General features: G+C 35.1%; 5 protein-coding genes and 1 pseudogene across 14 annotated transcripts in view; 2 read left to right on the top strand and 4 right to left on the bottom strand.

Annotated features, from left to right (window-relative positions):
• LOC18443884 (protein TOPLESS-RELATED PROTEIN 2) overlaps positions 1 to 6911 on the top strand; it is an 18562-nt gene extending 11651 nt beyond the window's left edge. For 2 of the 3 annotated variants that reach the window (XM_011628644.3, XM_020673284.2), the window contains 11 exons: positions 1336 to 1570; positions 1652 to 1819; positions 2467 to 2577; positions 2673 to 2822; positions 2989 to 3099; positions 3184 to 3363; positions 3846 to 3974; positions 4340 to 4435; positions 4645 to 4836; positions 4975 to 5147; positions 6340 to 6911. In XM_011628644.3, coding sequence (XP_011626946.1) covers positions 1336 to 1570; positions 1652 to 1819; positions 2467 to 2577; positions 2673 to 2822; positions 2989 to 3099; positions 3184 to 3363; positions 3846 to 3974; positions 4340 to 4435; positions 4645 to 4836; positions 4975 to 5147; positions 6340 to 6553 — 1759 coding nt within the window. In that variant the 3' untranslated portion in view covers positions 6554 to 6911. The remainder of the gene's footprint in view (positions 1 to 1335; positions 1571 to 1651; positions 1820 to 2466; positions 2578 to 2672; positions 2823 to 2988; positions 3100 to 3183; positions 3364 to 3845; positions 3975 to 4339; positions 4436 to 4644; positions 4837 to 4974; positions 5148 to 6339) is intronic. The other variant, XM_020673285.2, reaches the window with a different exon arrangement.
• A 37521-nt stretch (positions 6912 to 44432) lies between these two features.
• On the top strand, positions 44433 to 50538 carry DRT101 (phosphoglucosamine mutase-like protein). Of its 2 annotated transcripts, none has more exons than XR_016051348.1 (9): positions 44433 to 44769; positions 44926 to 45188; positions 46923 to 47042; positions 47360 to 47502; positions 47742 to 47993; positions 48217 to 48637; positions 48718 to 48893; positions 49876 to 49972; positions 50211 to 50538. XR_016051348.1 is itself a non-coding variant. In XM_006854066.4 (9 exons), the coding sequence occupies exons 1-9, from the start codon at positions 44709 to 44711 to the stop codon at positions 50351 to 50353; spliced, it is 1668 nt and encodes a 555-aa protein (XP_006854128.1). In that variant the 5' UTR covers positions 44433 to 44708; the 3' UTR covers positions 50354 to 50538. The 2 variants fall into 2 exon arrangements, 1 of the variants encoding a protein (XP_006854128.1); XM_006854066.4 differs by having other exon boundaries at positions 48225 to 48637.
• A 273-nt stretch (positions 50539 to 50811) lies between these two features.
• Positions 50812 to 56084, bottom strand: LOC18443886 (protein trichome birefringence-like 4). Its single transcript, XM_006854067.3, has 5 exons — positions 54870 to 56084; positions 53526 to 53718; positions 53001 to 53197; positions 52262 to 52420; positions 50812 to 51467 (listed from the first exon to the last, which is right to left on the bottom strand). The coding sequence occupies exons 1-5, from the start codon at positions 55610 to 55612 to the stop codon at positions 51116 to 51118; spliced, it is 1644 nt and encodes a 547-aa protein (XP_006854129.3). The 5' UTR covers positions 55613 to 56084; the 3' UTR covers positions 50812 to 51115.
• A 9333-nt stretch (positions 56085 to 65417) lies between these two features.
• LOC18443887 (homeobox-leucine zipper protein HOX19) lies at positions 65418 to 71421 on the bottom strand. 2 transcript variants are annotated; one of them, XM_006854068.4, is made up of 4 exons: positions 71069 to 71421; positions 69690 to 69898; positions 65978 to 66057; positions 65418 to 65884 (listed from the first exon to the last, which is right to left on the bottom strand). In XM_006854068.4, the coding sequence occupies exons 1-4, from the start codon at positions 71271 to 71273 to the stop codon at positions 65614 to 65616; spliced, it is 765 nt and encodes a 254-aa protein (XP_006854130.1). In that variant the 5' UTR covers positions 71274 to 71421; the 3' UTR covers positions 65418 to 65613. The 2 variants fall into 2 exon arrangements, with proteins under 2 accessions (XP_006854130.1, XP_088717073.1); XM_088860947.1 differs by lacking the exon at positions 71069 to 71421 and adding an exon at positions 70021 to 70965.
• Positions 71422 to 86836: 15415 nt separating this feature from the next.
• LOC18443888 (uncharacterized) lies at positions 86837 to 103345 on the bottom strand. Of its 6 annotated transcripts, none has more exons than XM_088860944.1 (5): positions 103278 to 103345; positions 102745 to 102821; positions 102275 to 102353; positions 100658 to 102112; positions 86837 to 87386 (listed from the first exon to the last, which is right to left on the bottom strand). In XM_088860944.1, exon 4 carries the CDS (start codon positions 102093 to 102095, stop codon positions 100665 to 100667), a length of 1431 nt encoding a protein of 476 aa, XP_088717070.1. In that variant the 5' UTR covers positions 102096 to 102112; positions 102275 to 102353; positions 102745 to 102821; positions 103278 to 103345; the 3' UTR covers positions 86837 to 87386; positions 100658 to 100664. The 6 variants fall into 6 exon arrangements, with proteins under 6 accessions (XP_088717070.1, XP_011626950.1, XP_088717069.1 ...); XM_011628648.3 differs by having other exon boundaries at positions 86837 to 87380; XM_088860946.1 differs by lacking the exon at positions 86837 to 87386 and adding an exon at positions 89168 to 89457.
• An 18494-nt stretch (positions 103346 to 121839) lies between these two features.
• On the bottom strand, positions 121840 to 122479 carry LOC148782909 (secreted RxLR effector protein 161 pseudogene; annotated as a pseudogene).
• Positions 122480 to 127840: the final 5361 nt, after the last annotated feature.

The following is a 127840-nucleotide window of genomic DNA, read 5'->3' as shown; positions in this document are numbered from 1 at the left end:
AGACATATTGAAAGATCTCAGATACAAAGAAATTTAACTAAGATGGCTAATCTTTGTTGCCTGACCTCTGACCCTCAATATTTTGGATGAATATCGAGGTTTAAGTCACCCAAAATCTCCTATTATAGCTTCTCTTGTATTTCACAGAAAAAAGAAAATCCTAAACATATGTATTCCATATGATTTCTCAAAATTTTTAGATCTTTCAATTTTCAAAATTTCAAAAACTTACCAATATCTTCCTCCCTAACCGATATTACCAAAATGGCTAGGACGTGAGGGCATCTTTTGCTCTCAATCCGGTGGCTTGCCTACCCTAGGAGAGGTGCCCAGGCACCCAAGGCTGTCTTTTTTGTAACATTGATTATTCCTAATCTTATAGTTTGTCCTGGAGTGTGCTATCCTTGAAGAATAGATGAGCAGTTAGAGAGATATGAGTATCAACTAAGTTATGGTGGAGAAGTGGATATCAAATTATTAGAAAGAGAATTTCATGTCTCCTGAACATTAGAGTTATAGATTTGCATGATTTTTCAAAAAAAAAAGTTATCAATTTTTTTGATTGCATGCAATGATATTTGTTAAAATAAGGTATTTCAAATGTTGGTTGTATGCCTGGTGTTCACTAGAAAACACTGGACTCTTTGGAATGAACATTGAAACTTCGGATTTGTAGTAGTCTACTTAACTCAGCGTGTCAATCTGGCCGGGTTTAACATTCTCGCTTAAAATTTATTAAAATATTATTTCGGTATATACTAGTCATTGCAAATCAGAATTCAGGAAAGTCCTATGAAGCCAAAGGAGAATTGGAGCCACCCTTAGCATGTGTGCTTAATTCCATTGAGAAATGATTTAGTACCAAACTACTTCTGTCCAATTTAATTTTGTTTGAACGCCAAATGGCACTTGTTAGTTGCGCAAGTGGCGGTGTTTCTTGAGTCACAGTATCTCCAGCTGTCACAGTAGTTATCCAGAGTCACTGAATTGGCGCAAGTTTGGCCAAGTTCATGCAAGATCTCCTTTAGCGGCAAGGATCTTGCTAATTCTTAGGAAGAGGTAAGGATCGCCTGTAATACATCCGTTAATGGCTGGCTGAAATTTCTATCTATTAGTGGCTGAAATCTCTAGAAATTTAGTTGTCAATGAAGTAGTTACTTTGGGAATTTCCTCTCTTGACAGGGCCAGAGCATTTGGAAAAAATCACAATAAAAGCAATGTTATTAATGGCTTTTTTTCCTTTATTTCTACTATTTTGGATCTTTCTGTGCTGTTAGTAATATGTTCTTTCACCTGCGTCCTTGTCTCACATTCATTTCCTCTCATTCTGCACAGGCTTTTCTCTTGTGGGACAAGCAAAGAAGGTGAATCTCACTTAGTTGAGTGGAATGAAAGTGAAGGAGCTATAAAGAGGACATACCTGGGGTTCAGAAAGCGTTCTTTAGGTGTTGTCCAATTTGATACTACAAAGAATAGGTTCTTAGCTGCTGGAGATGAATTCCAGATCAAGTTCTGGGATATGGATAATATCAACATATTGACTACTATAGAAGCTGATGGTGGATTGCCGGTAACATAAAGTCATCAAAATTTGACTCTCCAATTATTGTTTTCATGGTATACTTAACTCTTGATTTTAATCCCTTTTCAGGCTAGTCCTCGGCTAAGATTTAACAAAGAAGGGTCCTTGTTGGCTGTTACAACAAATGATAGTGGCATCAAGATCTTGGCAAACCCTGATGGGCAGAGACTGATCCGGATGCTGGAAAATAGAGCCTTTGAGGGATCCAGAGGTCCCTCTGATTCCATGAACGCAAAGGTTTTCGCCCTTTATTTATGCAAAACCTATGATTTTATTCTTTTTGTTATGATGTTTCCCTTTTATTTGTGGAAAAGCTGTGGCTCATTTTCTTTTGTACAGTTATAACTTTTAGTTGGACCTTTAAACAACTGAAAGATACCTTTTTTTTTTCTTTCGGTTGACTGAAAAGAGAAACTGACAATAAAGTCCCTTCCATTGTCCGTAATAGCGCAAAAAAGTGGTTGATTTCTGTTCTTTCTTAATGAAAATCAGTATATAAGATAGGTCTTTTCAGTAGTTTGCTACTTTACTTTTTGGGAAGGTGTTGATGCCTTTTGAATATTCACCGCGTGAAAATTCCCTTTCTTTGTGAAATTGGTTACAACCATGGAACTTTTAGGGGTGCCGTATTCTGAATAATGTCATTACATTTAAGATGCTTTGTTTGCAAACTTGCATCTAAGACACCCAATTTACAGCTTCTCTGTTTATAGGTGTCTCTCTCTTTCAATTTTTAAATTGATGGAGCTCTCTGATATATTTTCTCACAATATGTGGGTATCTGTCGTAACTTCTTTTCCAATTAAGTTTTGATTGGTTAAACACTTCTTTCTTTTGAATTTTTTCTGCAAAATTGTTGACTTCATGCCGGCTTCATTGTGCAGCCTCCTGTTGTTAATCCACTGGCTTCTGTTGGAAATGTAACTGCTCCCCTTGCTGCTGTTCTTGAGCGCCCAGAGAGTAGGATTCCACCTGCAGTATCTATGAATGCCTTGGTAACATTTTTAGGCTTCAGATATAAACCTCATGAGAAGTTTGTTGTGAACTTTTTCTATTTTTAAATAATATTCTCAATTTCAATGGAATGCAGAATAATTTGGACAGCAATAGGACATCTGAGGTTAAACCGAGAATTTCAGAGGATGTTGTGGATAAGATTAAAGGCTGGAAACTGTCTGATATTGCAGATTCATCACTGCTTAAGGTTCTTAGGTTACCTGATCCTTTTTCAACGGGAAAGGTAATCTTCATAACCTTTCTAAGTTGTATTTGTGTCTTTACAATAACTACAAACAAAGAATGGAAATATAAATGCTTTAGTGTTGTCTACTTTTATTTTTATTTCTGGGGTCTGGTGTATATCTTATCATATTGTGCTTAATTTCTTATCATCATGTTATACATAGGTTGTTAGGCTCTTATATACAAACTCAGGATTTGCTGTATTGGCCCTTGCTTCTAATGCCATACACAAGTTATGGAAATGGCAGCGTAGTGACCGCAACCCATCTGGAAAGGTTAGTTTTAACTATGTATGCGCATGCATGTCCTCATTGGTGTACTTTCAAATCATAACACTGTTTTCTTTTGTGGATGTTAAGTCTTCGGCATCAGTAACTCCTCAGTTGTGGCAACCAGCAAATGGGCTTCCCATGACAAATGACATAGGGGACATGAATCCGGAAGAATCGGCTGCATGTATAGCTTTGTCGAAGAATGATTCGTACGTTATGTCTGCATCGGGTGGGAAGGTTTCCTTGTTCAACATGGTGGCTTTTAAGGTCAGTACTCCAGTTGCTTCAATCTTTACCACATATATGTTTGTTTTATTCATATATTAGAGATTCATAGTGTGCACTTGAGATTTTTTGGAACTCGAATAACTACATGCGAGTTGCATGAGCACTTAATGCATCTGGATGCTTGCCATCTCGTGTAACTCACAAACTGCTCATTGTGGAAGAGTGATCTTTTTGTTGAAGGGAAGATTTTTAACATGTAGAGAGCAATTGGGAAGAGGGGGAAGGGGCTAAATGGGTTAAAGAAGTGGTTTTCATTTGAATTCCTAATGTCATTTTGTCAGTTTGATGATTGAGATGCAGATACATACCCTCTCTCTCTCTCTCTCTCTCTCTCTCTCTCTCTCTCTGAGTTGCACATGCACACGCAAGTTAAAATACACAGGGAGAGTCGATTTATTTAGTGCTGGAAAATTGAATTTATATCATATTGTTTATCACGGTTGTTTTCGCTTGCATTATAGGTCATGACGACATTTATGCCGCCACCTCCTGCAGCTACCTTTTTGGCGTTTCACCCTCAGGATAATAACATCATCGCCATAGGGATGGAGGACTCCACAATTCAGATATATAATGTTCGAGTCGATGAGGTGAAAATTCTTTAATTTCTGTTCTTTTATTTCTCTTATTATGACCTCAGGATTAAATGCTTATGCCTTGAATTTCTCAAAAACAAAAAGAAAATGCTTGTCTTGTAAGTTCACAATTATCTTATTTGAACATATTGTGGGATTATGGATATGTACGTAGATGTTTGACTGGAGCCTAGAATGGCATTAATTTACTCTAATATGGACCTTGAATTCAAAATTGTCTACTAATATATAGGGAGGATTTTGTTTGAAGTGCAAGAAGGAATAAGAATTGGGTTATTCTGTGATTTGTTTACCTTTTACCCTCTTCAAGATTATAGTAACTGTTTATCCTGCTCTCTATTATACTGGTCTGCTATCAGGTGAAAGTTAAGCTCAAGGGTCACCAAAAGAGGATCACAGGCCTTGCATTTTCACAAACGCTGGGTATCTTGGTCTCCTCTGGTGCGGATTCTCAGGTAAAGAACTCTGCTCAGATCAATCTTGAATAACTTGAATTCTGGAGGATTGTGAACAAAAGATGGTCACTCGGAATTTGGGCCTTTTAGTGCAAAACATGATTTAAATGTATTGAGTCCAGAAATGTGCATCTTTTTCATTTATTCTTCATGACCTTCATGGATGATGTAATCATCCCTTGAACAATTGGCATTTGCTATAATTTCAGCTTTGTGTGTGGACCATGGATGGATGGGAGAAGAGGAAGTCAAGATTCATACAGTCCCCTGGAAATCGGCCCTCTCCTTCTCCTTCGAGTGGGGAGACTAGAGTTCAGTTCCACAATGATCAGACCCATCTACTAGTTGTCCATGAGAGTGTCATTTCAGTTTATGATTCAAAGCTCGATTGCTTGCGCTCTGTAAGTTACACTGCCCTTTTCCTCCACCTTCTCCGTCTCACTCATGTGTGTGCACACAAGGGGGAGAGAGAGAGAGAGAGAGAGAGAGAGAGAGAGAGAGAACTTGTTACAACAAATTTGACTGGGTGCATTGAACAGTGGGCCCCACGAGACTCATTACCGGCCCCCATATCTTGCGCTGTCTACTCTGGCGATGGTGCAATGGTGTTTGCTGGATTCTGTGATGGTGCGGTTGCTGTCTTTGATGCAGAAGCATTGAGGCTTCGATGTCGTATTGCCCCCTCTGCTTATCTTCCTTCTTCTATATCCAGGTATGTTTTCAGTTTATATTGAATCTCTATTGGACTGATATCAAGTACCTTAGGAATCTGTGGTTTATAAACTTGTGAAGAATTTCTATTTCCAAATGAGTATTATTTTATACGTTAGGCAAAGATAAATATAATGGTTTCCCACAAATTCAGTACAGTTGCCTCAAATAAATCAATTAGCAGGGATGATAAACCTAATCAATTTCAAATTCTACTAGTAGTACAAGGTTCTGTATCTTTAGCAAATACAATGCAAATACCTTGGACACAAACCAGTAGAATCCCCATTAATACAGTGTTCACATCTGATTTCCCACTTTGTACAGAGATGGGCGATTCACTGTCTCACTTTTCTGGTGTATTAAGTAGTCATCCACTAGTTATTTCCAATTGACCAATACTTCAGCTGTTTCATGCGTCTGTCTGGGGATCATTTTCATCGATCCCTCAGTATGCATCCAAAACCCAAAACCTACATTTTATTCTGTGCCGGTGATACCCCTATGGGACTTAAGTGTACACCACACCAAGGTACAAATACTATTTCAAAACCAAGACATTCTATGTGACTAGTCTACTTGGTACACCCGAACCATCCTCATTGCAATCACAATTTTTGTGCAATAAGCTCTCTCTCTAATATGTGCATCTCAGAGAACACATTCCAATGCACTTTGCCTAGCAAGACTATTGGCCCTTTTAAGTTATTAACCCTAGGCCATCATTCTTCCTTTTTTCCTTGCTCAAATCATCCAACAACATAGTACTAAACTGGCGCCCATCCAGTGCATATGCTCATACTTTTAGACCCACCTCTGCAGGAATATGATATGGCAGGAGATTAGATAAGTTTAGCCGCAATTGGACTGATCCTCGCACCAATGGACATTAACAATTTGATACTTTTCACAAGGTTTAAGTATTAAAAGATTATTAATTCTTGAATGGGTAATACTATACTGCTATCAAAATTTAAAAATCAATCTGAAGTTTAATTAATTAATTGTAGAGATGCTTCAATTGAATTTTGGTCAACGTTTTTGGGAAGTGATTGTTTGTGTTGTGAGAGAGAGAGAGAGAGAGATTTTTACTGTCTTTGACTCCCTTTATTGTTGAGAGGAAGATTGTGAGGTGTCGATATGCAATTTTTTCCCTCTATTGACATTTCCCCAATTGCTGGTTTTTATTGCAGTGGCAGTGGCATATACCCATCAGTAATCGCTGCTCACCCAACTGAAGCTCACCAGATTGCCCTTGGCATGAGCGACGGCTCTGTATATGTGGCTGAGCCCCCAGAGTCTGAGCCCAAGTGGGGTGGTGGAGTCCCTTCCCCTCAAGAAAATGGACCTCTTCCCTCTAATTCCTCCCTTACTAATCAGCAACCCTCTGAACCCTCTCAGAGGTGACCATTCCCCTAAGAACAATATTAAAAGCAAGAAATAGATAGACAAAAATACCCCTCTTTTTTGGAAGCCTGCTATTTACAAGCTGGTGAACATCTTTTCCAGCTCCCTGCTGAGATGCAGGGTTTTCTCATTTTTTTCATTGTCGCTGGAAAAGTGTAAAAATGGTCGCGGTCTCTGTTGAGAGAGAGAGAGAGAGAGTGTACATGAATATGTTTTAGGAAGCTGCCTACCTTCGGTTATTTTTTTTTAGTTTACATTGTATGGTGGTCACTCGTGTATTGGAGGTGTGGCCGCGTATATTTTCTTAAGCGATGTTCGTGACTGAAGGTTCTTAGAATCTTTTCAGATGTTTTGGTTATTAGCCCTCTCAGTTTTATTTTTTTGGTTGATCTGTTTTTTTTGGGAAATGATTATGTAAAACCTCTCTCAGGATTTACAATTTTTTTTTTTAAAAAAATCGTATTCCTTCGTTGAAGGTGAGCTTTTAAATAAGCCTTAAGACGCCCCTTTCTGCATGGGTTCCCTTCTTAACTATCTTCCCCGTTGTGTGTTTGCTCAGAGCTATTTTTCCCGTACCTCTTCCTTCTGTCTTTCGCCTCTGCTCTCCTCTCTCCTCACTTCTAGAGTTTATACATTTAACTGATTAATGTAATCTCGTGGCATAGGGATTGAGCATATGTTATCCCTATTGAGCAGATTTCCAGCTTTAGAGAATCAGGCTGAATTCTCCTAAGTCGTTCTTTTTTTTGAGAGAACAAATATCACTATGGCAGCAATGCAAATCAGAGTTTGGTGAAGTTGGGTATTTGCAAAGATGCAAGCTTGAGAAGCCGGGAGTTTGTCAAAAAATTTGGGGCATTAGTGTGGAACACCACTGAAAATGCTCGTCATTGGGAGGTTCAAAAAGATGTGGCATGGGTAGAGAGAATGGACAAAAGAGAGAAGCGCCAAATCCAGCAAGATTAGAGGTGCACTTTACTTCTAGGGGAAGTTTATATAAACCTCGCCCTTTAAAATATCCTGCTCCCAAACCAGAAAATAATAATAAAAGTAAATAGACCATACCACTAATGTTAATGTTATTTATTTTTGCACCATTCCCAAGTAAAAATGTAGTTTCTTTTAGGATAAAAATATCCCCTATAAACCACATTTGTCTCACTTTCCCTTTTCTTTATTTTTTTCCAATGAAGCCGATCGGACGCATAATGTATAAGACCGGCTTTTAAACTCTATTGACACCAGTTTGTCACATAATTTGCTAGATCAACTTCATTTAAAACAATGAAGCCGGTCTAGCATACAGTGTGTCAGACCAGATTAAAGCCAATTTGGCATAAAGAACCATGTATAAGACCGGCTTTTAAACTCTATTGACACTAGTTTGTCACATAATTTGTTAGATCAACTTCATTTAAAACAATGAAGCCGGTCTAGCATACAGTGTGTCAGACCAGATTAAAGCCAATTTGGCATAAAGAACCAAAATCAGGTCTAGCACATATTATGCCAGATCGGCTTGTTTTTAAAGATGTGCATGTCCTAAAAAAACTACCTTTTACTTGGGCATGAATGTATAAATAAATATTATTGAGATTAGTAGTGTAGTTTTTAAAATATTAGGGCATATGCCTAGAAAGTAGGGTCTAGGGGACCCAAAATTTTCTCTTCAAAGGAGGTTTAGGTTGGGTCAGCACTCATTGTGGTAAAAGAAAAGCAAGGAAAAAGAGATGGGTGTAAAATGTAAAAAGTAAATAACATGTTTTAAATACCAAAAAAAAAGGATATTTACTGAATTTCCCATAAAACTAAAGCATTTCTAATAGCGTCGAAATAATAAGGAGATTGGGTCTGAATGCTTTCTTTTTTATTTATTTATTTAGGGATAGATCATGTTTACACTTTAACTTTAGGGAAATCCAAAACGTGAAATTACCCAAAAAAAAAAACATCAAGATGAGAAATAAAAAAAGTATTGAAGGAAAAGTATTTGGAATGTTACCCTTGATGTGAGAAGGTCAACTTTGAAGTTGAGCAAGATTTTTCAGTTTTTTTGGCTCTTCTTTATGATGTCTACTACTGTTTTAGGAGAGAAGATAGACTTGTTTGGACGTTAGAACCAAAAAGGATATTTTCAGTGGCCTCTCTTTACGACATCTTATGCCATGACAGGGTTATTGAAGAGAGCCTTGCTGTCAATAGGTACTGGTTTTGTAGGGCCCCCCTCAGAGTTCGAGCTTTTATCTGGTTAGTGGGTCATCGTCGACTACAGATTATCGATCAACTTCAAAAGAGGGGTATGGTGCTTATTTCGATTTGCCTTTTTTGTAAAAATGACGAGGAATCTCTGGACCATATTCTTCTACACTGTCCCTTTGCATGAGAGTTTTGGACGTGGGTTACACTGTCCCTTTGCATGAGAGTTTTGGACGTGGGTTTGACTTCTCTCTTGTTGATTTGGGTGCCTACCAAAGTATTAACATTACTTTGATGTAAATTTGGTCCCCCAAGTTCTCAGCCTTGGTCTGATCTTATGGAAGATCCTTCTTGCCGTGGTGATTTGGAATCTTTGGAAAGAGCGTAACCTGAGGACCTTCGAAGTCAAATCTAGAACTCACGACATTTTGATCTCTGTAATCAAATCTTCGGTCATCTTGTGGGCTCGTGCTTCCCAACCTTTCAAATCCTTGCCGGAAGAGCTTTTCTTGTCACACTTCTTGGACCTGCATTTCTTTAGGAAGAAAAGCTGGCCTCGCTCGATGCTTTGGGCGAATCCACCCTTTGGGTAGTTCATGCTGAACTTTGATGGTAGTGTCCTTTTGGTGGGTTCCTGAGAGCTCACAGGGGGGGATGTTCTCTGGAATTTTAGTGGGTCAATGCCTTTATGTGATATCAATGACGCAGAGATGTGGCACTAAAAGAAAGCGGTTATGAAGTGATGTCGATCAAAACGCAGATCAAGATTTGGTGTGCAAAATTTTAATTTTATTTTTAGAGATTGGGTAGGCTTCTTATTTTTATTTGTTAGGGTTAATTATTAAAAATAAGATTTTGTGGGTTAGTCGATAAACTCCATATTTTTTAAGAAATTAAGTCTTTTTTTCAAAAGTATGAATAAATTGTTACCTTTTTGTTATATGTGATGTCCGTTCCTCCTTTTGGATAAGGACAATAGGAAGTTACTGATATTAGCTTTAAAGATGCATATCTCTTTATTAGTTGAGGGATACAAGGTTTTTTATCTACCATTTTTATTTTTACGTGAAGAGATAGAAAGACAGTATCGTCTTAGAAAGTTTTGGAAAAGAATCCTTATAAAAGGGTTGCACGTACAATGTAATGGGGGATGGGAATTTTATGAAATAAAGAAAGTTTTCTTTGGAGAAAGATGGGCCTTTTGTGGGTTTTGTTTTTTCTCTTGAGTTTGGTTTGTGTTGGAATACTCGTATCCACACGTTTTATTCTTTTTTCTTGTGATTTCCTTCATGATTTTTATTTTTCTCTCTTAAGCACGGTTATTTTTGTTGGTGGTATTCATCGGTAAATTTTATACTGTGTCAGGTGGTATCAGAGCTTAGATTCTTGTACGATCGCGTGCTCTTGAAAAGGCATCATGGTTCGTGGATGTCCTTGACAACAAGGTATCCGGAATGAGCTGATCTAGCGAGAGCAGGACCTCAGTGAGATAGACTTCGAAATTTTGAGAAGGCAAGTAGAAGAATTGACCCAACGCTTAATGCAAAATCCAGCCTCGACACACTTTGATGATGGTAGTGAGTTGGAAGCTGCTTTCGAGAACCCATTTCATGCGCTCGCTTTGCGTCGGGAGCACCATGTTCGAGATAACAAATCTTGGGATCTGGGTATTAAAGTTGATCTACTGGAGTTTGCAGGAGGATTGCAAGTGGAAGAATTTAGTGATAGGATTGATTCTATCGAGGGCATCTTTGAATACAAAGAGGTGCCCAATGATCGGAAGGTGAAGCTTGTTGCCATTAAGTTTAAAGGTCATGCATCAGCATGGTGGGAGCAATTGAAAAAGACTCAGGAAAAACAAAAAAAATTAAAAATCTCTAATTGAGAAAAGATGAAGAATAAGTTAAAGGAACAGTTCTTGCACTTTAACTATACCTAGACAATGTTTTGACCTATGCCCTTCGTCAAGGAGGGAGTCCGTTGATGATTATGCTGAAGAGTTCTATCAATTACTTGCACGAAACAACTTGTTTGAGATGTAAGAGCAATAGGTTGCTCGATATATTACGGGACTGCACCAATCAATTCAGGATGTCCTATGTTTATACTCTCTATGGACTGTATCGGAAGCCTTTCAACGAGCTTTAATTGTAGAGAAGCAACGATCCTGGAGCAGGGCTAATGCAGCCACGAGAGGAGATTCGGGTCTCCGAACATGCTAGTTTCAAGATCATGGTTCTAGGCCTGAAGTTGCACCATCATGGGGCTGTAGATATGTCGTTGCAACACCTATTAATCACCCAAATATTGTTGGTCAAAGTGCTAAAGTTCAGGGCAGCAGCTCAACTCTCCGTTGTTTCAAGTGCGAGGAGGTGGGTCACAAGGCTGAAGACTGTAGGAAACAGGTGTCTTGATAAAAGCAAGCAACTTATGATTGTGGATGAGAACCTCGATGATGCTGATGAGTATGACAGTGATCCAGTTTATGATGATGAGCCAGATGATGATGATCTTGTCTATGGAGATGTTAGAGAGTTTTTAGTTATTCAAAAGAGCCTTCTAACGCCTAAACAAAAAACTCAGGAGGATTGGTTGAAGACCCATATTTTTCATACCACCTGTACCATCGGAGAAAAGGTGTGTGAGCTTATTATTGATAATGGGAGTTGTGAGAATGCTCACAAGGTGTGGTTAAAAAGCTCAAGCTTGACACAGAGAAGCGTCTCCAACCATACAAGCTTACTTGGTTCAAAAAGGGCAATGAGGTATGAGTAGAAAGTAGATGCCACGTTTCTTTTTCTATTGGAAAGAAACATTGTGATGATGTATGGTGTGATGTGGTTGTAATTGATGCTTGTCATCTATTATTGGGTAGACCATGGCAATATACCTATAGAGCTATACATGATGGGAGGAGGAACACATATACTATTTGTAAATATAATAATACAACTGTGTTAGCTCCCATAAAAAATGAAATTACGCCTAAGCCTAAACCAGGGGAGGGTGCAAATTTACTCTCATTGGTTAATTTTATGGAGGAGGTTCAGGAGACTAAATTAATTTTTGCTTTAGTAGCTCATGAGGAGGATTTAGATTCTGTTATTCCAACAGAAGTCAAGCCTATCGAATTATTTGATGAAGAAAAAAAGGAAGCACATAAAAGAGAATCCATAAGTGATGTTAAATCAGTCATCGAACATTCTCAGCTCGAAGATGTTAGAGTTGAGCATATACAATTATTATGGCTATACGATGACCAATTCCTTGAGGGCTTATCAATTTCGGTGCACGATCATTGTCTTTTGAATATTGTAACTCACAGGTTCCAAAATTGTGTTTACAACATACGGATCGAAGAAGATGACGGGAATAATACAACTTTCATCTAAGCGCAATTCAAAACTCGATGACAAGTTTTTCTAATCAGGAGAGAATGATGTAGATCAAGATTTGGTTGTTCAAATTTTTAATTTTAATTTTATTAATTTTATTTTTAGATATTGAGTAGGCTTCTTATTTTTATTTGGGTTAATTATTAAAAATATGATTTTGTAGGTTAGTTGATAAGGTCTATAATTTTTAGGAAATTAAGTCCTTTTTTTAAAGGTATGAATAAGTTATTATCTTTTGTGGGTGAGATCCCGTCCTCCTTTTGGATAAGAAAAATAGGAGGTTACCGATTTTAGCTTTAAAGATATATGTCCAGGGATACGAGGTTTTTTATCTCTTTTTTATCTTACGTGAAGAGGTAGTAGTTAGCTTTTTTAAGGGATAAAGTTTATTTGATTATAGTATTAGCTTATTAGATAAGCAAGACAATATCCTTTTAGAAAGGAGCCCTTATAAAAGGGTTATGGGGGATGGGAGTTTTATGAAATAAAGGAAGTTTTTTTTGGAGAGAGATATGCCATTTGTGGGCGTTATTTTTTCTTGAGTTTGGTCCATGCCGAAATACTCATCCGCAAGTTTTGTTATTTCTTCTTGTGATTTCCTTCACGATTTTTATTTCTCTCTTTTAAACGTTGTTATTTTTGTTGGATGATAATCGCCGGTAAATTTTATACTATGTCATGAAGCTTCAGGCTAATATTTCTAGACTCACCATTGAAAGCGACTCAGCTAATGTTATAGCTTGATGCTGAGATCCTATGCTTGTGCTTTAGGTCTTGACCTCATCTATAGATATTATTGTCTCTACACTATCTGGTTGAGAGGTCATCTTTTGGCACATCTTTAGGGAGAGGAATTTTGACCATTTTCACCGACTAAGTTACTTTTCATTAGCTTAATAAAATTTTAAAGTTTCAAACAAAAAAAAAAAAGAAAAAAAAGGAAGGGAAAGTATATTTTTCTATATTATTTATATAGTTCAATATCATTATTATCATCCGAGCATTATCCTAACTATTTGGCGTTTGCTATACAAATCATTCTATTCTATCAAGAGTCATACCTTCAGTCTAACCATAAATCACCATATCTCTTCTTACTACTTCCATCCGTATCTTTTGGGCATTTTTCTTATCCTTTTAGAGCCTTCCACTTAACTAATTTGCTCCTTAATCGGTATTAGATTAGGTTTATGATGTACATGACCAACTCACTTAATTCTACTTTCGTCTATTAGAGCCAAATCTAAGTTCCTTTTGTATGTATTCATTCAGAATTCTATTCTTTTTAGTATTACCACTCATCTATCTCAGCATTCTCATCTCAGTTACACTCATCTTATGGATATGTTGTTTCTATGGTTCCGTATCTACGTCAAAATTTCAAATCTCTCGCACTCAAAAGATCAATAATGATTATTCCTTTATCAAGAAATTACAGTAGGTGAAGATCCTAGAATTTATTCTCACTCGAAAATCGTCTAGCACTAATGTATTTTACCAATGTAGACATTATTGCAAAAAGAGAGTTCTAAAAACTAGTCCGTCATAAAATCTTAAATCCCATCATACTTTCTTTCAATTTTCTGGAGATTTTTACAAAGGTAGAGATATACTAAAAACTTGTCCATAAAAAAATTCTGGGTCTCCTACATTGTGCTAGCAACTTTTTGTAGGAGCCTGCCCAACCAATGTCGCTGAGTTGGCATGGGCTGCACAGGAATGATCATTCTACTTCATGACAACAATCTCTCTCTATTTACACTAATATTCTCTATAATTATTATTATTATTTAATTCTTTTTTAAAAAAAATTAGTTTATGCATGTACCCCTTAGATTTTTTTTTTTTGTCCTAAATTCTCATCACCGCAGATATTTAGTCATGACTTTGGACCTAGAAGATATGAAATTAAGGTTCCCATATACCTTTTCCTCTTTGATTGTTTTTATTCTCAAAATTTCCACCACTTCGGATATTCGGATTCGAAACCACATTCAAGTTCAGATTTTGAATATTTGAAGTCCGCTCTCCACATATAGTAAAATCACATTTGACTTCAGATCTTGACCTATATACAAACTCAAATGTTAGATCTAAAGTCAAATATGACTTTGACTATTGAAGACCTGAAGTGGTAGCCATTTTGAAAAAAAAAAAAAAAAAAACAGAAAAAAGGGTGGGTATGCAAGGGCTTTTTCAGTTTGAATCTCAAAGATGTGAAGGGTTAGCAATTTAAGAAATAAAAAAAAAAAGGCCAAAAAAGGGTACATGCATAAAATAGAAAAATTTGGAGGCGATTTCTTAATAGCAATAACATAAATTTCTCCAGAACTTATCTACATAGGCGAAACAATAAAATTAAAGTATAAATGCCTTTCTTTTTTTTAGAAATAAAAGTAATCTCCATTTTTCATATTTTACACAAAGGTCCTTTTAGGGTATGTGTGACAACCCTATCTTGATATTTCATGATATTGTAGAATCCATAATAATGTTGATCTTAAAAGACAAAACAATACCTCTTAAAACCTTAATAACCGCTAATTTTGAATTTGGAGGGATTCAATTCTTGTGTATTTTTTTGCACCATCGTTTTATAGTATTCAAGAAGACATGATAGCGAGACCCGACCCACAGTGGCTTCGCCATTGACGCTCTTTTCAAGCTCTGAAATTAGATAGAGAAAGAGAACCCTTGAAGCCCCTTGGAAAGAACAAAGACATTGGACTTTTTAGTGACTGAAATCAGAGATGGGTTCGAAGACTAATTCATGGATCAAGAGTCCTCTGGTTCATTCCGATGGATTTGGGATTAAACCTAGAAACGTTTGCTTCAACTGTTTTGAGAGATGTCACTGGGCTCAAAACTGCCCTGAGAAATTGAAGAGAGAGAAAGTTTGCAAGGAAGGTTTTAGGAGGGAGGATTCTCTTGTGTACTGGAAGAGAGAGAATGGAGAAATGGTGACGAATCTTTTTTAGAGAAGAATTCCCCTGTGGTGGGGGGCCTTGTCCTGTTAAAATCTCCTAGACTGTAAAAAATCCAGGAATATAATTTTATATATATGCCTCTGGGTAAAAGTTTCAAGGTTTTGGTTCACTCATTGTGGTTTACTTTTATTTTTATTTATTTTAAATTTTAAATATAGCCATGGATTCTGTAACTCTCTCTCTCTCGAACCCTACTTCTCTCCAGGCCCTTGTCCCTCTCACAAGCCCTTACCCCTTTTCTCTCTGTAAACCCTCTTTGTTCTTATTTTTGGTAAACCAGCCCCTCTCTTTCTTCTTGTTGTTGCTCTCTTTCTTCAAGCCCTAGCCCTAGCCCCAGCCCCCATTTCTCTTCAAACCTTTGTACAAATTTCAATCTACAGAAAATCTAGAGAGTTATTCAACATTTTGGTGACAATGGCATAGGGGAGAGAAAACCCACAAATAGTAGAAAACCTCACTCTTTTCAAACTTTTAGAGAGAAAGAGGTAGAGGTGGAAATGGAGAAAAAAAAGGGAATTTTTTTAATCTCGGAAAATTATAGCCAAACATGTAAAAAATAATATACATTAGAATAATAACTATGCAAAATAGACAATGCCTTAATTCATATTTAACTCAAAAAGAGTAATGACACTATGAGACCTTCCCACACTCATGTGAGTAGGACTCCAAATGATCACCATTAAATTTTGATATAGATCTCTAGAAAAGTTATCACATGGGTGTGGGACTTGGGTGAATGGGTTTACTGATAACTTTTTTAGAGATGTGTGTCAAAATTTAATAGTGATCATTTGGGGTCCTACTCACATGAGTGTGGGAGAGTCTCATAGTATCAGTACTCTTAAAAAAGATTGAATATTTATATCTGATTTTGTTTAACAGAGCCTTAGGTTTTTATGTTTTTCTAAATAATCATGGTTTGACACTAGATTGCATGTTCTTTTTTTTTCAACTCTGTCTGGCATTTGAAGTACCAACCACCGACTATCGGGCCAACACTTCTCATAGTAGATAGATCTTTATCAACCATTTTGCCCCAAACTATTTCGGTAAGAAACACATTTTTTCATCATTTGAGCTAGTCCAATACTGGCTTGGGATATTTCAGGCAAAAACAAAATACCAATGAAAAAAAGAGACTTTGATGTAAAATTAAGGGACTTATGCGTTAATTTCCCAATAATATACACCAAAGAAAGAAAACATGTGAGCCAAATGGTTGAAAAAATGAGAATAAAAACTAAATAAAAAATCTTATATATATATTGACTATTGAGTGACTTTGGTGTTCCAATCATGAGCCATTGCAGTGGATTGTGGGTCATGAAAACTGTTGGGTCAGTTTGAGAAAGCTAAGCGGATCGTGATTCGCAGTTGCTGGTAGAGTACTCCCATGTATTGATAATTCCTTGATCTAACGGATCTGATTCCCATCAAAATTAATTATTTTTAATTAATTTTATGATATATGATTTTTAAAATGTTTATTTGAATTTTTGTGAATATTATGATATTTTAATTTAGTCATTTGGATTTATAAATTATGATAAATTAATTTTTCAATGTTTTTAATAAAATACAAGATTTAAAATTCTAAATATGAAATAAAATATTTTCTAAAAATATATGGGACCTCCATAATGATGGGGCCTAAAATTTAAAAATATGTGAATTAGGTGGGCCCACACGTGGCCACCAAAAGGGTCGTGCCCCCCACCCATTCACGTATTCTTCTTGGGAATAATATTTATAGCTTGGCTAATCTTTTGGGGATAACCAACTTACATGAAAAGGTTGAATATTCGAAATTTTTAACAAATCTTTGAATCAAGATCGATTGATCCAATAAATAAAGATCGGATATACTAAAATAGAAAATAAAATATATACTTGTTTTATTTAAATATTTGATAGGAATAGATCTAGGAAAGGGAGGTCTCCCCTTTATAAAATTACGTATGTATTATCTCCTCTTTCTTTAAGAATTTTCTCTCTCCCTACCTAAATTTAGTTTTCTCTCTGGATTCCCAAAGGGGAGGCACGCCCCAATTTTGAGGTACACCCCAAGTTTTATCATCCATCTCTCCTAAGTTTTTCTAAGGGGCACACCCAAATCATCTCTCATGCTCAAATTAAGATTAGCTTGCGGTGATTTGATTTTTGAGTAGCAAAGAGGAGGATCCCCTTGCTAGTAGACCTCTCCCTCTCTCTTTGATCAATCTCTCATCTCTCATCTCTCAAAAGATCAAGCTAAATGGGCTTGAGCAAAACTAAGGCATTGAAGCCTGTTGGTTTTAAATCAAGATCCATATGTCATTGAGAGGGTTTTGTTATATGTAAGAGAATCAATAGATCAATCATAGATCCTGAGCACTAGCTAAAGGATGATACTCAGTGTGAGGTGTACTAAGTCCGGTTGAGGTAATCTCTGACACTCTCTTTTGTTTCTCACCATATTTCATTATATTATCTTTATATTTCCAAGCAAAAGAATTGTGGATATTTTCTTGTTTTAAAGAAAATTGGTTTAATGGCATCAAGGTTTTTAATGATATTGGATTTGTTACTATTATTTTATTTGAAGTAAGAGTTATTGTAATAAGACTACTTATAAGTGATATTTGCCACAAAAAAAAAGAAAAAAAAAAAACATGGGGTGAAAAGAAAAAAAAAATATTCCCCAGCAAGATCAAGTTAGCCTTTCTTTTATTAGTATAAGAGTTATTGATACTTGATGTCATTAATTATTTTTCTCTTTATTGAGTTTAGATCAAGCATGATAATGAGATATAAGAAAGCTAATGACCTTTGTGGTCATGTAATACGTTAACGGTTAGGAATTATCGGAACATTCAAACACCATAAAAGATACTCTACAGAATGAGCATTCTGGGTGATTTTGGAGCAGTGGTATGAAGAAGATAATGATGTATTTTTCCATTGCATACTTCAGTGATATTGTGTATTTTTTAGAGTAAAATCTACCTGCAAAATTTTAGTAGGAGATCTTAAAACAATTGAGAATTATGGATTAATTAATAAAGCGTGTCAATTCTTACCCACAAAATCCAAGAACTGTCGATTGAGTTCCATAATTGTTTCCACCAATCATTTTATTTTATTTCTAGCTGAAGTTTGACTGTATATAAAATTGAGTCTATTTTCAAACAAAAATAGTCTCATCGAGAAATTCCCTGTGGTTTGAAAGATATGGTCTATTTATTAAAGGGTGTGCAAGTGTTGTTTTCTGCAACAAAAACTATTTTAATAACTTGGAAGTCATGATTTTATTCTCATTATTAACATAATGTTTTATAACCCACACCTAGTTTGTAGACTTCCATTTTGAGTCTAGTTTCTAATAAAATTTATTTGAGAGAGAAATATTTATGGAAAAAGAGAAATAAAAAATTTGGATTAAAGAGTGGTCATATTGAATTTTCTACAATTTGGTATGTTCTTCATTGAGATATGAATATCTATATTTATCAAGCCTACTTAACATAATAAGATGATGGTTGTGGAAATATATGTTTTACCATTATGTATCTACTTTCAAACAAAATTAGTTTGAAAGGGAAACTGTATGAGGGTAGAGAGAAAAAACAATTTTACTAGATAGTATTCATTTTAGAATTCTGCAGTATCATTTATTTTGTGACGTGAATGTCACTTATTTATTTCTATGAAGAACATTGTTATTTGGGATTTACACTGTGATGTTATGATTTGGTTTTGAGTATAGTTTTCAACACAAAATATTTCAAGAAGAAATTCTTTGAGGATTGAGAGAAAACAAATTTTTTTATTGAGAGGAATACAACTTGATTTTCTGTTGAGAAAATTGTATTATGACGTAAACGTCACTAAAATGAAGACTCACTAAATGGTATGATTTATAGATGGAACTGAGCACTATTTTATATATTTTTAGTCTATTTCAATTCCCAAAAGGATTCAGAGATAAACTCTTTAAGTTGAGAGGTAACATATTTTTATCATGGGATACTCATGTTCGATTCTGTAGTAAATTAAAAGATATGGTATGTTAAGACACATCTTTGGATTCCACATAATGTAGACCTTATTAAGGCTCGTTTAAAAGTTTTATAGTGTGTTATAAGTTTTTTTTATTATAATAAAACTTAAGAGAGAGGTAATGCAAAGTTAGCAAGATATGACATTCTACGTGAAGAGTATTCGATCTGGGAATAACAGAAGGAAGAAGAAATACAAAACCTATAAAATCATATTGGTTTTTTCAAAATGAATGGATATATAGAGAGACTTGGTCGTAGCACAGAAACGCTAAAGATGAGTGAGAGAATCAAAATTGTGATATTTGAAATAATGTGATGAAGAATATTATTTCTTCAGGGTGTAAGATAGAGAGAATTCAAGTACCAAAAGGATGGATACTTCATGACATGTGAAACCGATGACCAAATATATTTTCCATCAGTTGAGTGCTCTTCCAATATCACAAAAGTTTGTCAAACAAGTAAAGCAATGAATCAAGAAAGCCTATGTACCACACACTATATGGTTTTGATATTCGAAATCTATCCCACATTACATGGTAAGGTCTATAGGGAAAGATGATTCAATAACTTTTTCTTTTATATTTAATATGCTTTGGTTATATTTTTTCTAATTGTTTTATGAATATGTATGGAGTGTATGGACATTAAGTGATGGGTGCTAACAAATTTGAAAAAACCGATTTATGAATACTTTGTGTTTTAGTGCCTCATTGTGCTTAAGTATGAACTACTTAAGGTAATAATATACATGGAGATGTGATTTGATTAGGGGCTTTGAGCCCTATGTTTGAAACATGAGAGATGAGTGTGACTCATTCAAATATGTAAGTACGAAAGGAGTGTTATGATGGAACTCGGTTTTAGTGATTATCTTCCCAATAATGTCTATAATATGATGTGTTGCATGTGATGATGATATCTTGATAAAGTCTCCATATTTGCCAAAATGAAGTCTTTTGTCAAGGTTTTAATAATCATTCTTTAGTTATGCTTTATTTTAGATAAAATTATAAGATGGTATTAATGATTTGTTTTTATGGCCATGAACTTGACCTGGTAGGAAATTAAACGTGAATACCGTAAATGATTTATGAAGGCTAAGCATGTATTTTAAAATTAAATTGGATGATTTGAGAAAACCCTAAGTTTAAGAATATGATTTTGAGAAAATCACATTGTCTTGTAAGGTCCACTAAGTCTTTATGAAAAATCATTTAAACCATTATGCTATTATATAACTATTGCTTGTGAATGTATATATATATATATATATATATATATATATATATATATATATATATATATATATATATATATATATATATATATATATATATATATATATATATATATGTATATATATATATATGTATATATATATCCACTTTGCGCCAGGATCTACAGCACTGTCATTGATTTGGTTTGACGAAGTTTTATTTATTGGTTTTTATGTTGCAGGTTTTCAAGTTTATTTGGAAGCGGTTTTCAAGAAATTATAACAGGTATGTGAACAGCATCACTTTCTGTATAGATAACTTCTTGATTTTGTTCATTCCGTCCTGTCCATTGTCTGGTATTATTCAAAATTCTTTGTTTGGTATCATCGTCCACATAAAAATCCCACCATCCCCTTAACCATCCTGTGAATCCATTTACTATTGCTTTGGCAACTTCTTGATCATGGTTGCCTGCCATTTTATTTGCAGAGGCATACATAGTCATATGTCTCATGACATCTAATATTTTTAATTCGGATAGTCCATCAATTTGCCAGTTGACTATTGACCTTCCTGAATAGGATACAGCCTGTTGTATTGAATCTTCTTCCATTTGAATGTCAACAGGAGTAGGTCTCTTATGATAGGGTAAGGCTGTTATGGGTTTCCAATATTTTCCATAAGCTATTTTGTTGATGGTGTCCATTAGAGGTGTAGTATCCATAAATGCTTTTTCCTGATTTTGGATTGTATCCTCTATTATGGGTTCTTCCTCTGTGAGCATCATTGTTTCATGCTCAGGTATGACAGCTTTTCCTTTGTCAGACGACTCAGGTATTTGAGAAGTAATGGTTGGTGGAGGAATATTGATTTGAGATGAAGGTACTCCTTTCAGATCTAGTTGGGATAGTTTGGAAATTAATTGATTCATAAGGGATTTATTATTTTCTCCAATGTGGAATTTATTCTTATTTAACTCAGGAGGTGGTTTAAATAATACTGATTTAGGAATGGGAGATATAGTAGGTGTTTCTTTGGATACTATTCTCTCTATCCTCTCAGTTTGCTTTCCAAGAGATTGTAAATATAGGTTTGTATAATTATTCTGCTCTACAATATGAGGTATGTATTCCTGTTTTTTATTGATTTCTTTAGGTATGGCTTTGTATGGTGTAGCCACTATATCATAGAAGGATGAGGAATGTACATGCTCATTCTTTTTTGGAATGCCTGCTTTAAGTATAATACTTTTCTCAGGTGGATGTGTACTAGCTGTTGTAGTACCATCAGTACTTATATATGTTTTTTCTTCTATTGTTTGAATTTTATTAAATGAGGGAATAGTAATATTTTTCTCTAAACATAGATCTCTTAGCCAATGAAAAAATCCTATATTTAATCTTTCTTTGTGTAAAAACTTATTATATTTTTTATGTAGTAATTCCAGTAGTCTAGGTGGCTGAAACCTTTTTAAATACCATTCTCGGATATTTTTATTTTCTTCTGATAAATAATCTTTTTTAATAAAAGCTTTATTTATTTTTCTTTGTTTCCGTTCTAGCTTGGCTGCTAGATAAGCTGCAATATATTCTTCCGAATATTGAGTATTATCATTATCCTCTTCAAGTTGTAATGTACAAACTTGGAAGTCCTGTAATTCTTCTATACTGGGTTCAGTATTAGAAGTTGTAGGATGAGATGTTGATGTATATGTTGGAATTACAATATTATCTCTGGTCCTATGTGTTCCTTGAAATTGTATGTTTGAATTGGATGAAGACATTTGATTAGGAGGAGGTAGTATAATTACATTTGGGTTGTGAGAAATAGATTTTCTACTTGGTATTTTATTTTTACTATTTCTCTTTCTATTGATGTCAATATCATCTTGGACTTGTAAATTTGTAGTTTGGAATTGTATTTCTACATTTCCATCTGTATGTTCGATGATATGGTTGGGAATATGATGTTGAGGAATTTCTTGTGGTTGATTGGCATTTTGTAATGCCCATGATTGAGGTAGAATTATATCTGACCATTTTATGGTTTTTGGAACTATCATATTAGATTTTTCTATATTTGTTTGGAACAAAATTGTTTGATCTTTTTGATCAAGTTTTAAGGTATTGGGACTTAGTGTATTCATGACCTTATAATATATTCTATAGATTATAGCTAGATTTTGTGAACCATGGACCATATTGAATCCATGTGTTTTGAGATTTATTGTCAGTATATCTAGGATATTTGGATCAGTTAAAAAAACAGAAAAATTAGGAAAACAGTTAAAATAAATTGGACCACTACAAAGGCTGGATTCAACCATGCCTAGTAGAGAGTCTGTGAATATATTGTGTCTTGTATCTCTTAGGCATACAAGCACAGAAGTGTTCAACCCTGGTCGGGTCAAAGGTTTTACGGCTATTTGAATGAGGCCAATGTGTAAATATTTGTAATTATTTTCTTTATGTTTTTCGATTACTTTTTTCGAGAGTAGGTGAAAGTCTTCTTGATGTTGTGTTACTGATAGACTTTCTTCTACCGTCTTGATGGCGTAACCCATCTTGAGTTTAAAAGATCCTTTATTATAAACATCATGTATTGGTACCTTAGGGATATTCCAATTTTGAATATTTTCCTCAATATCATTTATAATAATTTGTTCTTTATTCTTAACTCTAAGTTTTGAAGATGAAGGTACAGTTTTACCAGTAAGATTCTTTATGAGATTTGTCATCCGTAGGTTGCGGATAATGACAATCTGGACATTCAGTGGCCTTAGCTTTTTTCCCTAAGCGGCTCTCCTGGCCTTGACGGTACTTTTCGCATCGGCTTTCACTTGTCTCTTGTCTTAACTCTCGGACCAACTTTCTTGGTGGTCAATCTCACTTGGTTTCTTATAGTAAAATGTATCTTTATCTTAACCTATGGAGTGAAAAGAACAGTTTTACAAATTCTTCAGTTGTAACTGTTTGCACAGTTCCACTGTGGAATAGTTCGACTGTTGTAATTTGTTTGACAGTGTATCACTGTATGGCTCTGATACCACTTTGCGCCAGGATCTACAGCACTGTCATTGATTTGGTTTGACGAAGTTTTATTTATTGGTTTTTATGTTTCAGGTTTTCAAGTTTATTTGGAAGCGGTTTTCAAGAAATTATAACAGGTATGTGAACAGCAAGCTGTTGTAAGTTATTAAGGATTGTAAAATTCTATAATAATTTAAACAGAATAATATGATTCCTATGAATGGAATTATTGAGATATCAAGCACTATCCACTGAGCGTAACTAGTGTTACCTATTTTAATATTGAATAAAATTTTAAACTGCATAACATGCAGACATAGATTTACAGAAAATCACACTAGCATCTTATTAATATTCACATCTGCTTACAAGATGAAAACAGGGAAATAAGAAAGAGGGATATTACATGGAGATAGGTAATAAAAGAGAAATAAAACAGAGAGGGATAAAATAGAGCGGAGTTTAACTAGAAAGGAAGTAACTTACTGAGCACACAAACAGTAACTGGAAAACAATTTCCAGTAATGAGGGCAATACGAAGGTAGATCTGTGATATTACAATCACACATAAGTATAGAGTGAGGTAAGAGAGAACCTGGTAGAGCTATGAGGGCAATGATAGCTGGACTGGTCTGTTGCAGAGGTTCGCACAGGTGTATGAAGATTTCAAAGGTGGACTGTGAGGTTTAAGGTTCAGAGGTGATCGAGGTAACAGGGTTATAGAGGTCTAAGGTAAAGTTGCAGAGGTAGGAGGTCTGAGGTATGAGGTCTGAAGTATGAGGTCTGAGGTATGAGGTCTGAGGTATGAGATGCTCAGGGGTTTCAGAGGTCGAAGAGGCTCAGAGGTTATTGAAGGCTTCAGAGGTTATCGCAGGCTTAGAGGAGGCTTAGAAGAGGCTTAGGCTCCGAGGATAGGAGAGGAGGTGAGAGGTTAGGCCCTGCCTGTTTGAGAAGGAGGGGCTTCCTTCTTATAGAGCTCGAGGGGAATCTCTTTACAGCTGGCAACACCTAGTGGACGAGAGAAGACAAAAGAGAGAGAGGGGTGGAACAGCTGGCAACACTTAGTGGCCGAGAGAGGACAAGAGAGAGAGAGAGAGAGGATGTCGGCATAAAACGACAAAGAAGAGAGAAAAGAGTGTCGGCAGGATGCGACAGAAGAGGGAGAGAGGTGCTAGTGGACAAAACTACGAGCATAGGGGGATGCTCTTTGCACAAAAAGATAAAAAAGCAAAAAGTAAAGCATCTATGCACAGTGGCTCTTTTGGCCTTATTACAATTTGAGTACAGTGTTTGCTGTCGGTGGTGGGACCCTTGTTTATCCCATATGATGATTGTCGTTTATTGTTTCTGGATGGTGATGTCATGGATGATCAATTCATGGTTTCTGGCTGAATTCGTCTGGATCATCCTCTTCCGGATCCGTTTCGTCTGGATCTGTTTCTTCTGGATCCTTCTGACTAAGTTGGAGGTACCTATTGGTGTGTAGTGGAGAAGACTGAACTGTTTCTTCGGAAGATGTGGGTTTTCTTCCTGCTTCAGCAAAGATTTCTTTCATTTGTTTCTCCAGTTCTTCCTTAGAGGCATGTGGGTTGGTTTGAAGCATATTTCGAAGGTAAGTTGGAAAATCGAAAGAAGTGTTTGGAGTATTTGGGTTTTTCTGGTATATAGGTGCTTTAAGTGGTATTCTTTTTGGAGTGGCTTTGGTGAGATCCATTTGAAAGATATCCCACCATTTTACAGAGATAGTCTTTCCCAAACGTGGGATGTATGTATAATCATTGAAAGTATTGGGTGAGATGGTATAATCCCATTTCATAATCCAAGGGATTTGGTATAAGGCCATAAAGTAGAGGTGAGTATCAACTGAATTATTGATATTATTGTATTGTATAAATTGCTCCTGCAACTCCTTAAAAGCAGGAGGTAAAATCATAGCAGTTGATCCCCACACGAAATACCAGTTTTGAAACCAAGTGGGGAACCTTTCAAAAAATGGTAGCCGGAACTGTAAATACCAGCTATGAGTATTGTTAGGGTTTTGATAATAGAAAAATTTGTGCCAAGCTTCGATATACTCAGCATATTTGAAATACTTATAAGAAAATTCAGGATTTTGTAATTTTTTTCCTTGTGCGGGATTAGAACCCCACTCAGTATAAGAAAGAAGTTTTTTGATCTGTACTTTTGAATAGGCTATGATTCGGGTATTCTGTTGAAAGTAGTGGACAACAGAGATGGACCATGTTTCTATTAGAATAGCCTCGTAATACTCTCGGGTCTTAAGCCCATTGATAGGATTAAGATGATTTAGAAGGTATAGTGGTGCAAGCTTGCTTGGATCCATGTGAACCTGATGTTCATCAATGGTTATATCCATTAGGAAGGCTCTTTCAATGTATTCTGATCTTGGAGTGTTGGTAGGAAGAGTGGATTTTGACTGGGCTGGTGAAAATGTAGGACTTGAAGTTCGTGCTTCTGGGTATGTAATTTGATGAACTGGGGATAGAGATGGTGAGCGAATATTCAGGGGTGAAGGTTCCCCTTCATATGGAACTAAAGAGTGCATGTGTTGTTTTCCCCGGCGAGTATTGCCTCGGGAGCCCATATTTAAGGATGAAAGATCCTTATCAGATAGGTTATCTTGGAATAATTGAAGTGCAAGTGAAAGTGGTGATTCGTCGTTGGCGTCAGTGTTGCCCCCTTTGCAAAAATTCACGGGTCAGAAAATCGGGTAAAGAATTGGAAGACCCGGGGAGATGTTCAATAGAAAAGTCGAAGGCAGAGAGAATAGCCTGCCAGCCAGCAAATATTTGTTTAGAAATCAAATTTTTAACATCTTTTTGCAAGATATCTTTGGCAGCTTTGCAATCGGTGCGTATAAGAAAATGTTGGTTTAAAACATCACTTTGAAACTTTGTGACACAATGAACAATGGCTAATAATTCTTTTTTGACCATTGAGTAATTCAATTGGGTTGAATTCCAAGCCTTTGATGTATAAAATTCAATTGGGTTGATTATTCTTCCGAATATTGAGTACGGCAATATTGAGTACCCTGTTTCTTATTTCCCTGTTTTCATCTTGTAAGCAGATGTGAATATTAATAAGATGCTAGTGTGATTTTCTGTAAATCTATGTCTGCCTGTTATGCAGTTTAAAATTTTATTCAATATTAAAATAGGTAACACTAGTTACGCTCAGTGGATAGTGCTTGATATCTCAATAATTCCATTCATAGGAATCATATTATTCTGTTTAAATTATTATAGAATTTTACAATCCTTAATAACTTACAACAGCTTGCTGTTCACATACCTGTTATAATTTCTTGAAAACCGCTTCCAAATAAACTTGAAAACCTGAAACATAAAAACCAATAAATAAAACTTCGTCAAACCAAATCAATGACAGTGCTGTAGATCCTGGTGCAAAGTGGTATATATATATATATATATATACCAAGACAAAAGCTTTTATTTATTAAAGAGAAAAAAAGAAAAAAACATTGTGCCTTGAAGGTATTTATAAAACTGGGAGAAAAACTGTCATGCACTAATTTTTGAATACCTATATATCTTGATCCATATTTCTAGTTATTTCAAATTATCTATTACCGAAAACCTTGAACCATAGGAAATATTGTAGGAAGATCATCTTGCTAGGTCTCCTTGACACGTGCGGTGTGGATTAGACAACTTGGTTTGTATGGGTTTATAACCAAGATACTAGTGTGGTTAAACCTTAGTGGTTCGAAAAATGGTTTTACGAAACTAAACGGGCATTGAGTTATTGCGTAGTATGAGACTTGTTATACTATCTCATGACACAAGCATGAGAATGCTGAGATAATATTTCTTATATGTTGTGTTTGAGAGGGAGCTATTAACAATCCCATGATTATTTTTAGCTGCTTGGATATTCAGTTATACAGGTATCATGTTATGAAAAGATCTAGATAAACTCAATATTCTAGTGGGAGCACCAGCTTGTGTTTGATAGGCCAGCTGGAACGACATACTGTAGTTCACCCATGAAACCCGGATGCGTGGCGATAATTGTATGGCTACAGAAGGGAGTAGCTTAATTGAAAAACTGCTTTAAGTCAATGAAGATACGACCCCATGCGATGAGGGTAAGTGATGATCTTCTGTGATAACAGATCCATGATTCACGATCCGACATAAAAGATGGACAACAACCACGTTCGGAATGAGATCTAAGCATCAAAGAGAAAGAGGCGCTGCCTCCATAAATCCTTTGTAAAATGATTGATAGCAAAAGCTATGATTACTGCAATAAGAGAGAATAAGTGAAAAATGCTTGAGGGAGAGATTGTAATTGGGGGGATGAGAATGTGAGAAAAATATATTTTAAGGCCTCCAAAGGCCAAGTGAGATGTTGGGTTTATGCGGCCTTTAAAGCCTTATTAGAGCTTGTATGAGAATTTTATATAGTGAAACATAAACTCAATGAGAGTGTGCTCATCTTGTAGATCATACTAGGCAAATGTGATTTGCCGATACTCGGATTAGGCTTAATGTGCTAGGCCAGTCGAGTTTGGAAAAAACCAAGGTACCTGAGCATAAGGATCTATCGAGAAGGGTTTAATGGGTTAGCACTTGATGATGTTAGAGTATGCCCAGATGAGAGCCAAGGGACATGTGGCCCTTGCGTGTGATGAATAGCCTTTAGAGACATGGCTAAAACCTCATCGTTATATCATCACATGTCATATACATAGATAGCCGTTTTAAGATTCGTCAATGAGGGTGAGCGTGTACATGTACAAGATATTACCCATATGCACCATAGAGTCATGATTGTGTCATGGTCTGGAGGAAACCATGAGTTTTTATCTCTAGGGGAGAACCTGAAATCCATAAACTGGGATTGCGTCCTCTAGTCTATTGGCTGACTTTGGTGGTCCAATCATGAGCCACTGCAATGGACTGTTGGTTATGGGAACTGTTGTGTCAAATTAAGAAAGCTAGGCGGATCGTGATTTACAGTTGAAGGTGGAATTGATAATTCTTAGATCTAACGAATCTGATTCCCATTAAAATTAATTAGTTTTAATTAATTTTATGAAATATGATTTTAGAATGTTTGTTTGATTTTTTGTGAATCCTATGATACTTTAATTTCGTCATTTGGATTTATAAATTAAGAAAAATTAATTTTTCAATGTTTTAAATAAAATATAAGATTTAAAATTCTAAAAATATTTTCTAAAAATATATGGGACCTCCATAAAATATGGGACCCAAAATTTAAAAACGTGTGGTGAGGCTTTTTCCATGACTTGGGTTACTTTTCCAACTGTGATTCCTTGGATTTACTTTGCCTTGCCTACTCATAGTGTTTTGGAGAAATACTCAACAACGTGCTAGGGAACAAACTATACATTAACTCTCAAGCAAAGAGACATTTTGGAGGATATTTTATTTACTTTGAGTTTTAGGGATCCAACTAAGAATAACTAGATGATTAGTTTGAAACAAAAAAAAAAAAAAAAATTGGGGTTATTCAACACCTAGATCTTGCCTTTTCAAAACTGGATATCCCTTATTCAATCATGGGATGCTATTTGTTTGAAGCACATAAAACATACGATTCTCTTTAATGTTGATGACTATTACATCCCAAAAATTGGAGTCCTAAATACTATTCCTAGCTTGAGATTCACCCAAGGGAGCAAATGGATAGTATTCTCCTATGGTAGCAACATTCGTTTGACAAAATACGAAATGCTACGCTTCGTACTCAATTTCGTTTCGCCTCAAAATCGCAATGAGCACATACAGTGGAAATATTTAGATTAATTTGGAGACTTGAAGCTATATTTTCTCATGGCCTATGGCTTTAGGATCTGTTAGGATATGAATATCTTGGGTTCATATTGATATACATCATTATGGATGTATGGATATATATCTCTTGATAAAGTTAGGTATCTAGAAGATAGAGACTAGGTTACTTGGTTATCAAGTTATCATACCATATTTATCTCCTGTAATTTTGTGATTGTCGTCTATATATAGAGGTACTCTTTGATATAAAGATTCATCAAAATAATAAAGATGTAGCTAGTTGGGCTTTGGATCCATGAACTCGTCCTGAACCAAATGTTATGTTCTCTCTTCTTCTCTCTCAATTGTTTGTGCATGTATGCTCCTACAAATTCTAACATGGTATTTAGGCATCCGAACAAAATCAAGTGGAGCATAAATAAATAAATAAATAAATAAACGCAAATATCATATTCTCTCTCATTCTTTATGTCATGACTCATGAGCTTATCCGTTTCCGTTTGTGGTGAAGATTGATTTGGGATTTTATGGTAAAACAAAAAAAACAAAAAAAAATTAAAGAAGTAGAGAAGAAGGGAAAAAAAAAAAAGGTGGTATTTGTTTTAAGATGTGGCGGGCTCTTTGCTTCGGGTGCTCCTTACACATATTTAGGTTGTGTTTGATAACCGTGAAAATTGGAGAAAGTACCCAACTTTCCCTCTTACAGTAATTTCTCGAGTTTGACTCGAGTCTATGGTGGGAAAGCCGGAACCCATTAATTTATGTCGTTATTGTTCCCGTGAGGAAAGTTGCAGCGCCAGAAAACTATGTGACCCTCTTCCAACCATAGTTAGCAAGTCTTCGTATAAAAGACGAATTTTTGAAAAAATCTCCGATTTTAAAATCTGTTTAGAACTCCGATTTTTTTCAAAAGATGTTAAACAAATTGTGGTTTTTTTCATGAAACCGATGTAAACCCGTATTTTATTTTTTTCAATTTTTTTTTTCAAAAATCTTCTTCCCTATAACTTTATTTCTTCATTAGTTTAATATTATTGAATTTTTATTTAAAGATAAGCAAATTAATAGTATGAGTAAATTAAGAATCTTGATTTAAATTAAAATTCTATAAAACGTTTCACCAATAATTTTCGTTAAAATTTTTATAAAAAATTACAAATATATTCCATAAAAAACAAGATATCAGAATAATTGTATATCTCAAAATAATAGGCAAAGTCCGAAGACTAACCTAATGAAAAATGTTTTTTTTTCTTTAAACCCAGTGTATCTTTATAAAGGGAATTTTGCGTGAGATTAGAATTTGCTTGAAGATTTTGTATAGTAAATATTTAAGCAGCTGGGAATTCAGCATGAGATTCTAATTTGCTTAAACATTTTGTTGCTTTCTTTATGTATAGAGAAGTTTGATTAATTGTATTTTTTTATTTTTTATTTCATTGGTATATATAACATAGCATTTTGGATGGACTACTATTTTATGTATTTGGGTATGTATTTTGTTTAAGTTAATTGAAATCCTATGCTGAGGGTCCTTTTTGTGTTTTTTTTCTTATTCAAACAACAATCCTATAATTTAGTTTACAGTTCTTGTTATCTACTAATACAGTTATTGTGTTAAGTATTATTTATATTTCATTTTATGCTCTAAATAAATTAGGTGATATTTTTCGGGTTGTGACAACATAGGAAGTACTATTGTTGGACTTATTGAAAGTTTAGACAATAAACTGTTGAGTATCACTCTAACAACACCATGAAATGTCATAAAATTATTGTTCAATAGTTTTATGTATCTATATAATAACTGCAAATTATAATCCTATATTATGTCATTTTTACATATCCGATGTTTTCCCTCCGTTTTTTTTATAAAGCCGAATTATTTACGACTTTATAAATTACCCTTTTTTTTATTATTTTGGTAATCTGTATTTTTGACCCGATTTTTTCCACCGACTTTTATAAACAAAATCGATTCATTACCGAGGTTTTGGCTTGCTCGAACTTCTTAACTATGCTTCCAACCCATTTCTCTCATGGAACCATTCCTACTCGCTCTACGAACTAAGCCAATACGTTTGCTTAATCTTTCTCATCCTCTCTTACATAATTCTTAGTGCTTGTATGCTCCGATATGCTACTAGATTTTTGGGCATTTCAGGGTCATAAATTTTAAAAGGGTTTGTTTTGTGGATTACAGTTTAATGTTTTGATAGCTTTATGATTTCAGTGATTTCATTGTGGTGCTTTTTGCATAAACCTTTTGGTGATTTCAGAGCCAATTTTTTTGGGGATTGCGTGGTGTTGTGTTATCTACATTATCATCGGATAAATCTATTTGAAATGTATTGCATTTCATGATGAACTAGGATTCAGTGGTTGTAAAGAATTTTTTTTTTTTTTATTGCATTTTTCAGGAAATAAGTTGATATTGTTGCAAAAAGATATAAGAAAATGATACAGTTTAAATTCCTTGCTCCAATTTATATTTTTGAATCTTTTGATATTATGAGTTTTCATTTTCATTGCTCTATTTTGGATGTAAATTTTATCACCCATGTTTTTATTTATGCCACTTAATTGATGAGTGCAGATACAACCCCTGAGCCATTTGATTTATGCCACCACAGTTCTGGGCAGTTGATTAGGATCCAAATAATGGTTCTCATACCTTTTCTTCTTTAGTTTGTTGTTTATGAGATGTTTTATTTATATTTTTTCTTTGTTGTGCCCAATATGAAACTTCATTGACAGGCGTAGATTGGATGAACGAAATTCTTTTATTTAGTGTGATTGCCTAGTCTTCAATCCATGTTATATATGCTATTCCGCATGAGCTTAATAATTTGAGGCCAGAATTGTATTCAGGTGATTGGAAATGCCGTATTCAATTTTTGATGTTCAATTTCCTAGCCTCACTGTTATTAGTATGTATAATATTGATATCTTGTATACAAATTTTGATTCCTTCTTACTACCATATGCAGTATTTAGTAGGTCAGTAGTATTTAGAAGAAGTATAAATTTCTTTTGTGAGTTGAATTTACTCGTCGGCCCTAGCTTTATTTCTATATTGCTCTTAGTTGTATATATTGAATGTGTAATATCTCCTCACTTGAGATCCAGCCAATCAAAAAATAAATCTAAAATACCTGATTAGATATCCTAATTGTGATTGATATGTTGGTTCAGAGATTGTCGAAGTGTAAATTTTTAAAACCTTAATTGTGCTTATGATATCAGGAATTAAACATTTGATAGCTTCATACTACTTAGTTGTTGGTGTGACTGTGACAAGTTCATCGACTGGCAGTACTGTAACTTATTCAATGAAGTTATGTTGCACCTGACCATGCTCGACATTTACATCTAGATTTGTAAAAATCAATATAGGAAGTATTATTTGGGTATGTATTTTGTTTTAGTTAATTGAAAACCTATGCTGAGGGTCTTTTTTGTGTTTTTTCTCTTATTCAAACAATAATCCTATAATTTAGTTTACAGTTCTTGTTATCTACTAATATAGTTATTGTGTTAAGTATTATTTATATTTCATTGTATGCTATAAATAAATATGTGATATTTTTCGCGTTGTGACAACATAGTATGTACTATTGTTGGGCTTATTGAAAGTTTAGACAATAAATTGTTAAGTGTCACTCTAACAACACTATGAAAGGCCATAAATTATTGTTCAATAGTTTTATGTATTTATATAATAACTGCAAATTATAATCCTATATTATGTCATTTTTACAACCCATTCCTCTCCTGGAACCATTCGTACGCGATCTACGAACTAAGCCAATAGGTTTGCTTAATATTTCTCATCCTTGCTTACATAATTCTCAGTGCTTGTATACTCTGATATGCTACTGGATTTTTGGGCATTTCAGGGTCATAAATTTTAAGAAGGGTTTGTTTTATGAATTACAGTTTAATGTTTTGAGCGCTTTATGTTTTCCGTGATTTCATTGTGGTGTTTTTTGCATAAACTTGTTGGTGATTTCAGAGCGGATTTTTTTGGGGATTGCGTGGTGTTGTGTTATCTGCATTATCACCGGATAAATCTATTTGAAATGTATTGCATTTCATGATGAACTAGGATTCAGTGGCTGTAAAGATTTTTTTTTTTTTTTCTTGCATTTTTTCAGGAAATAAGTTAATATTGCTGCAAAAAGATATAAGCAATTTATACAGTTTAAATTCCTTGCTCCAATTTATATTTTTGGATCTTTTGATGTTATGAATTTTCATTTTCATTGCTCTATTTTGGATGTAAATTTTATCACCCATGTTTTTATTTATGTCACTTAATTGATGGGTGGAGAAACAAGCCCCGAGCCATTTGATTTATGTCACCACAGTTTTGGACAGTTGATTAGGATCCAAATAATGGTTTTCATACATTTTCTTCTTTAGTTTGTTGTTTATGAGATGTTTTATTTAAATTTTTTCTTTGTTTTGCCCTATATGAAACTTCCTTGACAGGCATAGATTGGATGAATGAAATTCTTTTATTTAATGTGATTGCCTAGTCTTCAATCAATGTTATATATTCTATTCTGCATGAGCTCTAAAATTTGAGGCCAGAATTGTATTTAGGTGATTGGAAATACCGTATTCAATTTTTGATGTTTAATTTCCTAGCCTCACTGCAACTAGTTTGTATAATATTAATATCATGTATACACATTTTAGATTCCTTCTTAGAACCATATGCAGTATTTAGTAGGTCAGTAGTATTTAGCAGAAGTATAAATTTCTTTTGTGAGTTGAATTTACTCGTCGGCCCTAGCTTTATTTCTATATTGCTCTAAGTTGCATATATTGAATGTGTACATCTGAGATCCAGCCAATTAAAAAATAAATGTGAAATACCTGATTAGATCTCTTAATTATGATTGATATGTCGGTTGAGGGATTATCGAAGTGTAAATTTTTAAAACCTTAATTGTGCTTATGATATCAAGAATTAAACATTTGATAGCTTAATATTACTTAGTTGTTGGCATGACTGTGACAAGTTCATCAACTGGCGGTACTGTAACTTATACAATGAAGCTATGTTGCACTTGACCATGCTCGACATTTACATCTAGATTTGTAAAAATCAATATAGGAAGTATTATTTGGGTATATATTTGGTTTTAGTTAATTGAAATCCTATGCTGAGGGTCTTTTTTGTGTTTTTTTTCTTATTCAAACAATAATCCTATAATTTAGTATACAGTTCTTATTATCTACTAATATAATTATTGTGTTAAGTATTATTTATATTTCATTTTATGCTCTAAATAAATATGTGATATTTTTCGTGTTGTGAGAACATAGTAAGTACTATTGTTGGACTTATTGAAAGTTTAGACAATAAATTGTTAAGTATCAGTCTAACAATACAAGGAAAGGTCATAAAATTATTGTTCAATAGTTTTATGTATCTATATAATAACTGCAAATTATAATCCTATATTATGTTATTTTTACATATCCGATTTTGTTCGCTCCGTTTTTTTTATAAAGCTGAATTATTTACGACTTTATAAATTACCTCATAGTTTTTTTTTTTTGGCAATCCGTATTTTTGACCCGTTTTTTTCTACCAACTTTTTTAAGCAAAATCGATTCATTACCAATGTTTTGGCTTGCCCGAACATGTTAACTATGCTCCCAACCCATTCCTCTCCTGGAACCATTCCTACCCGCTCTACTAACTAAGCCAATAGGTTTGCTTAATATTTCTCATCCTTGCTTACATAATTCTCAGTGCTTTTATGCTCTGATATGCTACTGGATTTTTGGGCATTTCAGGGTCATAAATTTTAAGAAGAGTTTGTTTTGTGGATTTCAGTTTAATGTTTTGAGAGCTTTATGTTTTCAGTGATTTCATTGTGGTGTTTTTTGCATAAACTTGTTGGTGATTTCAGAGCGGATTTTTTTGGGGATTGCGTGGTGTTGTGTTATCTACATTATCACCGGATAAATCTATTTGAAATGTATTGCATTTCATGATGAACTAGGATTCAGTGATTGTAAAGTTTTTTTTTTTTTTCTTTCTTGCATTTCTCAGGAAATAAGTTGATATTACTGCAAAAAGATATAAGAAAATGATACAGCTTAAATTCCTTGCTCCAATTTATATTTTTGGATCTTTTGATGTTATGAATTTTCATTTTCATTGCTCTATTTTGGATGTAAATTTTATCACCCATGTTTTTATTTATGCCACTTAATTGATGGGTGGAGATACAACCCCCGAGCCATTTGATTTATACCACCACAGTTTTGGGCAGTTGATTAGGATCCAAATAATGGTTCTCATACCTTTTCTTCTTTAGTTTGTTGTTTATGAGATGTTTTATTTATATTTTTTCTTTGTTGTGCCCAATATGAAACTTCATTAGCAAGCATAGATTGGATGAATGAAATTCTTTTATTTAATGTGATTGCCTAGTCTTCAATCAATGTTATAAATGCTATTCTGCATGAGCTTAAGAATTTGAGGCCAGAATTGTATTCAGGTGATTGGAAATGCCATATTCAATTTTTGATGTTCAAGTTCCTAGCGTCACTGCAATTAGTTTGTATAATATTGATATTATGTATACACCTTTTAGATTCTTTCTTACTACCATATGCAATATTTAGTACGTTAGTAGTATTTAGCAGAAGTATAAATTTCTTTTGTGAGTTGAATTTACTCGTCAGCCCTAGCTTTATTTATATATTGCTCTTAGTTGTATATATTGAATGTGTAATATCTTCTCACTTGAGATCCAGCCAATCAAACAATAAATGTGAAATACCTGATTAGATCTCTTAATTATGATTGATATGTTGGTTGAGGGATTGTCGAAGTGTAAATTTTTAAAACCTTAATTGTGCTTATGATATCAAGAATTAAACATTTGATATCTTCATACTACTTAGTTGTTGATGTGACTGTGACAAGTTCATCGACTGGCACTACTGTAACTTTTACAATGAAGCTATGTTGCACCTGACCATGTTCGACATTTACATCTACATTTGTAAAAATCAATATAGGAAGTTTTATAAATGCCAATCATGTGGTGAATAGGTGGAATATGTCATGAAAGGTTAAGACAGGCAGCTTCCACCGTTCCCACTCCCAAACAGGTGAAAATACCAGTATGACAGTTTATCAAAATGGATTCCTCCTTTCAGGCTACCAATTTTCACTTTCCTCCTAGTTTCCAAGAAATTCAACAACTGGGATTTTCCTGGGAAAATGCAGAGAACGTTATCAAACACCTCCTTAGGAACGTTCCCTTCCTCACGCGCTTTGATAACTCTCTCATTTCGTTCCTCTTATCTCTTTTTATGAGTTCCACCTTCTCATTCTATACTTTTTCTTCTTCAACTTCTTCATATATTGGAATCTCACTTTGCTTGTGCATGGTGTTTGCTCCACAAAATTAACGGTGATCATGGTCATCTCAGTTTAATGTAGAAATTATTGCTTCATTACTGCATTTAATGCATGAGTTATTGCTTCATTACTTCATTACTGCATTTAATTATTGGTTCCTTACTGCATATATATATATATATATATATATATATATATATATATATATATATATATATATATATATATATATATATATATATATATATATATTGTTTGTTTATTTTGGGTAGATTAGTGGGCATTATAGGCCCCTACCCATAATTTTTACTAATATTATCCAAATATATATTTCATGTATTTTTTGTTGGAAGCTCATAATCTGAACTCTAGCATGCTTTGCAAGATTGGTGTTCCCTTTGTGTATTTTTCGGAGGGTCATGTGCTTTATTTGTGTGGACCTACCTTTGATTTGTCAGTTTCAAGTTTCAACAGTAAATTTTTGGCAGATGTTCAATGTTATTAGTTTGTCATTTCTAATGGGAACGCAAATTTTTTGAGGGGAAGGTTAACTTTATAAATATAAATAGGAGTAAAACGAAAACCACAAAAGAGGTAAATAAGCATCCCACAGGTTGGGTGCTGATAATACAACATAAAACCATGGTAAAATGGGAAAGGAGAGAGGCTAAGAAGGAAGGAGGCAAAAAATGCAAAAGCATATGACGAGAGACCACGAGATGTGGTATACCAGCAGCCCACATGTGGGGTGCTTGGAGTACAACTATCCCTGAGTATGAGGAAGATGAATAGCAGGTGAAGGATAAAACCGAGTTTGCAAGTAGCTATGGCAGTCAAAACTCCAAGTGTCTAAAGATGCCCTGCAAAAAAAGGTATACCATAGGTGGGAAGAGAGCAGAAGAGAGAGGAGTTGAGAAAAAGTGGGGCTAGGAAGGAGAGGTGATAACGTGATGAAAGAGAAAGGTCAGATGGTGAAAAAGAGAGTGGGAGGGTTAGGGAGAATGGAAAGAGAATAGGGAAGTCAATGGGACTGGAGGGTGTGAAGGTAGAGTAGGAGAATATAGTGAGAGTGAGATAAGAGAGGGAGATAGAAGTGAAAAGGAAGAAAGAGGTGGAAGAGGTGGGAGGGGGAATTGTGGAGGGCGTAATTTTGAGCCCTCAAAAATGTATATCATTGTAAAGTTTTTTTCTTTCTTTTTTTTTTCCTTTTCTTCTTCTTTGTCTTTTTTTTTTCTTCCCTTTTTTTGACATTTTTTTTTCTTTGTTTCCTTTTTTTTCCTTTTTTTTAAGAAAGGGGATTGGGTGCAAGGGAGGTGGGAGAAGGGTAGGGAGAAGCGAGCTATAAGGGGATGGAGTGTGCACCTGTGAGGTTGAGAGCTTCTTCCTTAGCCAATCCATCTGCTTCCGTGTTGGCTTCTCGAAGGATGTGTTTGAAGCAGTGTTTTAAAAAACGGCGAGTCGCAACGGACTTGCTCGAGTCAACACAGGAATCGGCCAGCCCCTATCGATTCCAGTAAAGCACGTTAAGTCGTCCGATTTTAGAAAGGTATCGACTATTCTGTATAGAGAACTGCCCACGGGAATCGGCTAGCCCGTATCGATTCCCGTAAAACACGTTAAGTCGTCCGATTCTAGAAAGGTATCGGTGATTCTGTATAGAGAATCGCCCAAGTCAGCGGTTGTGTACAGTGAACCTTCGAATCATTATAGTTAAAGGCCCAAAACCTGCCTACATCAGCATGTGTTGTACCCTGCCTATGTTAGCATGGGTCAGCGTGGACCAACCCCCACATGCGCGTATAACGTGCAACTCCACATGCACGTGGCAAGCAACAACCTTCAGCATGCACTACCATACACGTGGCCAAGACAACAATCAATCGATTAGGATGGTTGGGTTCTTTTATAGCACTATTTCTTCCCACATCGCTTCAATGCGGTACATTTCTGTGAGTCATGAATAAGAAGGCTGGCAAATATTGTTAGCTTTGGATAAATTGTTGTGAGATGGTGTACGCGCGACGGTGTATGCCCGTCATAAATAAGAAGGTTGTACGTCTGATGGTGGCAATTAATTTAGACAATAAAAAAAATTATTAAAAATAATAATTGGGTGCCATCACCCCTATCTTTCACTAAAAAACTTTAAATTTACTTACCAAAAAAATATAAAATCTCTATTAAGCTATTACATCATGGGATTATTTCATTATATGAGCAATAATTAATTAATTAGTTAATTAGGATTAAAAAATTAGTACTAGCTCATAGGATATTAAAAAAAGAAAAAAAATAATACCAATTCTAGTCTATTGGATATTAAAAAAAAATAGTTTAGAGGATATTTTAAGAGAGAAAAATAACACTAACTCATACCTCTTTAGAATTTATTTCAAGTTTCTTTATCAATTATCCCACATTGCAAATACTTTTTTTTTTAATTTATTAATAACCAAAACTTGTATATTATTTATTAATTTATTTATATTATAAATTTGATAATGTATTATTTTTTCTTATAATTGTAAATAATATTTTTTAAATTAGATGATATTATAAAATATTTTATAATTTTATTTGTATAGTAAAATAATTATAAAATATAAAGTGATAAACTACCAACTTCAATTGCAATATATATTATTATAGTTAGTTAAGTTGTAATAATTTTGGACAAGTAAAACAAATTAATAAATGCTTGATACTTTGATGTGATACTAATTTATGTGGGAAATAAATTTTTTTAATCTTATAATATGGAAGTGTTTGTAACTAGTTACCTCACATTGCAAGTATGAATTTATTTATTTACTTTTTAATTTTATTAAAATATTATTGTAAATTTGTATTCTAAATTCTATATTTCTATCTACACTAATTGTTATATATTCGATTTATTTATTTGTGAGGGTCATACTCTTATTTGTACTAATTACAATGATAACCAAGTCATATATTTTAATTATTAATATATTTATTTTACTTATACAGGCATCTAGATAGGAAAACGTCTCAATAATCACCTATTTTTACAAAGTAATGAAAATACGTAATGCACCACTCTTAAATTCTTTTAGAAATTAAAATAATATTATTTTTAGAGATTTATAATGATTTTTTAAATATTTTTTGAGACAAAAATTACCGAGTCTACTCGATTCCCGATTTGAAAGGCCGATTCACCGGTCCAGATGGATTTTTGGGGTGCCCGATCCAGGACACCGATCTATTTTCTAAACCACCGGTTTGAAGCTAACCGCTCGTAGAGAGCTTCACATGAAAGGAATATATGCTCAAAGATAGAGGTCAAATGCCAAGGAGGTCGATGCTGATTGGTAGCCCATAGAATGATATTGCCGGAGTCAGATTCTACTTGCATACCATAGGGTTGAGGCCCATCCTGAGGCACTCTCTTGAGAGCCAAGGCCTCTACCGTGGTGGAATCTATAGTGCAAAGTATTCTAAGAAGAGAGGAATATGCCTTCAAAGTTAGAAAGAGTGCCTCCATAGCCCGAGGGACCATGATTCTCAAGGGAAGATCCGTCCGTATTAAGTTCGAAGCTGGGTGGAGGGTTCCACGTGGCTCTAATGGTAGGGGAGGGGATCATAATATTCAAAAGTACTCCCCAATTACAAAAGAAATGTGTAACAGGAAGGGATATAAAAACATGAATGAGTTTAGGCCACAAGGAAATCAATGCAATGATTGAATCACGTATGGAGTGTTGGTGCCTAGCAGAGCCGTGGCCATTCCTCTCCAGCCATATGCTCCATAACAGAACAGCCATCACGGTTTCCTGCAGTTCCTTGGGATCTTGTAAGAGGAATTAAGAAAAATTATAGGGCGGAAGTCTCTCAACTTTTCGGCTCTTAGAACTTTAGGGACTAGTGATATGACGGTGAAATTTAGGGTCGTATTTAGTTGATCTCTACATAGAATTCTTCAAAGAAAGCCATAAGGCCAAGGCCAGGATATCTGATGTAGGAGAATTTAAGGGAACAATAAAATCAACAAGAATCAGACCAAACACAATTGCAAGTCGAAGAAACCTAGGGTTTCTTCCCCATACCTCAAGCTAGGGTTCCAAAAGCCCCAACTTTTCTCTTTCAATTTCTAAAAAATGTGAAATTGACTCTCTCAAGGCCCCACACTCCTCTTGTTTATTATAATTCAATGTTCAAAAACATTACATGTCCGTACAATGATTAAAATGACTTATATATCTTAACTTAAACTTAAATTTTGTAATGACAGTTTTACCCCTATGAACGGTGCTTGTGAATAGTACTTGTGATTCTTCAAGATCTTGTTTTTTATCTAAGTATGCCTCGAAGATTGGTGGCAGATGTGAATCTACATCCTTCTGATTTTCAATATGATATGTGTCAAAATCAATAATCTCATCATCGAAATCGAAAACCCTATAGTGATGTTCCCCACATCTAGGTCTTATGTCACTGTCCACATTGCTCGACTCCCCACGTGAAGCACAAAAGTGAAAAGGCTTGCAATCGAGATCTTCTTGGGCTGAAAGATCACTGTCGTGCCCATTATTGAGGCTCACGAATTGCTGTGTCAGCTGCTGTACTTGTCTTTCAAGTTCCTCGATTCTGTTATCTATGGGATCACAGAGTGGATATACAAAAATCCCCTTTTTACGGCCCCTTCTCGCTGACATGGATTTGTCGAAATCACAAACCCTAAGCAAATAAAAAAAAAAAAAACTACTGAAATCAGTAAGATTTAGATTGTTTTGACAAAGTCACAAACCCTTAGACAAAATCAGCGAACCTAGACCCCCCATTTTAACTTCCCCGCTTTGTTGTTTACCTAGGGCACCAAAAAAATTGGTGATACAGTAACTCTGTATAATGCTACAATTATTTTTGTACAGATCGTGGGCTCTGATACCAATTTGATGTGGAGAACTTGAAGAAATAGTAGAAAATTAGCAAGAAAGAACCTTGATACATACAATTTTGGAGAAACCCTTAGGCTCTCTCCCACCTAGGTCTCAAGCTTTAGGCTTTTCTTCCCAAGACAAAGTCTTTTATTTTCTTAAAAGAGGAATACGTAAATGCCTCTCCAGCCCATCTACGCCCTTATTTATATTGAAAATTTTATCGTTTTGGACAATATTTGTCCATACAATTAACTTTCGATCAAAATATCCTAACTTATATATAACTTGAAATTAAACTCCTTAACTTTAATTAAAATATCTAAAAAGTCCCTAACTAGTTCAACAATGAAATAAATAAATAATATGAAATAGCCTATAAAACCTTTTTATAAAAAAACATTCAAACTATTTCTAGCTCTTCTTGGTAGCCCACCTAGGATTTTCATCCTCCAAATGTGAACGAAAATTAGGAAGAATCTGTTGTTCCCATATAAGATACTTGTGGCTACTTGTTGTGCTCTGATAAGTCATCAATATCTTAGAAATTTTGAAAAATGACTATAGGGGAGCCATTTCGCCCCAAGGCGTTACCCTTGGGGAGGTCAAAAACAGCCTCGTGAATTTCCTCAAGGGTGAAAGGTCTCTCAAGCCAAGCAGCATCTTCTCAGGAGAGAGTTTGGAAAGGGAGGTCTCCGATGGTGGGAGACGGATGCTGGGGATTGGAGAAGAGATTCTTGAAATATGTGATGAAGATGCGGCTAATATGTTTAGGTTGAAAGGAGGAACGATTACCATTTGAGATATGTGTTATAGCATTGAACCTTCTTCTAGAGCTAGCGGTTATGTGCCATTTAATCCTAGATCTTTGGTATCAATAGGTTTCCCCTTAACTTTGAAGTGTGGGATAGCAATTTCCCTATCCACACTGTCTTTTGGTAAGTGGGTGTGAGTCTCTTCCAAGGCATCAAGGAACTGGATTCTATTAGAATAAGCATTATTAATTCACTCCCTAAAGTTAGTTGAGAGGGAACAACTCCATTATTTGATGGAAGCCTTCAAGAGTTGAGGTTTCCTAGAGAATCTAAAATTAGCCCATCCTGAGACCGAGAAAGAGGTTCTAAACAGGTGAGCAAAAGAGATGGTTCTTCAACCAGAAAGCCAGGAACATGAAATTGTATTTCCAAAGTTTTTTCATCTCTATCTTTTGTCCCTTCATGATGCAAAGTTGTGGATTTTCTGTGAAGTTAGTCTAAATAATCATCTAGAAAGTGCCTATTAGTGAATGTCATTCATTTAAGAAATGTCACGCTCTCTATTCTCATACCTATGAGCATATTCAAATGAATTGTGGATGTTGTCTGGCGCAATTTTTCCGACTTGCATTTGGAGCTGTTACTGAGTTTTCTGTAATGTGACTTTATCTATCTCATGGGCCTTATGGGACAATCTACTGCGGCCCCCACCCCCCGCCTTTTTAACAATTTACAATCTTAACCAACTATTTTGTAAGTAATGACAACATGGAAGGGTCATAACCAGCGTTTTAAAAAACGCCGAGTCGAACCGGACTCGCCCGGTTCGACTCGGAAATAGTGAAAAGGGAACCGGATCGCCCAAAAATCGGAAATTGTCCGGTTCTAGAGAGAACCGGACGATTCTGTACAGTGAATCGCCGATTCACTGTACGGAATCGGCGAGTCCGAACAGTGAATGGGCGATTCCGTACGGATTTTTTTTTTTTTTTTTTTTTTTTTTTTTTTTTTTTTTTTTTTTTTTTTTTTTTTGGTAATCCATGATAGATTTTTTTGTAATCCATGATCGAATTTTTCGGTTTTTTGTAACCCATAATAGAATTTTTTGTAATCCATGATCGAAATGTTTGTTTTCTTTTCTTGTAATCCATGATCGATTTTTTTGTTTTTTTTTTTTTTTTTGTAACCCATGATAGAATTTTTTGTAATCCATGATCGAATGTTTTGTAATATATGATCGAAATGTTTGTTTTTTTTTTGTAATCCATGATCGAAATGTTTGTTTGTTTTTTTTTAATCCATGATTGAATTTTTTGTTTTTTGTTTTTTTTGTAACCCATGATAGAGTTTTTTGTAATCCATGATTGAATTTTTTGTAATCCATGATCGAACTATTTTTTTCTTTTTTTGTAATCCACGATTGAATTTTTTGTTTTTTTTGTTTGTTTTTTTTTGTAATCCATGATCGAATTTTATGTAATCCATGATCGAATTTTATGTAATCCATGATTGAATTTTTTGAAAATTTGTGATTTTTTTTGTTTAATCCATGATCGAATTTTTTTTTGTAATCCATGATAGAATGTTTTGAAAATTTGTGATTTTTTTTTTAATCTATGATCGATTTTTTTGAAAATTTGTTTTTTTTTTTTTTTTTAATCCATATTATTCAAAGAGAAAACGATAGAGATGATGATTCTGAGGCCACCTTATCCCAGCCATATTATTCACATATCGAGTCCCAACAGCAACAGTGTAGGGATGAGCACGAAATACTGTAAATTAAATGCTGAATGGCGGTTCATGCAGGGAAAGAACATATCAATATTCGCATATTCATTCAAAAACATGAAAATTCTTAATGGAGTACCCTCATTTTTTATTGAATTCCTAAAAACCAATATTTATAATGAATTTTAATAATTTTTTCAGATTTTTTTGAAGCTTTATTCTGACCGATTCACCCGATTTCGATCCGGATTACCGATTCGCCGATCAGGATCGCCGATTCGCCGATCCGGATCGATTTTTGAAAAGCCCGATCCGGTTTTTAAACCATTGGTCATAACTAAAAACTCAAATGATAAATTTCGACATCAAATCAATGAGGTTCGTAATTAATGGCTAAATCAGTGTTTCCACTTCTTCAGGTTAGCAAATAAGGGAAATTGCCACCAGCAGATTTCCTTTCCCAGTTGTCGTATACATGTGTTACCAAACAAGGTTCCCGACTTCCAGCCACCGTTTTCTTCTTCCACCATTTTCTCATGCTCCCAATTTCCCAGAGATTCTCCAGGAAATTAGTTTTCGCAGATAGCAAACAGGGACTGTGTCTCTCCATTTTTTCTCTCTCTTTGCAGGGTATTTCCATTTGAGAATCTGGACAGCTGGATTTCTAACCAAAGCAACAACAACACCTGACAATGGAGGATCGACAGAGAGCCATTCTCATCAAGTCAGCTTCTCTTTTTCCACCACCTCTTGGTTAGATCACGCGAACCCTAACCTGCGTTTTCATCGTTTACTTCTACAAATTATAGCCCCATCTTCCATCATTTCTTATCAAATCTTCCTCATTCATACAGTTTCCTTCTATTTCTCAAATTTTCTCTTGTTTTCTAACGTTTTGGGGGATTTTAGGGGTGAAGTTTTCGTATGGAACTGCTGGTTTCAGAGCAGAGAGCTCCATTCTCTCTTCAACTGTTTTTAGGTCAGGGATTTTGGCCGCCATGAGATCTCTGAAGACTGGTTCACTGATCGGTTTGATGATCACAGCTTCTCATAATCATGTTTCTGATAATGGTGTGAAGATTGCAGACTTTCATGGTGGTATGATGACTCAGGATTGGGAACCCTTTGCTAATGACTTAGCAAATGCCTCAAATTCTAAGGATTTGATAGAGGTTGGGAATCTGTAATTTTCTCTTAAGTTATTTGCATGGTTTGGTTTTAGATTTCTTTTCCCCCTTGTTATTATCAGTCGTGATTTTTTTTTTTTTTTGGGTCAAAATTTCCTCTGAAATTTAAGGGAGTTTTCTAATATTCTCTGTAAAGTTAGGGAACTAGGGGAGATTACCTGTGAATTTAGACTATTGATTGATTCATCTGTTATTATGTAAGCATTCAAGTCTTATGCTGTTCATTAAATACTCTGTTTTGGATGTGTAGATTAATAGAATTTGTGCTTCTTCATAATTCGTCAGTCCATTTTCTTAGTAGTTTGCTCTTATGTTTATTCGAAGGTTCAATCAGTCCTCAGGCTTGGGACTAGGGCCTCTGCCTGAGCCGAGCAACTCCGGTGTGTACCACCCCATAAAAGGGCTAAATAATAAAAAAGTATTGTTAGAAATAAAAAAAAAAGTGTAAAATGCAAACAAAACTCTAAAGGACATTAGAAGTCCAAAAAACAAGGAAAAAATATATAAAAGGCAGAATTTGGAAAAAATGAGTTATAGCATACAATTCAGAAAAAGTCCAAAAAGGGGGAAAATAAAAGAGTATATAACTTATGATAAGAAGTTATCACAAAAAAATCAAAACTATATATAGATACATTGATTTAGCAAAATAATATAATTTTTATGTTTTTGTGTTTTTTATATTACCGAGTTTGTACCTAAGAGTCTGAGAAAATAGTCTGAAGTTTACTTGTCTGAGTGGACACAGCCACATTTCGACACCTTGGTGGATCTTCTGGTCTTGCTCTAGAATAACTGGATCAGTTAATTTTGTAAACTTTTTTTAAACTTTAAATGGATGTCCTGTTTACTTTAGCCCACGAGCCTGCTTTTCCTAATTCATCATGCAAAGCATGCTGTTCTTTGATGTTCATTGATCAATTTGTTTAGATTTTAATTTCCATGCTGTGTAAATGCAACCCTTGGATTTAACTTTGCAGTTAAATTTGAAGTTTTGCTTCATTTAGGCCCCGTTTAGTATCTGAGAAAATAAGAAACTGAGAAAATGACCTGTTTTCTCAATTACCACTTTTTCCCTTGTTCGGGAACGGGGAAAAGCGTGGAAATGCGGAGCCCTACATTTCTCTGTGTTTCCATGCTTGTCCCAATTTTGGGGTAAACCGCAGCACTGATTTATCAGGAAGAAGAGAAGGGGGGGGTGAGACCTCCCTTCCGCCCTTTTATTTCTCTAACCACACGATCTCTATCCCCACTTAATCTCTCTTTGCCCAAGCACTAGCCCAAGCTTTCTTCGGTTTTCACAGACAGGTTACCCAATAGGGGTTCTGAGACAAGTTTTCTACTCTTCACTTTTTATCAGACTTTTAGTTTCGCAGGGATTCTCTAGGAAAACAGCTTTCTCAATTACCAAATGGGGCCTTAGCTTGTTCAATTGTCTACATTTTGCCTATATCCTTTTTCCCATTGCGATCTTTGTGACATTTCTTATACTTGGTTTCTTCCTATGTGTATTTATTACTTTGTCAGTTCACACCATTAATCAATTCAATTAATGAATTGGTTACATTTCTTCTATTGTTTAAGAAATGAAGGTAGGGTTTTTTTTTTTAAAAAAAGAGCTGTGACTGCACAAAACTTTACTTGGGTTAATTATTACATATAACGATTTAACAATGCAGTTTTTTATTTTTTATTTACGATTTCGTCTTTTGGTAACAGTTAATAGCTGACTTTGCAAAGAAGGAGAATATCCCTTTTGGAGGGTCACAGTCTGGAGAGGTTCTCTTAGGAAGAGACACAAGGCCTAGTGGTGAGGCTCTCATGGAAGCTGCAAAACAAGTATGCCTTTTATCTCTGTATTTTCTTCTTCCTTTAAAGTTCTTTATGCCTAAAAGATCATTTTCTCCTTTAGAAAATAAAGTATGACTGTATGGTATAATAAACATGTGTCTATATCTCCCCCACCGTTTCCTATTTCTCATCACAGGCAATTATTATTCTCTAGAATCTAGATATTCCATGGAAAAGATGCTTTGTGTTTTCTTTTTGTCCCTAAGCTTTATGGTTTTATGTTTTTTTTTTTTTAAATAATTTTTGATCTCTTATGTTTTCATCTTTGAATGCTATATAGTGTAACTTCATTCATTTGATTGAAGGGGGTCAGATCTGTGATTGACGTGGTTGCGACTGACATGGGCATTTTAACAACCCCACAACTTCATTGGATGGTCCAAAATAGAAATAGAGGCTTAAGGGTTACTGAATTCGATTACTTCTCACAAATTTCCAATTCTTTCAGGTATGTCCATTAGTGTTCCATGCTGTCCTTGATTATGGAGTGGAGAAAGTTCTTAGTACTGTACTTATGTGCCCTATGACTTATCTAGCAATCTTGCAATTTATTTTACTGGGAAGGGCTTCATTAACAAAGAATATAAGTTGATCAATATGGACCTTATTCCTAGGTTGAGGTCTTTATTCTCCTTTGCTGCTACATGTATACCCAAAAAAAAAAAAATTAACTGATGATGATTGCAGAAACTTAATGGAACTGATACCCAGAGGAACAAGCCCTGAGCCTTTTGATGCAAAACTGCTTGTGGATGGAGCAAATGGTGTCGGTGGAGAGAAGCTTGAAGGATTGAAGAAATTGCTGAAGGATTTAGATATTCATGTTAGAAATACAGGCAAGGAAGGAGAAGGAAATCTTAATGAACGAGTTGGTGCTGACTATGTGCAGAAAGAGAGGGTAGTGCCCTTGGGTTTTGGCCCAAATGATGTTGGGTTAAGGTTGATTACTCTATTTCATGATTCCCATTTGAAATCTCGTTATTATTTTTTTTTCCAGGGAAAAACCCCAATTGTTGAGCATTACCCACCTGGTATCTGTTTTAAAGCAAAATTCTTGTTTCCTAAAGGGAGTCACCTTGCGAATTAGCTTCAAAAGGCTCCAGTTTTAAAGAAAAAGTAACTGTGCTGATTGAGAAGGTACTTACTATTTTATTGGTTTTAGTTTCTCAGGTGTGCGAGTTTGGATGGGGATGCAGATAGGCTTGTTTATTTCCTTTTCCCATCAGAAGGATCCAAAAGCATAGATCTTATTGATGGAGATAAAATATTGTCACTTTTAGCTTTATTTATCAATGAGCAGTTAAGGATTCTGGATAACAAGGAGAAAATGGGTACCTCTGAATATGATTATCCAGTTAAACTAGGCATTGTACAAACTGCATATGCTAATGGGGCATCAACAGATTATCTAAAAGAACTCGGCATGGAAGTTGTTTTTACTCCTACCGGAGTGAAATACCTTCATGAGAAGGCTGCAGAATATGATATAGGAATCTATTTTGAGGCAAATGGTCATGGAACTATTCTGTTTTCGGAGAAGTTCCTTAAATGGTTGGAGGCTAAGATTCAGGACTTAGCTGCAGGTTAGCATGCGTTTGTGAATTGTTTCTATAGAAAATAAATCTAATTGGTGCTTCCTTCTTATATTTTTTTTTGACTTTAGGTTCAGAGATGCAAAAAGCCGCTCAGAGGTTGTTGGCTGCAAGTAATTTGATCAATCAAGCTACCGGTGATTCTTTGAGTGGCTTGATTTTGGTGGAGGTTGTTCTCCGCTATATGGGATGGTCAATTCAAAGGTGGAAAAGCCTTTATCAAGATCTTCCCAGTAGGCAAGTGAAGGTTAGTTGTTACCCTAATGTAGATGAGAATTGATTATTATTTTTAACTTTTTATTTGAATATTGTTTTCTTTTTCTTGTTCTTCATACGTTATCCCTCCAATGTATGCCCTTGTTAGTACTCGACCAGCTATTTCAGGGGGTGAGCTCCTTCCCATACCCTTAAGTACTAGGAGACTGTGCCACACCTCCATTTTCTTTCAAGGTTTGTCCTAGCAATTGACACCTGGAATTTCTTCATGTCGTCTAGAATGGAGATTCTTATGGACCACAATAGCACTCTCAACAGTTAACACTTTCAAAACAAAAAACCAGGAATTACAAACCCCAATGCCTCATGGAACGAAAAATATAGAACTTTATCAGGGGCTCATGGAAACTCCCAACCAGACTGTTGTAGTCTAACAGCTACAACTTTCCGTTCCTTTGGAACAAGGGTGATGAGCGTAGTCATAGTTCCACATTCCATACCCCAAGTGCAAAAATCAAAGTGGAACTCTCTTGAACTCTCCTGTGTTGATAGAATTCCACTCCTAAATAGGCCTTCTATAACTGTTAACTCCATGGTGGTCTTGCAAAAGACTTGATGCCTCAGCATTATTTGTTTATCAAACTAGGTTCTAGAGCTTAGTGGGGTTATCTAAAACTCTAGATTCTGTTGTGTCACTGGTTCTAAAGTTTCTAAACTTGTTTTTTGAGTTTGATTCAGAACTTTCTTTTACGATTTTACAATAAAAAACTCTTTTTCCTTCTTTTTGCTTTGGGGATATTAATTTGTTCAATTAATGCACTGCTGTGGCGTGTTAATTTGTTTCCCGGACTATATTCTGATCAATTACTGCAAGATGATCTAGTCAGTTATAAAATTTCCGAATTATGTGGTTTTTTTTTAGTGAAGTATTTGAGTCATATTTTGATTGATATGCAGGGTTTCATGAATTACCAGAGTTATAATAATTCTTTGGTTTTTCCATAAACCTTCAGGTAAAAGTTGTAGATAGAACTGCCGTAGTTACCACAAATGCAGAAACCAGCGTTTTAAGGCCTCTGGGTCTTCAGGAGGCAATCAACTTAGAAGTTGGTAAGAAGATTTACACACTAATTAGAAAACCTGGGTTTAATTGAATGTCCACTTGTGTCATACACATACACACATGTGTGTGTGTCTGTGTGTGTGTGTGTGTGTGTGAGAGAGAGAGAGAGAGAGAGAGAGAGAGAGAGAGAGAGAGCAAGTAGTATGTAACTAGGGATGCATTCTTTATGTAATTTCTTGGGTAATTCCCTCTCTTCACTATTTTCAAGTTCAATTTTTGATGCAGCCAAGTATTCTCGAGGCCGAGCATTTGTTCGGCCCTCTGGCACAGAAGATGTTGTACGCGTGTATGCAGAGGCATCCACCCAACAAGAAGTAGATGCCCTCGCCCAAACTGTTGCTGAACATGTAGGTCGGTTTCTTGGTTAGTGCTAACACATTGTTATTTTTCTATTATTTTTCATTGGATTGTTTGTTTTCCTAAATCTTTGGGATTATTCTTTTACATATGCTATTTGACTTTGATGAAAGTGTGCAAAAAATATTTGATGCTTTTGTCTAACACACAATCTGATCTCAAATAAGAAGGAAAAATTTCCTGGACTTGCAACAAATGTGATTAGGAAGAAACAAAACTGTGACATATTCTGGATCATTCATTTTGTTATTTTCTTTTAATGTATGGTAAAACATTGCGCTGATGATTTACAATGGAGTATTGAGGAAAAATGTAACAATGTATTTATGCACAAGGTATACAAAATGAATTTTCAGAAGAAGAAAGGGCCGGGGGGAAGAGAGAGACACAGCTAAGAGTTGTTTGCAGGGGGGTGAAGTAATGTGTGTGTGTGTGTGTGTGAGAGAGAGAGAGAGAGAGAGAGAGAAGAGAGCAAAGAGTTGTTTGCATGAAGGAGGGGGTGAACTACAATATTGATTGTTGTCTCCCTAAGCCTGGAGAGACAAAGCTACAGTCAAATGCAGTTGCAGGGGTGTGTAAGCTGCAACAAACTAGAGCTGCACTGTTGCATATGAGAGAGAGCTGCAACTAAATGTGCTGCATGTTAGAGAGAGTCAATGAAATGGAGCTGCATGAATGAGAGAGAGAGAGAGAGAGAGAGAGAGAGAGAGAGATGGAACTAAATGTGCTGCATAATAGAGTCAGTGAGATGGAGCTGCATGAGAGAGAGAGCCTCAATGTTGATTCTTCTTTTTCCCCCAAGTGCCCCTGCCTGAAATCAGTAGGGTGGCATAGAGGAGCTCATTCCAAGCATCCGGAACCCCTGGGAGGCACCAATGACTGCAATCTTGAGCCTTATTTGTGAACTGCTGATTCCCTGTTATTGGGTTCCTGAAAACAGAGGGGTGGCCATCTTTCCTGTAGTCTGTCATCCTTGTGATGTTAAGGTATAAAACCTTAGTCTGCATGCTTGAAAGCACCGATTCGAGGATGCTCATCTTTGCAGGGTATGGCATCAGGTGGGACTCATTGCTTATTGGCACAGTTTCATTTCTGCAGCTTCCACCTGAATTCCACCTCCCTCCCCTAAAATGAAGAAAACATAAATTAAGACTAAACTTGGAACTTATTTTGTCTTGAAAGGGATTGAAACTTTGAATTTGAGTTTGGTTCACGACAACTTTACACTTTTAGCTATTCAACATGCATTTCATGACCATTTTGAAGGTATGTTTATTTACCTACTATAGAATACACCATTGGTGTATGCTACTTTTGTACATCAATTGAGCAGATTGCGGAGATACCACAACATCGCACACAGATTTACAGCGTACTTGTCCTTAATTTTCATGGGAATTCTATTAAAAGCCAAAAAGTTTTTTACTCTTGTGGGATTAGTCTGTATATGCCCCTAAGAAAATTATAGAATGGGACGGTATTTGGCATGCACCATTGCGAGCATGCACGAATCACGGACATGCTGATCTCCACTGTCCATCACCCATATTTGGAGTTGGTAACGTTGGTTAAGCTATATGACCAGGCGAGGACAACCCTATAGGGATCAGTGTGTCTGCATGATCCCTCCATGCATTTGCTGCACCTCATAGACAAATACAGGTCTTCATTGAACAATCAATTCAGATCATGGTTTGAAACATCATTGATACGAATCAGATTCAGAGGGTTGTTGCGTTGTTTTCCTCCTGGAATGAGGAATTGGCCGTAAGCAGTCTAAAGTACCATATTCTCCATTTTTCTGATGTTTGATGATTTGAGATATAAATCATGAAACAAACATAAATTGGATACTTTAGATGCTTGAAATTTGGATTGTACAGCCTGCATTGAGAGAGTCTTTTAAGTATCATACTCACCGGAAGTGTGATGCCGAATAACCTCGAAAAAAGAGTTTGGTTCTGTTGGGGTCAATGTTGATGTCGACCCATTCGGCCCATGTTCGGAGAGCCCTTCGGAATGCCTCTGCCACCTTCAGTTCGCTGTACACATGGTTCCCTTCCTGGTAATAATCCTTCCTGACAAAATACAAGCCTTAAGGTAACAGAAAAGGTAAATGTCTTCTTTCATTTACAATAAGGAACAAAAGTAAAATAAGATTGGTAAATATCATTAAGCATCCAACAACCCAACCATTTAAAGGTATATATATATATATATATATATATATATATATATATATATATATATATATATATATATATCTCACATGAACGTAGCTGTCAAAATCTCAAGGACTAGCTAGTTCAGCTGTTGCCTTAGCTAGTTTTAATCCAAGACAAAAAAGAGTTTAGTTGAAAACTGATTAAAATCTAACTGGTCTTGATCAGTCATGATTGGGCTAAATAAGGTTGGTAAATTTTTTAATATATTATATCTTTAACACTATATTTTTTTATTTTTAATTTTTCTTAAATTAGGCCAACGGATTTGACAAGTGGTTAGACTAATTTTAACTAGATCAGACTTCACTAGTTACCTGTTTATGGTGAAAGTTTGTGGACTAGAGTTTATAAATTGATCAGACTCACCTATTAACGTATGTAATTCTGCTCATGAGAAATAGAGTTTATCGAAAACCCAGAGAGAGAGAGATACCCTTTAGAGGTTTTATCATGAGTCCACCAATGGCCGGTGTTGAAGATGATCATATCAGCGTCTATGTACTTTGATGAAGACCTCTCAATGACATCGAGTCTCAGGGTCTCCCTACGTGCCCCACTACCAGGATCGGGGGTCTTCCATTCTCGGACCAGGAATGGGGCTCGAAAGAACTCCACCGTGCAGTTGTAATCCTGTTTCTCCAAGACGAGGTTATTTTCATCATCTCATCGTTGAAACCAAAATAACTCAACGTATTACTGTTAACTCTTCTCAATAAATTTGTTGTGCACATTCTCTATAAAACCACCTTCATTTCATATATATATATATATATATATGGTAAATAATGTAACAAAATTTGCTATAGAAATTACACACAATGTCTTTAAAGATTACCATGAGTGGAATATATATGGTAAATAATGTAACAAAATTTGCTATAGAAATTACACACAATGTCTTTAAAGATTACCATGAGTGGAATTTACCATAATGCCCTGATGAGAGAGAGAGACTTACAGCAAACCTGAAGGCATAAAAACCTTCAGTTTTGAACTGCTGCTTCCCAGAAATCTCAAAAACCCTGGTCTTATCAGGTAAAGCAGCCCTCAATATACAGACCATGGATTCCCACATGTTCCTATTCAGTGAGTCCCCAACATACACCAGACGCTTTCCTCTCAGTCTCTCAAGCATCTCCAACCCATCCAACCTGCAAATAAAACCAAGTCAACAAGAATGAGAGAGAGCACGGGTTGGACAATTTTAAAACTTCTCTAATTTATAAAATGGAAAAATTATACACGGACACTAAAGGGTAAAATATGGAAAGATCCTTATTTTCTAAAAAATTACGTGGAAGGTTGCAATTTTCTATTTTCCTAATTTGTCCTTCAGACCAATGTTACCAACAGTTGACTGGTTTTAAATGTTTAGTTTTTGGTTTTTTCAAACGTAGGGTTGTCCGGTGTTTTACGGCATACCGATGTCCGAATTTATCGGACTGCCCTAAAATGGATCGTCTAACGTCGAAGACATCGAATCGGTTAGAAAATTCCGAATCCAGCATGCAGTTTAAACCTTGGGATCTCAGACCGGTGTCACTATGACCTAACGCCACAAACATAGCATTTCCAACTTGTTCGATAATTACGACATCATACCAATATCAAAGTGCCCTAAAACATAGGACAACCTTGCATTTGAGTAAATAAAAAATAAATTAAATAAAACCAGTCCGATGTTGGCAACATCAAACTGATAAGAGAGGAATACAAAAATACAAGGGATCGACGCTCCATGTAATTTTTGAAATAAATAGATCTTTTTGTATTTTCTGGTTTATTTTTTTATCAATACGTAAATTTTCCTATGTTTTTCGAAATAGTTAGGAAATACATTGAAACGAGTAAAGCCAAAAATAACAAGGAGGTGGGTCAAGCAAATAACCCTATTATGTTTTCTAATTCATAGAATTTAGGTGTTGTCTACAATGAGCTCATTTATTTTTGATATAATGAGGTCACAAAGACTTCTAACCATCTATAACGTGAAATATGATAGTTTGGGTGTGCCTCAAATTTTTTTAAAAATTTCTTTTGAAGTTTGAGCTTTGATCAATGCAATAAATACAACCATCCAATTTCATATTCAATGGTCATGACCATCTTACAAAAAAAAAAAAAGAATGGTTTCATTATATGCTTCTTCCAACATTTATTAATTTTCCATGAAAACAGTGTCAAATGACAAATACATGAGGAGCAATAAGATTACAGGTGACTGTATGATGCAAAGATCTCCCACAAACCCCAAAAAGGACTTCACTCACAAGTCAACAAAATCGAGAGAGGGGGATGATACCTGGGTATGTGACACTCTCTTGGTTGCCACCTCAGCTTCTCATAAGAAGAATCTGGCCGTCCATTTTTTGCACAGTTAAAGGCGTCATCCAGGAAGGGACACGATCCTGCCTCGTAGTAGGGATACGCCTCATCAGAAACCCATTTCCCATCAAATATATCACACGTCCTCAAAATTCTGTGAAATCCATTCTTCCCCCTCCTTTCTCCTCTCTTAAAAGGCAAGTAGGAATCCAAGATTTTATCAGTCTCCAAGCGGTTTACCGTTGAGTTGGGTGGTTTCCAGGCTGGGTAATAGTGGTTTTTGGGCAGGCAGAAAGTGGTAGTGGCCGGGATCTTCTCGTTTCTTGGTGGGGCAAGTGGTTTTCCGTCATGGCCGGTCTGGTTTCTTGAGGTGCAAGAAAGTGGTTTCCCATTATGATCATCAATATGGTCTCTTGACCGGGAAGAAAGTTGGTTCCCGTTGGGGTCACAGTGGTTTATGGGTGGAGAAAGCGGTTTTCCCTCAGGGTTAGATTGGGTTGTTAGTGGGGGAAGAGTTTCTCCATTAGGGGTAGTGGTGGGCATGGAGAAGAGGGAAGAAGAGCAGGGGTCTTTTGGGGAGATGTGGTTTGAAGGGGTACTGAAGGCGAGGAAGGCAAGGAGAACGATGATGGAGAGCAAGAGGCCGAACAGGCAAAATGCAGGGCCTTGCGCGCCCATGAATGTGGTGAATTCATTACAGCGGTTCTTTAAGAAAGCCATGAGAGAGAGAGAGAGACAGATAGAGATGATCAGTCAATGGAGTCGTTCAGGTGACTTCAGATGGAGCTTCTGGTTTACAAGAATCTGGTGATCTCAGGGAAATAATTCTTCAAAAAAACCAGAGAGAGAGAGAGAGAGTGAAAGAATTCTCCAAAAAACCAGAGAGAGATGGATTGAAAGAAAATGGCGGTTTCTTTGTTTTGTAGTTTGTACCGTTGGGATTCCTAATGACAACACCAGTTGGCCTTGTGGAGCAGTTAGTGTATCACCACCACGATCCGACGGTCAGGAGGCTCCTAAATTGTATGGACATCGACGCCATGGATTTCGTTTCATTTGAAAATAGACGGTCTGGATTTAGCTTTCATACAGAAATGCATTTTGCCCTAATTTCCTGTTGCGGTACTTACCATCAAAATTATGTAATAATTTACTAAACTGCCCTTACACAAAACCATAGTTCACTTGACATGACAGAAATACCCATGATATCAACAAATAAATCTTCTCTCTCTTTCGTTAAAAAGTTATTAAACTTGGGAACATGTCACTTTTGTAACACGCAATTTCCCACGGGTTTTAAGAAAGTAAGGAGTTTAAATAAGGTTCACACCTTAAAATGTAGAATTGAGGTGCACCTCTATAATCTTTTAAAAAATGTTGTTTTGAAGTTTGAAAAACATTTAATTGATCATCTAATGTTCAAAAAAATAAAATAAAAATAATTGATCATCTCGATCGAGATATATAGATATGGTGAAACAAATGAGATTTTAAGTCTTAAAAATTATACATCTTGCAGCACATTATTTGGACGGTCTATTTCCAAGATTTTCATATGTTTATAGATCTATTTGATTTGAATTATTTTTTAAATTTAAAATTTTATAATTAGAGATAAACATATATATTCTCGTACTATCCTAAGGCTTTTCAATACCAAAATTACATCTCATGACAAAATTCTGAAGTACACCTTAGTTTGATTGTTTAAAATTGCAACCTTATGCAAACCACGCCCTCACTAACTTGTGAGTCCTCCCTCCAAAAATTTAGGAGTTGAGAATCTCAGCCATGGTGTATATAAAGATAAAAAATAAATTAATCATTTTGATATATTTTTTCCATTTTTTACATTTAAGATGAATGTTTGATGTGTTAGCTTATGTTATGGGGCCTGTGTCCTCATGCATGAAATACTTCTCCTTTAGAAATATAAGTAAAAGAAGTGGAGTTACTATTTACCAGACAAAGAAGTGGAGTTACTTGAGATCCATCTACGTATTACTAGACGATTATTTAAAAAGAAATTGGTTTTCATTTTTAAGAAATAGAATTCAAGTGAGTTGGGATCCACCTGAGTTCTTGGATAAAGAATTCAAGTGAACTGGATCACCTATGAATCAACAAAATCTTATTTTTGAAAAGAATGGATTCCGAGTCCTTAAGAACATAGATCCAAACAGTCCAAAAATTGGATAGAACCTTATTTTCTATATGAACATAACAAGTGTATTTCCTTTCTTTCTCTTTTTTATTTATTTATTTATTTTATTTTTAAGGGTCACTAGGTTAAATAATTTGCAAAGCAGAAAATTGGGGCCAAAATATACTCTTGATTGGGTTTTACCTGAGAGGGTGAATGGAAGAAATGCTGCCTCAAGAGCACATCGTCTTTTAAATGGGATAAAAAATCCAAGTGATTTGTAAACAATCGTCCTCCAAAAAAGGCCATCCACTAAAGAGTAAAAGCTTGGGAGAAGTGCCTGTTACATATTGGTGCACCTTATATAAGGCTTCTATCTTAAACAATCAAAATAAGGCTTCGTGGAAGATGCCGTTTTGATGCCGAAAACTCTTAAAATGGCCTAAAAATATTTTCGCCCTTAAATATGAAATCTGAAACTGCAAAATTGATGCAAATCTAGCATATCTACAAATACTTCAAAATCTTTAACATAAACAGTCTATGCAATATATTAGAAAATGCACAATTTTTAGGACTTGAATCTTATTTTTTCATATTTATACATCTTGAGGTTTAGATGATCAATTTGAGGGTTTTTCAAAAACAACCTTTTTTAATATTTTGAGGTGCACCTTAATTTTACAATATAAAGTTGATGCCTCACATTGTTCACAAAATTACCCGATCTAATCGCTAACCACCCGGTTAGATCGGAATTGGGCAGTTTTGGGTGGTTAGGATGATCAACCGGTATTTAAAAAAAAAATTTCAAAAAATATATATCGATTCTCAAAAATAACGAATTTGATTTGTAATGCATTTTAAATATTCTTTACATTATAGTAAAGATTAAAAAAAAATTTGGTCATTAATACTCAATTTCATATTTTCCCATCTTTTTTAGAAAATTTAAAAAATAGCCATTGAAAAATATAAAATCGGTTAAAATTCTTTTTTTTCATTAATTTTCAATTTCATTTGAATGTGTTTTTTTTTAATCATTATTTATATGCTTTTCATATTTTAGTAGATTTTTTTGTTTGTATTTTTTTAACACTTTTTTGACCACCCAGGACTTGTCCGGTTAGAGCGGTTGAATTGGCCGATTTACCGGTTATGCCGATTAAACCGCTTCCAAGTGCATGTCTGGTTAACCGTTCCGGTTCGATTTTGTGAATGCCTCATGTAAACATTTTCCTTTCACTTATTGCTTATAAAAGGTAAAGTCTTGTACAATCCTGATTTTCATTCAACTTTCACGATAGGCCCTCCCAATTTTTATCTTTGAGAGCAGCATTAAATTTTTTTCTAAAACTATCATTGTACCCCCTCATCCCCTCCTCCCTCCCATCTTTTTTCACTTTTTTACCCAAAAATTGATATCAATAATTTTACTTATGCCAAATAACGACTTCAATGTGTGAATTTTCACTTTTTTACCCAAAATGTGATATCAATAATTTTACTTATGCCAAATAACGACTTCAATGTGTGAATGTGAATGAGAGAGAGTAGATGTTGTATTAGTATAAATTATATATTAAATAATATTGATCATGTATTATAAAATAAATTACTTAATTTTTTTATTTATTTCTGGACTTGGACCCGACCTAACTTGGTGGTCCTGGTACAAATGACTTGGACCCAACTCCGGTCGACCCAGACTAGACTCGGGTTGACCTAGACCCGACCCGTCTCGACGTGTTGCCACCACCCCAAGGGATAAAGGGGCTTGACGATATTTTTAGCAAAAATTTGACGTATAAAACTGAATTGCTCCGGGATTAAGAAGTATAAAACTAAATTGTGATGGGAGCTCCTTTGGGAATTCGGGGCCAGCTGGCTTTGGAGGTGTGGTAAGGAATCACCTTGGACAGTGTATTTTTTGCTTCACAAGTCCGTGTACTATAAAAGCAGCCAATGAAGCGGAACTGATTGCGGTGCTATAGGGGCTTCAAACTTTAAAAGATAGAGGCTTACATGAAGGATGTGTGATAGAATGTGATTCCCTAGATGTGCTTAGTTGGTGTAATTGTGTCTCTAGATCTCTTTGAAAGTTAAGGTCGGAATGCATGGAAGTAATGGAGTTGAGTCGGGATATGACTGTGACCTTCCAAGATGTTTATGGGGATGGACATGAAATCGCGAATGCTTTAGCTAAGAGAGGAGGTGTGATGCAAGATTTGGTTATTTGAAATGTTTTGATTACTTGATTGCATTGTAATTTCTTTTGATTAATAAAATAATGGAATATTGTCAAAAAAAAAAAAAAAATTTGATGTCATTTAAAGAAGGGTACGGTTTGTATAGAGCCTAGGCTCTAAACAATCAAATTAGAGCCTACCTTCAAATGCTATCAAAAAATGTGGTTTCAATGTTAGAAATCTTTGTGATGGCCTTAAAACATCTTTTTATATTTATTTATAAAGTTTAAATCTTCAAAAATAGTGTAGATCAACATATCTATGAAAACTTGAAAATCTTGAAAATTGACGGTCCAAAATGTGTTACAAAATACACTATTCCAAAACTTAAAATCTATTTTTTCTCATGTCCATGCTTCTTGATGTCGAGATACTCAATTTGAAGATATTTGAATATCAAAACAACCTCTTTTAATGAAATTTTTGAGATAAGCTCAAATTTCATTGTTTAGAGCCTCGGACTGTATATAAACTTTTCCCTTAAAAAAAAAGAAAAAAGAAAAAAATGGATGAACAATCATAAAAGGGTGTGGTTTCCATAAGGTTGCAACCTTAAACAATCCATTTAAAGCGCACCTCCAAATTTTATGATAGCGTATAATTTTGATGTAAAAATTTATCTCAAAATTTATTTTCATATCTAATTATAAAATTTTAAACTCCAAAAATGATTAAAATCAAGTAGATCTATAAACATATGAAAATCTTGAAAATGGACAGTCTAGATAATGTTTTGTAAGATGCACCATTTTTGTGACTCAAAATCCTTTTTTTTTTCATGGTCATACATCTCAACATCAAGATGATCAATTAGAGAGTTTTCAATATTAAACAACTTTTTCCAATGGATTTTTGAGGTGCATCCGTAGTTCTACATTTTTATAAACTTTTCCCATCAAAAAATTGGAATAAAATTAGGGGTCAGTACGAAGATTCCTCCGGATAAAATTGTCAGGGTCAAAACTTTAAACTGGCAAGTGCCATGTGCGTTTCCAAATCGATACATGCTTAACAAGTTTAAGAAATTATTTGGAAACCTCTCTCGATCGATTGACTAAGCTTAATTTTCTTTACAAAACCACTATACTTCTCTTTCACAAAAAAGATTGGACATTTTTGCTGGGCTCACCGATCGAGCTCTCTAGCATGCATGCGGTGGGATATTATCACCCAATGCTATCAAAATTCGTTTTGTTTATGTTGAAGCCTTCAGATTTTAAGCTTAAACTGAAGCGAAGAGAACAGTGGTGTTGTCGCTTCGGCCAGATTCAAACCGTCTCGAATTGCTTCAGTTAAAAGAGAAATACCTATATAATTTTTTTTTCTATTATATATATAAATATATATATATATATATATATATATATATATATATATATATAAAATTTATTTATATTAAATTATAAAAAAATCCGAAGTGTTCCCCCAAATCGACTGAAACATGGAATTGCTTCTTTTTCCTCATCAAATCGAAAAAGACTCTTAAACTAATCTGACAACATTGCTATCACCATGCCCCACCTTTGTGGGATTGGACACCTAACAATTCCTCCATATGGACCACTCTCCTTTTAGAAATTTCTCCGGATCCACTTGTCTCCCAAAAGGACGATGGGGATCATATAGAGAGCGCAGCAGAAGACTGAGAAAGTGAGAGAAGATAAATCATGAGAAAAGTATGTCTTTTAACTTAATGAAAGAGACAACATTTCCAAAATGATAAGACTATACACTTAATTTTAGATGCAAAACAAATCCTACAATTTTGAAAAACTCTAAACTTTATCCATATGTGCTTTCTCCTTTTATGGATTCCATATCCCAAAAGCTGTAAGATATGTCCTACCTGTCTGGCTTAATTATTGTGGATTTGTGGGTCAATTCAATATGGTTGCTTGAGGGGGGTCAAGGCTTTAATTCTATGCCTTCAATTTTGATTTAGTGTTAGATATATATCAGTTTGCCTAAGTGAGATTAACGATTCAAATCTTTTCATTTTGCCCCGTCCTTACGAGTTAATTAAGCCCCCCTCCTTTTTCTTTTTTTTCTTAAATAATGGTAGAAATGGAGTTCGGGACGTTATCTTGAGGCGTCAACCCCCCAACCACCGATCCGAAATCGCATTTGAGCTCATCTAGCATTTCCTTTTTTGGTATTTTCTTTTTTTGTCCTTCAAGCTTTGGCACAGTGGTAGACAAATCAATTAGGGAAGGGAAGGGTTCAAACTCTTAAAATTTGTCCCAAATGGCACAATCAAACTGCCCTAGCCTGTTTTTATCTCTTAAGCTTCAGCTTAGCTGCAAACCTCAATTTTGATAATGCAGGTCAAAGGTTTGAACCTTTTTGAGTTTGCCCCAAAAGCCCATACAACCTAGCCTAACCTTTTCCTAAGTAAAATTTCTTTGTTTATCATTTAGGTTTTGGCTCAGTGGTAGATGGATCAATTTGGGTGGGGAGTTTCAAAGTTGGATTTACTATCTAAGTTGGAGGATGTTCACTTTCAAAAAAAAAAGAAAAGTGCCACGATGTTTCAAGAATATCTGAAAGAGTTAAACATATAAGAGGTTGGATGATGTTCATTTATAACAACAACAACAAAGGAAAAAAAAATAAAATAAAAGAGGTTTGATGATGTTTCAACAATATCTGATGAAAGTTAAGCATATAAGAGGAATTTGGCTCCACCAAAGGAAAGAAGCATGTAAATTAATTTTATGGGAGTTCCTTGGGATGGAGGGTTGCTTAGAGTTCGTAGTGGTAGAATTATACTAAAATATACTCAGCATGTGGTTGTTATAACGGCAAATGAAGCTGAATTGAGATTAAATTTATGTATCATCATTGTCAAAGTTTTTTTTCAATTAATTGGGGTTGGCTACACAAATCTCGGCCTGCCACCAAATTATTTATATTTAACTTAATTTGAATTGAGATCAAATCTATGTAATTTGAATAGTGTTATTGGAAAGGAAAAAGTTTATATAAGGATGCTACCTTATAATGTAGAACTACGGATGCCCCTCAAAAATCTATCGAAAAAAGGTAGTTTTAATGTTGAAAAACCCTTTGATTGATCATCTCGACATCAAGACGTATGACTATGACAAATAAAAATATTTTAAGTATCAGAAATAGTGCATTTTACAACATATTATCTACACCGTCTATATTCAAGATTTTCATATGTTTATAGATCTACTTGATTGTAATCATTTTTGAAATTTAGAATTTTATAATTAGATATAAAAATAAATTTTGAGATAATCTTAAGAACATTTTATATCAAAATTATATACCATGACAAAATTTGAAGGTGCACCTTACCTTTGCACCTACGGATGCATCCATATACAAACTGCACCTTATTGGAAAAGGTGACACTTTTTTTGGGTTGTTTAGTGGGGATGGGATCCCTTATCTGTGTTAGAAGTAAAACACAAGACATCACGTTATGGTGCTCTCACCTAGCCTTGAGCCCATTCCTTAGAAGATCGCACTTATAGCAATAAAGTGGTGTTCAGGGGAACAAAAGGTTACATGAAACCTAAGATCGATTATCTCTGAAAATAAGGATTTCAAGTTTTAAAAATGTGACGTTTATACAGGTGCGTAATCAAGAAGCGGATGCATTGAGTAAAAGTGGTGTGGAAAAGGATTCATTAATTGTACTTGGCTGTATGGGGGAGAATTGTGGCTACCAAGTTTTAGCGGTTTGGTGGTTTTTTAATTTAATTAGTAGTCGTATAAATGAAAAAAATTGTCAATTTTTTTAGATCCCAAAACAATTAAATTGACATTTTTTTTTTTCTTTTTCCTTTGCGGTTGATAAGTTGATAAATAGACACCGGAAAATTGATTGTTATGAATATTTAAAAGTCTTAAAGACATGGAAGGAAAAACCTTATAGACCTAATACTAAGTAAAGTGCCCCTCAAAAGTCCGAGAGTGGAGAGTGTTTGGGCCTTGGAAAACCCTTTTATTTATTATCTAGGCCCCGAGATGTAGATATGAGGAAAAAGAAGTTTACGTCTTAAAGATAGTACATCTTGTAGCATTTATCTAAATTGTTTATTTTTAAAATGTTAATTTCATAACTAGAGATGGAAATTGAATTTGAAACTATCATAAGATTTCTCACACTAGAATTACATACCAAGATAAAATTTAGAGGTGTGCTTTACTTCCCTAGGGTAAAGAGGATGCCTCATATAGACTTCAATCGACATAGGAAGTAGGTAGGGGTGGCAGCAGGCTAGGTCAGGTCCAATCGGACCAGACCTAGACCCGGACCTGAAAAATATTACCAAACCTAGACCTAGATCTAGACCCGGACCTGAAAAATATTACCAAACCTAGACCTAGATCTAGACCCGGACCCTAATAGTATTCAGGTCCAAGATTTAGATATTGAGCAAACCTGTCGGGTATGTTAGGATTTAATAACCCCTTCGATGCAGAAACAAGAATCCCAAAGTTGGATCCTACAAAGATCATGTACTTATCCAGCTAAAAACAAAATGGGCAAGAGCACATAATAAGAGAAATAAAGCATAAAACACACACACCACAAGAGCATAAAGATTTACATGGTTCACCCTAGGAGGGCTACATCCACGGGCACGATAAACTAAAATCCACTTTTCCAATGAAAGTTACATTACATATTTTGGGACATAGAGTTACCTCTATAACCCTCGATAAAACCAAGTCGAGTAAACAATTTTAGACCCAATATCCTGATCGGGGCCATTGTCCGCATCTCATCTCTATTCCACAGTTAAACCATTGGCCAGGAAAAGATCATCTCTATTCCACAACCCAGTTGAGTAAATCTTTTTAGACCCAATGTCCTGATCGGAACCATTGTCCGCCTCTCATCTCTATTCAATAGTTAAACCATTGTCCAGGAAGAAACCATCTCAAGTAAACCTTTTTAGACCCAGTGTCCTGATCGGAACCATTGTCCGCCTCTCATATCTATTCGATAGTTAAACCATTGTCCATTAAGAAAGCATCTATATTCTACAGCTAAATCACTGTTAAACCACTCTATTCCATAGATAAACCTCTTAAACCACGGTTCAAGAGGAGAACCTTGAGAGCAACCAAAACTAACTCTCTCTAAATAAAGAAACCATCCAAAATCTTATTATCTCTCCAATAGAATCCAACCTTTTTAGAGAAACCACCCAAAATCTTCTCTCTCTAAAAGAAACCAACCTTTCAATTTACAATAAGCACATCCCAACTTCCTAATCTTTTTAGAATTATATTTTCTTTTAGGAAACTTATCAATCTCAATCCCACATAATATGGGATTTTTTTATGTCAACGACTTTGGATAATCATCAAATCCAATTATTTATGTGGGCAATTTTGGATAATCATCAAATCCAACCGGTAGAGGTGGCAATGGAACCGAACCCGATCCATACCCGCCGGGTATACCTGACACGGGTCTGGGTATGGGTCCAAATTTTGGATCTGTGGGTAGGGTCCGGGTCCAATAAAAGATACCCGGATATTTCGGGGTCCAGGTACGGGTCCTGCTATACCCGACCCGATTGGCACCCAAACCTAAATTTTTAGTTTATGCAAAGGCCAAAGCCCCTACCCTAAAATTATTTCAATACTTTTCCCCAAACGGCCAAACTCCATCGTCTTCCTCCCTCTCTTCAGTTCTCCCTCTCTCAGTTTCTTGAAGACATAGCTCTCTCTCTCTAGATTTCAAATGTCTCTCTCTCTCTCTCACTCTCTCTAATCGCCTACCCCTAAAAAATCAGCTCTTTGTTGTTCACCATTGCAAAATACAAAAAAAGAAGCTCATAGTGAGGGTGGCAATAGACTCAAACTAGACCCAAGACCCAACGAGTACGGGTATGGGTCCAACTTTTGGAGCCGAATAAATTGGGATCTGGGTCTGGGTCCTGGTCCGGGTCCAGCTGGACCCGACCTATACCCAAACCATCGTCACCCCTATCGTCGGGTCCAATTTTTGGATTCATACCCGGACTCCAGGTCTATCCCTCGGGTCGGAGTTCGGTCCGGGACCATTACCACCCCAAAAGGAAGCCAAGCATTTATGGGGAGACTTCCATCACCGGATTCCATATCAGGGGCATTATAATAATTTAAAAGAAAACAAAATAAAACTATATCCATTTATAAATGATAATACTTACAGAAAGCGGTTTTCTAAAACCACTTTATACCCGATTTTGGCGAGATTAATTCATCTCGAGCGGAACCGGCGCTTTTCCATGAAAGCGGTTTTGCAACGCCAGTAAAAAGACGGCGACTAATTCTTTTATCCCAAAAACCGCTTTTCACGAAGCCGCCGATGTGTCCTGAGCAAACGGGAGGAATCTTTTCCCTGTGGTTTTCCGTCCATTGTCCGGCGACGAAAACCGCTCACATGAAGGGCAAACCGTAAGAGAAGCCGCCGGAAAAACTAGGTGTAGAGGTTTCTCAACAGAAAACCGCTTTAGGGCTCTGAGTTCCTGTAACTCCATGTGTAAACGCCGGTTTTCCTCCGTTAGGGTTTCACAACAACGCTTCAAATATTCGCAGTCAACCTCCGTTTGCTTAAGCTTCGTTCTGAAAGGGCATTTAAGGAAAAAATGAGAATATTGGATGGAAAACTGAGAAAGGGTGACGGAAACCGGAGTAAACGTGACGGAAAGAGCTTACCTGGCACGGCGGTTTTGGAACCACACTTCCACTTGGCGTGGGCGGAGTTTAAGGCGTTTGGCCAATGCGAGCTTTTGTTTCTGAGAAATTAATTATTTTTGAAAAATGAAAAAGTATAAGAATGCATTCACACGTTGACAGTGCAAGAAATGAAAATGACAATAAAAAATTTACTATTTCATGGCTGTTCCATATGAATGAATGGTAAAAGATGATGATGACCCCTACCTGTTCCATTTGAGTGGACAGTGACGACCTCAATCATAATCTCATGCCCTAAATATTATTTTATTTCATCAATTTTGGGAGTCCAATCCTCTCTCAAGGTCACATCTAAAAAAAATAAAAATTATTTTTGATAAAATAAAATGGCTAAAATACCTTCAAAATTTTAAAGGTATTTTAGTTATTTTATTTTTTAAAAAATATTTTTTAATATTTTTTTTAAGTACACCCCATTGAGATGATGACATACACCAAATTTATGTACATATGATTTGTAAAAAATTAATTAAAATTAAAATTAAAATATTATGAGACATCAAATCGAGATCAAAAAGTCATGGTTCACTCATGATATTATGGTTGAAGCTATCCAACCATAATTGACATTGGACAGTTAAGAGACGAGGGATGTAGATAAAATATATGAATAGGTATGTATAGTAAGTTTTACCTTACTGAAATACATATATTGAACCATTTAGCAATCCATCATTTAGTTTCAAAATACCTATAAAAATACATAATCATGAGGTGAAATAGTGGCAATTGGATAGGATGTTGAATAATTCGCCTCTTATGAGTATTTTGATAAAATTTTCAAATTATAAAGTAAATTTATATTTCCTAAAGACTTGAGTTAAACAAGTTATCACCGTGCATCAACGGGTTGAATGGTGAAGGCCAAGGTCATCCAAACATTAAATTATTTCGTTCTATATTATCCCAAAAATAAAATGTACCTATGTAATATGTATCATTCTATATTTTTCCAAAAAATAAAATATGCCTGTGTATTGTGAACCATTTAAGCATCGCATTACCATGGTTTAATGCTTCTATTTTTTTCCTATTTTCTCTAGTTTTGGAACCTCCATCAAGGTACCCATCACATGGACATCATAAGGGTTCACGTATTGATCAAGGCGCACTTTTCAATTATCCAATTTATCAAAACCGAAGTGATCAATAGGAAAAACTACTTATTTGAGATATCAATATTTTGGTATACAAATATCTCAATTTAAAAACTTATTACTATTTGGAATACTCTATCTTGCAAGTGACTGTGTAAGATATTCAAAAACACCTGACGTGACTTATTTTGTGGGATATTGGCATTAAAAAATAACAATACCTGACTAGGTGTTTATATTTTAGTACGAGATAATTGGGTTTTGAAGCACTAATATCTTGCGAGAGTATAAGACCTTTGAGATATTAGTTTTCAATAATATCAATATCACGTGGGGTAACTTAGTGAGATATTCATTTTGAAAACACCAATAAAAAAAATCGTTTTTTTAAAAATATTGATGTTCAAAAATACTAATATCTCAAAAAGTATTTAGAGATACTTAGAAAAAAAAAAAAAGGTAATGTCACATGTATCCTAAAGGTACTTTATTTTGGTGGAGCAAAAATCCTGACCCACCGACAATGTCCTTGAGGGCTTTGGAAGCTTAGGACAGATCAAAAAAAGATAGGGAAAGGTTAAATAGTCCATCTTTCAAGGTGTTTGATAAATTGTACTTCCATCAAATAATTGTAACTCCTTACTTTCTACTTTTCACCGACCCTTTAATGAATAGGTGGTGATGAAACACGTGGTCATGATTGTACACATCTCATCTTATTATATTATTTCGAATCGGAAAAGATTATATAAGCCAAAGACATACTATAAATGAAACCCACTTCGACAAGCTGGGGTCCGTTGGAGCTCAAAATATTCACACGTATAAATCTCATGTGGGTGATCAAAATCCAATAACCAATTTTAATTTAATACACAAGAAAGTAAAAACATAACCCATTTAGTTTTGGTGGTCATAAGTTGTCCATTTGGTGATTAGTGGATCTATTCTTTGACAAAATCTGATCATTTTTACAATGTTTATTTTTAAAATTAAAGGTGATGCATGAGATTTCAACCCAAAAAGGTCTCTTAGTTATGTGTTTCAAAGGTCAACATATGCCGTGACAAAAATATAAAAAAGGTTGAAGACAAAAGATATCTAATTAATAAATCCCAATAGATTTATCTGAGTCTAAAAGTTTTAAAATTAGTCAGATTAAAACAAAATATATGAAATCTAACTTTAATAATAATAGGAGTAGAAACAAGGAATTAGTTAAGACTGATAGCCAAAGAGTACCTAAAAGAGATTATTTTCAATATCTTAAGTTGATAATCTATGATAATGAAGAGATTGAAAAAGATGTTGCACATAGAATTAGAGTTAGGTGGATGAAGCAGATATGTGCTTCTAGAGTTTTATGTGATTGTTACATACCAATAAAATAGAAGAAGATAGAATGTTGGACAATCAAGAAACAACACATTCATAGAATAAAATTATTGAGATGGAAGAGTGACATGACAAGAAAACGATATAACTCAGAATGAATATAACATAAAGAATTTAGGGGTAACTACAATGCCGATAAGATTAGGAAAATAGATATAGGTGATTTGGTCATGTACAATGTTAAGAAGGGTGATTTGGTCTAAGTCGAAGGCTCTAAAAGGGCAAGGCCCAAAATAGTATGAAGGTATGGCCCTTGATAGAGTTGAATAGCATAACAAGATTATGTTGCCGACTCAAAATAATTGAAATAAGGCTCAGTTGAGATAAGGCTCAAACGATAACGATGAATCATAAAGTTTATCCGTGACAACTTCTCGAGAGGCCTTTCTCTTGTGAAGTCAATACTGAAATGTCACATTACATTACGCGTCTCTCTCTCTCGGTAAGTGCTCAAGCTTATGGACCAAGTTCAGAAATTTATCCATCACAAAATTCACATCTAAAAGCCGAAGACCGAAAAAGGAAAGTACTTTGTACAAAGCCTTTTTTTTTTTTTGTATAGTGGAGATTAACCGTAGATGAGATTAGACAGTGCTTTTTCCTGGACATGTACCAAACTTAAAATATCAGAGACAAACTCCACATCCCATTTACTCTTCTAAAAATATAAGTAAACAGTGAAAATCACAATAAAAGGATCTGCCAAACTAAATACAAAAATCAGATTCAAAATAAGAAAAAACATTGGGGAGTAAATGAATCCCTAAAGAGATAAAATAAGTGAAATAAATATGAAGTTTAGTGCAGTGTTTGGAAAATCGACTCCGCTAAGGTATGCCGCCGGATAAAGGTGCCTCCTTCCAAGAGGCGTAGGGTTTGATTATTGGGGCCCATAATTTATGTTTTTTTTTATTATTATTTATTTATTATTATAAGTCCATCTTTGAAAAAGTGATGTTTGCTAGCAAATTTCAACCCTGGCCACTCTAAAACATATGCGTCAGGAGAAACAGCGGAGCCATCTAAACATATTTGACATAAATTTGCCTTATTAACATAAATAAAATTTATAAACATGTTGTACAACCTATTCTTCCAAAACTCCGAGTTACTCGACCAAATCCGAGTGGCCTTGGCCGAGTATCAGAATACTGGCTTAGAAAGGATTACCGCCTTACCGGATTGAGAGTATTGTGTTCTTTGAAGCTTTCTTCAAGATAAGCAGATTGCTCCTTAGAAAGACGCAGCTTCTTTCTTGTCGATCCCTCTCCTCCTCCTGTGCTCTCTCCTTCATCACAAGAGACTCTATCTCCTTCTGTCTCGCTCATTGGAGCTCGTGAATAATCAGTTGAGCTCGTTGGCGGGGTCTGGTTCATGTCGATTTGCCCTGAAATAACATTTATTTCATCATAATTTTGGGGAGCAGAAAGAAAGTTGGGGATTTTAGGATGAGAGAAAAATGACATTTTGATAAGTAAGAATAAGATGTGATGTGTCAAGCAACTTTACGGGGAAGTTTTTGTCCGTGGGACGGAGGAGAGGGTTGTTGCTTTTGATGGTGTCGGCAAAAGTATTACGGATTGAATCCGTTCAAACTATGTTTTGATGGAATAGTGTAAGCTCAATGATCCAGATTGAATCCAAATCGATCTAACGATTATGAGAGAGAGAGTATTTTTACTTTGAAGCTAAAATGGAGAGGGTGGACGTGTACCTTAAGGGAAAAAAAAGAGTCCTAATTTTCATTTGAAATAGAGAGAGAGATGGCTTGAACTTGTGTGCTTTCATATTTGAAAGAGAGATGTTGATGGTTGAAAGAGTGATAGATAGTGGAGAAGCTGAACACATATTTTGCTTAATTTAGGAATTTATTAGCTTTCTTCCCATTTCCATTCCCATTTTTAACTTATTCATGATTAGGGCTAAACCCCCTCTCTCTCGTATGGTGGATAAAAATAGAATGCAGGATTAGATGTGGATCGCTGCCTCTCTTGTTTTAAGCATGAGGCCATAAGTGGGGAAGGTAGAGGAAATCTTTCTCTCTCTAGAAAGAGAAACTCTCCCTTTCTATAAATAGAGAGAGAATATCAGATAAGACACCGATGCATACTAAAACTACATTCCCTTAAGAAAATTACACATTAATTATATGAAGATCGACTTCAAAAAGGGCACATATCCCCTCATTCTTAAAACCAACTACTATTGGAAGATAACCCTATCATCAAAACCTATAAAATAAAATAATACCCAAAAATGTCAAAATATCAAGATCCACCCCATAGGAGAAGATCAATTTACAAAGGGCCACATGAAATATTGGTCTTCTCTATCAAAAAAAAATGGAAAGAAAGTCTATTATTACATTTCCAAAACACATTCACAAAACATAATGTAAAAAGTTCAACTCCTAAGAGGTGCATCTACTAGAATCCCCACACCAAACCATGCCCACTACAACAAAGAGAAGATAAGATTAAATGAATAAACAAATAAATAGATCATTCACAATAAATAAAGATTAGACAAATAAAATAAACAATAAGACAAAATATACCATGATCAATAGGATTTGTATTCTGTGGTCTAGATGAGCGAGGAAATGGGGCTAGAGGGAGGAGATCAAGCTGCACTGGAAGAGTTCTTGAATGGGTTTCTTTCCCTTGAAAATTTCTGGTCATTTCAAGGCCGGAAATCCACGATCTTTCAGTAATTTCCTTCGCATACGCCGTTGAGTCTCCGATCGATAGGGCCAAGTCCATTGTGACCCTAACTAAATCTGGGGGAAATTGGTAAATTTGGAAGGTGCCCTGGTTTTGGTGTATGGAGCATGGATGAAGAAGCTTGGTGGCCTTTATAAAGGGATGGAGAAAAGGATGGGGTTTTCTATTGATGTCCAAAAAATCCAAGTTTCTGTTTGTTTTCGTGGAAAATAAACAGATAATGTAAAATCGGACCAATTAAATTCGGATATAACTTTTGGGGTTTTTCTTTCCTGACCGACAGTCAGGTTCAGGATTTGATGGCAAAGGCAAAGCTTACGTCATTGTTATAATGACTAAAATACCACCATGTTTATTTGACAATAACCCAAGCCTTTTTGCCCTTAATGATTACCTATCAGACCTCTTTTCCAAGGATGTTACGTGTATTATTTATTTTCTTGTACATTTTTTGTTGTAATTATAAATATTTTTAATAAATATATAAATTCTTCGAATCAGTCTGAAAGTACTTTTCAAATAGGAATCCATTACATAAGAAAGAGGAAAGAAAGAAAGAAAGAAAGAGGATAAATACTGTTAAGTTTTATGGACTTCAAATAATCGTTATTATTTTAATTGTTATGCTTTGTTGTTATTATTGTCCATTATTATGATTGGTCTTTTTCTTCTTTTTTTGTTGAAGAAATAAATCATATAATATCATTTTATCCCAACCACCTACAAAATCAAAGCAAGTCTTAAAAAATAAAAGTATTATTTAGGAAATGAAACTCATTTACTGCAATATAATATAAGGGGAAAAATTTATATAGAGCCGAGGCTCTAAACAATCAAATTAGAGCCTACATCAAAAATTTAATTATAAGAGGTTGTTTTGATGCTCAAATATCTTCAAATTGATCATCTCGGCATCAAAATGCATGGACATGAGAAAAACATAGATTTCAAGTTTTGAAAATAGTGGATCTTGTAATGCATTTTTTTACGGTCAATTTTCAAGTTTTTCAAGTTTTCATAGATCCGCTTAGTCTACACTATGTTTAAAATTTTATAATTAAAAATAACAATATATTTTAAGGCTATCACAAAGTTTTTTGGTATTGAAACACATTTCTTGACACTATTTAAAGGTGGGCTCTAGTTTCATTGTTTAGAGCTTCGGCTCGATACAAACCCCACCCTAATACAAATTATTTGCATGAGTTCTTTTGTTTCTCATATAATATATTGAGAAAAAAAGAGAGAATTTCTGGAAAGAGAGAGAATAGAATCAAGTTGAGAAATACAAAAAATTTGAGAGAGAGAGAGAGTTGACTGAGAACCTGTAAGGAACAAAAAAAAAATTGGCAGTTATTGATTTCATGCCTCTTATTTTGATGAGAGGTTTTAAGACACGAGATCGCCGCGGGTCCTATTAGGGTACACCAGTCCATGTGACTTGTAAGGGAGGCACAACATTTCATACTAACTATATAATATTAATAATAGCTAAAAGTTGTCCTACGCCCTGGCGAGTAGAACGGTCATTTACTCCCTCTGGTAGACCCAACCTACAATGAATTTTAAGACCTTAAATTTTGGGATGTAACCTCTTTAACCTATATATTAACTTTAATAAAGAAATTCCCAATTGCATCCTCTGTACATTAAAAATAATAACGCCTTGAGATTTGAATGGAGACCATCTAATTTTTAGATGGTAAGATCCAAGTGTTAAAAAAATTCAAATTTCAAACTTTTTTTTCTCTTAATTAATCATCTAACAATTCTTAAATGGTTACCAAAATTTCAGATAAAAATTCCCTCCAAGTTGGTCTTCTGACCGAAGGAATAGAAGCAAACTATGCTCCTGAAGGAACATCATATACAAATTTAAATTGAAAAAAAAATTAAAATTGAAGGTTCATGTTCAATTGATTTTAGTCTTACGTTGGAAAATCACACAGACTTAAAAAAATTGTTAAATATTGAGCCCAAGATGATTTAAGATTTTATAACAACCAAAAGGTTCTATAAATAAAATTTTAAGAAACCAACTGTGAGGCAGTCGGTGTCTTTTGAAAAAAGATCAAAGTCTATTTCCTTAAAACAAAACAAAAAAAGAAAAAAAAAAGAGATCAAAGTCCAATTGCAAACTATTTTCCCCAAACAACATTAAAAGAAAAAAAAAACAAACTATTTTCCCTAACCAATTAATGAACTTGCTCTCTTAACTTGACGGAAGAATATTAGACAATACTTTCAACTTTCCTGTTTCTTTTAGGTGTTTTGGTCATCATTTATCTTGATTTTTCATCTTTTTTGTCGTTCACCCTTTTTCATTTTATTTTCTATATAAAAAAGGATTGAAAAAAATTAAAACTCGAGTTAAAAAAAAAAAATCTCAAAAACTTAAGATTCAAAGATCCCAGCTGGTATGATGGTCCAGCCCAGAGTCCCTATCAAATGATTGGGGGCCTCTACCACTTCACGTGCCTACCTCGTGAACTTCCCAACACGTGGACCAATTATATGATGCCATGTGGTGAGCGGACCCAATCATAGGGGACTGGATGACAGGTGAAATCATTGTTCTACTAGGCACGTGGGGACCACGAGTGAGGGGCCAATTATTGGGTACTCATTAGGCCAAATATGGTCTCCAATTACATGGGTTCACGGGGAGAGGCGGCGCTCAATACTCTCATAAATTGCCCACTTGTTTTTTATCTTCTTGTCCAGGTATATAATGGGACCATTTACGACAAGGTGGTCACCAATAATCTTGACAGTTAGTGGTTGTATTTAAGGGTATGGTACCTATAGAACCGAGGTTCTAAACAATCAAAGTTAAACGCACCTTTATACGGTGTCGATAAATGTAGTTTCAATATTGGAAATCTTTGTGATGGCCTTAAAATATATTTTCATATTTAATTGTAAAATTTAAAGTTTCAAAAATAATGTAGATCAAGCAGATCTATGAAAACTTGAAAATCTTAAAAATTGATGTTCCAAAAATGTGTTACAAAATGCATTATTTTCAAAACTTGAAATCCATTTTGTTCTCATATCCATGCATTTTGATGTCGAGATGATCAATTTGATGATATTTGGGCATCAAAACAACTTCCACTAATGAAAAATTTAAGGTGGGCTCCTATTTGATTGTTTAGAGTCTCGGCTCTATATAAACTTTTTCCGACCTAGCTCAAAGTTTAAAGAACTTCCAACGTTGTGACATAACCAAACTATAGATTTCATATTAGATGGAGCATCATCACAATATTTCTCTATATAGACTCTAAAGATTGAGGAGCTGGTTTCTTGTAGAGAAGCGGTTTCTATATAAATTTTGGATGGCTTCCTCTTTTAGTTAGTTTCTCGTTGCTCTCGCTTTTCTATATGATGTCGTCAATAATGATTACCAAAAGTAAAGAAAAAGAAGAACGACTACGACGTCAGTCGGGAGGTGGCTTAAAAGGGTTTGCTCACCTGGTTTTGTCGAAGGTTAGAGAAGTAATTCTATGTCCCAAAATCTATGATGTAATTTTCATTGGTTGGGTGGATTTCAGTTTTCTATGCCTGTGGATGTACCTCTTCTGGAGTAAACCACGATAATCATTGTATTCTTATGGTATGTGTTTCGTGTTTTATTTCTCATACATTATTTGCCAAAAAAAGCAACCCATCGGGTTTAGAGCTTCTACACATAACAATATAGGTTTGTATTGATATTGATTAGTTTCTTAAGTTAGTTGGGTTACCTATTTAAGTCAAACTAGATTAGGACTCTTAGTTACATATTAAATTTGAGATAAATGTGATATTATGGGTTTCCTATTTTCTACGGGATTCATGATATATATATATATATATATCAAATAAAAGTTTAGATAGAACTGAAGCTCTAAACAATCAAATTAGAGCCTACAGCAAAAATTTCACTAGAAGAGATTGTTTTGATGCCCAAATATCTTCAAATTGATCATCTTGATATCAAGATGCATGGACATGAGAAAAAAATTGATTTCAAGTTTTATAAATAGTATATTTGTAGTGCATTTTTTTACCGTCAATTTTCATATTTTCATAGATATGTCGATCTACACTATATTTGAAGCTTTAAACTTCATAAATAAAAATTAAAATATATGTTAAGGCTATCACAAAGATTTCCAATGTTGAAACCACATTTCTTGATACTATTTGAAGGTAGGCTCTAATTTGATTGTTTAGAGCCTAGGTTCTATACAAACAACACCCTAAAATCTAGTCCAGCAACCCTTTTACTCACCAATTTCCCAGCTCTATTCCACAACTGAACAATTATCCAAGAAGTGAAACTTTAAAGCAATTGGAACTTTCTCTCACTACGAGGGACTACTACCCAAAGTCTCTATAGGAACCGTCTTTCTCGACACTAGGTAAGCTCTAATTTGATTGTTTAGAGAATAGGCCCGTTGGGATGAACTATACAAATTTTTGTATTCTTACGGTGTGTGTGTTTTAACATTCAAGATTTCTATTCGCAACATGTTAATGGACCCCAAATTGGTGTTTAAGGTCATTAATTCATTAATCACAATGCGCTCTCAACATCAAGTAGCCCGCATTAATTGATGTGCTATCTGATTACTAAAAACTTAGGTGGCAAAGTAGTCTCTTTTGTTTATTTGTTTGTTGAATTTTTTAATATCAGGATTTTGATGCAGCTGCAATTTCATGCAATGGCACATTAAAACCCTATTCAATATATCGATTGAGGACCTAGAACTCCGCATTGCGTTTATCTGGAAAACTCATGGGTCCAGAAAAGAAAAACAAAAACAGATTTGAAGCCCTAAAGATGATCCATATTTTTTTCCAAGCAGCCCAATCTGAAAAACTCTAAAAATGTTAGAATCACACTATGCTGAAGCACTAAAATGACCCCACCATGATTTAAATTCTAATTTATAGTTCAATACTTTAGAAGGAAAATTGTTGCATGGGGGGGTTGGACCGCATTTATACAATATGCGGTCCAAAGGTATAACGCATCAATATTGAAGATAGATGCAAATGGGTGGTTTATCTAAAAACAAATGTAACTAACAATCCAAATATTTTTTTAATATAATTATTAATTTTAATTTTTTTTATTTTTATTTTTCATATTCATGATCTTAATATTAAACAATATATTCTTTAAAAATTAAAATCAAATTATATTTAAATAACATATTTATTACATTTCTACAATATGCGGGGCATAAAAACCAGGTCTATAAGTATATTTGCTGACATGAACAAGTCGACCGGAGCGCCGGACTTTATCCCCTCCCATCTCGTGCCTCGTTGAAGAGATAAGGGAGTCGACCCGAGCCAAACTTTGTAGCGCATGCGGGGCATGCCATCTGAATGTTGTAGTTATTATCAAACCGGAATATATTTGGAGTTGGAAGTGTCACATCGATTAGGCCGCTCTCAAACAGTGCCGCTCCCCACGTGATTTGTTGGACTTTAGGAGGGTCGATTGGATGAAAAGTCGCCACACGGCAGGGGTTGGGTGCGTGTTAAGGGATCGGACGGTGATGAGTTGGGTTTCTGAGACGGGTGGGGACTAGGTCGCGTGAATGGGGGCGATGGGGCACGTGAACAGGATGAGAGAGAAAAGGGTAGGGTAGGGTAGGGTTGGTGGGGATTGTTCTCTCTCGACATCCATCCCTCTGCCCTCTTTACCGTTGTTGTCATTGTAAGGCCTCTTTCCCGTTGTTGTCATTGTAACAGTATATTGCCACTCTCCCTGTTGTTGTCATTGTAACAGTATATTGCCACTCTCCCGTTGTTGTCATTGTAACAGTATATTGCCACTCTCCCGTTGTTGTCATTGTAACAGTATAGCAATATTACTTGCCTCTCTCCCTTACCCAAAATGGATGGAAGGATGATGGCTCTGTTAAGATTTATTCCACTCTATGGATAATGTATACCAAACAAGTGGTGTAAGGTTGAAGACCTCGGATCGGATCGGTGCGAGGTCTTAAACCTCCAACCACTCACTGGACTAACGAGGATGATGGATTATCTCTGAAGTGAAAAAAATTAAATAAATAAATTTTAAAAACTAAATAAATGTAATTTAAGAGCGCCCCGCCCTCTCGTATCAATCTCTATTCTCCGATAATCCCGTTGCGATCTCTCTGTTTTCACTATCATCCACAAATAACAACTCTCTTTCTCTCTCACACTTTCGTTCTCTCTCTCTACACAGATGTTGGGCAGCGGTATTATCCAATTACACAAACAACGAGAACAATGACGCAGACATCCTTTTGTCCGATTACGTAAACGCAAGTGGCATGACATGGTGAGCACAATGCACGCAACAAAGCAATCAAACTGGAAAATGGGGTTGGCGTAGTACCACTTGTGCCCCCACCTAAGATCTTCAAGGATGGGTTTGGGGTTGGAGTCGTGTAGTAGCATCATTTGTGCTCCAACTAAAGCTTAAGCGAGAATGGGGTTGGGGTCATGGTAGTAGCACTATTTGTGTCCAGGTAAGATTTATGTACAATGATTTTGCTTATTCTTATCACCGTCCAAATTTTATCACACGGTCATAATTGTCTAGTAGTATTTTATTTTTCATTTTTTTTCTACAAATTAAAATGACTTAAAATTCAGCGAGTATGTACATCTTATTGAGGCGCATCTAATAAAAATATTAAAAAAAATTATCCGCAGAAACAAAATTGACCAAAATACCCCCAAAATGTTTCGGGGGTATTTTGGTCAATATTTTTCATGTAAAATATTTTTTTTTATATTTTTCGAAGATTTTCTTATTTTTTATGAATACACATTCTAACTTTAAGATCATTTTGATTTGTAAAAAAAAAATGAAAAATAAAACATTACCGAACAATTGTGACCGCACGATGAACTTTGGACAGCGATGGGGGTTAGGCAAAATCACTGTTCGTTTTCACCTATAGGCAATGCGTCGTGTTTTCATATATATATATATATATATATATATATATATATATATATATATATTACCTTTATTTCTATAACAATAATTTTTTTGAATCTTTGAATAAATTTATTTTACCATTTTATAACTTTCTAAAAGAAACTTCTTAAATAAAAATAACATTTAAATATAAAAATTAATATTTTTAGTAAAATTTTCATATGGTTATTTCTCCCAAAAAAATAACGGTGATGCATTTCCTGAATTTAAGCCTAACAGTAATCATATAAGCTTAGGTTGTATCTAAATGGTACCTAAATCCTCGATAATATATTTCCATATATACAAATACCAACGTAAAGCTTATTTCGTATAATATATGCGAATTTGAACAATACTAACATTAATCTTTCATAGCATTAGAATACTTTATTTCATACTAGATTAATGGGATGTAATTAATCCATGGACATCTACGATTGTTTGTGCATGGATCTAGCCGTATGGGTCATTGATACATAGAACAATGGTTTCTACATTTAACCAAATTGATATCACATTTGTATAGGAACCGGCCACAGTGCTTAGTTGGTGCACGAATCCATGTGTAATAGAATTGGGTTCTTCATACAAATGGAGTTCTGCGATCGGGGGACAGACCACCAGTGTACGGAACGCGATCCTACAATGAATGGAGCTCAATCCTAACCAAATAGGATCGTGGTATTATTTAGATAGGAGCGACACTTAACATTTAATGGGATCTCATTCTTGTTGTCGACGGGAGCACGATCCTAATAGACATGGTAGTGCAATCCCATATTACATGTAACGCATTCCTGTCAAATAGGGATCTCGATCCCAATGTATCAAGATCTCGCTCCCTATTCAAACGGGATCTCGCTCCCTAATCAAACGGGATCTCATTCCGTAAATACATAGAACGTGTTCCCGTTAAATAGGGATCTCGATCCCAATTTGTCGGGATCTCGATCGCAATGTATCGGGATCTCGATCCGTAACTTCTACCCTCACCAAAACTCATTTCCCAAGCTCCGAAACTTCCGACAGTCATCTATCCAATGCTCCCGCTCCTGGTAACTACGATTTATACCTTTCTTTTTTAACACCTTTTTACCAACTCGTCTTCTCTCTCCTTCTCTCTTCCCAATTTCTCCGACTGTCATTCTCTCTCTAAAATTCATGTCCCCTCTCTCTCTCTCTACTTTCAAGCAGCTCTAGTGCTCAATAGGGTTGCCTATATCATACAATAATAGGCAAGTTTTTTATCGTGGTCTTCTCTTTTTTTTTCATATATCTCAAGGGCTGTTTTGCCTGGTCGATCTTTTTACACATCGTTTTTATAATAAGGGTTGCAAAATACAGGCTAAAAAACAGGAAGGTTATTCCATCTTTATTTATTTTAAGACCTCCACGACCACACTCTACAGCCCATGTTTCACCCATCCCAATTTTCCAACACTTCCCTTAGAGATAAAGGAGGTTAGTGTCCCTTTATCTTAAGGCCACTCTTGGAAATTAGGAAGGTGACTTTTTAAGTTTCATTTCACTTAGAACTGCCAGATTATGATGAAACAACTGGTTGGTCAAGGTTACCAACAAATAGCTCATTTTTCTTTTTATAGTAATGCCTTGTTCAATATTTCTTACCTTTGAACAAACATGGATATTGTCATCATTTTTAAATGTTTCTTACCTTAAACAAACATGGATATCATCATTTGGGCCGTGCCCACTCCTTTGAGGCAAATTATAAAAATGTCCTACTATTGTAGGGTCTCAAACCTAAAACTGGATACATTTTTAATATATTTTTAAGGAGGTATTGAAGTTAAATAAAACTTAAATAACTGTTCATAATGTTAAATAAGATCATTTAACCACTTTGAATTTTTTATTTTTTATTTTGAAAATATTACTGCGCTTTTATTAATATCATAGAGAAATACAGCGAATTACACAATTAAAATATCACTAACAATCCACCCTATCAGATCCACTCCCCTACGCACCAAATTATCAGCTTAAGCATTGGATTCATGATATATTGGATGAAGGACACTTGGAGAGAATTGTAAAGATCCATAACCTCCAGCCATAAGGACTTAAGCCGCCAAGGAGTTATGGAGACGTTTGTGCACTAGTTGATCACATTTTGGGAGTCTCCTTCAATAATACAAGCAGTTGCTAATTGCCTATGATGAACCAATTTTAAGCCTTGAAGTATAGCATAGAACTCTGCTTGATTTGCTAATACCCAGTCACATGGCCCAGCATAGGAAAAAATAACAGCCCCGTTGCAATCTTTAACAACTCAACCATATCCTGCTGGTCCCGGGTTCTCTCTTGTGATCTCCCATCAAAATTCAGTTTTATGCTTCCCAATGGTGGTGGCTGCCATATGAGTTTTGGGGTAACCTGAACTATGTGAAGTTAATAATATTTTGTAAGTTCACCACTATCTACTTTAGAAATACATTGCCCTTCTTTTGTGATTGAAAACCATTCTCTCACCTTATGTAAAAAATATTCTTTTAGATTCACCCTGCTGGAAATAATTCTTTCAAATGTTTTCTCGTTTCTTTCAAGCCAAATATCCCATGAGATAGCTGCACAGAAAATCCCCTAGATACTTCTCCCCACCTTTCGTAATCTATCAATCTCAAAGGCTACCAAAATATCCACCTGGTTTCGAGTCAGTGCCAAAAGAAATCCAATAACTCCAAAAGCCCATATCCAAATGGAAGAGGTGAATGGACAATGCAGGAAGAGATGCATTCTATTGTCTTTTATCTGTCTTACAAAAAGTTGTAAGACATATTGGGCAATATCTTCCCCTTCTTTTTTAAATTATCTATAATCAGTACTCTATCTTGCGTAAAAATCCATACGAAAGACTGAACCTTCTTGGGGACCTTCCATACCCAAATCTTATCAAGTACGTGTTGAGACAAATACAGCTGATAATGAAACAACAGCATGTACATTGATTTCACCTAGGACTTGCCGTTAGATTCTTCTTCCCACACCAATTTATCATCTGCATTTTGTGATACATAGATCCCTTCCAATTGATTCAGCAATTCCTTCAGCTGATAGTCTGAAACTCTATTATAAGAACAACTAACATTCCAAGTAGAGTTCAAGACCATTTTTTCAAAATTATCTTCCACCATCGCTTGCTTATTTACCACCTTGCAAAAAACATCTGGAAAACTCCATTTTAAAGGTCGATCGCCAACCCATTTATGATTCCTGAATTGCACCTTATCGCATCTCCCCACCACCCACCTGGAATGATGCTTAACAATTAACTTACAACTTGAAACAACCTTCCATATATGAGATTCTCGTTGCTAGGCCTCCATGCCCATAGTTGTCCCCTTCTACCCTCTTCGATAGATGATTTTCATTTGCACCACTTTTTTGACAATAAAGTGTGGTTAATAAACTTCAACCTCATTACCCCCAATCCTCCCATACATTTTGAAATACAAACCCTATCCCAGCGACCAAATGAAATTTATTTTCGTTTCCAAAGAACCCTGTGAAAACTTCATCATCAACTGCTCTATATGTTTTGCCACTATTTGCTGGCATAAAAAAAAAGACATTTGATGAATAGGTGTGTTGGCCGTAGATGGGTTAATAAGGGTGTGTCTTCCCCAAAGAGATAGAACCTTCGATTTTCATATACCTAGCTTAACTTGTATCCTATTGATAATAGGATCCCTAGAAGATCTCAATAGTCTTGTGTCTGATATTAGGAGGCCCAAATACTTGATTGGTAAAGTCTCAACTTTGCACTCCATAATACCAGCCAATTGTGCCACCAAATCCTCATCACATGCTCCAACGAGATTAGTTTTCTGAAAATTTACCTTTAAACCAATCGCGGATTCCAAACACCTCAAAAACCTTCGAATGTTTATAATTTGACCTGTATTTTCATCACAAAAAATCAAAATACCATTTACATATTGCGAGTGCGTAATATAAAGACCATTTACGGCCACTCTAAACCCCGAGAAACGACCCCTATGAGCCACATTATGCAGCATAAGGCTCAAGCTCTCAACCACCAATGGAAACAAAAAAGTGAAGAGTGGATATCCTTGTCTAAGCTCCCTAGATGCTTCAAAGGATCCAAAAAACGGGGAAATGAGTGCTACTAAAGCACCTAAGAATCAAATTCCTCCATCTGATCCCAAATCCCATACACCTCATAATTTCTATGAATATTCTTCATTTTACACGATCATAGGCTTTTTCTATATCCAGCAAAAGTGAAACCCCCTGGAGTTGCTTCTACTCTTGAATGAATATACTCTTAAGATACGAAAATACTATATGTGATCGTTCTACTTCTAATGAATGCATCCGCTGTTCTCAAAACAACATCAGAAATGAATTGTTTCAGTCTTTCAACCAAAATCTTAGCAATGATCTCGTAGAGACTAGCAAATAAACTAATTGGTTGAATGGCAAGAGCAATACTGGATTTTTTGGGTATGAGGGCAATATAAGTAGAGTTTATAGACTTATCAACAACTCCCCCTGCCTAGAAAACTTCCACCATTTCCATTAAATCTCTTTTCACCATAGACCAAAATTTCTTAAAAAGGAACAACAGGAAACCATATGGGCTCGGGGAATTTTCAAGCCACTCCTTGAAAAGAGATTCTTGACCTCCTCCCAGCATTTGCAATTATATGAAAGATATGTGGCAATTTGATTATTTGTTGATATTTTTTCAATGGTATAAGTACATGTGGAGCAAACGATGCATGTATGCGGTTGCAAATATACTTCCCACATTCGCATAAGTTCTTCATGTGGTTTCCTGAACTATACAACAATTTTTTCCAACATTTATGGTCCAAACCATATGAAATGGAATGACTGTTGGCATTTTAAATTTCCACTAAAAGACGATAAAAGCTAGACATGATTTATCATCCTTTTTTTTTTTTTTGATAAATATACTTTGGAAAAAGTTTATAGGTTGCAACCTTACGTCTACAGCTACCGGTGCACCTCAAAAATCCATCGGAAAAGATAGTTTTAACGTTGAAACACCTTTTGATTGATGATCATCTCGACATCGAGATGTATGACCATGAAAAATAAAAAAAATTTAAGTCTCAGAAACAGTGCATTTTACAACATATTATCTACACCGTTCATTTTCAAGATTTTCATATGTTCATAGATCTACTTGATTTTAACCATTTTTTAAATTTAAAATTTTATAATTAGATATAAAAATAAATTTTGAGATAATCCTAAGAACATTTTATATCAAAATTATATACCATGATAAAATTTGAAGGTGCACGTTATCTCTAGAGCTACGGATGCATCCGTATGCCAATTGCACCCAGCTACTTTATTGCATTATTAATGTAAAAGAAAGAATACAATGCAATCACACATGAATCGACTCCTCAAAAAACCATCATGCTAGACCCACACTTTGCATGACCATCCGCAACTGATGATTTGTTGTCTATTTTTTCCCAATGTTTTAAAACTCGATCAATCCACTCGGTCTCGGCCAAGTCACTTGGCCTCAACATACTGGCAAGGTGAGTATAAGATCGGGGTTAAGGAAGAGGTATAATACTGGGGCGAGTACTACACCCCTATGGAACTCGACCCACTCAAGTTCTACGTGCTCAGGCGAATCTGTTTATACACTAGTCCAAAAATAAAAGGGGTCCGGCTTCCATTTTTCATTTCTTCTGAAGATTGGAGCCCCTGGACTTCAAATTTTGATCCAAATTTTAGTATAAGGCGGAAAATCACTATATCAACCTATTAGAAACCGTATTTGAGAAAAAACCGCTAGATTACTCGCATTTTGTAGATCAAAGAATTGGGCAATTTTTTGAAAAATTTTCAAGTTTTCGAATCTAATGGTCGATTTTCATAGAAAATTCAAACTTTGTGTTTAACAAGAGGATAGTTTTTTCCACCCAAAATGACGATTATACTTATAGTTCTGAATTTCGGATATTCTATTTATCCAAATATTTCAAAGCCTTAGATCTCCTGGATTTTACGTTGGAATCCAAAATTTGTTTGGGGGTCTTGGTTAGGGCTGCATAAGGAAGCTTTGACAAGGATTTGAAGCATAAAACAAAGATTGAAAAATTCGCCTTGAAAGTTTGGGTTTGTCTCATTTCCTGGAAGGGATGTTGCTGGACAAGGTGGTGCTGGTGAAAGACCTGGTCCGGCTACGCTGCGGAGCTCCACGCGCATTGGTGCTTTTCGGGCCGAGAAGCAGTTGCCGCTTTCTTCTCCTTGCCTTAGCTCTCTGTTTCTCCCCACCATCGTTCCACGTCGTTCCCGAATGTGATTTCATCTTCCGGATGACCGGCCTAATTGCGTGATTAAGGAAGGGTCTTTTGTTCGAGATCAGTTCGAATAAATTCTGTCAAAGGCCTCACCAAACGCGGAAGGTGCCACCATCGAATCAAAGGTTGAAGAAAAGAGATTTTCAAATCATGGAAAGGCCTACCAGAGAGCGAAGCAAGCTGGGAGCGCGATGCGATGCGACTCTGTGGCAATTTGAGAAGCAGATCAACGAGTATCTACACGGCAAGTCAACGAGGATCTGAAGCCGAGGCGTATCATCAGATTTGACTAAGAAGGAACTGGAAGTGAGACGGTCTTGCGTAACGCAACAAGAGTTTTCCCTCTATCATCTTCTATCTGGTAGACTTGATGAAAAGGCCCTAGCGATGCTTCGGGGCGAACTGTAACTAGGCGCCTACTCCTACCCCACCCACCTCACACGCAAGATGCCTCAAAGGATAACATCTGGAGTTTGGATACTAAGTATCCGAATCGCACAATGGTGTGGGACTTCGCAATGCCAATCGAGCCACGATAGGAGCTCCATGCATGGAAACGTGTCAATCGACCCACCTCAACAGCGAGACCGCATCCACGACTGTAGCTACCCTAATATGCCCCACTCCTAGTAATGAATTTGACACCTAGTAATTAATGAGCCTTTTTTTTTTTGGATGAACGGCCAACCCAATCCATTCTTTTACTTGGACCGCCCGATCACTACCCGCTTCTACCGCATTATATCATGGTTCCCTTCCGGCTGATCGATCGGCTAACGAGGATGGGGGGATGGAACTGGAATAACCACAACTGCTGGGAAACGACCATCCATTCCGTCTATTATTGGGGGGGAATCCGCAGGCTATGCAACCATTAAGTCGGGTGGTGGGGATCAGTTGACTCAATGAGAGCCCCGCCTCCTCTTGTCAAGCACCGGGCCCGAGGGTTATAAGACCACCTCACTCGCTCTTTGGCTCGCTTCGTGCTTACGCACTTCTCTCGCTCGTTTCGTTCCGATCGGTTTCTCAGGGCTTTGCTCCCCTTTACAATATGAAGAATTTTCTGCCTATAGAAAAGATCATGAAAGAGGCGATCAGAACGGTACTCGAATCCATTTATGATCCCGGGTTTCCAGACACATCACACTACCGCCCGGGCTCACCGAATGAATAACATTTATCGATCAAATCGTCAATTCGCGGTGGTTTTAAGCGTCTTTGCCTAACTAACTCGTTCTCGCAGACACTCTCGCTGCGCTGTGTTTATTAGGCTGCCTAACTTGTTTTCGTTGACCGTTACTAGAATCGAGCTTAATCTTGGGCGGACTCATGCAGTCCGCTAGAACTCGTAAAGAGCAAAAGCCAAGTCCTATGCCCAAGGCGAGTTTGAACGCTGATTTTAACCAACTTTGATCAATACTGAATTGTACTGCAGGACTAACGAAGAAGAAGAAAATCGATCAATCGTACGGGGAATTCATTCTTATCCATTGCCTAGACCAATGAGTCAAACCAGTCACGCACCACCAGTTTCAAGCTAGGTCGGTCGAGTCAAAAAGTTCGCCCAGCTACCTTGGAGGATTTTCTTAAGAGAGAACAAAAAGAAAAATTGCCCAATGTTTGGGCTTGAAATCCATTTTTAGTGTCCATTTAAATATTAGTTCATTACTTCACTCTGAAATACAAGGTTTTACATTAAAATTTCATTAAAGCATGCTTTGGATAACCCGGTCCAATTCTTGATGTGTGTGGACTAAGACCCGGCCCCATCATTTCTGAGCTGGCTTTTAAAACACTGCCAATATATATATATATATATATATATATATATATATATATATATATATATATATATATATATATATACCATCACTCTTAGAACATTCCCATTCCCATTCGACTAGCTATGAGGGAAACCGTGCATAAATAAAAAAGAAATTTATCAAATTACCCATAAAAAATGAACAACGGAACACCTTGATGGGCCATTTTGATAAATTCCCTAAATAAAAGACTAATATTATAGAGAAAACACCTTTTTCCATATGAGGAAGTATACAATAAGACCATTTACTTTTGACATAAAAAAATTCGACAACTTATCCATTAAATTTAGAATTAGACGGTTAAGGTTATCCTACAAACCACACTCAAAAATTCATAATTTTTTTTTCTCAAACTTTATAATAAGCGATCTCCGATGATCGTGATACGGCTGAGTCATTTTGTGCTTCGGTCATTGCACTAGCAATACACCAAAGTAGCAAGATTCCTTCAAGTAAACTAAATAAAATGTATACTAAAGATCATTTGTTCTACAAGAAGTCATGATCACTAGTAAAATAAACTTTGCAACATACGCTAAACCATCTGAGTAAAAAGATTCATTGTGACCTCCCTGATACGAAAGATAAATGGTTTTCTATTGTACAATCCCCAAATCATAGCCCCTTTCCATCTTTTCGCCACCAACCCAGATTAACTATTTCTTTCCACACAGAAGATTTCATTAACTAGCATATTCATTGTAAGTTATTACAGAAGACCTAAAATCCTATGTACGGTCCTTCCCGTTTCCTTGAAAGCATGGTAACATGAGTGATGAAGGGTGACCCAGCTTCAATATCAGACCAGACATGGTCTTAAACAAGACCAAGGTTGATTGGTTCAAACAGAATGCTACCCATAACATTTTGACTTAGAGAGAGAGCGAGACAGAAGCGAAAAAGCCCAGAGAGATGCTTCCCTCTTATAGTATAATAACTGAGCTGCACCTCACATGCACTTTGATGGGTGGCACTAGTTCCACAGAAGGCTTGAGGGCTGCCACTAAATAAGATTGTTTAGCTAACTAGGAGATGCATTCTTTAGTGAGCTTCCGTGAGCAAAGACAATAACCAACCTCAACTTAAATAACCAATGTGAAATACCAAATTAAACAAGCACATGCCTAGCATAAACATAAATTAAATAACTACCATATAACATGAATTGACAAGAGCTATGGCCTCTAGTTCAATTAGGATTAACCAAGACCCAAAAACAATTAACTTTAAGTAACAGTGATCCACAATATATATTTCTTTGTTGAGTTAAGTCATCTTTTTATGCATTCTGATGACCAGATAAGCCCTTCAAAGAAGCCACCAAAGTCAAAAAGTAACTCAAACCGCTATTGTAAATTCACACATTTAGTAGGAACACGTCGATGCAAGCCCCAGAAAGCATGCATGCTAAACACAGAATACAGTCATCATAAACTGAACTGCGCTTAAGTGCATGCTGCTCAGAATTTTCTACTACGATGCACCAGTACTCATACATGTTTAACATACCCATCAGTAGTAGTATGGTCAATAAATATTAATAATGTAGGACATCAAATAACTTGTAATCCCAATTGACACGTCGCATTGTATTTTATTTCTTACATTGAAGTATCTCTCAGAGTTTGCACAAAAATAGAAAGTGGTTATTTGCTCCCCATTAGTAAATGGTGAAACAACCCTAATTAGAAAATATTTGCTACAGACGGATCTAGGCGCAAAGGACATAAATGAGGTTAAGATTTAAGGAGCATCAAATAACCTAGATTTCAGCTATTTGAAGTTCTAAATATTAAAAAACAACTACTGCCATCATGATTTTAAAATTTTATTTAGCCATAGGTAAATATGTTTCATGATAATCAGTTGCCAATTCTTATATCCATTTTGCACCCAATAGCTGTCCCCAAGTTGCCACGTTTACGGATTTCCATCATTTATTTATGGATTCAATTTTTTTCATCTATGCCATTTATCCAAGAATTTGATTTCGCAGAACTACTTGCTTCTTTATATCGGTTGGGTTGATGTACATCATTTAGAAACGTAAAATCATAAACCTAGTTCTAACAAAGAACTTTTGAGAACTACTCATAAGAGAAAAGTAAAATTATGTTGTTTCACGAAATGGTTTGAATCAAACCAATTTATCTTTCGTTTCATACAACGGCTATAAAATTAGCCATGCTTTTTGGGACAGAATGTTGGGCAGTCAAGAAACAACATATCCATGGAATGAGTGTAGTTGAGATGAGGATGATGAGATTGATAAGTGGCAAAATAAGAAATGATAGAATTCGGAATGAATACATCCGATGGAACTTAGGGGTAGCTCCAATAGGTGATAAGATGATGAAAAGTGAACTTCGGTGGGTTGGCCATGTGCAGGGTCGACCTAGAATAGCACTAGTTAAGAGGGGGGGCAATTTGGTTCAAATAAAAAACTCTAAAAAGACAAGGGGAAGGTCCAAAAGGACATCGATGGAAGTAGTGAGAAGACATATGATGACTTATCGTCTGACTAAGGTTATGGCCCTTGATAGAGCAGAATGGCAGAACAAAATTTGAGTAACTGACCCCAAATAGTTGGGATAACGGTCAAATGATGATGTTGATGATAACGACAACAACGAAGATGCTGATCTTTCATAATCAAAAGTTTAGTTTTGGTGAAACTTAGTTTTGTAAACATGTCTCAAATTAATATATGCCATAAATGAGAAGGATTTATATCCAGAGAAAAATAATCAATTTCATCCTAGTACAATATTTCTTACACATGCATTCCAAATAACAGCTTACCAGATTTAAAGCATATATCAAAGTCACTTCTATCCAAGGTACATATAGACAGTATTTCCCACACATCAAAGGTGTAAATATGTTATTTGCAAAGAAATCAGAATTGCCAACATAGACATTCAACTGGAATATTCCATTATCCACTAATTCATGTCAAATATAAATTATGTTGATATGTAACAAGCTTCTGTCTTCAACCGTCTCAAAAACTCAAGAAAGCCATTGTTTGACTTAAACAAGTGTTTCACCAGATGGCTTTGAAATAGACCAATCTATCGTGCGTTCAATAAAGTTTTGTTAACGTCTCAAATAAATGTCATAAAAGAAAAGAAGAATATGCAAAGATAAATAATCATTATTCATCCTCATACAATAATTCTAACATGCATTCCAAGGACCACCTCAGATTTAAAGCATACATCAAACTGGTGTATATGATATTATTTCCAATACATCAATAGTGTAACTGCAGTAATTCCAAGGAAATCAGTATTCCCAACTGAGACATTGGAGTATTCAAATATCTAGTATTTCATGTCGAATATCAATTCCATCAATATATAACATGCTTCTGTCTCCAACCCTCTCAAAAATCAAGAAATCCATTGTTTGACTTGGATAAGCATCTCACCAAATGGCTTTGAAATAAACCTACCTATCTTTCGTAAGTTGAAGAACGTTTAGTTTTTTACATGTCTCAAATTAATATATACCATAAAGGAGGAGAATAACCATATGCCAAGACAAAATAATCATTATTTATTATCATACAATAATTCTAACATGCATTCCAAGGAATACCTTTTCAGATTTAAACCATACGTCAACCTTGCTTTCGACAATGTAAAGATAGTATTTCGTAAGAAATCAGAATTCCAAATCGAGACATTTAACTGGAGTATTCCAATATCCAGTACTTCATGTCAAACATGAATTCCATCGATATATATCATGCTTCCATCTCCAACCCTATCAAAGACTCAAGAAAGCGATTGTTTAACTTAGATAAGTGCTTGGTGGCACCAAGGTCCCAACACCAATGATCAGGTGATATAGAAGATATCCACATTAACCACAATCATAAGGGGCTAGGACCAGTGTCAAAGGGGATTTTCTTGTTCTTTTGAAAATTCTAGGGTTTCGGATATGTATCCTGTCGAGGATTCTCCTATTTCCTTAATATTAAGCTAGTTCATTTTCCTTGAGTCATAAATTCTTCTAAATTGAGTACAATGACCAAGTTTTAAGTGTCAAATCCTTTCTATTAAGAGATTGTCAGGTGAGCTAACAAGAACTAGGCAAATTCCTCAAGGATTCTTGTTGGTCAATTGATGCATAACATGCATCAATGAGCATCCTTGAATAATCATTTTCCCTTTCATTTTCAACGATGGAATCATTTGTCTTCATATTTTGCATGAATAATATTTTCAGGTTAGAACCCTGTGATTGCTTCTAAAACTGATAAAAACACAAGAACTCCAGAAAAGTGAATGTACTTGGGAGATCCCAAACCAAAACATGTACTTAGGAGATCCCAAACTAAAACATCACTAGGAGAAGCATCTAAAAGATGTTACCATCCAAAAACCCTTTTATGTGGAAACTTTTTTAAAGTAACACCAAAACCCTCCAATGAAGGTCCTAGAAGTCATTGTCATGTAGTAAATTTGGACTGTTCAAGAGAAATGTCTGGACATGAATGAATGATTTGAATCTCCCAATCATAGGAGAGACTACCTAAGGGAATTCCATGTACCCCAGTGAATGACCACATTGATAATTGGTAGATGGACTTTTCTCTGACCAAGAACATATCCAAGTCAAACCAAGGCTATATCATTTTCAGAGAGGTTAAACTGGAGAAATAGTATAACAATGGAAAATGATATTCAGCTCGATGTATCTGGTATCTGGATGGCTACATCGATTATTCCAAAGGGAGAATTTCCTCCTTGATAAATACACTCTCTGCACCTTTGATGTGTTGAAAATCAAATGTATTTTTCTATTTAAAGTATAGGACATAACTGGGTATAATGCAATGCTTCAGATTGGAGGTGGTGTCCATTTGGAAGAATCATTATATAAGGAGGGTTCTGGAATAGTACTTACTAGTTATATAAAGTTGGGACTGGAAATATTTCTTCTCATTACTCATTTCCACATGATGTAATTTGTCTCTTTTATGGCATGAGTTCGAGACATAACACAAAAAAGAGAATCGATAGACATTATTGATGGACACATGGCCGATATTCCGAACTTCGACCAGAAAATTTGTAAGCAATGTATTCTGGGAAAATAACAACCCTTAGAATATGGTGTTTCTCTGATTCGAGAAATTATTGCCTGCCCTTCATGGAGCTGATCAAAATCAGACCTTGCAATAGCTAAGCCATCTTGCTATAAACAACCATTAACTTCGGAAAACACCATAGTACTCCATAAATTCCATGGATCAAGAAATTAAATTCACAAAATAAGAATATAGTTTGGGAACCATTTTTCCCTTGGAGAGCAGGTATCGTTTCTAGATAGATTTATAGAGGAAAGTGAACTAAGGTGGTACGTTTAACAAGTCTTAAGCCAATAATGTAACTGAAGATGAAATAAAAATGACGAAAATGATGGATCAAGAAGCTTTACAACCTAGGGCTAAATGTATTTCTATAACTTAAATCTCTACTAAGGCCTATTTGGATTACAGTTAATTTATCAGGAGTGTACTAATTTGTCTAAAATCAATATGTTACACATAATATCACTCTGTTAGCAGCTTGGCAGGTAACATTTATTAATATTTGGTGAGTCGGGTGGTACCCTGACCCAAAACTCTGTATATCAAAAAACCAACCATTTTCCTGGCAATTTTCTAGTGATTTTCAGCAATTTCCAGGGAAACCCCAGAGATTTTCCCTGGATTTTTAGAGAAGCTGGAGAAAACTAGAGATTCAAATGGTAAGACCCCAAACCATCACATCCACAAAAACTAAATCAAATTAAATTAATTAGAAAAGAAACTCTCTCTCTCTCTCTCTCTCTCTCTCTCTCTCTCTCTCTCTCTCTCTCTCTCTCACTCACATTTTCAAGATTCAAAATAAGATTGTTCGCCTGATTTCAATTGAAGCATTCCTTATGTTTGAAAGGGCAGTATGTTGTTTCTCCATTGTTCTCTATTAAAGACCATACCCTCAGAAAAATCAAAAGTTATTATATATTTTCTCACTACTTCTATCCATGTCTTTTTGGGCTTCCCCTTGCCCTTTTAGAGCCTAAATTGCACCTCCTAACCGGTGTTGTATTAGGTCTACGTTGCACATGGCCAGCCTAGCTAAGTCTACTTTCCCTCCTCTTGTCGCTTATAGAAGCCACACCTAAGTTCCCTCGTATATAGTGAGCCTCGAAAAACCACAATTTGAAAATGTTAATTTTCTGGAGTGGAGAGGCAAAAGGCAATGATTGGTTAGGTTTGAGGGGAGTTGTAGAATAATTAAGGAGTGATGGTGGTTCAATGAGAGACATGCTTTTGATGTTTCTCCAAACCATTAACATTGGTCACTAAAGCTCCATTTAGGAGGCCGAGGTTCTCTCTCTAAACTTTGAATGTTGGTTGTGCTTTTGATATAAAAAGAAAATAACAGCGAAAAAAATCAATGATCTAATGAATGGATTGAAAATTACTGGAAGCTTATGAGCCGAGCTAGCTGTTTAACCAAGACTTACAAAACAAATACTATCCAAACCCTGATCAAATTCCTCTACAGACCCCTATTTAGAATGAAAACTCTTAATTAGACTCCAAGAAACCGTAATTCGATTTAAATTGGAGTCTTAATGAAAATATAATAGGAGACGACAATACTTTCCTTCACAAATAAATAGCTGTGCCATTGACAATACTACCCTATAATCTCTACAAGGCTAAACACACCAAAAAATAAGGCTTAAAAAACCGAAAATACATCTCATTTTCAACAATCAAAACCCAACGAAAAACCAAAATCTGTCCATGATGCGCCAGCATTAGACTCCCCTCATTGGAGAAAACGCCTCCTTCAGTGCTGAAGAAGGGTAGAGATTTTTATGACAAAAATTTAGGCCATTCTTAAAGAACAAAATACTAAGACATGCTCGCATGAAGAACTCATCCTTCACATAGTTCTCTCTCATGATTCAAAGCTTCAATTGGGTTTTTAGGGCTGTTTGTGTGGTTGAATTCTTCTTTCTCTACTCTTTTTCTCTAGATTGTGATGCCCGAATTTCTCTTTCTAAACTCCAAATTTGGTTGTGTTTCTCTCCCTACTAAGCAACATCATATACTTTTTGCTTCTATATTTGTGGGCAATAATAAAACCCAGTCAAAGTTTTCAGGATTCTCTTTTCCTCCCCAAAATAAAAAGCCCTCTGCTGGTATAAAGTTGTCTTGAGTAAAGTAAAAACAACATTCGAAAGAAATCAAGTCATATGGAAACAAACAAAAGTCAGTAACAAATAATTATGTAAGGGACAATGCTAAACAACAAATAACACTTTGTTATGAGCATTTTTTATCATAACACTGAATTGTTAGCTATAATGGGTTATCCAACCCTACAAAACAGTCAAAAATCACATTGTTGGATGGTGAAACAACCTTGATTATGTGGCAGAGGATGAAGAAAATAAAATATATAAGCTCACTAAATCATTATAGGGAGCCATGGTATTTGAGGATCCATGAAGCTAACAATAACAATGGCTCTGCACAAATGATAATAAACATTGTACAAATGCCAAGAATAGTGAGAGTAATAATGTGCTTATTATATTTGGATGACATTCATATTACTTCTTTTTTTCTTTAGGTCGTCCTCTTCTTATTGTTAGTAATTATTTAGCAACCGCCCAGTGTTTTAAAATGCGGCCACATCGCCGCATCATGCGGTATGCGGTGGGCACCGCATCTGCACAAACCGCATATGCGGTTTTGAGTTATGCCCCGCATCTGGCCGCATCGTTTTCTGCAAAAAAAAAATTCGATTGTGCTCCTCAAGGAGGGGCAAAATGGTCTTTTTGACCATAAAAAATTGGGGAAAACAGTTTGGGAGGGTATTAAACCCCCTAAACGATCATTTACAACCACTTTTGTGGCTTTTTTGGGATCAAATCGAGCAAAAAAAAAATTTAGGCGGAAATTTTTTTTAATTTAAATCTTGGATTTCGGGATTGTTTGATACTTGGATATTGATTAGAACCTTTTGATTGTTGATTTGAGGAAATTTAGGTGAATTTGTGACAAGAGAACAGGGGTTTGAGAGGCTGTGAACAAATTTTGTACTAAAATTGGGGATAGTGGATACAAAATCTCCGACAGCTAATAATTTTGGAATTAATCATTAAACTAAAATACCTACTATCACATATATCACCTCCATATTTTTTTTTATGAATTCACCTATTTTTTTAGATTTTTTAGAATTTTTTTACATTTATTGATCGCATTGTCGCGATGCACATTCATCCAGACCGCATCGCCCCCCCACCCACCCCACCCCACCGCTTTTGGCTACATCCCGCATTTCAAAACACTGCAACTGCCCTAGAAAAAGTTGAAGTTAGACATCTCAATTTGAAACAAACAACATAGGAGAGTTATCCTTAATTAAATACTTAAGTCCATAGGAATTCAATAACATTCCTAGTTTATCAAAGGAATCACATAGGCCATGTTTGGTTCCCTGAAAATGGTTATCCTAGGGAAATGTATCTCTTAGTATCGATATCTCCTGGAATTGACATCTCCTAGAATACGGGGGTTCGTTGTTCGGATATCAACTAGTAAGAGATCTAAAAGATGCTTGTTCACTGTTTGAATTGCCTGGAAGATATGTCTACAGGAAATTCAAAAATTTTATTGTATCCGTATTTTATTTTACTTTAATTTATCATTCTCAATATTGTGTAATTCTTATTATTGTGGGTAGGTTTGGCCTGTCATGTCCCAAGCCCTAATCACTACCACCACTATCATCCATCTTGAATATTCAGTCACAAAATTTTTTCCAAATTTAATATTTCCACCCATGTTTTTTACTGTAATCAATGAAAAAAAATTCAGGCCGACAACCCGCCTAGGGGCCTAGGCGGTCAAGGAATGAGGCTAGGCAGTTTGGCCATCCCTTAAATAAAAAAATTAAAAAAAAGAAATTCAAATCCACTCAAACAATGCCTGGTGTTGCCCATCTCTCTCTCAATCTCTCTCTACTGGGTCCATGTGCCCTCTCTACAAATGAGAAGAAGAAGATGGAGTCCAAGTGTTTGATGTGCGGCCTCTCTCTCTCACATACACACATACACATCCAGAGATACACAAGGACTCATATGCTCCCTCTTTACATGTAAAAAGAAGAAGATGCCCTCCAAGTGTTCCTCGAAAGGTCTCTCTCTCTCTCTCTCTCTCTCTCTCTCTCTCTCCCCATATCCTCCGAGTGTTCGAGACCTCTCTCTCACAAATACAGATCCAAAAGAAAAAATCAGAAAAAAAACAAGAAGATGATCTTCAAGAATTTCATGCGAGACCTCACATACACACATACATGCACTCCTCCACTCCTCCATATCCTCCAAATGTTCAAGACCTCTCTCTCACAAATACAGATCCAAAAGAAAAAAAACAAGAAGATGATCTTCAAGAATTTCATGAGAGACCTCACGCACACACATACATGCACGCATACACACACGTACTAACACAAATACACACATCCACAAAACACACAAACACACACACACAAAAAGCAACATATGGCCCCCACCCCAACCCCTTCCTTTACGGCCACCTTTGTGTCTGGGCGGCTGCCTAGGCGGCCGCCTCCATGTTTTTTAACAAATTATTAGCGCAATAGTTATGGAAATTTCTCCAACAAATATTTAATACTTAATAACTTGTTTGGCAGGGGCCGTGGGCCCAATGCCTTTGCCTCCTCTCTCTCTCTCTCTTATACTTTTTAATCTTTTGCTCTCTCCACTGGTGTCGCCTTTGGACTCCCTTTACAACTCGGCCCCCCATGAAGATTGCAAAGGGTTTCACTGCCCCTGGCTTGAGCCAAATATAATGCATCCTTAGAGGAGAGAAATGCGCTCTTGGTAGAGAGAGAAAGTTGGTTCACATAGAGAAGCTTTACTGCTGTTTCTAATTGAGATAAGAAGGCAGTTCAGAATGGGAAGTAGCTGTGAAGAATTATTTTCTAGCATAGAGAGAGAGAGTTTGGATTCTAGATTTGGAAAGAGTTATGGCTTCGAGAGAGAGTTTGGGTTTTGGGTTACGGGTTTGCAAAGAGTTGTGCTTTAGAGAGATTGGATCGTGGATTTCAATAGAATTACTAAGGAGAGAAGTAAAAATTTCACAGAGAGAGGTGTTCTGGTTTCTTCTCCGTGTAGAGAGAAAGAGAGAGAGAGAAAGGGGTGCCTTGCTGTTTCTTGTCCATCTAGTGAGAGATACATAGCAGAGAGAGAAAGCTCTGAGCAGAGGGTCGAGTGAATGAGCAGAGAGAGAGAGAGAGAGAGAGAGCTCTAAACAAGGGTGAGTGGTACACTTTTCAGTTTGAGGTCCTTTTTTATGTGGACCTCAACCCACTCTCAAAAGTAGCTTGCAGTGTGTTTTCTGGCTTCTGCTTTAACTTTACATCTCCTGGAAATCTCAAATCCACCTATTTTGGTGGAATTGATATTTCTACAAAATGGGGTTAAATGCATTTCCAGTGTTCAGGGCGCATCTAAACAGGGTGAATGCCTGGTTGGAACCAAATGGGCCCATATTGAAGTTGCTCTTAAAATGTTTACTACGGTAAAGCGAGTAAAGGAAAAAGTTAGCATCTAACATGATCTCGACTGATGAGAATGAAAGATATCGATGGACCCAGGGTTTGTAACCTGTAGTAAGGCAACATAAGACACCGCCTGGCTTAAAGAATTCCAAATGGATTTGAAGTTGGAAGGAGCAACTACTGAGCCAATTGACATGTTCTACAGTGAGCACGCAGTCATTGATGTAGCAAATTATTAAAAAATTAACTCTAAAGTCAAAGCCATTAGAAGGAAATACCAAAAAAAATAAGTGTTGTAAATAAGGATATACTATAATTCTGAATATACTCTTTGTATCACAGCTTGAATTGCTGTCTTGTGGCTTCAAGCACCTAAATCATTTTGATACAACAAGGAGTAGCCTGTAAGTCATGTTCTTAAACTAATTTCATTTCACATATCAAGTTTCTATTCCTGATTTCTGTGATGGAAAACAACTAAACTGAATATTTTGGATGTAACCTTTTCTACTTTGGTTCCATAACAAGATTAAATGTTGGACATACTTTGTCCAATGTTTTACTCTACTGTTTAACTGATCTATCTTCACTCCCCAAATATCTGTACCATCTTAATACTGAAAGATAATTGAAATACTACTATTTTGCAAAAACAGTGCACATTAAAGCATATAAAATAATCAAAATATTTCACTCTTTGATTCAATACAAAGGGATCTGTTATGGTGGTTGCTCATCTCATGTCACTAAACTTTTTCCAGGCTCATGTTCATCTTTTGTTGCAAAATATTTTCTAAGCGTTCACTACCTGTGTTATTTAAAGATCTTTATCACTTGTGTCCACCTAATTCTTTTGACTCGCTCATCTATCAACCAAAAATATATAGATATTCTCAGTTGATTTTTTATATTCTACAAAAAATTTAATGATGCCTCAAAGGGAAGATGACGCAACCCAGAAAGCATCAGTGCCCAATGAATGATGAAAATGATAAAAAAACGCTAGACAACAAATGTAATATCAGTATTTATTTTTATTATACTATGGCAGGACAGAAATATGTCAAGCTCTTTCATAACGTGTCCTGGAAATCCAAATTTCAACAGTTAAGTTCGGGTTCCAAACTCTGAGCATGACCCTTGGGCATGGGAGAAGAGGAGAAGAAAGAGAAAGAGCCCCAGGAGGGGGGAGGGGGGGGCCGGTGGACCGACCCATCTACAAATGCTCTCCATAAAAATGAACAAACAGATTCTCATCTAAAAAGGCCATGTATATAAACAAAGCACAACTGAAAAAGCTAGAGAAGTATTTAGAGTTAAAGATCAGAGGCAACTAACTCTATACGAACCGCTTAAACAAAACAAAACAAAAGCCCATGTATGAAAATATCACAAAATTGCATAAAGATCTATGAATGTTTGCCCAAATTAAGAGTCATGGGAAAAACTTTACAAGATAGAGTTGTCCATAGCCTCTGGAATATACTAATTATCAAACCTGTTAGAAGGGGTGATTTGGTTTAAGTAGAAGGCTCTAAAAGGACAAGGAGAATGCCCAAAAGGACATGGATCGAAGTAGTAAGAAGAAATATGGTGACTTATGGTCTGACTAAGGGTATATAGCCTTTGATAGAGTAAAATAACAGAACACGATTCGTATAGCCAACCCCAAATAGTTGGAATATGGCTCAGATGATGATGATGATGATATAGGTTGACTCAATCACCTACGGCATGATTTGATAAGTATAGTGGTACATTGCAAAGTATTGGGTATCATAGGAGTAGTGCTGACTACTCAGTTTCTTACAAGACAACCTCGTGGTACTAAAATTCTTCTACTATATGTTGAGGACATTGTTATGATGGTTGATGACAAGGAGAGTATTGCAAGTCTCACGCAATACCTACATCATAAGCTTGACATCAACGATTTAGGCTCCCTCAAAAACTTTTTGGTATTGAGGTGGCGCCGCTAAGAGTAACCATCATTTTAGCATAAATATGTGCTTGTTCACCTTAAAGAATCGAGGAAGCTTAAACCAATTGACTCGCTCCTAGATCCTAAGTAAGATGGATCTCATTTCTGGTACTCCTTTGGAAGATGCAGCACTATATAAAAGACTTGCTGGGAAACTCATCCATTTGACTATTCCTAGAATTGATATCACTCATGTTGTGGAACCCATTAGTAAATTCATGATGCACTACAATCTAAACGTATAAGTTCTATCACCAGGATCTCACATGACCTCAAAGTCATCTCCTTGCAAGGAACTCTTGTTTCTCATAATGCAAGAGTTGACTCTCCAACACTTAATAGGCAGGCCATCCCAGTGATAGACATTCTAGCACAGCATATTGCATTTTTCTGTAAGCAATCTGTGTGACTTGGAAAAGTGAAAAACAACATGTTGTAGCCCAATCGCGTGGAGTGGTTGAGTATTGTGTAGCTTCTTCAACATGTGAGCTTATCTGGTTAAGGCCACTTCTCTCTGATATAGTAATTAATCTTGTATCTCCAACTCTGCTTTGCGATAACCAAGTAGTGATACTCATTCAATCGAACCTAGTTTTCCATTAACATACTAATATCTTGAGGTCAATTGTCACTTTGTTCGTGAAACAACGATGGTAATGTACTCGATATATGAAGACCTAAGATCAGCTTGCAGATATCTTTACCGTAGCAGTGGGAAAAACTCCCATGCACACACTTAGTTCTGAGTTGAGCATGCTTGACATCCATCCACCAGATTAGGCAGTATACACAAGAGTGCTGCGTACAGTCAGTAGAGGATTATCTGTATTGTAGCATTAAAGAGTGTCATTGTAGCCAAGGACACATGTAATTACCATACAGAGGGCAAACACATAGTCATGTCTCATATATATTCTAATGAAACCCTAGAGTACTATGACTTGGTCCATTTTTTATTCTCTACAATCGGTTACTTCTCTGCACCATATAACCCTAGGACCAATTCATTGGCTTTATAGAAGCAATATTTTTTCTTTTCCAATATGTTATTCATAAATTGAAATCTTCCTAAAGAAAACAGCAATTATTCGTATGGAAAGATCAATAATGCCACAGCATCAAGTGATGCAGTTCTAGCAATCATAGATACAGTAAAAAATCTGGAGGTGGAGTGTATCTAGATAAGTTAGTCCATAGTAACATGTGATCCAGATCATAAAACGCTGCATCCAATACAAAAACTACTCATCATATGGAATAACATTGGGGAGAAGTAGAATATTAGTACACCATTGCACGTAAGGTTATCCAAAGGAAATCTTGGTACAGGTCTGAATAATTGACATTTTGCATACACAGGGAAGGCCGTCGAAGACCAATAAGATATCATACTGTAAACTAGAAGATGTCGTAAACTAGAAGATGTCAAATTCGAATGGCAATATAAATTGAAGGTTCACTTCTATGAGAATCAAATCATTAAATATAACAAGCACAAGATATGCGTAACCTATAATTGGACAAAGCAAATTATAAAGCTAATGAACATTAGATATACAACACAACACGCACACACACATGCACACTGAGAGAGAAAGAGAGAGAGAGAGAAGAGAGAGAGAGAGAGAGAGAGAGATCTAAGCATAGATGGAAAAGAAAAAGGAAAGAGATCAGGAGCCAAACCTTGAAACTAGTTTAACCTTCGCCTCTTTCGAGCATGGTAAACTTCTCCATCTACGTCTGAAGAACCAGATGCACCAGCTCTTCTTCTTCTAAGCAAGTTGGAAGAGCCAGAACTACTCGGCTCATTAGAGGCATCAACAACCCCATTTTCCACCTGTAAGATAGCAACTGTGCTCGAAACTGAAACCTGATCTTCATGTAGAGAAGTTCCTTGTGTACCAAGATCACGTGAATTTTCCGGGTTGACAGAAGGAGAAGCACCAGAACTTATAAGCATATTATTTATCCTAGCCAACCTTTCAAGCATGCTTTCCATATCAGCAAGCCTGGCACTTAAAGCAGCAAGCCTTCCAGATCTACGTATGCGAGTGAGAGAAAGATGGTTCCACAAATCCAACCCATTTCTAACAAGAGCACTACCTCTCGATCCCCCATCAACACCATCGCGTTGACTTTGAGGTTCTAATAACGACTCAGCTACATCATTTCCAGACAAATCCCTCTCTGGTCTACGAATATGATCAATTAGAGAATCATCAAGGATCCCTTCTTGCCCAACAGCTCTACTCCAATGGCGTAATCCATGCCAATATCTAAAATCCTCCCCTAATCGTCTATTAAAGGAGCGATGAAGTCTTGGTCTTGCACTCTCGATTCTCTGTCCACGAGGTCTCGGAGGCACATTCAAGCTTAAACCCCCCTCTTCCTCACATTTCTTCTCAGAGCCATTATTTGTGCTGCTTCCTCGACCATATATTGGCGTTATATTCGCTTCCGTAACCTCTCCTTTACATACAGGGCATTCCTTGGAATCAGAATGAACATGAAGCCATTGATAGAGGCATTCCCAGCAAAAGAGATGGCCACAAGATGTAACAACAGGTTCTCTTGCTAAATCCAAGCAAATATTACACTCAAAGTTAGCTGCCGCATTGTTCTGTTTATTCAATTTCCCCCCTAAATCCTGAACTTCAGCCTCTTCCATCACTTTTTTTAGTGTCTCTGATGTTCCAGTGGATCTTTCTAAGGGTAAAATATCACGGATTGTATCCCTATCTTCGTCTAAGGAATTTCTTATCTCATCTAATGTAACCATAAGGGCATTAGAGTCCATTTCATGGAAGTCTATACGCCTATATGGCCTTGGCCATCTTCTCCAACGATGTCTATGAGTAACCGGAGAATCAACTGAATATTCTGAAGAATTCATTTGAACTGAGGACCGACTGCCATCCACTGATAATGGCTGTTGAATTGTTGCATTGACACTACGAGAAGAATCACTTAACCCTATGGTATCAATTGGAACATGCGTATCCTCTCTTAGTAATGGCACTGGAACTGATTCTAGTTCTAAACCAGTATGAGGCATCAAAGGAAGGCCTATGTATAGGTTAAGATCCATTCTCTGAGTTTCATTAACTCCATCATCAGCCATTTCTGTAAGTCAATAGACTGAACTAGAAATTATAAATTAGTGGTTTGGAGTAAGATTCTAACCTCAAATTGAGGGTTCAGATCAAGGGGCTCCAAGCAGCTATGTTATACAGAACCCTAGCAATCATATGTACACATTTAGTTTGCCCAAAACCACCCAGATAAATAATGAATATTTACCTGATTTTGTCAGGAATCTATTGCAGGGAGTGGTGGTTCTTTCACAAAACGAGCTCCCTTCTGAAGTGTTCAAAATTCACTGAAAGGAAAAACAAAATTACGATGAATAAATTGAACACAAATCCTAAGATTTAAGTGAGAGATGATTCATCCTAAATAGTAAACTCAGAATCTAAAATTTTGTGCTTTAATACGTTAAAAAGCAGAAAAGAATAGAAGAAAGAATTCACCGAAAAGAAAATAAAGTTGTGTACCCATCAGCTATACAAAACATTATATCATGAATCCAACCTAAAAGAATAAATAAAATACAAATACAAATACTAGTCGCACCCATTAATTAAATTGCAAGGCCATGGTAGAAGCCAAAGAGGAGAAACCCCTAAAAACTGTTACTGCTAACCTAGTCCCTAAAAATATTTTTTAATTTAACGAAACCTTGAAACGCTTTATTGCACAATCGAATATACCATAACATTTCATAACCCGAGCTCAATTTCTCTGGTACTTTCCAAGAAGTTCCAGGTTCATCTGGCTATCCAAAGCTCTGAAAAAACGTAAATTTCGTTAAAAAAAAAAAAAAACACTTCATGGATTAAATATTACAAGATCATCAAGAGACCCACGACTTAAAAAAGTTACCATACACCCAAAAGCAAATAAAAGAATTACCAGTAAAAGGAATTTGACTTCAAGGTTCCAAAAACCTATAAAACTAATAACTTTAGAAAAAAATACACAACAAATTTAAAAACAATGAAATATAAATAATGGTGAAATATACGTGAAAATTCCCAGCTCATCGTGAGTTATTATCATACAAAAAAGTATCGTTAAGCACAAACCTCAAAACCCTAGAAATAATCAAAATCCAATACTGTAAAACCTAAAAAGAAAATTATCCAGATTCATGAACTGAATCTACTCGAATCATGGACAATTATTTTGTCATCGTTGAAAACACAACGAAAACCCTAATTAATTCCTGAAATCCGGAACTTACCTTGAATTTTAGGGATTTCCTTTAAGGCTTCTATAAAAGAAGCCATTTTTTTTTTCCGCAAGAGAGAGAAGAAATCCAAGCGAGCTCAGACTGAGACTTTAAAGAGAAATGCGAATGATGGACCACAGCCATTCTCTGCGAACACTTAACACCCCTAGAATTCACAAAATTTTCGATAATACCATCATGACTAAAATACCCTTAAAATATGAAATCTTTTTCGATAATGCCATCATGACGGAAATACCCTTGCTTAAGACATTGACTGTCGCGGTTTTGGTGCCTCAGCGGCAAATTGTGAAATTGGAAAAGCATTTGGTGTTCCCATGGAACCATTGTTCATTTTATCAACAATTTGGTCCCACGGCTCAAAAGGCTGCTTTGGGGGCATCTCATGGATTCCAACACTCTGAGGCTTAGCAAGAATAATTTAAGAAAAATAAAGGAAAAAAAACTTCAAAAAATATCATTTTGGAGAATTTTATGCTTAATGTCAATTTTCTTTCTCGAAAATTGATTATAGGGTAATTTATCAAATTACCATGAGAGATGTATAATTTAACACTTTGTGCATATCTTTTCAAAATACTCATGGAAAAATACATCGTCATGTGTTTGAATAGTTGCAAATGGGCAAAATGTCAAATACTCAATCTGCGATGATTATTTTGATAACGGAAAAAGTTTATAAAATGGTGCAATCTTAAGAATTAAAGTTGCACCTCAAAAATCCATCATAAAAGTTGTTTGCATGTTGAGAAACCCTCTAATTGATCATCTCGATATCGATATCGAGATATATGAATATGAAAAGTAAAAAAAATCTCGAGTTCGTGAAATAATTATCTTGCAACAAATTATCTTTACCATCTATTTTCAAGATTATCATGTATTTATAAATCTATTTGATTTGAATTATTTTTAGCATTTGAAATTTTATAATTTGAGATGAAAATAAATTCTCAAGCCATCATAAAAAAAAAATTATATCTATAGTATATTTACGATAAAATTTAGAGGGGTGCGTTAATTGGATTGTTTAAACTTGCAACCGTATGCAAACCTCTCCCTTTCGATAAATTGCCCTTGATTATATGACAAGTAATCACACGATCATTGAACAATTCGATCCTGCACGACCCGTTGTGCCTCTAAAATTTATCCATATCTAATTTATTTATTGGATACAAATATTATCATCTATATAAGCATCGCGTGGTTTCTATGAGGTTGCAACCTTAAACAATCCAATTCAAGTGCTCCTCCAAATGTTATCATAATATATAATTTTGATGTAAAAAATTCTTAGAATTATCTCAAAATCTATTTTATATTTAATTACAAAATTTTAAACCCTCAAAGAAACTCTTGAAAATGGATGGTCTATATAATGTGTTGCAAAATGCACTATTTATGAGACTCAAAAAAAAAAAATTATTTCATATTCATACATCTCAATGTCAAGATGATCAATGAGATGGCTTTTTAACAGTAAAATAATAATTTCCAGTGGATTTTTGAGGTGCATCTTTAATTCTACATTTTAAGATTGCAACCTCATATAAATTTTAAGGTTGCAACCTCATATACAATAAGGAATACAAAATATTTGGATATATCTAACTAATTTAGGGTTCATAAAATGTGAGTTTTGCATAATAGATCAAAATAGTGTACTACTAAAAAAAGTCAATTATTCAATAAACAACAAAAAACAACAAATATTAATACAAACATAAAATAAACAACAAATATTAATACAAACAAACAAGTTGTATAATATTTACCCAAAACAACAATACAATATAGTGTACTATTATATATATCAACATGTACTACTAAATAAATCGATTGTTCAATAAACTACCCAAAACAACAAATATTAATACAAACACAAAATAAACAACAAATAATTATACAAAATAAACTTCGACAATTTTTACCAAAAAAGGTCCACTACAACAATACAAAATAAATAGTAATAACAAAATATAATATTGTATTAATTGTGACAAAATTAATCAACAATATAAGGCGTGAGTAAGAAATGTATGAATCACAACCAGACTAAAAAGCAATCTCTTCAACTTTGTAGGATATTGTATGGGGGGATAGAAAAGTTTGTAGGATATTGTATTAGGGGACACATATTTTTTAGAACCCTAAATTATCTAATGCTCGAATGATGGGGTTAAGTTGGGTTTTTTCAGGGGTAAATTATCGGTTATTCAAAAACCGAAATGTTTTAAATTTTTATTTTAAAAAATCGAAAATTTAAAATTTTCAGTTTTTCAATAACCAAAATTCAGCCATTTTGGTTGTTTAAAAATCGAAAAAGGGTACAAACGTTTTTTTAAAAAAAATTGGTGAAGAAAACGGACATAATAATAGAAATTATTTGATATTTTGATAATATCCTAACAAATATTTATGTAATTTTCCTATAAGACAAGACTTGCAAGAAAATAAGTTGTACATGGCCATAGTGGGGCTGGCTGCGCCATACATTAAATAGGTGTTGTAGTTTAATGTTTAGTATCCTGAAAGAAAGTTGTTTTTATGGTTAAAATTGAGAATGAAACTCTTTTGCACCACGTCTCTAAATGAGGGTCCAACTTCTCCCAGGTTAAATACTAGTCTGAGTTGTACGTAAAATTGATCGGTAGAAGAGTGATCAAATATTCACTGACCTAAGAGATCTACTTGGCGATAGTTGATGTTAGAGATCTATCTCTATTAGGCAATAATAGCTCAATGTTAGATAGTAAAAAGTAAAAAAAAAAATTTATTTTTCTTAATTATTATTTATTATAAACTTTTTAAAACCAGTTATGGAACGTTTTATTTTATTTTTTTTGTGTTAAAAAAACACTTTAATATGATACTAATTATTGTGTTGTTTATCAAAAAGAAAAATGTGGCTTATATGGGTTTGTATGAAACATTTACAAATTTAGAACTCTATGATAAAAATAGTTGAAAAACTACTCTTGTAGGACAAAAAGAACTTCTCCAATAATATTTTATTTTATATTGTGAAAATCCTTAAAAAATACGTTAGAGTGCCATGGAAAATTAAAATCATTTAAAATTTATAAATTAAGATATGCAATATTTTAAAATTAAAATTTTATTTCAAAACTTATGATTTTAAAGAAAAGTTAAAAAAATACAGAAAAGTGAAAGTAGAATAGAAATAAAAAATAAAAAAATAAAAAAGTTAGCCATAAACTATTTTTTAATCATAAAAGTATGCACTTAAATTTTCAATTTTCAAAAAAACAAAAAGAAAGAATAAAAATTGAAATCCTATTCTTTTTATATTTATTATATTTTTCATATTTTACAACATAATTTTTTAATATTTATTTATGTAAAAATAAATAATTAAAAAACATTTCAAAGATTAAAAAATTTAAATTCAAAACTTTAGAATTTAAATATTGGAAAATAATTTAGTATTTTTAAGCATTTGTTAGTTTTTATGAAATAACCAAAAAGATGATGAAAATTAATGAAAATAAAAACCGCTTTATTGAAATCGGAAGAGAGATAAAATAGAGATGAAGAGAGAAATGTTGTTGTGAACCTTATGAATAACAGAAGAGTTGTGTAAATGGCTATGAGATTTTGATATATGTGGTAGTTGGTAAGTGAGCCCTGGCTTTGGAGTTTATCCTCTTGCCTAAATGACATGTTTTGCATCCAATGCTCTAGATCTCTGTCAACTGTTACGCATTCTTTTTTCATTCTCTCTCTCTCTTCCCTAAAAAAAAGGTTTTGATTAAAAAATCTCCATTAGCGCATTCTTGATGGGTGATTAAAAAATGAAAAGATAATGACATTTACCAAATATGGATAGTCAATGAATTCAAAGGAAATAAGACGAAAGTAAATTAATATTTATTAAATGTATTTAAAATTGAAGGAATGAGAGGGACCGTGAAGTAAATGGTAGTCGTGAGGCTCTATTGTCATACTCCAATAAAAGAAATATAAAAAAAACATAAATTTTTTAGAAAAAATTTGAAATTCATAATTAAATGAAAAATTACTACAAAACAAAAAAAAAAGTACCAAATCACACTCGTTGTTGATGAAACATTAGTATTTAGAATTTTACATGTGATAACAACATTAAGCATCAAATAAAAAGTACATAATAAATAAAATTTTTGGAACATGAAATTTATTAGCAAGTATGAGTTGTCATATCAGGTACTCTAAATAAAATATTCTCACAACAAGATTGTGAACCAAAAAATATATATAGTGAGGTGATTGTGAAATTATAATTAACTACATACCTTCAAGTGGTAGGGTTTTTCAGTACAATTTCACTCTTGTTCTACTATGCACATGAAGTAGAACCATTTAAATTTTCAATGAAAAATACAACTTATCTCAAAAGATGAAAATGATCGTAGACCTTCATAGATTGCCAAGAGTACATTCACAAAGCAATATAATTAGAAATATATAAGCATAGAGAGCAAAAAAAATTAATGCAAATTTACTCTGTATATATTAGTGAAGGAAGACGATATCTCTCCAGAATTATTGGTTTATCTTATAGCATGCTTCACAATATACACAGAAAGGCACAGCTATTGCCCTATAAGTTTTTGTATATTATTAAAAAAGAAAATTATTTCATTTCTTTGAAGACAATTGGAAATTTTAGATAAAATTTTCTTAAAATTTACTCCTTGTGTGGGTAATCTTCTCTCTCTATTTTCATAAAACTCTCCCATATAAAAATTCAACCTGCCTATAACTACTTTCATATCACATCACTCATCTCTTCCAAAAGGTGCCTTAAAACTCTCCCATCAAAATTCAAAAATTAAGGTACCTTACTACTCTCCCATCAAAATTTAAACATTATATAACTAGCTTCATCTCACGCACCTGTTCTATCAAAATTCAAATGTATAACTAGAGCAACAAAACGACCCCTATAAGTAATGTTTTCTCTCATTCACTCTACTCTTTTTCTTCATTCACTCTACTCTAACTCATCGTTCTCTCTTTACTATCATTCTCTTTCTTTATTACACAAATCATATTTAATCTTCTTCACACACTCTTGACAGAGTGATACACTCTCTAAATGAAAGCCGATGAAAGCCGATTATATTTTAGAGAGTGTAACGGAAAAGCATAACGGGATCATATTTTAGAATAGAAAAAGTGGAAGTGAAGTATCGAATAAAAGGTATGCCTTTAACTTCTCTTAATGTATTACTACATTGTTTGGTTATATCAATAATATGTACATTAAGGCTTTCTGTATTACTATATTGGTTAGTTATATATGTGATTTGTAAATTTTGGTTTTTTGTGGTCTCTTATGAGAATTGAATGATGGTTTATTTAACCATTTTATGTATATAGATATTATCTCCAAGTTATTTCTCTCCATCGTGTTACTCTTTCTTTCTCATCTTCTTTTCTCTTACTTATCCTAAAATTTATTCTATTAATTTTTTGCTCCATATTTTACTCATCTATCCTACAATCTCTCACTATTTTTCTCATCTTCTTCTCTCTCTTATCCTAAAATATATCATAGATATTTTTTGCTCCATATTTTTCTCTTATATCTTAAAATCTCTCATGCAACCTCTTTCTCTCTCCCTAACCTCGTCATATATCCTAAAATCTCTCATACAACGTATTTCTCTCTCCCTAACCTCCTTTCTCTATATCCCATCCTCTCCGTGTTTGTTTTATTTCTCTATTCTTGCGCCACATATCCTTCACACTTTCCTACAATCTCTCCCTCTCTACCGTTTCTCCAAGTCTCTCCTTCCCTCTTTTCTAAAATCACTCTCCCTCATATTTATCAACATTCTCATTTAAAATCTATATTATGTTTTTTCAAATGTCTCTCTTCCATATTTCTCTCTCCTTCATCTTTATTAATATTCTGATTTAAAATCTCAATCTTTCCTCAAGTCTCTCTTTTTTTACTAAAGTCTCTCTTTTCTAAAAACTCTCTCAATACTCATTCCATCTCCCCCAGTCTCTCTCTCTTCTCTCTAAAGGGTTCTCATGGTAACTCCTTATTTGTGAATGTTATTTTAGAAATGTCTCCATCTCTCTCGTTAAAACTCTCTCTTAATATTCATTGTCTCTCTTCCCCCAACTATTCTCTCTCCCTCTCGTAAGGGATTTCTGATGGTAACTCCTTATTGTTCAATGTAGTATTTATTACTTATCTATACATTATATCTATAAAACTCTCTAAATATTTACTCTCTCTATTTCTCTTTCTCCTCCTCTCAATAAGCTCTCTCCTCTCATTTATTTTCTCTTTCTCTCCTTTTAATGTTGTCTTTCCCTTCTTCTCTCTCACTGCAACTCATGATCATCACAAGTATATAAGAAAATGAAGCATCTACAAAACGCCTATAGCTCACTCATTGCAACTTGTAGTTATCATGAATATATAAGAAAATAAAGCATCTACAAAATGCTTATAGGTGAAGTTCTACCGTATTTCATCTAGTTACAATTATCCAACAGTATTTGAATTTTTATAATTATTGTACTAATCATATCTATCGAAAATTTGGGATGTGATAAATATGATCAAGTTGCGCCAAAATAAAATATTTAAAAATAATAAACATAAAATAAAATAACAAAATTACCCCTGAAACTTTATAGGGGTATTTTGTGTAATTTTTATCATTTAAATTATTTGTTTTATATTTTATTCATGTGTATCTCACTAAGGCACACACACCTACAAAATTTCAGATCATTATGTTTTGTAAAAAAAAATTAAAATTCAAACATTATCAGACATATGTGACCATGTGATAAACTTTGAATGGTGATAAAGCCGTATAGACATGTCGTAGTGTTTTCCCTATTTTAATCATTGGTGTTTGTTTATGAAAAGTATTTCATCTCTCTTTGATTCTTTCACCATGAAAAGTATTTTATCTCTCTTTGGTTTTCACCCTACATGTGAGAACTAGTATTTTTATTTTATTATGGAATTTAGTTTCATTTTTATTTTTTATTCTATGTTTTGCATTTTAGATTTTGTAAATTTATTTTTCTTATAAAATATCATTAAAAAATATTATATGCATAACAATTTGATAACACCTCAACGCAAATGCATACTATTAGTTTAATTATATACATAAGATAAAACAAGATATCATCTTTATCTAAAATCATAAGGATCACCCAAACAAATTTTCAATGATCTCTCTCCTTGATTTTCTACCCCTCTCTCCCTTAAGTCTATCTCCTTGTTTTTCTTTCCATTTCTCTCTCTTCCAATGTCCTCTCTATTTTTACCTCTCCCTTAAAGATAGGGATTAACACCATGAGTTTCTCTCTTCCAATGTCTTCTCTATTTTTACCTCTCCCTTAAAGATAGGGATTAATACCCTAAGTTTCGTACTCTCTCTTTCAATGTCCTCTCTAATTCTCCTTCTCTATTAAGATAGGGATTAACACTCGAGTTTCTCTCTTCCCACGAAGATGTCCCTTAAAGATAGGGATTATTGCTTTGAGTTTCTCATTCTCCATCTCTATTAAGATAGGGATTAACACCCGAGTTTCTCTCTTCCCATGAAGATGTCCCTTAAAGATAGGGATTAGTGCCTTAAGTTTCTCTCTTCCCTTGAAGATAGAAAGGTATATGTCTTTTTTATTCTCTCTCTCAATCTCATTCCATGCACTCTCTATCTCTCTCAATCTCTTATAGTCTTGTATCTCTCTCCCTATCACACCCCAAGAATTTACAGTACTGTTATTCCTGAGATGTGACAGACAAAACATATATACATCTATTGATAGGACAAATTTACAGTGGCGAGGTCTTACAAAGTAAATAAAGAAAGCTAGTACAACAACAGTATCTTCCAAGGTTGATCTTGACTATCACTCAAAATGAATCCGCAGTTATCCTGAAAAAATGTTTACCATAGTTTGATGAGTTTGGCTACTCAGTACGTGATCATCATAATCCTAAAAATAATCATGATTGAAAGATATCAATATTTTCCAAAATGAGATCTATTAACAGAAATGCATCAACAGTTTTACTTTCAATAAATGCATAATTAAGTATAATCCGAGTAATTGAAATGCTTATAACACTTTTAACGGCAGTACATAATTCAAAGGATTTCACAAAATACCCTACTGGCGTCCCAAGTAGGTCACCTATATACCCCATCAGCATCCTGATGGGTCCACTTAATCCCTATCGGCGTCCCAGATAGGTCCACTTAATCCCTGCAGGTCCACTTATACCTCACCGGTGTACCGGATGAGTCCACTTAAACCCTACCGGTGTCCCAGATAGGTCCACTTATACCTCACCGACGAACCGGATGAGTCCACTTGCATACTTAAATTATTTCTAAATATCTTTAAACATTCGAAAGCAGCAATATCATGTACTCAACATATCACTGAAACCTTTAATATGAATTTAACTTAAATCATTAATAACAGTCACTCTCTATAACATTTCAAAAATAACCAATCAAATATTTTGGGCTCAAATTTAGAAAGGTAGCAGTTTGTAAAGGCATTCTAGCATAATTGCCAATTTAATATGTATAGAAAAACTCTTATAAAAATTCAAGAATACGGAATTATCACAATTTATGGAATATCAATTCACAAATAAACATTTCACAACAATACTATAATCAATTGCAAAAATGTCAATTTTTAAATAATAAGGCAGTCATTTGCACATGAATTTTACAATGTCTAAATATTCAAAACAGTAGAAAGAAATATCACAATTTTACTAAAAGCAGAAATATCACATTTATTTCTAACAATAGACAAGAAAAATAAATAAATTTATTTTTCTAATTTACAGCATTCAAAATTTCTAACATAGATAAAATATCACAATTTTTATTAAAAAGATTATTTTTCAAGATAATGAAGTCACGTGCGCATAAAATTTATCGCGCCTAAAATTCATGATAATAAGCAGAAATAATTATTTCATTTTATTTTTAAAAAGAATGGATTATTTTTCGAGACAATGAGGTCACTTACACACAAAACTGATAAAATAAAGATCCTAGAAGGAAATATCACTATTTATTAAAAATAGACTATTTTTCAGAAAGACGATGTCACTTACCCATAATTATTTGAGAGGGAGCTTCCGATAAAAATTTTCGGTTCGAGAGAGAAGTTCACTGTGTTTCGACCAGAGAGAGATCTCAAAGTTTTGTTTTAGGGTGGGAGTGCTCACATCCCCTATTTAAATTCTTATAACGTATTATTATATTATTTTCTTACGCTCTATCTCATACCTGAGGTGTTACGTTAAAAGCAAACGTTTATCGTACGAAAACCACGTCCGCTAAAGGACGCTGCCAGCTGCAAGCAGCAGGAGGCAAAAGCGGGGAAAGGAAAAAAGTAAAGGCAAAGCAAAAGTTAATTCAAAGCAAAAGTTTTTGAAAACAGTGATGGTCCCCAAGGACCATCATACTCAAACAGAACATCACCTATTTATAAGCATATGTTCTCCTTTTTTTTTTGAAATTTTAGGATTGTTACACTCCCCCCTCTCTCTCCTTAAAAAAACTTGAGAGAAGAGATGGACCCACTCTTAGGATTAAGGGCAGTGTCTTTAGACTATTGATTGCACGGCAAAGATACGATAACTGTGAGAACCCTTCTTAAAGAGGGATGGAAGAGCATTAAATTATAAGAGAGAGAAATATTACACGTTTAAAGGCCCCATAACCACACACACGTACCATCTCCCACTTGGCCATGAGGGCCAGATATATTGAAAGATCATAAAGTCTTTACCACTTATTGAATTTAATATTTATGTGCATATTTTTGTCATGAGGCTTTTACGCAAGTGCGGTTATACATCTCATAACAAAAAATATCCAAAGTCATGTCATGGATTTTCACGCTAATGCGGTTTTTCCTCTCATGACCAAGACATCAAAAAATATCCCATTTGGGAGTTCCTAACTTAAATATTTTTAAGTCCCATCAAAACTACATGTTTTGATAATATTTCTGCACTCAATCCCTTTGCTAAATGGTCAGCAATCATATCTGAAGATGGCAAATAACTTACGGTTATTTCATTCTTTCCAATAATATCATAAATATAATGATAATCAATCTCAATATGCTTACCCTTGGAATTATAAGATTCATTTCTAATTGATGAAATAGCAGCCTGATTATCAAAAAAAAATTTAACAAGTCCGTCGGCTATATCCAGCTTCAAATCATTTATGAAGCGTTTAATTCATACGGCATAAGTTATAGCAATGCTACAAGCAATATACTCGGCTTCCATAGTATACCGAGCTACACAACTTTGTTTTTTACTAAACCAAGAAACACATCCACCACCAAAGAAGAATACAATTCCAGAGGTTGATTTTCTATCATCTGGGTCTCCTGCAAAATCTGTATCAGAGTATCTAGTAACATCTAAGTTGTCAGCTTGGAAGCACAACTTGTAATTTTTAGTTTTCTGAATATATATGAGTATCATTTTTACAGTTTGCAATGAGTCATCCCAGGATTACTCTGAAATCTACTTACAAGACCATATGCATAACTCAAATCAGGTCTTGTACACAACATAGCATAATTTATGCATTCTACAGCTTGAGCATATGGAATTCTTTCCATTTTAACTTTGTCACTATCATTTAATGGATACATTTTCTTTGATAATTTTAAGCCTTTACAAACAGGTGTATCTATGGGCTTGTAATTTTCCATCTTAAATATATTTAAAACACTTTCTAAATAATTTTCTTGAGATAAACATAGAAATCTTGAACTTCTATCTCTTGTTATCTTAATGCCCAATACATATGAGGCTTCTCCCATATCTTTCATCTCAAAATGGGAACTTAGACATGATTTTGTATGGTTAATCATGCCAATATCATTACCGAATATCAAAATATCATCAACATATAATAACAATATAACAAAATTGCTCCCACTATTCCAGACATATACACAATAGTCTAACCTATTCGCTATATAACCAATTTCAATGATTGCATTATGAAAAGTAATGTACCATTGCCTAGAAGACTGTTTTAGACCATATAAGATTTCTTAAGTTTATATATTTTGTCTTCTTGGCCTTCAATTACATATCATTCTAGTTGTTTCATATATATATCTTCTTTTAATTCTCTATTTAAGAAAGCTGTTTTGACATCCATCTGAAATAATTCTGGATCATAATATGCAACTAATACAAAGATGATCCTAATAGATGAAAATTTTGCTACTGGAAAATAAGTTGCTATATAATATATGCCTTCCCTTTAGGTAAATCCTTTAGCTACTAACCTAGCTTTACATTTATCAATGGATCAATTTGCATTAAGCTTTTTCTTAAGGACCCATTTGCAATCGATGACTTTTCTATCTTTGGGGATGTCAACCAACTCTCAAACTTGATTTCTTTTAATAGAATCAAGTTCATCATCCATGGCTTGAGTCCACTCAGCCGAGTCATGTAAGCTAATAGCTTTACTGTAGCTAAGAGGTTTCTTTATTGAAGAGTAATTATCTTCATTCATAAATACATAAAATTCTTCTAAAGTCGTAGGTGGGGCTCTAGTTCTTTTAAGCCTATCCGGTATACTTGATTCAATTAAATCATTCTCACCAAATGTAGATGGAGTCTGAGAAACAGGGTCTTTCAGACCCTTATCTTTATCAATTTCATATAACTTAATAGGCTTATTTAAAATATTTTCATCGTCTATATTTTTTAAAAAAATGAGCATCATGACTCTCTACTAATGATCTAGTATTATGGTTATATAATTTATACTCTTTAGAATTTTCTGAATAGCCTATAAATAAGGTGAAACAATATTCACCTCCCCTATTTGTTTGAAGAATTTTAATATGTCTACCTAACTGATTTTCTACATCAGTTTTATATTCTTTAAATGTTTCTAATGCATCTTATTTCTTATAATTAGGTATACATATCCATAACGTGAATAATCGTCTATAAATGTTATGAAATATTTCATACCTCTATGTGTTTTCACATTTAATGGGCTACATATATCATAGTAAACAATACTAAGTAGTTCACTAAACCTTTTCCCTTTAGGGAAAGGCTTCTTAGTTTACCAGAAATACATGGTTCGCATGTTTTGAACACAATTTCTTCTAAATTGGGGAGCAAGCCTCTTTTAACCATTTGATTCATTTTGTCTTTATTTATATATCATAATCTTAAGTGTCATAAATATGGATCATCCATACACATAAAAGCATCAAAAGAAGCATCAATATAACCAGAAAATGATGAACTTTAATTAATATTCAGTCGGAACAAATTGTCAACTTTAGTACCGTACACCAAAGCTCTAGAATGCTTCCCAATGGTAACCCGACCAGACCTGAACCTTATTTCATAACCCTTGTCATCTAGCCTTGTGACAGAAATCAAATTGTGCTTCATATTGGGCACATATAATGTTTCAGTCAATAACAGATTTGTTCCTCCTAGTAAACACAACTGGAAAGTACCAACACTTAGTACATCACAGTAGGTGTCATTTCCCATATAAATCTGCTAGTTACCAGTTGCAATCTCTTTCAATTTTGTGAATCCATCCTTGGTCCTTGAGACATGTCGAGTGAAGGCTGAGTCGACCCACCAATTTCTCAGGTCATGATCGGCAACTATTAATTTTAGGACTACGCAGATCAAGTCTTTTCTCTTATTTTGATTATTTCGAACAGGGTTGTTATTTTGGTTCATATTTTTATTTTTTAGCTTAGGACAATTAAACTTGATGTGCTCAATTTCTTTACAATAAAAACAGGTTCTCTCAACTTTATTCTTTTGATTTTTAAAATTTCTCCTCATTCCCTTATACCTAGTATTTTTTTGATAATTGAAAGGGTTTTTGAGGATCTGAGAAGATGAACTTGGAGCAAAGTGGAGCTCATTTGACTTCTTCCTCATTCTTCTCTCAAGTTCAATACTAAAATGCAAGGGAAGATTTAATATGGTTATCCCTTGTGCAGAATGGTTCAATGCAATTACAACAGACTCCTAAGATGGAGGGAGATTGTTAAGGACAATAGACACTTGCATGCGATCGGGGACTGGATTCCAAGCTGCAATAAGGTCCTTTGCGAGCACTATCATTTTATTGACATGCTCGGTCACTGAGTCCATTTCTTTCATTCTGCAAGAATTGTATTTTTCTAACAACAATTGTACATGGGTCTCAAAAGTGGTCCCATACTTTTCAGATAGGGCGTCTATCATACTTTGAGTTGTGGTGTAATCCTCAAAAACTCTAATTAAATCATCTTCCATAAAGCTCAACATAGTAGTCTTAGCTACTTTGTCATCTTCTAACCATTTTTCAAGTCTCCTTCTGGCTTGACCATTGGCATTAGGCTCTAAAACAGGTGGTTCTGTTTCTAGGACATAATCTACCCTATCTTGAAAAATAATATATCTAATTTTCTTTTCCACATAGAAAAATTGGTCCCATTGAGTTTTTCAAGTTTGGATAATTCTGACATGACTAGCCTAGATGTCATTTTAAATTGTTAGATAATACCTAAAAGTTCAAAAACAAATTTAATTGTGTTTAAGAAACGGTTGTCTGCTAGCTAAATTAATAAGTTTGCTGACTCTCAGTGAGCTGCAACTTCAAAGAAAAATTTTCTCGAACAGTTTATGTTCGCACTGCTGTGATGCAACAAAAAATTAATAACGTAAGGCAACAACTAATTTTTATGTCAAATCTTGCATAAGAATAATTTTCATAAATATGTGAATATGTCTTAGCACAAGATAGAGAGTCTACAATGATATTTGATATTTTTCAACAAAAAATATGGCATTGCATAATCAAAAAAAAAAAAAAGGAAAATTCTCAAAATCAAGATCATGAAATTTTCTAACTTAAAGAGAACAAAGCATAGGATAATTATGCAATGCAGTGACAATTATTATGCAAATAAAATATGTCGAAAATCTCTAAATTATAGGTCACAAAAAAATAAATATATGCAATTGATATGTAAGCCTTTACCCCAATAGAATTGGCCTATGCATAATAAGATTCAATAATAATAATAATAATAATAATATGCATTAATTTTCAATAACAAAAAGATGGAAAAAAGAAAATGTCAGCCATCTGATTTTCAGGCGTCCATGGTCAATAAAAAAAGTATGTAACAATACGTAAATTTAGATGCTCAGCTACCTTGCATAGAGTAGAAGAACTTTTTTTTTTTTTTTTTTTGTACAGTCTTTACAAATTACTATTATTATTATTATTAATTTTATTAAAAAATAGATAGAAAAATTATTAGCCTTATTTTCTGTGGGCTCACGTATGTACTGTATCAGCAACTTGATCTGAGAAAAAATAACTACACGATTTGTTCTACTCTAGAGAGAGAGCCTAATATTGAGGCGTAGAGAGAGCCTAATATTGAGGCATATGCTAAGTTAAGATAACTCTTCTACTACAACCTTAAACTTATTTTTTCTCTCTTCCTATTCTTTTGATGATTCTTTTAGCGTCTCTATCTCTTTAACTTTTCTCTACAAAAGATTAAACAGAGCACTCATCCAAGTACATTATGATCACGTAAGCCAAACGCAACCTATAGAGAGAAAAATGGCAAAAGAATTTACAAAGAGAAAATATTTCAGAACCAACAATACCAGTAAAAACAAATACTGAATCATAAATGAGGAGCAATAAATTAAGAGAGAGAAATTTATAATAAATAAATAAATTCAGGCTATTAAATTTAAGGTTAGAAAAAAAATTTACAGCAAGATATACGTGAATGACAAAGCACAATATCAAAGTTACTGTAACTTAAACTTAGAAAATATATATATATATATATATATATATATATATATATATATATATATATAAAATACTAAAAACAAATTGGGACATGTAGGTTATGAGCCCACCACACAAAAACTTGAGGGAAGAGATGGACCCACTCCCAGGATTAAGGGCAGTGTCTTTAGTTTATCGATATCGATCAGGCTTTTACCAGAACTGTGAGAACTTTGTAAATTTCTGTGTACCTCTAAATGCCCATGAAACCCTTCTTAAAGAGGAATGGAAGAGGCCGTTCTCTAACGTTTCGCTTCTTCCTAAAACCTTTGAGAAAACGTGGCATCCTCTTGAAACCTCTGAGAAAACGTGGCCCTGTAATCTTAAGAAGTGGGTGGTTACTTTCTAGCAGTTAAATAATGGCATTACTTTCTAGCAGTTAAATAATGGCACTTTCTCTCTCTAAAAAGCCTCCATTTTTTAGTGATAAGTATTAAATTATAAGAGAGAAAAATATTGTAGGTTTAGAGGCCCTATGGCCACACACATGTACCAACGTCTCTTAACCTAAACATAGTACATAAACATCTTTTTCTCTTAAATATTATCTTCTGTATTAAAATAGGTACATACTCTCACCCTCATATGTACCTCTCTCTCCCTTTAGCCTATTTATCTCCTTGATTTTCTCTCTTTATCTCCCTTATGGTCTCTCTTTCAATGTTTTTCATAACCAACTAAATCTTCTAAATAATTTTCTTAATTTAAGTAGTACGTGGATGGGCTTTTCTCTTAATTTAAGTGTCTGATAAAGGGGTGAAAGTTTAAATAGTTGATATTTTAGCTGTGGTTTAATAGAGTACCCCTTTTTAATTTTGGTTAGTAGTATATCATTTGGTGGATGGTTCTTCAAAAAAAAAAATTCTCAAAAAGAATAAGTGAACGGAAATAATTTAAGAAGCTGAATAATCGGTTATTATCTTTTTAGTAGTGTTAATCTACTTTCTCCTATGATTTGTTTATTAATGTTCTGAGTGAACGGCAATAATTTAAGAAGCAAACCGTGAATAATCGGTTATTATCTTTTTAGTAGTGTTAATCTTCTTTGTCCTATGATTTATTTATTTATGTTCTGAGTGCTTCTCCATGGCATCGAATATAAATCATCATAATCCAATGAAGAGAGGGAAATTTGAAAAAAATGACAAAATGAAACTAATCTAGCCTAGAAAAAGATAAAAAGACAATGATTCACACAATACAGATCTTTCAAAGCTGTTTGTTGTCACCTATATTTTTCAAGAAAGAACAGTAACTACCTTCACTGGAGTCTCAGTACTATGCATTTTACTCCCCAGAAAAAGCTACTAAGGAGGTTGATCACTAAGCTGAAGAGATTGCATCCCCATAAATTGGGGCTAAAACTACTCGCAGATTGGGTTTTGCCTGAAAGAGTGAACGGAGAAAACGCTCCCCCAGAAGCATAGAACCTTCTACCTAGCTAATCTGCAATGAAAATTTCCAGATAACTTGTATGGAGCGTAGCCCTAGTATTTTTCCAACAGATAAGATTGTCAAAGCTGCCTAGGCCTGAATAACTTCGAAAATGTCAGATTGTGTATAAAATTATAAACCATATCCCCAGTTTTCTTCCAAACGCATCAATCAAGTAGAGGCCTACATGGTTAGTGCACTCAATATGGTCCTCAGTTTTACCCAGGATCAGATCCTACCATAGGGTCCCTCCAAAACACAAGCTAACTAGAAAAAAGAAAAAATTAGTTTTCGTTCAAACAGGCTCCACCACCCAATCACCATAATGTCGGCTTGAGAAGAGCCATACTTTATCCTAACCAGTGTTTTAAAACTCAACAATTTCCAATCCACATCATCGATTTAGATGAGAATCAATTAAGACAAAACCAGTTCTGAAATGGTATGGGTCATTGCCATTTTCTCTCTAAAACCCCTCTTATATTTGTTTATTTTTTTAGTTTATTTAACATTTCGTCCCCTTTGTGTCCCCACCCTATAAACCCCTCTTATATTTGTTTCTTTTTTTAGTTTATTTAACATTTCGTCCCCTTTGTGTCCCCACCCTATAAACCCCTACATTAATTTTTGTTATTTTTTTAACCTTTTTTAGATCAATGATTTAGACTAATCTAGACCCTCTGTAGATGATCAATTAAATGGTATGGAACTGTGGTTGAACGGTCTGCTCCACCAATCTAGGTTTTGAAACACTCATTCCAACAGCCAATTGAAGGTTATGGACAGTTCCGATTACATGCCGCAAGATATTTATATGAGCTCGCCATGTTATTCAAGCACCTGCATAATGATACAATTCCCCCTTATGAAACAAATACCCTTTGCTGCTCATTCGATACAAAAATCAGGCTATCAAAAATAAATGATGATAATAAAAGAGATTGGTCGTTTCAACTGTACGAGAGAGAGAGAGAGAGAGAGCTTCCGGAATGAGTAGGGGTTGTTACTTTCCACGCCAAGGTTTTTTAGTTCTTTTCTCATTGATGTTGCATTTCTGTCTTCCAAATGGTTGTGCAACATTACCGGTTTCTATGCGGCCAAGCCCGCATATGTAGAAATTTGATCCTCTTTATAAATCTATTTTTGAGATGGATTTTAAGACTTAATTTTTAAGAACATGTAATCTTTAATATGGAAATCATGAATATGAATAAATAAATAAATTTTAAAAATAAAAAGTAATAATTCTAATAAAAAAACATTTGGACAATTAGTTTCCATTGTTTTTAAATGGAACACCTACTTGCATCCATCTTTAAGATGGATGCTTTTCACTTTCTGGACTGCAAATGTAGAAATGCCGTCCAGCCCGCATGAAACAATTTTTCGTAAACAAATGGGTCATGTAGTGACAAGGTCTAAAGTACTCGTTATTGTGTCCCAGGGGTTGGAACCCACGAGTGGATTTTGTTGAGAAATCGGGAAAACGCAATCACCCCTTTTTGAGCAAATTAAGATATCTCAAATCCCACTAGATGTGCCACAATGATTTAAACACTCAAATAACATGCCCAAGATGCAATAACAAGTGCAATATAATTGGAAAAAATGTAAGACCAATAAAACAAGCAATAAGGGAAATGATCAAAGCACAACACAAATGAAAGTAGAGAGAGACACGCACATATACGCGGTTCACCCAAGATGGGCTACGTCCACGGGCAAGACGGCAAAAGTGTATTCACTATCAAGAGGAAATATTAGAAGGCTGAGGTTATACAAAGTTACCCCATACAAGGAATGCTCAAACAAAGAACTTCCTGCCATAAAACCACCTACAATGAACTCTTTCGACTCATCGATGCCGCAAAGAAATGGCCAAAAAATGGCTCAAGATGAGCCTCAAATGGTGGGGCCAGGGTTTTGTTGCAAAACCCTCAATTTCCAACCCCAATCTTTACTCACTACAAGGTTTCCTTCCTTCCTCACTCACCCACGTTTTACTCTATCTCTTTATAACCTCTTTTAAAGGCCTTTACCAAAAGGCATATATTATTGATAGAATGCCCTTTATCAAAAGGGTGAATACTATAGGGGTTGATTTAGCATCACACCCCAACAATCTCCACCTTGATGCAAAATCATACCCTTGCCTTGCCAACCCCTCACTTCCTTCATTTCTTGAAACCTAGAGAGGTTAGACTTCATTCTAACTTCTCTACTTGGATGGGCTTCATAAGCGTATCCACAAGGTTGTCTTCGGTCTTGATCTTGACCAATCGAACTCTTCCATCTTTAACAACTTGCCGGATATAATGATATTGAACCAATATGTGCCTTGACCTCCTGTAGTGAATCGGGTTCTTGGCCAAATGGATAGCACTCATATTGCCACAAAATAGTTCTATGGGCTTGCATACAATGCCCATCTCACCCATTAATCATTTGAAGCCACACGACTTCTTTTGATGCCTCCGTTGCTGCCATGAACTCAGCTTCGGTAGTTGACAATGCTACCGTGTCTTGAAGCCTTGACATCCAACTTACCAATCTATTTGCAAATCGAAAAACAAATGCGGTAGTCGACCTACCTCTATCAAGATCACCGGCAAAATTCACATCCACAAAACCTTGCATATGAATTGAGTCCTTACCAGATGTGATTGCATAACTAGTTGTACCTCTTAAGTACCGAAGCACCCTTTCTGTTTCTTCCCAATGAACCTTTCCGGGGTTTGCCATAAAAAGACTCAGAACACCAACCGCATACACGATATCCGGTCTTGTATAAACCATGGCAAACATAAAACTTCCAATCGCATTTGCATAAGGAACTTTAGCCATGCTTCTTCTTCTCTTCCGTCTTCGGACTTTGCATTGAAGACAATTTGAAGTGAGGTGTTAAAGGTGTCTTCACCGGCTTGGCATTTTTCATGCCAAATTTTTAAGCACCTTTTCGATGGAACCCTTTTGAGATAATGACAAATTTCCATTTTGTTTATCCCTTTCAATTTCAGTCCCAAGGATTTGCCTTGCTGGCCCGAGATCTTTCATCTCAAATCTTTTACTCAAAGAAGTCTTGAGCTCATCAACTTTTGCCTTATCTTTGTACACCAAAAACATGTCATCCACATATAAGACTAAAATCAAGTATGTACCATCATCAAAGAACTTTAAATAGATGCAATGGTCATACTTTCTTCTTGTGTACCCAAGGCTTATCATGAACATATCAAATGTTCTATACCATTGTCTTGATGTTTGCTTGAGCCCATACAAGGACTTCTTCAACTTGCACACAAGTCCTTCTTTGCCCTTACCTATGAAGCCTTCCAGTCGTTGCATGTATACCTCCTCTTCAAGTTCTCCATGCAAGAAAGCCGACTTCACATCCATTTGCTCAAGCTCTAAATCATGCATAGCAACTAACCCAAGCACAAAGCGAATTTAGACTAACTTGACAACCGGTGCAAAAATTTCATCAAAGTCAATCCCAACTTTTTGCCACCAATCTCTCCCTATGTCTTTCAAGCTTGCCATCAAGCCCCTTCTTTATCTTGCATACCCATTTACAGCCAACGGCCTTTCTACCTTTTGGTAGCTCCACCAAATCCCAAGTCTTATTTCTTTGAAGGGCTAATATCTCATCTTCCATAGCTCTCTTCCAATGTTCGGTATCATTGCTATCAATAGCTTCACGAAATGATGTTGGCTCTTCATTTTCGGCTATCAAAACATCCAAAATATTTGGATCCATATAATCTTTGTGCCACCCAAGTGCACGAGTTTCTCTAGTAGAACCCTTTGTGCCAAAGGCCCAACTTCATCATGATGTCCATGTGGTTCTTCATCTTGACTTGCTAACTCTTCATGCGCGTCACTATGATCAATGGGGAAATATTCTCATAAGGCATAGTTGTACTCGGTGGAAGTATTTCGGGATTGCTTTGAAATTATTGGCTCTCTTGTTGCACTTTTTTACCATTGTCATTTATCATCATCCCTTTTGCCAATACCTTGGATTCATCAAAGTGCACATCACGACTAGTGATTATTTTTCGGGTACTTGGATCCCATAACCGGTACCCCTTCACACTTTTTCTATAACCCGCAACAATGCACTTCTTTGACCTTGGATCCAATTTGTTTCTTTGGCAACTTGGAACAAGTGCATATGCATCACAACCAAAAAAATTTAAATCGGCGTAGTCACTTGGAGTTTCATACCATACCTCATTAGGAGTTTTGTTTCTCAATGCTACCGAAGGTGATCAGTTGATAAGGTAACAAGTCATTGATACGGCTTCTGCCCATAATTCTTGTCCTAGGCCATCACTGCTTAACATGCACGATCCATCAAAGTACGATTCATCTGCACGGCCACACCATTTTGTTGAGGATTGTAGGCGTTTGTGTAATGCCTCGAAATTCCCTCGGCCTTACAAATATTTTCCAACTCCTTTGACACAAACTCTCTACCATTATCGGTCTGAAGAACTTTAATGTGATGCCCTGTAGATTTTTCAATTTCGATTTTAAAATTCTTAAATGCACCTAACACATCATTTTTTTACTAGAGAGTTTTGATTCATACTTTTCTTGAGAAGACATCAACAAATGAAACAAATTATAATGCACCTCCATAAGATGTAGCTGGTGAAGGGCCCCATACATCCGAGTGAATGTAATCAAGCTTGCACTTGCTTGTATGTTTCCCGACCTTGAAAGGTTGTCTATGTTGTTTCTCATAGACACAATGCTCACAAAATTCGGATCCATCAACTTTAAGTGTATGAATAAAATTCCTCTTTATCAAGACCTTCATACCCTTATCACTCAAATGCCCCAATCTTCTATGCCAGAGGCGATATGGAACTTCCTCACCTTCAACCACGGAATTCAGTTCATTTGTTATTGTACTTCTTAATAGCTTGTACAAGCTCCCAACTACGACTCCTTTCATCACAATTAGAGCCCATTTTGATACTTTGATCACTCCACCTTGACCGGTGAACTTATAACCTTTTGAATCTAAAGAAGAAAGGTAAATCAAGTTCTTATTTAGTTCCAGTACATGCCTACCATCCTTAATTGCCCGAATAGGCCCATCAAACATCATTAGCCGAACTGAACCCATTCCAACTACCTTGCTAGTGGAATTATTTCCCATGGATACCGATCCTCCCTCACATGACTCATATGAGTCAAATCATGATCTATATGGGCACATGTAATGGGTGGCTCCACTATCAAGTATCCAATTTTGATAGAATATAAAATTATTTGCCACCATCAACACTTCATCTTCAATGAAACCGAATGTAGACTCTTCAATTTGATTTGCTCCATTCTTTCACTTGGTTTTTCACTTCCCACATTAGAAGCTTTGGAAGAATTCACTCAATTTCTCGTAAAACAATTCTTCCTTATATGATCGGGCTTCCCACAATGCCAATAGACATTTTTGTTATTAGGCCATCTAGATTTTGATCAAAATCTTGAATTACTTCTTGAGTGATTCCTTGATGAATCACCCCTTTCATTCGATCGACCTCTTACCACAAGAGCTTCCATCTTCCATTCTACCGAACTTCCCAAAGATGCTTTCTTTTGAAGTTCATCAGCAAGTAAGGCACTACACACGGCGCCCAAATCAAGAGAATCCTCTTTACTAAAACTTAATACAATAACAAGGTTATCATACGATTTCGACAATGAACAAAGCAAGGTGACCTATTTATCTTCATCATCCATTATCACACCGATACTCTCAAGTTGACAAATGAGGTTATCAAACTCATTCAAGTGCTACGAAACATTTACACCTTCTTTCATTCTCAAGGTATACAATTTTCTTTTCAATAAAATTCGGTTTGTGAAAGATTTTGTTTGATACAAACTTTCCAATTTTTTCCACAAATCTTTTGTCATCTTTTTACCAACAATATTAAACAAAATTTCATCTGCTAAACACAAGTGGATAGTGGCTCGTGCCTTCATATCTAGTTCATCCCAATCATCATCGGTCATATTCATTGGTGTCTTATCTTTTCTAAGAAATGCCTTGTGTTGCCCTTGATGTATCAATAAATCTTGCATTTTTAAAATTTTCAAATTTCAAAATTATCCTTCCCATTAAACTTCTCCACCTTAAACTTGTGAGATGCCATTTTTCCCAAAAATACCACACTAATTCCTTGAGCTCTGATACCACTTGTTAAGAAATAGAGAAAACCCAATCACCCGTTTTTGAGCAAATCGAGATATCTCAAATTCCACTAGATGTGGTGAGCACTCCACCACAATGATTTCAACACTTAAATAACATGCCCAATATGCAATAACAAGTGCAATATAATTGAAAAAAATGTAAGATCAATAAAACAAGCCCTATGGGAAATGATCAAAGCACAACACAAATGAAAGTAGAGAGGGACATGCACATATACGTCGTTTACGTAAAATAGGCTACGTCCACGGGCAAGATGGCAAAGGTGTATTCACTATCAAGAGGAAAAATTACAAGGTTGGGGTTTATACAATTACCTCATACAAAGAATGCTCAAACAAATAACTTCCTACCATAAAACTACCTACAATGGACTCCTTTCTTCGACTGACCGATGTCGCGAAGAAATGCCCAAAAAATGGCTCAAAATGAGCCCCAAATGGTGGTGCTAGGGTTTTGTTACAAAACCCTCAATTTCCAGCCCCAAGATTCACTCACTACAAGGTTCCTTCCTTCCTCACTCACCCATGTTTTACTCTCTCTCTCTTTACAACCTTTTTTAAAGGTCTTTACCAAAAGGCATTTATTATTGACTAAAATGCCATTTATCAGCAGGTGAATACCATAGGGGTTGATTTAGCATCACACCCCAACAGATTTAACATGTCCAACAATAGGCAGCCAAATGGCTCGGACTCGGGTCTTACTTAGACTACTCAATTGGGTTTGGGTCGAGGTCAAATTGGGCCCGGTTCATAGTTCTAAGGCAACTAAGTTCAAATGGAAGACCATCCAAATGGATCGTTTTTCATTTTTTATTTCTGTATGTGATGGAAGAGGGACTGGAAGCCCCCTCCCCCTCTCTCGACAAGGCTGAGATTCATGTCCAACTATAGAATATTTATGGCATAGTATCAAGATTGGGCAGTTCAGTCCGGACAGTCATACTGCTAAAAAGACTTTTGGCCTTCCCGACTAAAGCAAAAACCTAATTTTGGTAAAAAACCCAATCAAAACCAGTACTAAGCCGGTTTTGAAAGTGTTGACTGATCAGGATGATTAGAAAAAGCCAGGCATTTTCTTTTTAAACTATTGTTCCTATTCTCCCTTTATTGTTTAAAATTCATATCCAAGCGGATTCAACTACCAGACTCCACACAGGTTCAGTGACGGTCCACTCCATGTAAAACTGATTTACGGTGTCATTTTTAAGCCATTTCATGGAGCTCCCCATAGAAAAGGTAAATTTTTGGATTACAAATTGGCCCCCGATTTTTCCTTATATAGAGCTTGCTCTCTAAAATCAAATACTCTTTAGCCATTGTCTTGGGTGAATGGAGATACACATTCAGTATGTAATTTGGGAGGGATCAAATCCAATATCCAAACAAGTATTGTGCATGCAAGGGACGCATCTATCCCATGGCCTATCACTCAAAAGTCATGCCCAAGCATCAAGTCAGAAACTCAGACGATCCATTTCATTATAGAATAAATTTCATTGAACAATAAATAGATCTAGAGAGTCCCTGATCTGAAGTACAAAAAAAAAGAGAGCCTCTCATCTTAAGTACCAAGATCCCATAATATTTTGTCACTAGGTAAGGTCAAGCTTAATTATGAAGGCTATTACGGCGATCAATTTCAAAACTATCATCAAAATAAACTATGTTGGGAGTATGTGGCGATCAATTTCAAAACTATCATCAAAATAAACTATGTTCGGAGTATGTGGCGATTTGAATGCTGAGCTTCAAATTTTACTCCTAAACCTCATAGGGTCCTGATACAAGGAGAAAATAATAAATAAATAAATAAAGATTAAAATAAATAGCAAAAAGAATATACCCTTACTAAAGATTTGTAAATGAGTCCACCCTAAAAATCTCTTCACAAAACCCAAAAACAATTTCTTTCTTCAATTCACCCTCCCTGATTTTAAATAAGGACATCCTTCCCTTTAAACACAACTAAAA

Source organism: Amborella trichopoda, chromosome 3, assembly GCF_054954075.1.
Source record: "Amborella trichopoda isolate Santa Cruz 75 chromosome 3, AtrichopodaSantaCruz75HAP2 v2.0, whole genome shotgun sequence".
Classification (NCBI taxonomy): Eukaryota; Viridiplantae; Streptophyta; class Magnoliopsida; order Amborellales; family Amborellaceae; genus Amborella; species Amborella trichopoda.
Note: the sequence above shows the minus strand (reverse complement) of the source record. Positions and strands in the feature narration are given on the sequence as shown.

What these genes read in the sequence shown, in the direction of transcription:
- LOC18443888 (XM_088860944.1), bottom strand. Translation starts at nt 102,095, where the DNA reads ATGGCTGATGATGGAGTTAATGAAACTCAGAGAATGGATCTTAACCTA.
- DRT101 (XM_006854066.4), top strand. Translation starts at nt 44,709, where the DNA reads ATGGAGGATCGACAGAGAGCCATTCTCATCAAGTCAGCTTCTCTTTTT. An exon ending in TCTTTTTCCACCACCTCTTG is followed by an intron (nt 44,770 to 44,925) that starts GTTAGATCACGC and finishes GGGGGATTTTAG; the next exon opens with GGGTGAAGTTTTCGTATGGA. An exon ending in ATTCTAAGGATTTGATAGAG is followed by an intron (nt 45,189 to 46,922) that starts GTTGGGAATCTG and finishes TTTTGGTAACAG; the next exon opens with TTAATAGCTGACTTTGCAAA.
- LOC18443887 (XM_006854068.4), bottom strand. Translation starts at nt 71,273, where the DNA reads ATGGACTTGGCCCTATCGATCGGAGACTCAACGGCGTATGCGAAGGAA. An exon ending in AACACAATACTCTCAATCCG is followed by an intron (nt 66,058 to 69,689) that starts GTAAGGCGGTAA and finishes TTAATTTCTCAG; the next exon opens with AAACAAAAGCTCGCATTGGC. An exon ending in TTCCAAAACCGCCGTGCCAG is followed by an intron (nt 65,885 to 65,977) that starts GTAAGCTCTTTC and finishes ATGCCCTTTCAG; the next exon opens with AACGAAGCTTAAGCAAACGG.
- LOC18443886 (XM_006854067.3), bottom strand. Translation starts at nt 55,612, where the DNA reads ATGGCTTTCTTAAAGAACCGCTGTAATGAATTCACCACATTCATGGGC. An exon ending in CATGATAAAACCTCTAAAGG is followed by an intron (nt 52,421 to 53,000) that starts GTATCTCTCTCT and finishes GTATTTTGTCAG; the next exon opens with GAAGGATTATTACCAGGAAG. An exon ending in TATTCGGCATCACACTTCCG is followed by an intron (nt 51,468 to 52,261) that starts GTGAGTATGATA and finishes TCTTCATTTTAG; the next exon opens with GGGAGGGAGGTGGAATTCAG.